The sequence below is a fragment of the Oryctolagus cuniculus genome, chromosome 3 (genome assembly GCF_964237555.1).
Source record: "Oryctolagus cuniculus chromosome 3, mOryCun1.1, whole genome shotgun sequence".
NCBI classification, from domain to species: Eukaryota; Metazoa; Chordata; class Mammalia; order Lagomorpha; family Leporidae; genus Oryctolagus; species Oryctolagus cuniculus.
This window is the reverse complement of record NC_091434.1, coordinates 24,501,811-24,645,989: the sequence shown is the minus strand read 5'-3', so window position 1 is coordinate 24,645,989 and position 144,179 is coordinate 24,501,811. Positions and strand designations below refer to the sequence as shown.

The 144,179-nt window shown below is 39.2% G+C and overlaps 1 protein-coding gene across 6 annotated transcripts; it reads right to left on the bottom strand.

The window, feature by feature from the left end:
* Positions 1-40,684: 40,684 nt before the first annotated feature.
* Positions 40,685-123,281, bottom strand: BARD1 (BRCA1 associated RING domain 1). 6 transcript variants are annotated; one of them, XM_008259118.4, is made up of 11 exons: positions 122,914-123,281; positions 112,966-113,022; positions 106,198-106,346; positions 92,095-93,038; positions 85,368-85,448; positions 83,108-83,280; positions 69,352-69,460; positions 62,855-62,987; positions 62,264-62,356; positions 45,510-45,607; positions 40,685-44,536 (listed from the first exon to the last, which is right to left on the bottom strand). In XM_008259118.4, the coding sequence occupies exons 1-11, from the start codon at positions 123,054-123,056 to the stop codon at positions 44,201-44,203; spliced, it is 2,316 nt and encodes a 771-aa protein (XP_008257340.4). In that variant the 5' UTR covers positions 123,057-123,281; the 3' UTR covers positions 40,685-44,200. The 6 variants fall into 6 exon arrangements, with proteins under 6 accessions (XP_008257340.4, XP_051704198.2, XP_051704196.2 ...); XM_051848238.2 differs by lacking the exon at positions 122,914-123,281 and adding an exon at positions 122,682-122,771; XM_051848236.2 differs by lacking the exon at positions 122,914-123,281 and adding an exon at positions 122,298-122,675.
* Positions 123,282-144,179: the final 20,898 nt, after the last annotated feature.

Genomic DNA, 144,179 nt, shown 5'->3' with positions numbered 1-144,179 from the left:
AATAGCCAAGTGGGATGCCGGCGCTTCAGGCCAGGGTGTTAACCGGCTGCGCCACAGCGTCGGCCCCGCCTCCATTACAAGTTATTTAGATACTTTCTCCCTTCTATTAACTGCATTCTCTCTTTTATTTTTCTTTCTCGGATTCACACTGAAGGGGCATTGACATTTTACCTTTGTATTTGTTCATTTTTATTTCATTCTTTTCAATTTTTCCCCTTTGCTGATGTTTTCAAAGAGGTCTTGCACTTTGAAATCTTACAAATCACTAATTCTTACTGTAGTGGCATTCATTCTACACTTGAACCACCGAGTTCTTCTTTGAACAGCCCAGACATTAACTGAAGACCACTGAGTGACCCTCATTGATACCACATGGTATAAAAGACTCGCCCAAGTAAGGTCTTCCAGACTCTGTGGCCCACAAAATACTGAGATATTAAAATTTTTCTTAAAGATGCTGCTAAGTTTTGCATAGTTTATTACACAGCAATACATAGCCAGATGATCATAAGATGGTAATGAATGGGAATGAATCCCTATGTTTAGAGATAAAGGAAACAAATGCCAAGTTAGATTTTGAAAATAAAACAAAAATAACCAAAAACTGATTTAATTCAGTCTTTAAAAAGAAAATAAAAGCAGCCTAGATGGCTTTTCCTGCAGACACTCTCCCTGCTCTTACTGCTCCATGGCATCACAGGAGTCATAACATTGGAGAAATGCTGAATCCCAGGGGTCTTTGACATCATTGCACTCATCTGTGTGGACCATTTGGGAGGCACTTCTGTTCATAGTGCTGTGGCCTGTTTATTAACCGAAGTATTTGGCCTCGTTATGAATACATCAAAATGTGCTTGGCTTTGCTCTTTGGATTCTCAGAGTGATTTCTAAAACACCTTTTTGATATGCTAAGAGTCTCTAATGAGGACAGAAACCATCAATTCAAAAAGCATTAGACCGCAAAAGAACAACTATGTCTTTTGCTATTAGTTGACAGTGTACACACTGGGGTTAAGCAATGGATTTTCATTTATCAGCAAGCCTTACTAAAGAAGGCAAACGCCTACTGACTATGAAGAAAACAAACATGTATTCACCTTTAATTTACCCCTATTTTGTAAACTTCAAAAGCCTGGCAGAAGGCACTGAGTGGTGATGTAAGGACAGAAGGAGATTGGGAGATTTTGGAGAATGGCAGCTTTTAGATATGTTAAGCCTAGTGAAGCAAGCGCAAATGATGGAGAAGGACATTTGGAAAGATTTGTTCATTTCCTACCTAAACTTAGTTTTCCCACCCATAAAATGAAGATAGTAAAACCCATTTTTTTTAAAGATTTTATTTATTTATTTGAGAGGTAGAGTTACAGACAGTGAGAGGAAGAGACAGAGAGAAAGGTCTTCCATCCACTGGTTCACTCCCCAAATGGCAGAAATGCCCAGAGTTGTGCCAATCCTAAGCCAGGAGGTAGGTGCCTCTTCCCAGTCTCCCATGTGGGTGCAGGGGCCCAAGGACTTGGGCAATCATCCATTGCTTTCCCAGGCCATAGCAGAGAGCTGGATCTGAAGAGGAGCATCCAGGACTAGAACCGGCGCCCATATGGGATGCTGGCACTACAGGTGGAGAATTAACCCACTGCGCCACAGTGCCGGCCCCATAAAACCCAATTTTTTGACCACTATGCAAATCTATTTTTAAACAGTCTGGCACAATGATGTACACTATAAATGATAGCCATAACCTTTATGATTATCATGATATTTATTATTAGTAATAAGACAGGAATAAATCCTAGTAAGACAGAACTGGGTTAAAACCAAGAAAGATGATAACAAGGCACTTTTTTGAGAGGTCACTCCAAAAGTCAATGAGGCTGTAAATTAACCAGAAAAAAAAAGAAACAAAAGGAAATACCACAACAAAGTCATTTGAGACACACGACCAGAATCCAAGAAGTGAGTGTGTGCAAAGAACTTGATGGAATCATGAGGAAAAAAGATTCATGTAGTTAGCAAATTTTGACCAGCATGGTCCATCACATTCCCGATTCAAAGGACAATTGCCCTTTATTAATACTCACAATAGTAAGCAGGAACAAAGAAATTTTCTGGTGGAAAAAAAGAAAATAAGAATGTGAGGGGTAGATGCTGTCACCAAGAGTTTCTCTTGGGGAGGGTACTCCCTATTTGGAAAGAATACTTTGGGAAGTGTAGCACAATTGGTCAATGTTCAATCAAGATCTTGGCTCCCTCTTCCTGTATCTTGAGGCCACCTTCTCTCCAAATTTAATATTCCTTTGTTCTCAGGTCCCACACCAGTACCTCTTCTTTAAGGGACTACCTCAGGTGATTAGAACACTTTGAATACATATTCAGAGAACTTCAACTTAAGAATACAAGGGCCTATAACCCTGTGTGGGTAATTAGCCAGTGATTGTTGGGACCAGGGCATGGAAGTCCAGCTTTCTTGTCCTAAGTCAAGTCTGTATCAAATATATACTCCACAGGATCAGGTCAAGTCCAGGGTTTCACTTAAAGGTATAGCTTCTTTTGGTTTTTCTTCTTCTGTGTTCTGCTTTCTTCACTCCTTTAGTTTCTCCTGGGAAACTAAAAGAAAATTGCATGCACTCTAGTACTCATCTTAGGGTTTGCATTTGGGGATCCCACCCTAAAACACTGAGCAACTTAGGTGTTGTCTACAACCCAAAGGGATGGATAAATAACAAAAGGTAGTCACTGTCTGCTTTCTAAAATTGGAAAACCTTTTGTTTCAGTGGGTCTGAAAATATGAATTTCATAGCATTGCGGAGACAGAGCTAGTGGTTTGTATGATATAACCGTTACCATTCCAAGTATATACAAGTCACATCCTCCATAAAATATTGAGTAATGCCTATGTAACAATCTAAGATGTTCACCACCCAATGAATTCCTTTAAAGAATCCAACCAAGTGCTGAATTCTTCACTGGGCTGCATAAGGAGAATGAACAGAACTTGCCCCTGTGAACTGACACAGGGACAGAGAATAAGAGTATACTTCATTCTGGTTACACATACAAAAAACAAGACTTTAAACTGTAATCAACAAGCAGGCATAATGGAAAAATAGCAGTAAATAGTATTATCCTAAGCCAAATCTTTTTGCTTTCCTCTTCATATTAACCTATTAGTTAATAAAATGTTTAAGTCATTTATGCCAAGTTTTATTTGTGTTTTTAAAGTCTAACCTAATTAAAACTTGTGCTTCAGTCCCTTGTTAAGCAGTTAAACCCACCCTCCACCATCCCAACTCCTTGGGAGCTCTCTTTCCACCTTTCGCATTCTCCCTCCTTTGGATGTCCTCCTACCTTCCCATAATCAAAGGCTGATGTCATCTTCAAAGAACATGTACTCCCTATTTTCAGAGGCTCTGTCATCAACACAGCTGTCTGGCTTCCTGTTATTGCCCATCTCTGTCAGTTAATACAGGAACATAAACCTTCAGTGACATTATGCAAATATGTAACCTTCCCTGCAGACTTTCTGCCTGGATGCCAATGTCTAAGTTGCACGGAAATAGCACATTGTTCTCTTAGACAGCTGTAACCTGCTCTAATATGTGTCAAAAACAAAGAAAAATTACCTTGACCTCATATAAGAGAATATGTAATATCTAGAATGGAATAGCATTTTGGATCAAAGGTCTATAGGAAAAATGCCTTGATAATTCAATAAACAGAAGTATAATTTAAAACTCAATGAGTAGAAATGCCCCTCCTAATGCTCTTAACAGGCAATGTAGACTTTCCATGACCCATACCATACTCAACCTGAAAGGGAAGCAGAGAAGTCTGCTCTTCCTATTTTAACAAAGTCCTTTTCTTCCCTCTCTTTTCTTCCTACCCTGCAAGTTCATCAGACAGTGGAAGTATTCTAGACGCACAAAAATTCCAAGATACCAAGACATAATAACTGAACATTAGTTTGATTATTAGTATGCATCCTATTAGACTTCCCTACAATTGCTCCTCACAGCCATTTTGACCAGCAATATCTCTTGTCCTCCCTTCGTTCTTCCATTCAACAATTTTTTTTTAATTATTGGCTGTGATCAAGCTCTTAATAAGTCCTGGCGTAAAAACAGCATTGAATCACAAAGGATCTGTTCTCAACCAGCTTGCAAACTGTTAGCGGAGCTAAGATATATATAATCAGTGAAAGATCATGCATAGTCTTGAAGATCCAGAAGAGTTTCAGGAAGAAGGTCATATTTATAACAAGACAGAGGTAATATTTATAAGAAAATCAGTTGCAACTGTAACAAATTGAATGCTTAAGACAACACAAATTGCTCTCTTATAGTTCTGTAGGCTAGAAGTCTAAAATCTATGTTAGGAAGCTAGAATGAAAATATCAAGAGGCGAGGTTCCTTTCAGAGGCCGACCTTTGCTTCTTATAGCTCCTAAAGACTGTCATGGCATTCCTTAACTTGCAGCCACATCACTCTAAAATCTCTGTTTCAGTCTGCACATCAACTTCTCCCAATCTGATCTGGAGAACCTCCTGATTATACCAAGCCCAGGCAGGTAATACGGAATGTTCTCCCAGTTCTTAACTAAATCACAGTTGCATAATCCACTTTCACTGTACAAGATAACATACTCAGATTTCCCTTACCTCACAGGATTAGGATGCAGACATGCTTGGTGGTTGGGGGAGATGTAATAGTCATTCTACCTAAGAAGTGTTCTAGTCCAAGGAAGTTTTCTGATCAGTCATGGAAGCAGGTAAGGATACCATCATTTGAGGAATGCAAGGTGAAGGACTTATGCTATGGACATAGACAATTTCCATGTAAGCCTTAGGACAAAATGGTCCTAAGGCAATGGAAACTATTTAAAGACAACTGAAAGTAATAAAAAATGTAGAGTGGATGATTACTTTTAAAAATTTATATAGTAGTTATATAAAGAATGATCTGCAGAAGAGGTCCCAAGTGTCAATATCACAGAGGCTCAAAAGGCATCTTAAATGAGTAAAATCCTGTTTGCTTATAAAGAATCTAGCCCCAGAATGCCAAAAAGCATAGACAAGAACTGGCTCCATTCTAGAAATGCCAGCTCCATGCAGCCCAAGTCCTGCACTGTCATGTAATGATGTGGACCCAGGAGTGTATAGACCAGATTTTTCCAAAAAAGTCAAATATCAGGATTTTATATACCATCTCTGAATTTTAGTTAACAAGTGTTCAATTTTTCTTAAAAAACAAAAACCCCTAACTTGTAATGTCGAAGCAGCATGTCTGTAAACTTGATGTAGTATGCACTGCTAGCTTGCAACCTCTGGATTAGGGGAAGGCAAAACCAGCCAACAGATTTCATCCAGTGCTCAGGACCAGGCTGCTCTGTATATGGAAGGGTGACTGAGATTAGAAACATGAAGTAAATCCCCAGACTGCCCTTTCACTGATTTCCACCTGTCAGAAATATACCCGAATCATCTCGTTGGAAAAACAGAACATAGATATGAGTGGAAATTGAGTCCAAAAGGTCAGATATGCTAAGTGTCAAGGAGTGTTAAAACAACACTTGCTACAGGAATCAAAAGGACACTTTAACAGCTGGCCTGGCAGAAAGTCTTTGGAGAGTATACTTCCTCCCGGCTTACTTTGGTTATTGGGGCCCAATTCTCCCAGTTACAGTCGAAGCCCCTCATCATGCAGCAGAAGTGAGTGCTGTTGCCAATCTATCCCTGCTTTTTCTTGTTAACAGAAACTTGATTCTGTTAAAGAATTCCTGTCCATGTATTTCAGGAAAACTGAGCCCCTTGCTAACTCTGGGGATAAATTTTGTGCATATAAGCCAATCATGGCAATTCTGTTCCCTTTCCTAGTGGCCAGCTTTAGAACGGGTCCAACAATGTGGTTCTGACCATTGAATATGAATCAAATCTTCTGGGATAAATTACAGAGGAGTTTTCTTAATTCTTACAAAGGGACATGCACTTAGATACTGGAAGTCACCACATAATGTCTGGAGTTGCTGTAGCTATCCTGTCTACATGCTAGGCAAGCATGAGAAAGCATGTACATGCTGAAAATGGCATGGCCAAACATGGTATGAAGCCTGCATCAGTGGCAGTGTTAGCTGCTAAGAATACTGTAACAGGTGAAGAATAGTTGATTGGTTTAACCATCCCAAGTTAGGAAACACACTGAGTATTTTACTACTGGTTGTGAAAATCAGGTCTTTCAGCACCAAAGCCAAACTGGTGGGAAGAGTAGCAAGAAAAGTGAGAAAGAAGAGAACAGATGAGTACAGAGTGTCAAGGGAGCAATTAAGAGAAGAACTGACTGCAGAAGTTTGAGGCAGTAATTATGCCAGCAGGTCAGCAACAGCAGGGGATACCAACTGCAACAGCATCGGAAAGGAGCAAGCTTCACCGGCTTAGGGACCTGAAGGCATTGCTAAGAGCACATTAGTCCAGCCAGCCTAGCAATCTGGAGAATGTTCGGTGAAAAGCAGATTTTTTAAAAAAGAAAAATATTAACCACCTAGAGAAACTCAAACAGTGCCACACTTAAGTCCTTCTACCTAGTAGCAAAATTTGGAGATAACTAGTGAATGAGAAAGTTAATTCGTAAGTCAAACTTTGGTCCATAAGTCAAACTTTGAAATAACTAAGGTGATAGCCACTAAAGAGGGTGTGAACAGTAATACATTGAATGCTGAAACTGGGCAATAAGACAACTGGGTACAAGAGTATGTACAAAGCCAAAAAACAAAGACCAGAAGAAGCAGAAAATGCTACAATTACCTTAAAAGAAAAAGTTGAAGTTCTTGTGGAATTTAAATAGAATATTTTATTTAGAACAAATTTTTAATCAATTGAACCTGATACTTTAAGTATGTCCTACAAAACAAAAACAAACAAAAAATCTAGTGAAACCATGAAAATTATGGCCAAGTAAACTTACTAAGAAAGTTCTGTTAGAAACAAAATTTGAGCACCTTAAGCACATTTTTAATACCTAGTTCTCAAAAAAAGTAAAACAAAGAATAATTTTGTTTCTTGATAAATGAATAGGAAGATTTATTTATTAGAAAATGTGTTATTTCTTGAGTCACCTGTACTTAGGAAGATGCTGATACTGGCTGAAGTCCAAAATTGTAGCATTAAAATGTTATATGTATTTAGGAGGGTAAGTAATAGCACACCACTAACAATTTCCAACTTCACAGATAAATGTAACACCACATAGTCTGTTCACTTCACAGGTAAAATGCAGTGTACTGTAGAGACTACCTTACCAAAATGTTAACCCTAGCAGGGATCAGTGAATTACATAATTAGGGAATTTGAGATATAGTATGAAATGGTCATTTGCCTAAATCCCAATGTTTCAAGCATCTCATAAAATACATATTTATACAAGCATAATGTTTTTATAATGTAAAAATTATATTTGTATTCCCAGATGTGTATTATAATTGCCTAACATTAGTGGTTCACATTTTTTGTCATTTTAATATATGATTAATTTTCACATGTCCACATTCCCATGATTACACTGATTTGGCAGAAACAAAGAAATAAATAATTGAGATCTAAAGCATTTTTCAATGTTTATTTTCATCTTCATTGAAAGGCAGAATATGGCAAAGAGACAGAGAGAGAGAGAGAGAGAGAGAGATCATCCATCTACTTTTTCATTACCAAAATGCTCACAACAGCCAGGGCTAGGCCAGGCCTGAAGCCAGGAGCCTGGGGCTTGATGCAAGTCACCCACATAGGTGGCAGGGGTCCAAGCACTTGAGTCATCATCTGATGCCTCCCAGCATGTGTGTGTTAGAAGCTGGATTGGGGGCAGAGGGGCTGGGACTGGAACCAGGCACCTGGATATGGGCTGCAGATGTCTCAAGTGGTAGCTTAAATAGCTGAGCCACAGTGACCTCCCCTAAAGCGTTTTTAAATAGTCCTGTGGATGTAAAGTCAAAGTAAGGTTCACAGTCTTGTTCACATTTCATACTTATTTTCTTCTCCATTATAAAATTTCCATTTGGTAAAATGAAAACAGAAGAAATAATTAAAATTACAGCTTAAATGAATTCAAATGATTCAAAATCTCTTAAATATTCTCAGTGGATTAATAAAATAATGGTTGCATTCCAAGGAAAAGCCTATGCGTTATGTACGATTTCCATCTAGCTAACTAATTACAACTTGTAATTCCTCTTGTGTCAGAAAATAAATCCTTGGGCTCCACCTTTGTGTTTAATGAAAGACACCTCCTTGACAAAATTTTGGTACTCTTCCTAGTGACACATGATCTGTACCTGGGCTGAGAACCTATTTGATTATACATACATAAGTTTGGCTTCACATGATGTTTCAGAACTGCTAGCATATTAAAAGCAAGCTAATGTGTTTTTGTAAAAGAAACAAAGTTCAATTTCATATGTTTGTGCCTTCAGTAAAAGAAGGTGCTCAGCATAGTAACTCTGAGTCATTATAGATCACGCACTTAAGAGCAGGGTTTGCATACATTAATAATTCTTATTATTTTCCATCTCTCGAAGTCTCAGTATCTGCAGTGGTTTTACCATGGACCAGAGTTTAATAGAAACATGAAATGCTGTTATATAAGAAAATTAATTTTTCATGCAGATCTTCTACAGAATTTTTCGATCTCATTATGATCTTAATATGCAATTTCTAATGTCCCTTGTGCCTGATGATACACAATGAGGCATGGAAGGTGGGGGACAGGCAAGCATAATGGAGAAGTGCCTGAAAGGATTGATGAGTCTGGGTTGGTGAGAAAGCTCAACATGCATCAACAGCCGCAAGGGGCCATCAAGAAAATCTCACACGTCCTTCGTTAGAAATGTGACATTCAGAATGGATTCTCCCTTCCACCTCTCAGCCTTGGTTCGGAGTTTGGATTCCAATGTGCAGTTCTGGATGCACCTTCATGAGTCGGATATGAACAAGCAGGATTCAGAGACGAATGATCAGGATCCAAAGAGAGCTGAAAATCCTGTTGCAAATGAAACTGCTTGAGGACATCATGTAAAGTGAAACAAACTAACCATCAAAGGCTGAATTCTGTACAATTCCGCTGCATGAACTAGTTAAAGAAGTCTAACTCGGCCGGCGCCCCAGCTCACTAGGCTAATCCTCCGCCTGCAGCGCTGGCACACCGGGTTCTAGTCCCGGTTGGGGCGACGGATTCTGTCCCAGTTGCTCCTCTTCCACTCCAGCTCTCTGCTGTGGCCTGGGGAGGCAGTGGAGGATGGCCCAAGTGCTTGGGCCCTGCACCCGCATGGGAGACCAGGAAGAAGCACCTGGCTCCTGGCTTTGCATCGGCGCAGCGCGCGGGCCGTAGCGGCCACTGGGGGGGTGAACTAATGGAAGGAAGACCTTTCTCTCTCTCTCTCTCTCTCTCACTAACTCTGCCTGTCCAAAAACAAAAACAAAAACAAAAAAAGGAAGTCTAACTCATAGAGAAAGAGGGAGAATGGTGGTGGCCAGGGGATAGGGGGAAGCGAGATAGCAGGAGTTGTTTAACAAAGGTGGAGTTTCAGTTTGCTAAGATGGAAAGCGCTCTGGAGATGGGCTGCAGGATAATGTGAGTGTGCTTAATACAATTTCATGGTACTTTAAACATGGTGAGGATGGCAAATTTTATGTTTTATGCACCTTATCACAGTTTTTAAACATTCTTAGAAGAAACTGTTAAAGAAACCAAGAGGGTTTAATCAGAGAAAGAGAAAGAATCATGGGGCAGAAAATAAAACAAAGGGGACAAACAAGTTAATGAAGAGTCAAAGGTCTAAAAAATTTAAGAAAATTTAAGGAAAAAATAATGGAGAATAAACTCAGTAACTCAAATATTTATTCCCAAGGATATCTATAATAGTAAAGAACATAGAACGTTTATATATTCCGGATACACTATTTAATTTTTTTAAGAATGATTTTAAGAGATGAGTGGGAGAGAGAGAGAGAGAGGCAAAGACAGGGAAAATAGAGAAAGAGGGTGAGAACTCCTGTCCACTGGTTCACTCCTCCCCAAGTGCCCAAAAAATATTGGACCAAGCTAAAGCCAGGAATTAGGAATTCACCCAGGTTTTCCATGTGGGTGCAGGAACCCAATTACTTGAGCCATCGTGGCTGCCTTCTAGGGTCTGAATTAGCCGGAGACTGAAATCAGGAGGCATAAGCTGTATTGAACTCATACACTCTGATGTGGGACTGGAGTGGCTTAACGGATATCTTAACTAGTAGGCTAAATGTCTGTACCAGATACACTTTTTAAAAATAAATATCTTTAAAACATCAAACTCAGAGTTGTAAATTTAAAAATCAATGTCAGATTCTGGTAAGCACAATTTTACAAGGGTCTCATGATATTTGATTGTAGTGCAATTGCTGAAGAAAGTTGTTGCTATTTGGAATTACCTTCAATTGGAAGACTGAATAGAAGTTAAGTATAGAGAAAAGAAGGGAACCGGTAAACGAGAAAAACTCGCTATTTGTCTCCAAAGCCTTTCTCCTCTAATTATCCACCCCACACAATATTATAAAACTTGTATCCACGGGAAAACAAAAAGCTATTTTTCACCTCAAGGCTGAGCAGAGATGATCCACTATCCTGTGGAGATTATGTTTTGTTTTTCTGACAAAGGTCTCCCTGCCAAATGATAAGACTTAAGGAATGTGTTTTGAATTCCCAGGTTCTTACAGTTAATGACAGAATAATTATCGGAATCTAATAGTATGGCTTCAGAATCCACACTCTTAATTACCAAACTTAAATCTTTAATGGAAATGGAGAAAACACCAAAATAGCATGACAGTGAGATAAAGAGAGATTAAAATTATTAAACTCAGCAGTGAAAGAAGGGATATTATCGCTGAACTTAAAAAACTACAAGATTTTAAGGGAATACCAGCAGTCATAATAGCCCCCAAAATCATATAACCAAAGTGGAATGGACAAATACCTATAAAACATGAACACAAATATCTGGATAGCCTTTTAACAAGAGATTCAGCCAGTGATAAAATACTTCCCACATAGAAAATTTTCATTCTTATATGATTTCAGTGGTTAATTATATCAAACATTAAAAGAAAATTAACATCACTCCTTCCAAAAAGCGGAAAGGGAAAACTTCCCAACCCATCTTATGAGGTCAGAGTTACTCCGATACCAAAATCAAAGGCACCCCAGAGAAAAGAACTACAGATCAATATCTCCTATAAATATAGCCAAAAAGTCATCAACATAGCTAAGTAGGACTTACTCCAGGAGTGAAGAGTTGCTTCTAAATATTAAAATCTACCAAAGCAATATTCCATATAAATGGGATAAAGATCAAAACCACATAATCATTTCAATTAGCGGAGAAAAAGCATTTGACAAAATCTGAAATTCTATTATAAAGGTAGTCAGCAACCTAGTAATGACATAAATTTCTTCAGCTAAATAAGCAGTTTCTACTTAAACTCACATGGAGCAGGCATCGTGGTAGAGCAGGTTAAGCTGCTACCTACAATGTTAACATCCCAAATCAGAGTGCTGGTTGGAGTACTAGTTGCTGGATTTCTGAGACAACTTCCTGCTAACGTGCCTGGAAAAGCAGCAGATGATGCCACATGTATTTGGCTTCCTGGCACTAATGTGGGAGACCTGGATGCAGTTCCTGGCTCCTGGCTTCAATCTAGCCCAGCTCTGGTTGATGCAGGCACTTGGGGAGTGAATCCATGAATAGAAGATTTCTTTTTTTCTCTCTTTTTGTCTCTCACATTCTTTCTGTCACTCTGCTTTTCAAATAAATAAATCCTTAAAAATACACACACACACACAGAGAGAGAGAGAGAGAGAGAGAGAGAGAGCTAACATCATACTTTCCCCAAGAAGATAAAGAATAACACAAGAATGTCCAGTCTTGTCCCTTCGATTTAGCATTGTACTGGAAATTCCAGGCAGAGTAGTTAGGCAAGAAAAATAATTTAAAAGCTTCATATGGAGAGGGAGAGAGAGGAATAAATAAATTAATCACAGATGAAATGATCTTGCATAAAAAAGCTATTAAATCTAATAAAGGAATTCAGCAAGATTATAGGTTACAAGATCAGTATACATGGTCATGTATTTCTGTATACTAACAACAAAAACATCACAAAATTAGGCTAATAAAATAATTCCAGATACAGTAGCATCAAAAAGAATAACATATTTAGGAAGAAATTTCAGAAAAGGTGTGTAAAGTTTGCATACTGAAAAAAAAAACTGTAAACATAAAACATCATTGAAGTATTATTAAAAAGAACTAACTAAATAGAAACATAATGCATTTACAAATTGGAAGATTTAATAATGTTATAATGGCAATTTTACTTAATAATATTTTATTGAATTTGATCTAAGATTCAAAGAAATACTTACTCAAATTTCAATTGCCTATTTTTGTAGAAATGAAGAGTCTGATCTTAAAAGTCATATGGAAATGCAAGAGATATACTCTAGCTTTAAAAATCTTGAAGAACAAACTTGGAAAATACATTTGGCCTAATTTTATTACTTACTACAATTCTACAGTAATCAGTAATGTGGTTTTGATATAAACTTAGCCATACAGATTAATGAATAGAATAGAAAACCCCAAAACAACCTTAACATTTATGGTCAATTGATTTTTGACAGGATTGCCAAGACCAGTCAATGGGAAAAAGAATAATCTTTTCAATAAATGGTGCTGCCACAACTGGATATCCACATACAAAAGAATGAAACAGTATCCTGATTTCAAACAATAAGCAAAAAATTACTCAAAATGGACAACAGACCTAAATATGAGTATAAAGGCTACAGAACTCTTAGGAGGTAACAGAAGTAACCTTCATGACCCCGGATTGGGCAATGTTGTCTCAAATTTAGCACCAAAAGCACAAGTGGCAAAAGAAAAAAAATTAGATAAATCATAGATTATGACAATTAAAAAGTATGTTTCAAAGAACAAGAACACGATTAAGAACATAGGAAAAAATTCAAAGAATGGGAAAATATTTGAAATCACATAGCTTATAAAGCACCTTATTATAGAACATATAAAGAATCCTCACAAATGATAAAAAGACAAACAACCCTATTAAGAAATAGGCCAAGGAGATGAACAGCTATTTCTCCAAGGAAGATAAACAAGTAACCAATAAGCACGTGAAAAAATGCTTGACATTCTTAGTCAACAGGGAAAGACAAATGAAAACTTCACATCTACTAAGTTATCTGGAATCGAAAGTATGATAATAACTGTTGTCAAGGACGTGGAGAAATTATAATCCTTATTTACTGCTGTTGGCAATGTAAAATTATGAAACCACTTTGGGAAACAGTCTGGCAGTTTCTAAAATGATCAAATACAGAGTTACCATATGATGGTTTGAGTGTACTCCTAGACATATACACAAGAAAAATCAAAATATATATTCACATAAAATCTTATATAAAAATGTTTATAATACTATTATTTATAACAGCCAAAAGGCAGAAACATCCCAAATATTCCTCTACTGTTGAGCAGAAAAACAAAATGTGGTATATTCATATATTGTAAACTGTTCAGCCATAAAAAACAATGAAGTATGGGGCCGGCAATGTGGCACAGTGGGTTAAAGCCCTGGCCTGAAGCGCCAGCATCCCATATGGACACTGGTTCTAGTCCCAGCTGCTCCTCTTTCGATCCAGCTCTCTGCTATGCCCTGGGAAAGCAGTGGGGGATGGCCCACCCAGAAGAAGCTCCTGGTTCCTGGCTTCAGATTGTCCCAGCTCCAGCCTTTGCAGCCATTTGGGGAGTAAACCAGCAGATGGAAGACCTCTCTCTCTCTGCCTCTGCCTCTGTAACTCTGCCTTTGAAATAAATAAATCTTTAAAAAAAAATGAAGTCATAAATGCTACACTATGAATGACCCTTGAATGCACTGTACTAAGTGAAAGGAGCCAGTCAAAAAGGTCAAATATTGGATGATTTCATTTATATATAATGATCAGAACAGATAAATGATTCCATTTATATAAAATGATTAGAAGCAGAAGATAGACTCGTGTTTGGTGAGGGCAAGGGTGGGACTAGAAGAGGATGTAAAGATCCACTCTGTTCTTTCATGTAATTGAGGACATGAAGCCACCAACAATGTTGTAGGCAACACATCATCTACAAAAAGTTATTTCTCAATGTTGACTGTATTTACATTAAGTTTAAGTCCAGAGGGAGGACTTAGGTAGATCAACTGATTGGACTCACCTCCTTTTAACAGAAAAAAAAAGCCCAAAATAAAAGAAACTTATTCAAGATAGAAGTTTCTCTTTCATACACTAGAGGCTGAAGGAATGCAGTCAAGGGCTGACATAGGAACTGCAAACCACCATCAAGGAACCGGAGTCAGCTTCCTACTATATATTTAGATATGATCCTTTTCCAACAATTTCCTGCATTTTGAAGAGTAATGTGAGACAACAAGAAGAACTCAACCAGCAGTTCTTGTGACTAACACAATTAACTGCAATGAATACTTGGAAGCATAGCATTATAGTTAGGTTAAAATTCATAAATCTGTACTAAACAAGAAAGGGAAAATTATTAATAGGGGACAGCATGTAGAAATAGGTGCCAAGAAGAGTATATTTAACGATATCTAAGTTTCTGTCAGCCCACAAACATGATCATAAATAAGTTATAAATTGCACTTAGATATTTGTGATGAGCTGTCATGAATTAAAAGTAAACTTTTAAGTTTCTTCTTCTTTTATGAGCTTATGGTAATTACTCTGCAGTCATTTTACACACATATATTTTTCCAAAGCTATATACCTGATCAAAAAGTCAGAAGGTTTGTATGCATGAACTTGATTCTGAATCATCATACAGTGAAAGTGTGATGGTTAGAAAAAACAAGTAATCATCTAAGTAATGGCAGGGCCTGAAAAAATGTATAGGATGCTGTGATAACTTTGCACCAAATATATATGGAAACTCTTTCACCTGTGGTTCATTCAAGATGCCTGTAAAATTTTTAACCCTTACTTCCATTGAGGCCAAACCCTCCTGAGAACTTGCCTGGCCCTGTGGTATGATTCAATCAATAAAATGCACACAAAGGTTGTGAAACTTTTGAGGCTAGGTTTTAAGAAATTTGAAGTTTCTTCCTTTTTTGCTCAAAATAATCATTTTTTTTGTGTTACCTGCCATATTCTTGGAGGTGCAAGCCATGTTGAGAGGCCATGTGTAGAAGAAACAATATACAGGGGGTAGTGCAATCAATATCAACTGCCAGTTATGTGAGTGATGTTTACTGGATGACATAATCAAGTCAAAAGTACAGATGTCTGCAGGCTCAGCTGACACCATACAAAACAGAACCATCTAGGGGCCGGCACTGTAGCATAGCGGGTAAAGTCACTTCCTGAGGTGCCTGCATCCCATATGGGCACCAGTTTGAGTTCTGGCTGCTCCACTTCTGGTCCAGCTCTCTGCTGCGGCCTAAGAAAGCAGTGGAGGATGACCCAAGTCCTTGGGCCCCTCACCTGTGTGGGAGACCCTGGAGAATCTCTTGGCTCCTGGCTTTGGATCTGCTCAGCTCTGGCCATTGCGGCCATCTGGGGAGTAAACCAGCGCATGGAAGACTCCTCTCTTTCTCTCTCTGCCTCTCCTTCTTTCTCTGTGTAATTCTGATTTTCAAATAAATAAATAAATCTCTAAAAAAAACCAGAACCATCTAGTTGAATTCATCAAGGTACAGACTCAAGAAAAATAATATATTCTTAAAGTCACAAAGTTTTGTGATGCAACAATATATAATTTACCTTTGCACATCCAACTGACACAACACTCTACCTTAAAGTTAGATGGGTGAAAAAATACAATTTGTTTCCATGTTAGACTTAGAATATTTAAAAGTAATGATCCTTAAATTTATTTAATCATCAAGACACACTGGTTTCTCATCTTGAATCAAGATGTTGTGGAGCAACAGGTAAAGCCATCACTTGGGATGCCTGCATCTTACATCAGAGTGCCTGGAATCAAGTTTCACCTCTGTGTAGGATCCAGATTTCTGCTAACTATCACACTAGGAGGCAGCAGAGGATGGCTCAAGCACTGGCAAGCACTTGGGTACACATTGCCCAAATGGAAAACCCAGATCAAGTTCCTGCCTGTTTCAACCCCAGTGCTCACTCACTCACTCTGATTTTCAAATTAATTTTAAAACCTTAAAAATTCTCAACAATGAAGATTCTTGAAAGATTGTCATCTTTAAAACCATACTGTCTTGTAGTAGGCCTAGTCACTATGTAAGTATTTAAGAACAACAGTTCTGAAGACATATACACTTATAATGTCAAAGGCAAGTAAGATATAAAAATGAAGACTTTTGAAAAACAATGTAAAAAATCTCAAGAAAATGCATTATTTTAGAAATATTTTTTTAGGGGCCAGTGCTGTGGTGCAACAGTTTAAAGTACCAGCATCCAGTATGGGAGCCCTTTCGAGTCCTGGCTGCTCCACATCCTACCCAGCTCACTGATAATGCATCTGAGAAAGCAGTGGAGGATTGCCCAACTGGGAGACTCAGAAGCGGCCCCTGGTTCCTGGTTTCAGATCGGCTCAGCTCCGGCTGTTGGGGCTATTTGGGAAGTGAACCAGTGGATGGAAGACCTCTATCTCTCTCTGTCTCTATCTCTCTATATAATTTTTTCAAATAAATAAAATAAAAATATTTTTAAAAATAAAAAGAAATTATTTTTCAGCATGTAAGAGAATGGCATTTATAAATGGAATGCTTTCCTTCAATTAAAAAAACATAAAGTGGGGCCGGCGCCGTGGCTCACTTGGTTAATCCTCCGCCTGAGGTGACGGCATCCCATATGGGACCAGGTTCTAGTCCCAGTTGCTCCTCTTCCATTCCAGCTCTCTGCTATGGCCCGGGAAGGCATTTGGGGGGGATGGCCCAAGTGCTTGGGTCCCTGCATCCACATGGGAGACCAGGAAGAAGCACCTGGCTCCTGGCTTCCGATCAGTGCAGCGCACGGGCCGTAGCGGCCATTTGGGGGGTAAACCAATGGAAGGAAGACCTTTCTCTCTGTCTTTCTCTCTCAATGTCTAACTCCGTCAAATAAAAAAAATAAAAATAAATTAAAAAAAAAAACAGGAAGTAAAAGAAAACTACTGGGACCGGTGCCATGGCTCACTTGGTTAATCCTCCGCCTGTGGCTCTGGCATCCTATATGGGTGCCAGGTTCTAGTCCCAATTGCTCCTCTTCCAGTCCAGCCCTCTGCTGTGGCCCAGGAAGGCAGTGGAAGATGGCCCAAGTACGTGGGTGCCTGCACCCATGTCAGAGACCAGGAAGAAATACCTGGCTCCTGGCTTCAGATCAGTGTAGCTCCGGCCGTGGCGGACATTTGGGGGGGTGAACCAAGGGAAGACCTTTCTCTCTGTCTCTCTCTCTCTCTCTCACTGCCTAACTCTATCTGTCAAATAAATAAGAAAAAAAAGAAAAAATCTATCATTTTGTTAGATATTCTGAACATGATTACTTTTCAAAACATATTTCCTGTGCTGTTATGTAAAATTTATATATTTATAAGTTTATATATTTATAAGTTCAGAGCGAAATTTGAATTTCACATATTTTTACCACATTATGAAGATCAAAACTTCAGACTACAGATATGTTTTTGTTCCCTTTCTTGTGTGCCATTTAAAGTCACCATGTCAAGTCTTTAAGGTGATTCGGAATCTATACATAACTAAGAATCTCAAGTAAAGATTAAACTTGATTGCAATTTATGATTCTCCTATACCACTGAGAGGATATAATTATAAAAAATAGCTCGAGAAAATATCCTTTATAATCTGTGAGGTTAAAAACTTATGAAGCTTAATAACCAGAGTTTCATCTATAAATATCTCCTTATTTAAAAATGTAAATAACCTGTTTCAAGAAATTACTCACTGGCCACAGGAGTCACTGGTAGTGGCCTGTGAACTGCTGCATGCCTGTATAATCCTTGGTGCTCTTTTTACTGTAGCATTTTCATTGAAAACTTCTCTCCAACTATCTCCCAGGAAACACAGATCCTCCTGTCTCTCAGGTATTTTCCCATGATCAAAATCAGCACGTCTTTTCTCTATTCAGCCATGTTGGAATCCTCCAAAACTCCTTTTATGAGGCCAGCATCACCTTAATTCCAAAACCAGAAAAAGATACAAGAAAGAAAGAGAACTATAGGTTGATATCCCTGATGAACAATGATGCACAGATCATCAGTAAGATAAGAGCTAACCAAGTTCAACAACACATCAAAAAGATCATCCAACCGGACCAAGTGAGATTTATCCCAGTGATGCAGGAATGGTTCAACATACACAAATCAATAAATGTGATTCATCACATTAACACACTGATGAATAAAAATCACAGATTATCTCAAAGATGAAGAGAAAGCATTTGATAAAGTACAACATTCTGTCATAATAAAAATATTAAGCAAAATGGGTAGAGAGGAACTTACCCCAACACAATCAAGGCAATCTATGACAAACTCACAGCCAGGATCATATTGAATGAGGAAAAGTTGGAAGCATTTCCGCTAAGATGCACCAGCAGACACAGATGCCCAAAGCTCTGGAAGTTTTAGCCAGAGTCATGAAGCAAGAAAAAAAAAATCAAAGGCATACAAATTGGAAAGAAGGAAGTCGTATAAGCCCTGTTTGCAGATGACATGAAAGTGTACATATGGAACCAAAAGACCACACTAAGAAAGTATTGGAACTCATCAGAGAGTTTGGTAAAGTTGCAGGTTGTAAAATCAACACACAAAAATCAATAGCATTTGTATTCACAAACAATGCAGGGGTGAAAAACAACTTGCAAGATCAGTAGCACTGAGCAACAAGTGGAGAAATCACACCCCACCCCAACATCCAGGAACTGGAGGAGACACCAGATTTGGATACTGAGGTGAGAACCGACTGCAGGAAGCCTGTGCTACTGGTGCTATTGCCTGAGGGAGAGCCTTTCAGACCACACTGTCTTGGAGCCAGGCCTGGGGCCATAGTGGGGGGGCAGGATACCCACTTAATCCAGTGAAACGAAAGCAATTTCTTCCTCCCCTGCACCCTCTAGGGGAGGCCTGCAATTGGCAGTGAGAAGGCGCAATTTTGACACAAGTAGAGGCTGCTGGGGCTCTTGTACACGTGTAATCAGAGATGTTAGCAGAGGGGGGAAAACCATGTTCCACAATGACTTGAGGCTGTGTGGGAGAGTTGACAGGGGGGTTGGGCACCCACATAGGACTGGGAGGTATCTCTAGCCTCTCAACATATCACAGGTTCTGGGGCTCAAACTGCCAAGGCAGAGCACCCATAGGCAGAATGATCTGAGAACAACACACTTCTTTCCGCGGATGTGACAGGCTAGGGGGCACAGAGGATCTTCTGCACCCCTTGATTGTAGGAGCCTTGGGTGCTATGACAGTGAGAACTCTGGGACTACATGACAGGGTGCAGGGTGTGGCTGAGTCTTTAGGTGATCACTGTCTGGCACCAGAGGCTCAGAGCTCCCTAAGTGCTTAGGATGAGTCATTATAGAGGGATCTATCTTCACACTGAGGACGACACAGCTCCTTTGGGCAGTTCATGCAGCAGCATGGGTGAGTATTGCACCCACTGTAGGCTAACCCCGGGCATTGATTACCTTAGAAGAGAGGAGGTGAGGTGTGATTACACCAACAGAGGTGATCATAACCTCCCCACTGCTGACAATACACTATCTGCCACATCCAACTTGGATGTCACCCTCAACCTGGATACTCGCCCCACCCTGGAACACTGACCAGAGCTCCCTGGCCACACACAGCACACTTCTCTGGGTATTCAAGAGTCTCTCTCTGGCATGCGGGCCATGAAGCAAGTGTTGGGTCTCTTGGGAACAAGGGGATGCCCTGGTCTCACAACAGAAAAAATGAAAAAATGCTCAGGATCACTAGCTATCAGGGAAATGTACATAAAAAAACACAATAAAGATTCCTTTCACCTGTGTTAGAATGGTTATTATCCAAAAATCAAAAAATGATAAATGCTGGTGAGCATACAGAGAAAAAGATACCCTGTAGGTGGGAATGTAAACTAGTACAGTTATTATGGTAGACAGTATGGAGACTCCTCTGAAATTAGAAAATAGATCTACCCTTTGACCCAGCCATACCATTCCTGGGAATTTACCCAAGGGAAATGACATCAGCATATGAAAGAGTTATCTGCACCCCCATGTTTATTATAGCTGAATTCACAATAGCTAAGATATGGAATCAACCCATATGTCCATCACTTGATGATTGGATAAAGAAATGTTTTATATATACACTATGGAATACTACATAGCCATAAAAGTGAATGCTGTCTTTCACAACAAAATGGATACAATTGAGATCATTATGCTTAGTGAAATAAGCCTGTCCCCAAAAAGACAAATATCATGTTTTCTATGATATGTGGTAGTTAATATAAAATACAAAAAATGTATATGAATGAAATGGATATCTTTTGATTTTTTTAGTCCTTCTCTACACTCATGTGGACAGTGGTTTTTCCACTTTTTATTTACTGAATATTATCGTTAGTGGTGTATTAACCCTGTGATTATAAAGTAAATTGAAATTATGTTTTTACAAAGTTTAAATTAAAAAAAGAAAAGAAAGAAGAAGGGGTATTGAGAGAGGGAGAGAGGGAAGGAGAAAGTGTGGTTGTCTTAGAATTGTACCTATGAAATACATGAATTCTGTTCTCTTTATATTAATAGAAATTTAAAATAAGATACTTTCCAAAAATATTACTCATTACCTGAAATCATATGAAAGAATAGTAACTGATCTAAAGCTACTATCAGAAGTATATAAATGTTTTTTATCTTTATGTACAACTAAGGGATTCCATGACTTTGTTAGAATTTAAGGCATATATTAAATATTTCATTATTTTATTTACCTTTAATTACATGACATCTATAAGACAGCTTAAATTTTTACATGTTATATTTTGACAATATTACAATTGTTGAAAATATACATCAGAAAGAGCTAGGGTGCATCTAAAAATGACACCCAAGGTACCACAACACATACCTAATTGATGTCAGAAACTTCTCATTTCTTTTGGCAACAAATAACTTTGCCTTGGTCAATACTTGCACACCTATCAGATTTTTTTCCCCTTAAAAGGCAAAGTAAATTCTGATTTTATAATGGATAATATGATGCCCAAATCTCCTAAATCAGAATTCTGTATATCTATGGAAGAGCTCACAGTTTATACATACATCATCTTCCTTTGTGTCCAAGGTAACATCATCAGATGGCTAAGGATTATTATTTTTGTGATATGTCAAGGAAAGCAAATTCTGAAAGGCCTGTCCAAGTTCATAGTAAATGCCCCAGTTGGTACTCAACCCAGAACTTCCAACTCTTGGTCTAATACATTTGCTGCTGTATCACTGTGCTTCAGAACACACAATATACTTTAACTTGAAGGATTGATAGCAGAACCTACAACTGCTGTCTTTAAAAAGAAAGTGTAAATTTATTTTATGTTGTATTGGAAATTACTGAATATTGTAAAGGACAGGGATATAAAGTGTGGTTATTGTCAGAAAGAGCCCTTGCAAAAACAGCATCTCAGAAGGGCATATATTTCCTTCCCATGTGTCTTTTGATTCATGTCTGCTTAGTTTACTCAGAAAAATAAATATTTTACTACTACCTCCCCTGCACAACTGATATTGCCTCAGAAGAGCAAAATGCCTGCTATTCAGCCTCATGAATCAAAAATATTGCCAACTAAATTCTGATTTCAGATTCACCATTGTTGGCAATGACACACAAAGCAAAAGAAATCTTTCTTTCTTAAAAAGAAAAATATTAATGCTTTCAATGCTCTATTTTTAATATAGAAAATAAACACAGATATTTGGCATCCTGCTTCAGAAATACTTGAATGCATTCAGGTAGACAAAGTTTCGACATCTCAAGGTATGGAAGTGCGAGTGTGCTCTGATGTGAGTAGCAGTCAGATCTCCTTATCAGGAGACAGATTTAATTTAATAAATCCTTGACTTTTATGTGGCAGAAATATGTAGCAGAGCTCTAAGAAATTGAGAAGCATTGTACTGGGCCAATCATGCCTAGCAGTCATTTGAAATTAGGTAAAGCAGAATTCTCAAGCCATAGAAAGTACATCTACATAAATATCAAGGGCCTCTGGATGATTGCATCAGCTCTTATCTTTATAATGGCAAAAATTCAGCAGCTGAAGCCAGCAAACTCAGTCAATGCCACAGGGAAACTGGCTCCACACTTAACTGCAGGACACAAATATGCCTATCTTCCTCCAAGGGCAATGACAACTTTTAACCCTGCAAGATTAAAGGCTCAGTGTTGGACTTTGGGTAAAATTCAAAGGAAGTCAAGCATTTAAATATTTCTCCGATTTTTTGAATGTTTCTTTCTCACCAGATAGAACTGTTTGCATGTTTCCAACATTCCTTTGTTACTAGTACTTTTAAGTTAATTAAAAAAGAATCTTTTCTGACATAGCCTATCTTGTGAAATGTTAAGTATAAATCCTATCAGATGACAGATTAAAAAAACATACAAGCCACTGACTTTTCTTAAACTTGGGCATATTAAAATCACTTCCCCTTGATGTTACAAAGCAGATAGGAGTACAGAATCATACTTATCTTTTCATTACTGTCATTTCCAACATTTAGGATATTTACTATTAACAATGAACCTGGACGACACTATTCCCCAAGGGTTATATTTTCTGTTTAATCTGTCTTTTGTCCTCTAGCAAGTTCTTTTACTTAATCCACTCATTAGAGGGAGCTGTTTGACACAACAGTTAAGATGCCTCTTGTGATACCTGTATCCCATTTGGAGTAACAGGGTTTTAGTCCTGGCTCTACTTCTGATTTCAGCTTCCTGGTGATGAGCACCCTGGGAAGCAGCAGATGATAGCAACAATGGTTGGGTCACTGTCATCCACCTGGAAAACCCAGATTGAATTCTGGAATCCTGGCTTCAGCCTGGTCCAGCCTGGCTCTTGTCGGCATTTGTTATGTGAACCAGAGGATAAAAAATAGCCATCTCTGTGCCTTTCAAATAAATATAAGTGAATACAAAAATTAAAAACTCCATTAATTTTTTTTAAGAATTTCATTTACGGGGCCAGTGCTGTGGCATACTAGACTAAGCCTCTAGCTATGATGCCGGCATCCCATATGGATGCTGGTTCATGTCCCAGCTGCTCCTCTTCCAATCCAGCTCTCTGCTTGTGGCCTGGAGAAGCAGTAGATGACCCAAGTGCTTGGGCCCCTGCACCCACGTGGGAGACCCAGAAGAAGCTCCTGGCTCCTGCATTCAGATTGGCCCAGCTCTGGCTGTTGCAGCCATTTGGGGAATGAACCAGTGGATGGAATACCTTTCTGTGTCTCTCCTCTCTGCCTGTAACTCTACCTCTCAAATAAAAAAATTAAAAAAAAATTTCATGTTTATCATCTTAGCTATTAAATAAGGTCAATCAGGGGTGGATGTTTGGTGTAGCAGTTAAACCACCTCTTGTGACTCCTGCATCCTATATCAGAATGCCTGGGTTTGAGTCCTGGCTCTGCTCTCCATTCCTGCTTCCTGTTAACATGCACACTGGGGGACAGTAGATGATGGTTCAAGTAGTTGGGTACCTACCCCTCCATATGGAAGAGCCAGATTGAATTCCTGACTCTTGGCTTTGATCAGGTCCAGCCCAGGCTATTGTGATTTCTTGTGTGAAACTCCATATCATTAAAATTGCCTCCTTTTGGTAGAGTTGCCATTTCCTTCTTTTATCTGTATTTGGCCTTAGATGAATTCAACTACATAAAAAAAAAAAAAAAAAAACTGACAGAGATGTTATCTAAAAGTAATCTGATCATGTATTCAAGAGTAAATTAACATTTGATTATATACTTGATTTGAACAGTGAAGCGTGGACATTGAAAGTCTTTATTTTCCATTACAGATCAATAAGGCTAATGAAAATCAGCCATCTGCAGGGCAAATGCCAAGCAATTCACTGGATCATTTCAGGGTTAAGGAGACTTTTGATGTGAATGTGTCACCCAGAAAAGTATCCAGTGTGCAGTGGACTGATGGCAAATAGGCCCATGAAGATTGCTCTCACACCCAAAGTCAACTATGTATAGTCTATCCTCATAGACTTGTTCCTGTCTTTTAGAGCAAAGACAGTGCTGTCAGCATTTTCTACTGCAAGTGTTCCATGATTTTGGTTTGCTTTTCCCTTGGGAGTGGGAAAATAGTTTGAAAAAAATTTGTACCTTATTGCTTGGACTGTACTCATTTGTGACCATACTGGTCAAGGACAGATAAAGGGGACAGGTAATTAATCCCTGTGGAATTTCAGCCCCATACCAAAGTTTGCTATCACCAAACCCAATTAAGGCAACCTCTTAGACTTGAATGTGACTTTTCTTTACACATTTGCATGCTATCCTTTAGAAAGGGTCAAGCTCATTTTTTCCTATCTTAGCCATATTTTAATGTATACAACATAAGCATCTTCTCATCGTCTCTCCAACATTTCCCCTCCAGCCTTGTTAGCTGCTGCAGCTAGGTTAGGACCTTTGCTTCTACCCCAGTTTTGTGTTCATTCTTTCTGCTGCTTCCTCAGATATATAATACTCACATATTCTAGCCATGTACACACACTCCTTTGTTGCTAGTAATTCTGTTTTGTGGAGTTACCACATGACATTCTGGTCCATTACACATAAGAAATTGTTCTGGGAAGCGACTGAAAGAACTAGAGGTTTCTTTTGTGCTGGCCTTCTTGCAGTCTAAAATGCAGAATTTTAGTGTTCATCTTATAACAATGATGCAAGTTGGAGAATGGAAATCACTGTTTTAGACCTTAGACCACTAACCTCCAGATTGCATGATCCACCTGAGAAAAGTAGTTTACTACCTGGTTTAGACCATGGCCTCTCAGATCCATGTTATGGATCTACTCCTATATATTGCCATCTTTATGCCAAGGTAATAAGCTCCCATTTAACCTTCATGGCTCTTCAAGGTATCATTTTCCCTATCTTATGCCAGAGGAAAATGAGTGCCATATGGAAATTCCTCTCATCAATTACTCAACTTTAATGCCTCCAATGTGAAGTTAGCCCATTATTAACCATAATGGTATGTTTCCTGCTTCACATTGTCTTTCGGAGATCTTTCTCTCTAGCTGTTGTGTCAGTGAGTTCAGGGGTTGAATCTGTGTACCAAAGGCTCTTTAGGGCCACATCTAGGTTCAGTAGTGTTGTGAAAGGCTAAGGTAGCAGTTAATAGTTTGAGCTCTTCAGCCAGAGAATCTAGGCTCAACTCTTTCAGTGAGACTGGGACTACCTGCATGGCATTTCTCCAGTTACTTAAACCCTCAGTGTATTATGATTGCCACATAGTCCTAGCGATGTGAGAAGGCAGGTGGGGGAGGACCTGAGGCATGATAGCCCCAGAGGAACAACTGATGCACAGCTCCAGGCAACCTGCACAGTAGTCTGGGTCCCTAACAGCCCTCGCTCATTGTTGGACAGCTCCTTCCAACCCACAAGGCAGCTCCAGGAAATCTGCATCTTGACAGCTGAGGCCAACCTGCTGCAGGACAGCTGCTGCTGGCCTGTAAATAACACCCCCACTCTGCTCTTGTGACAATTGCCTTTCTGTGCAACATCCAGACTCCCTTCCCTATCTATGTGCTACCCAAGCCTCTGTTTATGAGCACCATCCAGGCCTGCGTTCCATTCATCATCAGGGCACTCCTCCAAATCCTTGCATATGGTAGAAACTTCAAGTTCCACAATGTTGTGAACTTAGAACCAATGCCAGCTGAATATATCCAATACAGATGAAACATGTATCCCCTTATGACTTTCAGGTCATTATAATATAGGCTAATCCTCTGCCTAACGGCGCCGGCACACCAGGTTCTAGTCCCGGTAGGGGCGCCGGATTCTGTCCCGGTTGCCCCTCTTCCAGGCCAGCTCTCTGCTATGGCCCGGGAGTGCAGTGGAAGATGGCCAAAGTGCTTGGGCCTGCACCCCACGGGAGACCAGGAGAAGCACCTGGCTCCTGCCTTCGGATCAGCGCGGTGCGCCGGCCGCAGCACGCCGCCCGTGGCGGCCATTGGAGGGTGAACCAACGGCAAAGGAAGACCTTTCTCTCTGTCTCTCTCTCTCACTATCCACTCTGCCTGTCAATAATAATAATAATAATAATAATAAAATTACCATAGTGGGGGCACACCTGCTTCCATCATAGACCTGATGCCATGGCACTTCTAATACTTCCATAAGGGGGAAATCAAACCCAAATGCAAACTCCTCCCCCATTCCCACATTCAATTAAACTCCACCCCAGACATCATTCCCAATACCTCTGGATGGTATAAAGGGATTGCCTAACCTTATCCAGAGTTTTTTTATTTGTGAGGTTTTTATTTTTTTCCCTTGGTTTGGGGTCTTTTTGTGTTTTGGCCTTTTGTTTTCTCTGGTTCCCTCGAATTTGCCTACACTTTTCCTTTGTTTTGAATAACTGCTGTTTCCTAAACATCTTTTAGTCTCCACTTTGAATTCCTTCATGCATGGAGGAAAGAATGTGAAATAAACCCAGCTGGGTCCTCACTGCCCACAAACTTTAGGAGCCTATATAATTTAGTTCACAGTTGCTTTTCTAATGAGTCAAAGGGTCATTGACTCTCAGCAGTAACTGGAAATAAAAAATTAGGATAAGATTTTGATAGTTACACTGAGTGAATATTGAAGTAAATGGTAAAACTTGGTAGGTAAAAAGAAAGAAAACTACTAATTTATGGAGAAAATGAAAAGAAAAATCAGTGTCCTATTCACTGAAGTGGGTGAACAGCTGATGTTTGTAAAAGCAGCCAATTCCAGGAATCTTGTGGAACGTTTTTCCCCCGGGGATGACAAAATTAGAAAATACATGGAGAACATATAAACTAACGGTTTTTGAGACTGAAAGCCATTGAACAATTAATACACGTGAAAACAGACAAGCAAGACAATGGTGGTATCACTGAGAAGGGAAGTTTAGCAAAAGCAAAAAATAATAACAGTAAGGGAAAGGCAATACAATTAGTTTTCTGTTCAACGTGTGAGACAGGAATGGAGGCAACAATGTTTCCATTAAAGCACAACCTATTAAAAATATCTAGTGACAGGGGCCAGCACTGTGGCATAGCGGGTAAAGCCTCTGTCTGCAGTGGCGGTAACCCACATGGACACCAGTTTAAGTTCCAGCTGCTCCACTTCTGATCCAGTTTGCTGCTATGGTCTGGGAAAGCAGGCTATGGGCTGGGAAAGCAATAGAAGTCCTTGGGCCCCTGCATCCATGTGGGCGACAAGGAAGAAGCTCCTGGCTTTGGTTAGGTGCAGCTCTGGCCATCAAGGCCATTTGGGGAGTGAACCAATGGATGGAAGACCTCTCCCCCTCTCTCTCTGCCTCTCCTTCTCTTTGCGTAATCCTTTCAAATAAATAAATAAATAAATTTTTAAAAAAAAATCTAGTGACAGGAATACCAAGAAAAAAAAAACACCCAGTTACAAGAAGAAAAAAGGAAATCTGATAATCAAGGGATAAGTAACATTGAGCTCTAATTCTGTAGCCTTTTAGATCACCTCTGACAAACACATCTCAGACAAGAACATAGAAGCATTATGCAATTTTTAATGAGTCTGACAATCATCTACAAATAGAGATGATTCACAAAGGAACACAATTTTGGAAAAGGCTCAAAACAAGAGAAAGTGGCAGCTGAGGATAAAGATTTTAACTATTTCCTGAAACTAAGTACAGGCTGATGATTTTAGTGGTGATGATCCCATTGAAGATGTGTTTAAGTACTTTTTGTGTTATAAAGATTATCTATAATCTTATATTCTACTATGTACAGATATTCTATTATCTATAGATTATATTCTATATTATTAAATATAGTCTTATATATCTATATTCTGTATTCTCCTTTTTGTGTTATAAGGATAATCTATATTCAAAAATTATAGAATATCTAAGGTATTTCCAAGGCAACCAACTGACAGGCAGAGTTAGTGAGAGAGAGAGAGAGAGACAGAAAGAAAGGTCTTCCTTCAGTTGGTTCACCCCCAAATGGCCACTATGGCTGGTGCACTGCACCCATCTGAAGCCAGGAGCCAGGAGCTTCCTCCTGGTCTCCCATGTGGGTGCAGGGCCCAAGCCATCCTCCACTGCACTCCCAGGCCACAGCAGAGAGCTGGACTGGAAGAGGAGCAACTAGGACAGAATCCGGCGCCCTTTCTATGGATTATTTACTACCAAAAGCAGGGCAAATGGTTTATTGCCCCTAATTTCCATCATATATATGTATGTATATTATGAAAATTGAATAACCATATTTCCTAAGTCAAAAAACCAGAAATCCATAAGTGTATCTTTCAGTGAAGAAACCTTATCTGAAAATTCTTGAAAAATTAGTGTAACATAAAAAGAGATTAAGTGATTATTACCCACATACACACCCACACACTTCAATTGCTTTGTTCTGTCGCTCCCCCTCTTCATGGAGGAACGACACTAAATCCTGCCTAGGCTTCATATCCGAGTCACGGCACCATTATGTCGCTCCCCCTCTTCGTGGAGGAACGACACAGGACCCTGCGCTGTTCTTTTGTCTGCTCGGCCCTCCCCGGGTTTGCTGCTGGTTCTTCCCGGGTTGGCTACCGTCCCTTCCACCTCCGTGGAAGGGCGGTTCCCCGTGCCACTTTCCCCACTTCCGCGGGGGAGCGGCACACCGCCGGCCGGCTCTCTCGGGGGCTGCACAGGTGTTCCTTCAGATAGATGTTCCTGGTGCATGTTGTCTCTCTCCTCCTTTATAGTCCTCTTCCACCAATCCCAACTCTGCTACCCACACGCCGAGTACGCTGCTCTCCTCCAATCAGGAGCAGGTCCTGCTGTTTATTGGTTGAACTGGAGGCAGCTGTGTAGAAGCTGTTTCCTCCCTTCTCAGCGCCATATTGTGGGAGAGCAGATGCATAGAATAAGTCTTAATTCCAGTAACTTAGTCTAGTCCAAGTTGCTCCCAGTTGCTCCCCACAGATCCCCCTTTCTTTTTATTTTTGGCATTGATACGCGCCTGTCTTCGGTGCCCCGCAGCACACACTCTGCTCTGCTTGCTGGAGTTGCCCACAGGTGCTTACAAGCCCTACCAATCAGGCAAACCGAATCCGGGTCCTCTCTTCGTCATGTTGTGAGGAGGTTTTTAGGCGCTGATGCATGCCTGTGTTCGGTGCCCTGCAGCGCATGCTCTGCTCTGCTAGAACTGCCTGCAGGTGCTTACAAGCCCTAGCAATCAGGCAAACCGAATCCAAGCCCTCTCATTGCCGTCTTGTGGGGAGACTTATTGGTGTTGATAACGTGCCTGTCTTTGGTGACCTGCAGCTGCCCACAGGTGCTTATCGTCTTACTAATCAGGCAGACCGAATCCAAGCTCTCTCATTGCTGTGTTGTGGGGAGGCCTTATTTTTCTCTATTTCTCTATCTCCGGGCACTCCTATTTCTCCTATTTTACTTCTATCTGCCAGCATTCCTATTTCTCTCATTTTACTTCTAAACTTCTGTTTCTCTTATCCCCGCGGCTTCCCGGTGCCGGCCCCGAGGCTGCTTCATGGCGCCTCACCCGCGGCGGCTTCCCGGCTCTGCGCCACTTACCGGCTTCGCGCGCACTCCGCGGTCTCCGCGCCCCTTCGCGCACGCACCACGGCCTCCGCGCCAGCCCCGCGTTCCCTATCTATTAGCGCCCCGTGCACTCTCCCCGTTCGTGCCCCGCGCGCTCTCTGCGAGCGCGGCAGCTTCCGCAAGTCACACAGCCTAGCTCACGTTTCTGCCACCGGTATTCAGTCTAAGTTCCCCGGGCTAACCTGGCGAATTCAACCTAGCTCACGTCTGCGCCTTTCGGTTTGGCTTCCCGTCTTTTGCTCCCCGGGCTAATCTGACGGATTCCAACCTGGCCCACGTCTCCGCCTCTGGTTCCAGATTTTCGCCCCTTGTTCCCCGGGCTGACTCGACGAATCCCAACATAGCTTACGTCTCCGCCTCAGCCTGCCCCTGCGGCTTCATCCTCCCTAACATATTTTTCTCTACCCGGTATGTTTCCTAACTTTTCTTCCAACAACATTCCCCTCTCATTTCTCCTGGCTTCTCCCCACAGTCCGTATCTGAGTTTCTTCTAGCTTTCACTTTCACTTTCAATCCTAGCTTTCAATCCTAACTTCTTTCCCACAGTCCGTATCCAAGTCTATGCCTAGGCTTTCAATAGCTTCTTCCGGCACCTTTTCCGTCCGGCTTTTCCCTAGGCTCTTTGCTAGTCTCTCTCTCCGGTATTTTCCCACTTCTTCCCGCTTCTTCCCTCCTAGGTTTCCTATCCGAGTCACGGCACCATTATGTCGCTCCCCCTCTTCATGGAGGAACGACACTAAACCCTGCCTAGGCTTCATATCCGAGTCACGGCACCATTATGTCGCTCCCCCTCTTCGTGGAGGAACGACACAGGACCCTGCGCTGTTCTTTTGTCTGCTCGGCCCTCCCCGGGTTTGCTGCTGGTTCTTCCCGGGTTGGCTACCGTCCCTTCCACCTCCGTGGAAGGGCGGTTCCCCGTGCCACTTTCCCCACTTCCGCGGGGGAGCGGCACACCGCCGGCCGGCTCTCTCGGGGGCTGCACAGGTGTTCCTTCAGATAGATGTTCCTGGTGCATGTTGTCTCTCTCCTCCTTTATAGTCCTCTTCCACCAATCCCAACTCTGCTACCCACACGCCGAGTACGCTGCTCTCCTCCAATCAGGAGCAGGTCCTGCTGTTTATTGGTTGAACTGGAGGCAGCTGTGTAGAAGCTGTTTCCTCCCTTCTCAGCGCCATATTGTGGGAGAGCAGATGCATAGAATAAGTCTTAATTCGAGTAACAGTCTAGTCCCAGTTGCTCCCCACATGTTCTTTCTTTTTGTTTCCTCAACCACAGTTAAAGAGATTTGTGGTTTTCTACTTGATATTCCACCCCTTAAAATGCCCATGGGGTCATCACCACTGATAGTTTTATCCTTTTCTGTAATCCTTAACTGATAACTTCCTCTTTTTAAATTTTAAAAATCCCCAACACTTTCCCTACAACTAGATAACTTCCATTTGCATTTTAGCAGATCTCTTGTGAATACTGCCTTTACTTTTGGGTTATCATTACAAGATTTATAAATCTCTATATTAATACTTAAAGGGAAGAGCCTGACCATGAAACATTAGGTAAAAGTCTTGCTTCTAAAAAAGATTCACTCTGAATGTACTCATATTCCTTTACATAGAATTCTGAAGATAGAATCAGTGGCCTCTTCTGGGCAGGGCATGACTTAGACATCTACAATCATCATTCAAGGATCTAATCTCATTGAGAAGAGCAAATGTTTACTGTTTTGGTATCAAGTTGCCCCAAGCCCCACATGACTACCATTGCCTTATTTTGCCAAATATACTCCAAAGAGCCAGGTTACACCATTTTCAGCAAGGCTATGCCAATTGTCTCCAAATGGCACAATTCGAAGCACTACTTTATTAAAGTCATTTAAATGTAGGAACATTTTTAGAATGAGTATGGATATAAAAGGCTTTGTTCCCTGTACCCGTGTGGGAGACCAGGAAGAGGCACCTGGCTCCTGGCTTCGGATCAGCATAGCTCCGGCAGTAGTGGCCATTTGGGGGGTGAGCCAGTGGAAGGAAGACCTTTCTCTCTGTCTCTCTCTCTGTCTATAACTCTGTCAAATGAATAAATAAAAAAATCCTTAAAAAAAGGCTTTGTTCCATTAACTGTCCTATTCTATGCCAGAAAACCATATTCAAAATTATGGTGAATAATCCAATGTAGACCTCAACATAGCACATGGTAGATGAAAAAGGAAATGAACACCTTTACAGGTGTGAGGACAGAATGAAAATCTTGTCCTTACTATTTTTTTTTTCTTATTAAGTTATCGAAGGACATCATTAAAATATTAAGGAACTTGAATAAGATCACGAAAATGGAATTAAAAGTTTATTTGGATGCAAATAATGAAATCCATACTTATGAGGGATTTTCAAAAAGTTCATGGAAAGTGTGTATGATGATGGGGTCAGTGCTGTGGCATAGTGGGTAAAGCCACCACTTGCAGTGCTGGCATCTCAAGTGGGTGCTGGTTTGAGTCCTGGCTGCTTCACTTCCAATCCAGCTCTCTGCTATGGCTTGGGAAAGCAGTAGAAGATGGCCCAAGTCATTGGGCCCCTGCATGCACGTGAAAGACACAAAAGCTCCTGGTTCTTGGCTTTGGATTGTCCCAACTCTGGCCATTACGGCTATTTGAGGACTGAACCAACAGATGGAAGACCTCCTTCTGTCTCTGCCTCTCAAATAAATAATCTTTTTATGTACAAATCTTTATGTATGATGAAAAAACTGCATGGATTCAAAAAATTTTTATGCCAAATAAATTGAGCACACTTATAGAGATGCAAAGCAGAGAACAAGAAATCCCACACAGAAGAGAAGGAACTGGGCAAGGGGAAGTCCCAGGATGAAAACTAGCCTGCAGAACTCACTGGCAACAAGTACAGATGGGAGAGGGAAGGCAGAGGGCTTCTGGATAGATATTTCTAGGGAAAATGGAAACCAGTCTATTGTCTGAACAGCTTTGTGTCTTGAAGAGGAATTTATATTGTGTGACCTTTTATAAGCATGTCATAAAGTTATAGACGATTAAGACAGAGGTTCAGCAATTCAGACCCAGATTTTTTTTAAGCTAATAAAATTCAAGAGAAACAAAGAGCCCACCCCCCAAAAACAAAGAAACAAAAAGCTATACAATGCAATCACTGCAAGTGACTTGGAAGAGCAATGGCTATTTCCATAGTCATCATGGTGAAAACCCTGGAAATTTAAACAACTTATTGGGAATGGGGTGAGGGAAGGAGAAGGAACTCAGAGTACCCAAAACATTCAGAGTACCAAATCTGTCACAACAGGAAATCAACAGATGACTAAAACGGATGAATCAAGGTAATGGAGAACAAATACTACACAGATGGTAAATACCAAAACAAACTACTAAAGTGATGGTTTCTGGGGTGATTCTGAAAGAGGTACAGGAGGGTGCTGTGGCTTAGCAGGTAAAGCCGCTGCCTGCAGTGCCAGCATCCCATATGGGCACCAGTTCAAGTCCCAGCTGCTTCACCTCCAATCCAGCCCTCTGCTATGGGCTGGGAAAGCAGTAGAAGATGGTGCAAGTGCTTGGGCCCTTGAACTCCAGTGGGAGACTCAGAAGAAGCTCCTGGATTCGGATCAGCCCAGCTCTGGCTGTTGCAGCCATTTGGGGAGTGAACCAGTGAATGGAAGACTTCTCTCTCTGCCTCTACCTGTAACTCTGCCTTTAAAATAAATAAATGATTCTTAACAAAAGGGGGGAGGGGCGGTGCTGTAGCGCAGTGGGTTAAAGCCCTGACCTAAAGCGCTGGCATCCCACATGGGTGCCGGTTCTAGTCCCAGCTGCTCCTCTTCCGATCCAGCTCTCTGCTATGGCCTGGCATAGCAGTGAAAGATGGTTCAAATCCTTGAGCCCCTGCACCCACATGGGAGACCTGGAAGAGGCTCCTGGCTCCTGGCTTCGGATGGGTGCAGCTCCGGCCATTGCGGCCATCTGGGGAATGAACCAGCGGATGGAAGACCTCTCTCTCTGTCTCTACCTCTCTCTGTAACTCTGACTTTCAAATAAATAAAATAAATCTTAAAAAAAAAAAGGAGGTACAGGAGACATGCTTCTTCATCTAACGCTATTAGCACTATTTTAAAGAGTCCCTTAAAAATAGTGCTTTTTTTAAGTGCCAACAATCCATTTTAAAATCTGATATAAAAGAAAAAAAAAACTCCCCTTTTAATGACTACATTGGAATCCATAGAAAAACAATATGAATACCAAAAAGGTGCATTTAAAAAAAGGAAGATGAAATAAAGTTGAATAGATTTAACTACTGTTTAAATCATCTTCAGATTAAATTCACTAACTTAGCAAATTATACACGGACCGCAAAAAAACTCATTTCCCATTCATGATTTCAGTGAGCTGCATTTCTTATTTCTGACTTGAATTCTTAATTAAAGAAAAACTACCCTCATAAAATATTGAGAAAATGTCATTCTCTTCTGCAAGAGACTGCAGATATCACTCAAGGGGAATAAAAAAAAGTTTGGTATATATCATGGTGAATGTTGATTCATCTGATCCTAAGGTATGTCATAGATATTATTCAGAAAAATACTTGTTTAGAGCAAACAGCAACTTTATCAGATGAGTGACAAGCAGCAAGGCAGATTTTTTGAAATATACCCTGACATAGCAATACTAGCGTATGCAGGTCTCCAACAAGGCATGTCTCCCAGAAAGGATGACAGCGGTCTGCGTTAACAAAAACAGTACTATGTAATCACCTATTTATTCATCTGGTCCTTTACTATAGTGTAGCAAGGCCACTGAGGGCTGTAGCCATGTCTTAGTCACCTTGGTTTGTTCCAAGTGAGCCACAAAGGCTGATATCCAGTAGGTTCTCAATACATATTCAATGAATAGATGTACAAATTACTGAGTGAAACAGTAACAGACTCATTTGATCTCACTTTAGAATGTAAAGCCAGATCTGTATTTTTTAAAAGAAAAAGGATAAAATGCATTCTATAAAAGCAAGTGAACATTTGCATAGCATTTTATATAAGAGGATATTTACTGAAAAAGTCAATTGCTTGCTCTTCATGCTTTCTGTCACATATCTGCAAAAGGTCACCTGGAAACAAAACTCCACAGACTTCATTTTCCAGAATGTACTTTTAAAAATTATTTATTTTGGAAGAGTTATAGAAAGAGACAGAGCAAGCGGTCTTCTATCTGTTGGTTCATTCTCCAGATGGCTGCAACAGCCAGCACTGGACCATACCAGTCAGGAGATTCATCTGGGTCTCTCACATGGATGGCAGGGGCCGAAACACTCGGGTATCTCCTGCTGCTTTCCCCAGGCCATTAGCAGGGAGATGGGTCAGAAGTGGTACAGCCGGGACACAAAGAGGTGCCCATTTAGGATGCCAGCATCACAGGGGGCAGCTTTACTCACTATGCCACAATGCCAGCCCCTATATTTTCTTTCAATTAAATTAATCATCATATTGTTAATCATCAATTCCACAGTCCAGGAAAAAGAATGTGAATTTGCCTCCAGGCATGAAAATTTCAGCATTCATGGAAAAAAAAAAAATGAAATGATTGTTATAGTGAGAACAGTGATGACTTTAAAGTACATCACCAAATGTCACATGTTTAGCCAATTCTTGGGGAATTGGATATATTACATTTAGTGAAATACACAGATACACAAGTACACATTTTGCATTGAATTAAATCAGAAATATAGTTTCTAAATGGAGAGTCTACATCACAAGTAAATTTCCAACATTAAATGGTGCTAAAGCAGTGACCTGCAACTGGAGGAGATGGTGTCATGAAAATCTCCTAGCAGGGAGGGCCATCTGATGGAGCAGTTAAGACCCAGGTGGGGATAACTGCATTCCACCTGTGATTACCTGGGTTCAAGAGCTGGCTCGGCTTCCAGCCTCCTGTTAATGCACACCTTGGGAGGCAGCAGGTGATGGATCAAGCACTAGGTCCCTGTCACCCATGTGGGAGACCTGGACTGAATTTCTGTCTCCTGGCTTTGGCCTGGTTCAGTCCCAGCTGTTGCTGGCATTGAGCAAGTGAAGCAACAGATGGAAGATTTATCTCTCTGCCTTTCAAATAAAAATTTAAAAAATTCAAATCACCTAGTCAACTTTTTCAAATGATAGTCCTTCTTCGCACTCTCTCAGCCTTTGAGAGTTCTTTTTACTTTTGTTTACCCCTCTACCTCAATTAGGAGAGCATGGCTTCCCAGCTGGGAATCACTTCTGTGCTAAACCCCACACTTATCAACTAGCCTATGTCCTACACTTCTGGTGTACTGTGGAGGAGAGAGACAAATAAATCTGAAAGTTATTTGACTATATTCTAGCTTATAAATAAACTTGACCAATCAGTTGTGGCTATCTGAGACAGGGGTTGAGAAAGATTCTTAGATCCCTTCTGGCCTCAAAAGCAGAGTCAGCACAGGTATCTGGCCTCGTGAAGCAACTGGGTGCAACTCCTGGCTCTGGCTCGTGACTCCAGCTTCCTACCAATGCAGAGCCTGAGAGGTAGGAAGGGTTCAAGTAATTGGGATCCTAACAATGTCGCAGACCAGGACTGAGTTCCCAACTCTGGCTTTAGCCCTTCCCCCTTGGCCACTAATGCATCTGGGCAATAAACCCAATGTTTATTGGATGTGTTTCCTCTCTCTGCCTCTCCAGTAAGTTTAAAAAATCAAAACCAAAAACTAGAGGGCAGTAATTGGCAATGTCTGCTAAGGCTGAGGTTGAGGTTGCAGTAATGTGGAACAGATCCTACCTTCTCTTCTCCTTGTCCTAGACAAGTTCAGTAAGTTCTTCCAAGTAGGCATCAGAGCACAGGCTCCCTGACAGGTAACATTTTAATAGACGTAAAGACTAGGAGGTGGTGGTGACACTGCTGCTTGATTAGGCCCTGTCAGTGAGTGGCATGATCTTGGGCAAACCACTGAATTCCACAGCCCAGTTTGCTCATCTTAACACAAGAGACTTCACAAGCAAAATCACATTTAAGATCTCTACCAAAAGGTCCAATGTTTTTCTTTTTCTGCTTAGTTTCTAAACCATAAGGGTTGAGTGTTTTAATTCTTACAGATAAAGTCTCATCAACTCATGAAAATCATAGCAATCAATGAGGACACATTTCTAATTTTAGTAAATGTAGGTCTGTTTAAATGTGTAGGGTGTGTACTGCATTCTGTAGAGATGAGAATGACAGACGTTGACCTAGCTTGACATTTTAAGAAATTCTGTGCCCTCATTTGACCTAAATGTATATAAAGATGATTTTAATAGATTTATCTATAATGGAGACAACTCAAATATTAAATAGAGAAGTGATTCAGTTACATAAAGTATCATATCTTGCTGATAGGACACTATATAACTATTTGATACTATGTATAACTTTAATTAAATGGGAAATAAGAAACATACACAAGGTTTAATCACTCAGTTACGAAAACTATACAGTTAGTCTCAATAACCTGGGTTATGTATTCATAGATTGAATTGTAGAACAAAACTATTTGGAAAAAAAACACTGTTTTTGTACTGAAAAACTACAGGTTTTTTTTCTTGTCATTATTCCATAAATAACCTACATAGGTATTACAAGTAATGTGGAGATGTTATATAGTACATGGGAAGCTATATGTAGGCTCTATGTGAGATTACACCATTTCCTATAAGGAACATGAGTATCCTCAGATTTTGGTCCAAAGTGGGTCCTGGAACCAATACTCTGTGTGTGGTTACTAAGGGACAATGGTCTATGTGTGTGCTTAAACAGAAAAAAGGACTAACACGTTAATAGTTGTTGTTCCTCAATTGTGATTAACTTAACATTTCTATGGCCCAACTGAAAACTCAAGTGAAAGAGCTGTGGGGACTTTTTTGTAAATAGAACCACATGTACCCTTGCATCAGCTTTCAGTTTTCAATACTACAAAGGATACACAAAACAATTAATTTGTTTATGGTCCCCAGAACATAAACTAGTGTCTTGTAGTCTACAAAGTTTCTACCATAACTATGTAATGCTTCCGCCAGAAGACTTGTTTAAAAACTCAAACTCAGTAGCACCACAACTTAGTAGTTTTTTTGTCTGTTCTACTTAATATGACTAGTTTAATTCTGTAATTAATACACAGTTATTCTTAAGTGTTGAAATTTAACTGAAATGTGATCCCTGTTAAACATAAGAGTAGGAATAAGAGAGGGAAGAGATGTACAAATTGGGACATGCTCAAGCTGACTTGCCCCAAATGGTAGAGTTAGAAACATACCAGGGGACTCCAATTTAATCCCATCAAGGTGGCATGTACCAATGCCATCTCACCAGTCCAAGTGATCAATTTCAGTTCACAATTGATCATAATGAAAGGACTAAGAGTCAAAGGAAGCACATAAACAAGTCTAGTACCTGCTACTACTAACTGACAGAATAAAGGGGAGAGTGATCCAACATGGGAAGCGAGATACTCAGCAGACTCATAGAATGGTGGGTGTCCTAAATAGCACTCTGGCCTCAGAATCAGCCCTGAAGGCATTCGGATCTGGCTGAAAAGCCCATGAGAGTATTTCAGGCATGGAAAGCCAAGACACTCTGGCAAAAAGATCTCTGTGAGTGAGATCCCAGTGGAAAGAACAGGTCTTCAAAGAAGGAGGTACCTTTCTCTGAAGGGAGGAGAGAACCTCCACTTTGACTATGACCTTGTCTAAACAAGATAAGAGTCGGAGAACTCAGAGGGCTTCCATAGCCTTAGAAACTCATGACTGGAGCATAGGGAGATTACTGATGCCATAGACAGGAGTGTCAATTGGTAAAGTCAACAACAGGAGTCACTGTGCACTTACTCCTCATGTAGGATCTCTGTCCTTAATGTGCTGTACATTGAGATTTAATGCTATAATGAGTACTCAAAAAATATATTTCACTTTGTGTTTCTATGGGGGTGCAAACTGTTGAAATCTTTACTTAATGCATACTAAACTGATCTTCTGAAAAAAAAAAAAAAGAAATTATCAATTCCCAACTAGACGCTCACTGGGATTAAACATGATAATAGGTCTGATCTGATTTCATCATCATTTAAAAAACATCATCTATTATTTTTCACTTTATGTTTCTGTGTGGGAGCAAACTGTTGAAATCCTTACTTAATGTATACTAAGCTGATCTTCTGTATATTAAGATAATCGAAAATGAATCTTGATGTGAATGGAAGGGGAGAGGGAGTGGGAGGGGGGAGGGTTGTGGGTGGGAGGGACGGTATGGGGGGGGGAAGCCATTGTAATCCATAGGTCGTACTTTGGAAATTTATATTCATTAAATAAAAGTTAAAAAAAAAAAGAAATAAGCCACACACACACATACACACACACACACAAAAAAACTCAAACTCAGGAAAATTCTTCCCTATTTCTTTCATTGCAGAATTTTTAGGCAACATTTTATTAGTCAGAAGGCAAATGAGGGATTGTTTTGTTGCAAACTTGTAGTATTAATAAAGAAAACTAAGTAGTCTCGCAAAAGATGTTTTTTTCTAAGAAGATGTGTAAAGTTACCCCAGGAGCACTTTCAGGAGCTCAAGCTAAGGTGACTATGTAAGGTCTAAAATGCAACACTGGCCGGCGCCGCGGCTCACTTGGCTAATCCTCCGCCTGCAGTGCTGGCACCCCGGGTTCTGGTGCTGTTTGGGGCGCCGGATTCTGTCCCAGTTGCTCCTCTTCCAGTCCAGCTCTCTGCTGTGGCCCAGGAAGGCAGTGGAGGATGGCCTAAGTCCTTGGGCCCTGCACCCTCACGGGAGACCAGGAAGAAGCACCTGGCTCCTGGCTTCGGATTGGCGCAGCGCGCCGGCTGTAGCGACCATTTTGGGGGGTAAACCGACATAAGGAAGACCTTTCTCTCTGTATCTCTCTCTCACTGTCTAACTCTGTCAAAAAAAAATTAATAAAACGTAATACTGACAGAAATCTGACCAGCACTTTCCAAGGTGTACAACTTAAGTGTGGAGGCCTAAGCTGTGATGGTATCCACAGTAAATACATCCAGAGGATGACAGTTGAACAAAAGTTTAGTTGAGTCATCAGGAGAAGCTATACAATGGGAAAACTCTAGCAGTGCAGACAGGAGAGAGAGAAACCAGAGATGAGAAATGAGGCAGGCCAGCCAGATTGTAGGTGTTCTTAGGGCTAATGTCAGAACAGCCAAGACAGGAGGATGGCTGCTGTCGAACTGAGGGGTTGTGGGTGAGAGGTGGTGTGGGGAGGGGAGAGACAACGGTTAGGGCTACTCAGGACTGAGATGACCTGTGCTACCAAAGCCGCCTTTCCAGGCTCTTCTTTCAGAGTCATCTCTGAAGCATGTGGCTCGCGGTGGTCCCAGAAGGTGGTCCTGTGAGAGGCTGTGGTGTACTCAGTTCTTGTGTACATGCTTTCATCCACGGGGAAGGGACAGTATTCCTCCCCACGCCCTTTATTAATGAAGACACAGGTTAGAGAAGCTAGTACGGGGATGTTAAACTAGCCCAGGTGTGACTTCAAGTCAGTGGACACGCGTCCCCCTCCTGCGAGCTAGTCATTAACCCTTTAAGACAGGTCGCAGTCAGAGCAGGCCAGAACATTTTCTACTGCTGCCAAATCACAATTCTAATAGAAACTTACAAATATCAAAAGGATGCTTTGTATCTTACGAAGCTACACAAATAAACAACAATCCCTAATTCCAAAGAATATGTAGTGATACTAATTGACAAAAAAAAAAAAAAAAATAGAACTCTCAACAGGATAACTGCTTAGTCTTCATTTATTAAGTAGTTGATGTATACAGTGTCGAAAAAATATAACTTACCAAGGCATATATCAAGATCACAAATTGTAGTTCAAGCCACCTCCAAAGAAAATAGCAACTTTTAATTATTGAGTAAAATCAGCATACTTTTCTGCTATTTCGTATGTTCGCATTTGGACTACAAAGAGGTCCACGAGCCTTTAGGACACTTTAACCCCTTCTCTACACTAACGACAGAGGCAGCAACTGTCCACATGGCTTCCTCTTCCCTGAATCTTCTCATTCCCAGAGGAAACGTCAGACCTCCCAGGACATTCTTCTTCTATGAAGACATCACCTAACTACCAATTCACAGAGTGGGCTCAACAGAAATTGAGACAGGTGACATAAACAGCAAATTCTATTTAGTGAAATTCAAGAATCTCTTAGGTGAATCACTAAAACTCTCTTGCACTGCACATTTGTCCTTATTTTATTCATAATTCTAATATATTTCCTCTCTTGTTTCTATTTTTCAGCAATTAAGAAAAAACAAATTAGATGTGATAAAGTATTAGAGATAAATAGCTACAAAGCTATAGCTATCAAGAGGGAAAAAAAAGGGAAGAAAGCTGCCAAGTGCAGACACCAAAAAAACAGTCATGTGAAATACACGGGTCCTTTAATGGAATTAAAATATGCTTATTTGGTGCAAAGATTGAAATCTCAGGCTGGCATTGAGGTGCACAGGGTTCAGCTGTTGCATGTTACACTGGCATCCCATAATGGAGCCCTGGATCAACAGATGGCTGCTCCACTTCAGATTCAGTTGTCTACTAATGCACTTGGGAAGGCACTGGAAGATGACACAGTGGGTGGGCCCCTGCCACTCACACGAGACCCTTATTGAATTCTGGGCTCCTGGCTTTGGCTTGGGCTCAGCCCCAGCCATTGCAGCCAATTGGAGAGTGAACTATTAGTAGACTAAGCTTCGCCTGTAGCACTAGCATCCCATATGGGTGCCCATTAGTGTCCCAGCTGCTTCTCTTCCAATTCGGCTCTCTGCTGATGGTCTGGGAAAGCATGGAAGATGGCCCAAGTACATGGGCCCCTAAACCCATGTGGGAGACTTGGTTGAAGCTCCTGGATCTTGGCTTCAGATCAGCTCAGCTATGCCCATCAAGGTCATTTGAGGAGTGAATCAGCAGAGGGAAGACTTTTCTCTGTTTCTCCCTCCCTCCATCTGTGACTCTACCTCTTAGATAAATAAATAAATAAATTTTTAAAAAGAGAAAAAATTTAAGAAAGAGAAAAGCTGATAGATCTCTGACCTTAATAGAACCAGGATGGAATCACTGTGTGATTCTTTGAATATGATTCCAACTATCAAAGTCACATTATATGCAGAACAATTTAAGCTTATAAAGTATCTACCTTATTTTAGAAATATTTTTGTTCAAAATTAATGTAAAAAGTATTAATGTTAAAAAGATAGGGCTTTTGTTAGTGGAAAGATTTCTTCACAAGTCGAGTTTCATTCTTTAAGAACAGAGTAAATCACTTTTACAAAAGAAACATACATATGGAAACACCAATAAATTTAATTATTTATGTCAAATAAAAAGGAAGTGTGAATCTATGATTGAAATGAAATTAATTACAAGTGTATCTATACAGGAAATACAATCTATAGTTTCAAGAGCTTAACACAAATCAGCTACTGTCACAAAACAGTATTTAAAGAAACCAAAAATAATTCTGCTTAACATTGGGGTGGGGAAGGAAGAAAAGCATAAGGAGGGAGTGCTAAACCAAGAAAACGAATAAGGCAGGTAAACAGGAAACCCCAAATATATTTTTACAAACAGGGATTCAGACCTGTCTAGGAATGGGACCTATCAGGTAAAATAAAGTGACTGAAATCAGTATCAATAAAAGTGACTACTAAAGTTCCAGAGCCTTGAACTGTTTAACCTGGACATTATCTAGTTCCTCAGATTTGCTTGTTACTACAGTGTTCATCCTTCTCCATTAGAATGAAATTTGGGACAAATACATGCCCAGTCCTAGAGAGTGCTTCAGAGCTCAACCAGCTTGGAAGGTCAAGGTCAGAAGCATATTATTTTGCTCACATAATATATTTGTTGAAATGGAAAAATAATATGTCAAAGAAGAAATTCAAGTAAACTGTATTTTTAAAGGATCAGTAGAATCTCAAACTTCAAATAAGTAGACTTTAAATTTTTGATTACCTTCAGAAGACTGTCAGTATGGTAAACTCAGGGATATTCTATTACTGTAGTGAGCAAAGTGTCCTCTGTGGCTGGCCAATCTCATAGCGTGTGCTTCCCCACACCTTTAATATCACACCAACATACAATTTCTAAGAAAGACTTATTAAAAAAATTCTGCCTCTTAAAAAAATGTATCAGAATTACCTGATCTGTTCTTACTGATTCACAGATGGGAACAGTTAGACCAGAGACACCACCCCATTCTCAGCTGATGTCCTGCCCACAGCTTAAGGCCCTCGCTATTTTGGTGCTGGCAATTACGTCCTTCCCACTCTTGTCCCTATACTTCACATTAAGGCCTTTTGTGTGACCTGGAAAAAAAATCTGTGCTTAGTCAAGCAATCTCCAACTCTGTCCGCAGACCAATCTAAAACTATTAAACAAATTTTTGCAAAGGAAGAAATTTAGAAGTTCAAAAAACATTATTATAGCAATACTTAGTAAGATCCATCAGAAAAAAGACACTTCTAAATATATTGACATTTGATTGACAATTTGCTAAACTGATGAGACCTTCTAAGAAATACTGATATTAAAATGTTAGAGAAAATGCTCTTAAGTACATATATGCATATAGTAAAGTTACAAACTGAGAGATAATAAGAATATGTGCACAATAAAAATGAGTGCCATGAGCCCAATGTTGATTTTCATCAGCAATAAACAGCATTAAGATTGAAGTCATGATTTCCTCATGAACACAAAAGATAAAAATAATGGATCAAAATGAAGGGACAGAAACTCAAGAGAATTGTAAGAAACTAAATAAAACACAACGTAAGAAGAACAGTTCTGGCTGGTGCACATTCAGATCCGATCCTCTTCTCAATACAATAAATTAAGAGTAAACTATTTAACAATATTCCTGGTTTACTAAAGGATGGAAAGTATTTTTGCTGGTGGCAAGTGTGAATTTTTTTCACTAAAGAGTATTACGAGGATGAAACAGTAACACTACCACTTGTATATTTAACCAGACCTCTGATACCTTCTCACTATTCCTGGCTGATAATATGAATAACAGATGTGATGAATCAAAAATCATGTGCCAGTTTTAAAAAGAAAAATCCATTTAAGCAACATTAGCATCTACAAGGTAAATAGAGTGAATCCCTAATCTGTTTAATTCAAGGAAGAAAAAATTTGAATGACATTACCTATTTGTAAAAATGTGACTGATCAATGGTTGGGTTCTCACAACTATGCAAGTTCACTTTCCAATGCTCACAAGGTGTAATATTCAGCTGTCAAGAGGAAGCAACTCAAAGGCCATCACACAGCCTATAAACCAGCTTGATGGGGCCATCCAGACCTTGCCCTGCCGAATCCTTTCTGGGTGATAATGAGGGGAGAAATCCTCATAGATGATATACTGTGTGCAAAAGCGCTGATCAGAATCAGGTTGGGCATGGTATGCAACTGTGTTGATAGTTTGAGTCACATCACTGTCTGGCTTGGGTCTCCTACTGAGAACCTGCCCCCCTGCTGCAGTGACAAGCTTAATAAGATTGTCCTTTGGAAGGTGTTTGAAGGTTCCTCCAAAATAGAAGTAGCATCCATCAAACAGTTTTGGCAACTGAAATCAGAAAAAAAAAAATTTAAAGTGGATTAAAATATCCCAAAACACTGCCAATGAATAAAGGAAACAAAAACAATAGTTATGAGCAGTTAAGAAGCTACTTAATGACTAATGAGCAAAGCTGTATTTTGGACAAAGAAAAATACTCAAAGGGTCTCTAGTCACAATTTTTTTCCTTATTTCTAATTTTTTGAAATCATCTTCGTTCCATTTTAGTCTCCTAAAATTGTAGGTATCCTTTGCATTAAAAGGATTAAAACTGTTAATCAAACTTCAATTATCAGGAATTTCTAGAATCTCTGAAATACAATTGAAGAATACCAGGTTAAACTTCATTAAATCACAAAAGTAACATCTTTTCCACAAGCCTTTGGTTGCTTCTGGCCATCCACATTCACCCAACCTAAGGTCTTTGTGGCAGCCACTGGGGGTGGGGGGAAGGTGTACTAATGGTTCCAGAGATATATGCATTGGGGCACAACAGATTAGGAAGCTATGGGTAAGGATACAACTGGCTATGAAACACACTTCAGTGTACTACTTAATGAGAAAATAAAATTTCCTAACTTCCTTCTGTGAATTTTTTGTTATTTCTGATACAGACACATCAACACAATAATTGAATATTATCCATTAAAACTGCAATGTGGCAATAAAGACATATGCTAACTAAATCTGAGCAATGTTGTAAAACTTCTTTCAAGCTACTTCCTGTATCTGGGATATACCTCAGTTCCTGAAAGGTTTATGAGAATGCTCAAGATGCCAAAAATCCATTAGCAGTATGAAATGATTGCCTTTTGGATTTTACTGCTCACTGCAACCTCTCAGGACCAAGTGCTTGAAATAAGCACAATTAAAATTTTAATCAGTCCCACATACTTGTAGAAAGGGCAGAAGATTTTCCTGATGATGATAACAACATTAAGTCATAATAACTACAATGAAAACTATGTCAAAAGAAAAATACCAGTTGTTCTCGGTTGAGCCTGCTTCTTTGTGGTCCATCAGGAACTTCATATTTTTCTTCCTGTTCACAAGTTTTACTTTGTAGACATGCTTTTACCCCTGGCCAAAAAAAAAGACACACACACACAAAAAGGGATACAAGCAAAGTTTAGTATCAAATGATCATTATTTCTCTTTCATTGAAATTAGGCAATTTACCTAAGAGGTTTTTCTCTTTCATGGCTGCTGTAAGTTTTATTCTGAAACAGAAACAGGAACCTTACTTATGGCAAAACAAACTGTAATAAAATTGGTCTTCCATTCAAAGAACATATAAGAAATCTTTCTGGGAATTAAGTAAATGGAGTTAGTCCTGAACATTAACTAATTTTAATCTTCTGAAAAATCTAAATCAATACACTTTGAAATGCAAGAATAAAAGTCTACATTTTTACTTATAGCAATTACACCAATAAAGGTGAATATACAGTCTATCATTCAGTCCACTCTACAATAACCTGAACTGCATATTTATCACCTGCACTGTTCATTTTGACAAGTCAGGTCTGAACTCCTAGAAATGATCTGACATTAAGGAAAGTGCTTTAGTGCACAGCCAGCCACATAACAGGGGCTCAACAGTATTCATTATTAAGTAGAGCCTGCAACACATTTGGTACTTAACAGGTACACACTTAAAGTTGCTAGTCTACAGATGATTTAGTTTGGCTTCAAAGGAAAAAGGAACATTCTTCTGCTAGTTTGGATAAGTGTGTTAACAGTTTTGGTTTAAAAAGCAAGAGTAGGGGTGGGCGCTGTGGTGTAACAGGTAAAGCCACACCTGCAGCACCGGCATCCTATATGGGACCAGTTTGAGTCCCGGCAGCTCAACTTCCGATCCAGCTCTCTGCTATTGCCTGGGAAAGCAGTGGCTCCTGGCTTCGGATCGGGATAGCTCCAGCTGTTGCAGCCAATTGGGGAGTGAACCAGTGGTTGGAAGATCTCTCTCTCTCTCTCTCTCTGCCTCTCCTCTCAATGTGTAACTCTGACTTTCAAATAAATAAATAAATAAATATTTAAAAATGATAATAAAAAAAAAGCAAAAGTGACAGAGATAGCTCAGCCTGATACCATTTTAAAGTCATTCCATTAACTGGTTCCTGATCAGGGAAGCTCTATGAACAGCCATTAGCTAGCAGCCAGCACCAACTGCCTGGTTAAGCTCTAGAAATCATATGAGCCCTCAGGAATGCCCAGGACCAATCAAGGGTAGGGTGACAGTCAATTTAACCAAGAGGCCTCATCCTGAGATACTGACTGTCATCATCACTGATAAGACTTGGTGGCTCCCAAGTACTTGCTTTGAACTAATTAAAGTTTTAAGCTTCAATTTCCTTGCTTACTGAAAGAAAAAAGGAAAATAACAATACCACCTGAGTCACAAGGACTTCTGCAGATAAAATGCCAAGAAATGTTCTAGAAAATGGATACTATGATCAATTATTTCCAATCTAATAACACTGAGATTATGTTGCTCAAAAATGTCAGTTTAATCACTGAGAAAACTCCATGAGAGTAGGAACCATACATTATTCATTTACATATTCTTCAGCATCTAGCATACTTTCCCAAGGAACAGAAGCTTAATAGCAAAGGTTATTGGCAAAGTTGTAATAATAACTAGTGTCTTCATTGTCTATACAAAGGAAAAAGTTTTTATAAAATTCACTGAACTCCTAAGTATTTAAGAATTCCATGCAGGGAATGCATGGTAAGCCTAGTGGTCAAGGTGCTCACACTGCATATTGGGGTACCTGGTTTCAATTCCTGGTTCTGGCTCCTGCTTCCAGCTTCAAGTAATTGGGTTCCTACCACCCAGATGACACCTGGAATGAGCTTCCTGCTCCTGACTTCAACCCCAGCACAAACATAGCTTTGGTGGGCATTTGAGGAGTAAAGCAATGAACAGGATGTCTCCCTCTTATCTTTGTCTCTTGCCTCTCAAATAAGTAAAGATTAACCAAAGAACAGAATTCTGTCCATACAAATAAACAACTACACAGCAGCTGTAAGACTTCAGAGTTAAAAATCCAAAGCAATGAACAGGATGTCTCCCTCTTATCTTTGTCTCTTGCCTCTCAAATAAGTAAAGATTAACCAAAGAACAGAATTCTGTCCATACAAATAAACAACTACACAGCAGCTGTAAGACTTCAGAGTTAAAAATCCAAATTCACAACTATCTTAATGTAGTTTTGAATATCCAAATGTTACATCCTGCACCACTTGATATCCAATGCCTTAAAACTGAAGCAGAACAAATTTATGGCTGTATAAACATCTGCTTTCAACTGAGAATTAGACTATATGCTGGAAATATACTAACTTAATAGTATTTTGGAGAACTCTTGAAAAATACCAGTGATAAAATTTTGCCCAGCCTTTCCCTACTTAATTCAGCACTGGAATCACACAAACACAGAAAAATCACTAGTCTGTAAACTACGCATATGCCTGTACAAGGGCTCCTATATAAACTGAACCAACAGGCAATCTCCTTCAAGTACCAGAATAAGAACTGATCTGACAGAAACTGATTCACTGTCTATGAGTAAGAAAGGGCCTCCTGACCAGTAATTATGATAGAGAGGAAAAGCTGATTCTAGGTAAGACAAAAAAAGTCTTTGTCTTCCTCAGGGTACCAGTCCACTTTAGAAGCAGAACTTGAGATAACCATTCTGAAAGTTTCTTCTCTATTATACCAAAGTGACAACATAATAAAGCTTCATCTCATGCTACATGATATATGAGTCCATCTGCAGAATCTGGAAACGCTGCTATCTTTTGAAGAAAAAATCGTGTTTAAGCTCTATTTATTAAATGCATTTTATTTATTCCAACAATCCCACAATACTTAATTTGAAAATGTACAGAATGATATAATTTAGTAGAAAAGACTAAATATCTAGTTGAAATCTTTTGTTTAATAGATCCAGAAAGTCAAGTGCAAAAACATGAAGTGAGCTTCTAAGATCACAGATAATAATGGCAAAGTTGATGCTCTCCACTCCCTAAGACAACAGTGTCCCACCTCTGTTCTCGCTGTATCCTAGTTATTGAGACATGCTAGGTACAACAGGAATTTTAGTCTCTATTAATCAAAAGGGAGGGCCCACTAATTTTTTGTATTCCTAAACCTTCAGTAAAATTATCTGAATGCTTATTTTGTTTTTTAAAAACAAGGCTACGATTAATTTTAAATGAAATTTTATTCTTTATTTCCTAACAATTAAAACCCATTATCAAATTTTATTTTTCTAGCATATTCGCACTTATGTTTAAAGATATTAAGGACATCATTGAGACAGTTTCAAGTCTCAACATATGATGGCAAAAGAAACTTCCTACTTTTGTACAGAGAGTGAAAGAACCTGATAGATTTGAATTTCTGTTACAGAGTCAATTAGGGAACAAAAGTCAAGGGTTACAGTTAAACATGAGTAAGTTCATAGTTTTCAGATTCAGCTTTTCTGGTTCTTCCAATTTAAAAATGGCTAACTTCTTGAAGAATAACAGCTATGGGAGCAGACTGGGTTTGTTGAAGATAATAAAAAATATTTTATACTTAACATTTCTTTCAAATAAGTTAAAAGCAAAATCCATTTTTTTGAATAAAAGTGTTTCAATGCAAAGTTGTTTCTGGAAACTATATAATTTTTAAAAATATTGTATCATAAATTTAAAAGAGCTAGCAATTAAATATTCTGGAGGCATTAGTGATTTAAATGTATTACAGTAGTGAGACTCAAAAATACTAGTAAGACATGAAATAGAGTTTTAGTTCTTTATATTTCTGATATTGAGCAAATATAAAAAGAAACTATTAAGTATTAAAAGAAAAGAGTAGGGCCGGCACCGTGGCTCAATAGGCTAATCCTCTGCCTGCGGTGCCAGCACACCGGGTTCTAGTCCTGGTTGGGGCGCCAGATTCTGTCCCGGTTGCCCTTCTTCCAGGCCAGCTCTCTGCTGTGGCCCGGGAGTGCAGTGGAGGATGGCCCAAGTGCTTGGGCCCTGCACCCGCATGGGAGACCAGGAGAAGCACCTGGCTCCTGGCTTCGGATCAGCACAGTGCACCACCCGCAGCAGCCATTGGAGAGTGAACCAACGGTAAAGGAAGACCTTTCTCTCTGTCTCTCTCTCTCACTGTCCACCCTGCCTGCCTGCCAAAAAAAAAAAAAACCAAAAAACAAACAAAACAAAACAAAACAAAACAAAACAGTAGAATATCACTAGGAAAATATGGAGCATCAAGATGTTGTTTTATTGTTATTTCACTGGGCACAAATGAGTAGAATGTAACATTTTACTTAGCTGTGTATAAATTCATTCTTCAAATAGTTTTAAGTTCTTTAAAAAAAAAAAAAAGATTTTTTTTATTTATTTGAAAGGCAGTTACAGGGAGGAAGAGACAAAGGGAGAGACCTTCTATCTGCTGGTTCACTCCCCAGATGGCCTGGGCTAGGCCAGGCTGAAGCCAGGAGCCTGGAACACCATCCAGGTCCCCCATATAGGTGACAGGGGCCCAAGCACTTGACCATATTCTGTTTCCCTTTAAGACCTTTAAGCAAAACTCGGGGTCAACATTGTGGCACGGCAGGTAAGGCAGCCACTTGCGACACTGGCATCCACTTCCAATCCAGTTCCCTGCTAATACACCTGGGAAAACAGCAGAAGATGGCCCAGGTACTTGGGTTCCTATACTTACGTCAGAGACCTGTAAGAAGTTTCTGGTTTTGGTCTGGCCCAGCCTACCCCCAGCCTTTGCTGCCATCTGCAAAGTAAACCAGAGGATGGAAGATCTCTGTCTCTTCCTCTTTCTCTATAACTATGCATCTCAAAATCTTCAAAAGACAAAACTCACTTCTCATATTTTCGGTAGTGAAGAACAGAGCAGTTGTAAATATGTGAAACGTTTATACCCTGAGCAGAATGTATCATAATGTGATTATGTATACCCTTTGTAGTGCTCTGAAAATTTTAATTTCCTTAAGTTTAAAATAAAATACTCATTGGGATGGATGTTTGACCTATCAGCCGAGATACTTGTAGCCCAAATCAGAGTGCCTGGGTTCAATTCTTGGCTCCAACTCCTAATTACACCTTCCCATCAATGGAGATCCTGGGAGGCAGCAGGTGATAAATAATTGAGTCCATACCACCCACATGGGAAACCTGATCTGAGTTCCAATGTCCTGGCTTCGTTTCTGACCCAGGTCCAGTTGTTGTGGGCATCTGGGGAGTGCACCAATAGATGGGGTCTCTATCTTTTTTTCTTTCAAAAACAAAAATAAATAAAGTATTCATTATTGTAAAGCTAACTGAAGGAACTTAAAAGAAGACATTTTTAAAAGGCTAGAAAACCAATGGTAAAATCATACACAAGTACTTTTTGGTTAAAGAGAGAAGAAAAAGTCTAAAGTCTAATTTATTCCATTTTTTTTTTACCTTTTTATCTTTAAATGACCAAGCATATAATCATTGGTTCTAAGGAAAGACCTTCTTAAAAATGACTATGGTAACAGCTGCTATCTGTAATCTAAGTACCTGTATCTTTCCCCAAATCCAGCAAGACTGGCACAAAGTTTGTTACTGGCAAGTCATGTTCTATAAAGACATGAACACTAAGTTCATGAATACTGATCTACTGCTCGGAAAGGGAACACAGGGTTAGGCTCCTGTGAGCATTTTGTTAACTAATCCATATTAAACTCTCTTTTGTTTGTTTTTTTATGTTTATTTAACCTAAATAAAGTGTACTTTATTTTGTATATATTGTTGATTCATTAGAATTAAATTTGGGGCCAACAACACAACTTAGGCCTTAACATAGCTCAAGGAACAGAAGGATTTTTTCCAAAAGCCACATCATAGTTTTCTTGAGCTCAGGAACTCTAGACAGACATTTAGAGGTCATTTTAAACAGTAAAATCACCAACAAAAATGCAAAAACGTGGCTCTGACAGGTCCTGAACACTCACTCACAGGATGAGAGCTGAAAAAGGGAAGCAGTTTCACCTCAGCTGTGAACACAAATTCTTTGTGCAACACAAATTATTTGCTACTTTGCACATGCCTACAAAAGTTTCAATACAGACTCTGGGGATTACAAAAAACTTTTAGCAAGTAAGCAAAATCACAAATACAGAACTCACAAAAAATGAGGATTTACTGTGTTTTATTTCCATTTCAAGGAAGGGAACGGGAATGCAAAGAAGTTAACTTGCTTAAAATCACTGAGCTATTAAATAGCAGAAAGGGAATTTGACTCCTTCAGTGTACTTTTCTAAAGCCTATGCATTGTACACTAAAATATAACATTCTGGTATATAAGATAAATTTTGGGTCTGTGAGGCATGAATATGTCAAATATTTTCAGGAGATGATGCTTAATATATAACAGTCAAAAGTTTTAACAACTAAGTATTCATCACTACAAAATCGGAGCTTTGTCTAGATGCTGACTTCTCTTAATTTGGGGCTATTAATGTATACTCAGATCCAACACTCATGCCCAAGATAGCTGTAATCCCCTATTCCTGCAATTCTTAATTCTTAGTTTTGCCTGTGCTTCCATTCAATTACAAAGGTACTTCAAAAAGTTCATGGAAAAAGGAATTAAAAGGAAAGTTTATTGTGGTGCAATTTGACATTCACGCATAGCTTTACATAATATGCTTTTACCATAACCCTCCCTTTATTTTTGAGTTATTTATTTGAAAGTCAGAGTTACACAGAGACAGTGAGAGACAGAGATCTTCCACTTGCTGCTTCATTCTGCAGATGGCCATAACAACCTGAGCTGGGCAAGGCCAAAGCCAGGATCCAGGAACTTCATCCAGGTCTCCCACATGGGTGGCAGGGGCCCATAGTCTTGGGCCACCTTTGGCTGCTTTCCCAGGTGCACCAGCAGAGAGCTGGATTGGAAGTGGAACAGCTGGGACTCGAACTAGTACCCATATGGGATGTTGGCACTATAAGCAGCAGTTAAAACCACTACGCTATCGTGCTGGCCCCAGCATAAACTTTTTAAAAAAGACTTATTTGAAGGTGAAGTGACAGAGAATGAGGAAGAAACAGAGGTATATCTTCCATCCACTAGTTTATTCCCTAAATGCTTGCAATAGCCAGGGTTTGGCCAGCTAGATGTTGGGACCCAGGAACACACATGTGGGTCCTCATGTGGGTGACAGGGATCCAAGTATTTGGAGCACATCATTTGCTGCCTTAGCAGGCCCATCAGCAGGAAGCTAGATTGGAAGTGTAGGAAATGAGACTGAAAACTGGCACTGTGGCACAGGATGCAAGCAGCCCAAGTGGTGGCTTAACCTGCAGTACCACAATTCTGGCCCTTCCATGAACTTTTTGAAGATGCTTCACATCCCTTGCCACATACATCTTTTATTACAATAATCATATTCACACAAGTTTGCTAAGCAGAACTTCTAAATCCTACTATTCTCACTTAGAAACATTCTACACAGATTCTTGGTTTTACATAGAATTAAGTATGTTTTAAAATAACAATTTAAAAAAAATGCTCACTACATGAAAAACCTATTTTTCTAATGAACCTACTATTAAAATATTTTACTGTATACTGAAACTCAAATACTGTATACTGAGACTCGAAATTTCTGACTACATCAAAATATCAAAGTAGAAACATTGCCATTATGCTGGTATATCATATACAGTGTTTCCCACTAAACACCAATCCAAAAGATAGCAGCAATCTGGTGAATTCATAGCTTTATACAAGCTCATTATTTACATGTACATGCAGTTCCCAACTTAAATCTCTTGGAGCACACATAACATTATCTTTAGAAGAATGGCTATGCCAGCAGGAACACTGAACACTCCAATGATTAACTACTGTGTCAGCTGAGGGGCTAATGGCTAATTATAGGCAAAAGTAAATGGCTTATTTACTTGTGGCTACTTGTCCATTTCAGGGGTTTATGTGCTGATAACTTAAGCTCACACACAGGTAACACACTAAAATGTTAACTATTGATACAGATGAATGTGCAGGTTTTTGTACACCAACAGAATTTGCCTTAATAGACCAGACACTAGAGTTTAAAGGTATGGCAACAAGAGAAATAAAATGGTAGATACCACCCTTGACACTTCATTGGAAGGAACAAATGCTTCTGTAATGTGAGCATGCCTCAATTTATACAATGTTTGGCTCTATTGCAGCTGTTCAAGGTTTCTATAAAGGAAGGCAGAGGGGCCAGCATGGTGGTGTAGTGGTTAAAGTCACTGCCTACGACGCCAACATCCCAAATGGGTGCTGGTTCAAGTCCTGGGTGCTCCATTTCTAATCTACCTCCCTGCTGATGTGCTTGGGAAAGCAACAGAAGATAGCCCAAGTGCCTGGGCCCCTACAACCATGTAGAAAACCAGGAAGAAACTTCTGACTCCTGGCTTTGGCCTGGCCCAGCCCCAGCTGTTGTGGCCATTTGCGTGGCAAACAAGCAGATGGAAGATCTCTGTTTCTCCCTCCCGCCCCCCAACCCCATGTGCAACTCAGACTTTCAAATAAATAAAATAGATCTTTCTATTAAAATAAAAAGGAAGGCAGAAAACTCCATTGCTCTAATTACAATTACTAAGCTGCACAATTACATTCCTCTGATATTCTCTTATTCCTACTAATAATTTGTCAGCTTCCTATGCCACCTAATCTCAAGTAAAGACTGAAAGCTTTTCTTCATGTCCCCAGAAAACTAAGGAACAGTTTCTAGGGCTACAGAAACATGTTGGAATATTGACACTGCATTTTATTAAAGTTGTCACAGCATAGGAAATCCTAAGAATTTCTTGAAAGTTGAGAGTGACAGCTACTCCTAAGGTTGCAACTTGAATGCCTACATGGACCAAAGAGAATCCAGAAGCCCTAAAAGATTTTAAGTGGCTTTTCCAATGATACAACTGAACAAAAACTAAACCAGCTTCTGATTCCTAGGTCAGTCTTTTAAAAACCCTTTACCTAGCTGTAAAAACAAAGCGTCTAAGGAAACACCAGCCATTCTCTACTCACATTTAATATATTTTATTTTAAATTATGTTACCAGTTAATAGACAAATAGAATAGTTATGAGAAATTAGCCAGAGGGGATTAAGATGGTAGAGTAGGGAGAGAGTTTACTGCTCTAGTCTAGAAGGCAGTTTAAAAAAAAAGTGGAAAGTGTGCAGTCTCAGGGAAGAGTTGGGGAGAAAACAAACAGCAGAGGAAACTCTAAGCAAATTGGAGAGACACAGTGGAAATATGTGGAGGGCAAGGACATGCACAACACAGGACCCCAGCAGCCGAGAGCCTCTGCACCAGCATTGGAGAGTGAAGTGAGACCAAACTGCAGCAGCCCAGGCCACTGGAGAAAAAGCTGCCGAAAGAGCCTAGAGAGAATTTGGCTTGGAGCCCCATGGGGGATAGTGTACCTGCAAGGATAGTGTACCTACAAAACTGGAGGAGAAAGAACAAAGTGGAGGCACATTTTCTCTCTCCCCAATCACCCTGCAATTGCGTCCTGTTACAAGCTGACAGAGACCAGGCGCCGTTTTGGACATACATAACAGCTGCACTAGCTTGTGTCCAAACCCAGCAAACAGCCAAGTGGAGTCTCCTGAGTCTGGTGAGGAGAATAGATAGGGGGCTGGGTGCTCATGACTGTGGGAAGCTTGTGTGTGGGGGCTGTGAAAACAGAGAGGCTGCGTGGGAGGACTCAGGGTATGGCTAGAACTTTGGGCAGTCACTGTGCGAGATTCCACAGGATCGGGGCTCTCTGGTTACCTGGTGAGGGACATTGCTGGGGATCTGAGTGTACACTGAGGACTGCACAGAGCCTTTGTGTGGTCCTTGTGGCAGAGAAGATGAATAATATACCCACTGGAGATACTGCCCAAGCACTGGTCTCCTTTGAGGAGAGGAGCTCAGCTGAGTCTATGCTAACAGACAAGAACAAATCTCCCCTATGATAAAAAACAAACAAACAAAAATAAGAGATTCACCAGGCCAAACCTGGGTGTGACACCTTGGACATGCCCTTCACTCTGGAGCACTGATCAGTTCTTTGGCCACACTTACCACACACCTCTAGGTATTCCCTGAAAGCAGACACTCCACTAGTCCACATATAGTCCAAAGATAAAATACACCACAGCAAAAAATCAAAGAAGAAACCAGCAAATGCTGAATTATAAACCCATGATTTCAAGAAACAAGAATAAGGAAAGCAACATGATGCCCCTAAAAGAACACAACACTTCAATACTAGATTGTGAAGATGATGATATTGAAGAAATGCCAGAAATGGATTTAAAAAATAGATCACAGGATTAGTTAGAAGTAAGCAAATGCAAATTCCTGAACTAATGAAATCTATACATAACAAGAAAGAAAATTTCTCCCATGAAATTGAGATGAAGAATTGGACTTAACAGATGTCTACAGAACTTTTCATTGTACAGTTGCAGAATACACATTCTTCTCAGCAGTGGATGGAACCTTCTCTAGGATTGACCACAAACTAGGTCATAAAGCAAGTCTCAGCGAATTCAAAGAAATCGAAATCATACCATGCATCTCCTCTCACCACAATGCAATGAAGCTGGAAATAAGCAACTCAGGAGTCTGTAGAACATATGCAAACGCATGGAGACTGAACAACATGCTCCTGATAGAACAGTGAGTCACAGAAGAAATCAAAAGAAAACAAAAAATTTCTGGATAAATGAAGAGACAATGCAACATATCAAAACTTATGGGATACAGCAAAAGCACTGTTAAGAGGAAAGTTTATAGCAATAGGTGCCTACATCAAGAAATTGGAAAGGCACCAAATAAATGAGCTATCAATGCATCCCAAGGATCTAGAAAAACACAGCAAACCAAACCCAAAACTAGTGGGAGAAAAGAAACAATTAAAATTAGAGAAGAAATCAACAAAATTGAAACAAAAAAAAAATACAAAAGATCAGCAAAAGAGCTGTTTTTTTTAAAAAATAACAAAATTGACACACCATTGGCTCAACTAACCAAGAAAAGGGGAGAGAAGACCCAAATCAATGAAATTAGAGATGAAAAGGAAATGCAACAACAGATACCACAGAAATTTAAAAAAATTATCAGAAATTACTACAAAGAGCTATATGCCAAAAAACTGGGAAACCTAGAAGAAATGAATAGATTCTTAGACACATACAATCTACCTAAATTGAGCCTTGAAGACACAGAAAAACCTAAACAGACCCATTATCAAGATGAAAAATGAATCAGTAATAAAGTCCCTCCCAACAAAGGAAAGCACAAGACCAGATGGCTTCACTGCTGAATTCTACCAGACATTTAAAGAAGAACTAACTTAACTTCTTCTCAAGTTATTCAAAACCACTAAAACAGAGGGAATACTCCCAAAATCCAGAAAAGACACAACAAAGAAAGAGAACTGCAGATCAATTTCCCTGATAAACATAGACAAAAAACCCCAGAGGAACAGGCAATCAAAGCCAAAATTAAAAAATAGGATTATATCAATTTAAGAAGCTTCTGTACTGCAAAAGAAACACTCAAGAAAGTGAACAGGCAAGTGACAGAATGGGAGAAATTATTTGCAAGCTATGCAACTGATAAAGGATTAACATATTATATATATATTTAAGTAGATTAAAACAGAATATATAAAGATAACAAGAAACTATTAACTACTCATTGAAAGCTACCTCTTAAAATTAAACCAAACAATATTTGCTTTTCACATTCAATTTTTTTTTTATTTTGAAAGATACATTTATTTAGAGACAGAGTTATACAGGGAGAGACAGAAATATCTTGTATTTGCTGGTTCACTGAGCCAAAATGACCAAAACAGCCAGGGCTAGGCCGGGCCAAAGCCAGGAGTTTCTTCCAGATCTCCCAAGTGAGTGGATAAGGCCCATGTACTTGTGTCATCCTCTGCTGCTTTCCCAGGAGTATTAGCAGGGAGCTGGATTAGAAGAGGAGCAACCAAGACTTGAAGTGGTGCCCATATGGGATGGAATTCCAGGTTCCTGGATTTAGCACAGGCCTCTGACCACTGTGGCTATTTGGGGAGTAAACCAGTAGATATGAGATCTTTCTATGTCTTCCCCTCTTTCTCTATAACTCTACCTTTCAAATAAATAAATCTTTCAAAAAATATATATACATCAATGGATATATGTTGTCATTTTAGTTTTATAAACCTTGATGATGCTCATGGTTTTATATTAAACTTCTTCACTATATCATTCTCTAGACAGGGAAAAATGGTCATAGAATTGACTGAAGGTAAGAAAAAAGTATTTTTGAATAAATAGTTATACACAAATAATTAGAGAATATGATTAAGACAGAATTAAGCTTCCAGGTGAAGATCTGTTAATGTCCAAAGAAGGGTTACCTACATAAAAGGCAATTGAATTTCCTCACTTTTCAAAAGCTAGCATACAGTACAAATCTATATTTTGAAGAACTGCTATTCTAGAGCTACAGGCTATTTGTAAGTGAAACAGCACTAAAAATCAGAATGATTACACTCTCAGTCAAATAAATGTTGTTTAAAAAATTAAAATGTAGAATCAAACATCACTCTATGTCAAATAGCCCTAATAAATATGTTGTTAGATCCAAACTAGGAATTTATGCCACTCAAATTTAGCAGTAGCTAACTAAAATAAACACTGCAGAATTTCTTTTCTGTGTCTATTAAAAAATCACTCAATATAAAAGTATTTTTGCAGAAGTTTTATATTAGGTTTTTTTTAATAACATAGACTATGATAATATTGAATTTTAAATAAAAGGAAAAGCACCATAGGAAACCTTCTACCACACTGACAAAAATGGAAAAACAACTTATAAAACCATTGTAGTTTTTAAAAATTGAGTTGTGAATAAAACCCTAAAGCAACAAGCCCAGTTTACAAAATTTCACAGCAAAGAGTAAAAAGACATTGAAATGAAGGCTGAAAATATAAATGTAACATAACAGAATATTCTACTCAGGCCGGCGCCGTGGCTCAATAGGCTAATCCTCCACCTTGCGGCGCCGGCACACTGGGTTCTAGTCCCGGTCGGGGCGCCGGATTCTGTCCCGGTTGCCCCTCTTCCAGGCCAGCCCTCTGCTGTGGCCAGGGAGTGCAGTGGAGGATGGCCCAGGTGCTTGGGCCCTGCACCCCATGGGAGACCAGGAAAAGCACCTGGCTCCTGGCTCCTGCCATCGGATCAGCGCGGTGCGCCGGCTGCAGCGGCGGCCATTGGAGGGTGAACCAACGGCAAAAAGGAAGACCTTTCTCTCTCTGTCTCTCTCTCTCACTGTCCACTCTGCCTGTCAAAAAAAAAAAAAAAAAAAAAAAAAGAATATTCTACTCATACCATCGTATACATCTACATTTGGGGTATCACAGAAAATACTGACACAGTATTTTAAATTTTGTGAATTCATATTAAAACACGTATTATTATTTTGGCTAGCTTTTAAACCAACACTTGTTGAAAACATATGTCTTCATATGATGATACATTGAATTGATTTATTTTACTTAATGCATATTGAGAAACAAGTCAAATTCTTTGAGAAAAGTTTATGATAAAATTATCTTAGATAAAACTTAGGTATAAAAATCTTTTTTATAAGATTTTTGAACAAAGGTCCTTTAAACGTTTATGGAAATATATAATTAAAAGATAAGCTTATTTTGCTACAGAAATTGTTTTGAAATCTGAGCACTGTTTTCTACAATACACATTTTTCATAAACTTTTTCAAGAACTTTTGTATTCTGGATTTCCTTTTTTTAAATTTATTTGACAGGTAGAGTTATAGACAGTGAGAGAGAGACAGAGAGAAAGGTCTTCCTTTGGTTGCTTCACTCCCCAAATGGCTGCTATGGCTGGCACTGAGCGGATTTGAAGTCAGGAGCCTGGTGCTTCTTCCTGGTCTCCAACACAGGTGTGGGGCCTTTGCAAACACTTTAGCCATCCTCCACTGCCCTCCTGGGCCACAGCAGAAAGCTAGACTGGAAGAGGAGTAACCGGGACTAGAACCTGGCACCCATATGGGATGCCGGTGCTGCAGGCAGAGGATTAACCAAGTGAGCCACGGCGCCGGCCCCTCTGGATTTCCAAATATTTTTCATCAAAAACAAAGTCTCGACCTCAAATTTGATCATGAAGGTATCTATAGCTCTCTTCTTCCTGTAAAATGTAATATAAATATAATTCTGCGAAATAAATTTGACAAGACACAATGGCTGGTTCAACTGTATTCACTGAAGCCCTGTTAGAATATTCATGCTAAGCCCATAAATTGGCATTGCAAGATACTTTACATACATAACTGAAAATACCTAAGAAAGTCCTGGTTGCTTCCCATCAGATCCAGCTCCCTGATAATATGCCTGGCAAAGCAGACGAGGATGGCCTAAGCTCTTGGGCCCCTGCACCCACATGGAAAACCTGGAAGAAGCTGGCTCTTGTCCCCTGGCCAATGCAGCCGTCTGGGGAGTAAACCAGCAGATGGAAGATCTCTCTCTCTCTGTCTCTGTCTCTTCCTCTCTCTGTATAACTCTGACTTTCAAATAAACAAATACATCTTTAAAAAGAAAAATCAAATTGAGATGCCTGACACTGAGAGTAATGCAGAAAATGTGAAAGTAATATTCATACATATTAAGAAACAGTATTTCTGGGTTCTTGACTTCTTTTCACAAATACAGCAACCATATAAAATCCCATCTCAAACTTTGAACTTATTTCTCTGTGGATGATATATTACAAGATATGAGGATATGAACTTCAAGAAGAAGATCCATCCATCCTTTATCCTAAAATAATCATATATATTAGAGGGTGTTATTCACTACTGTGAGAATCATCAAATAGCACACTATTAAATCAGCTTGAGTCCATCAGTGATTCTATAAAAATGAAATGCCCAAGCCATTAAAGTGACAAACCTTACATCTCTTGAAGAAGGTAGATTTTTACAGAAATGAATCATGTGGACTGTATATGTAATGAAATGCCAGTTCACATATTCATAAGGATAAGACTCGAAGTGAAGTGGTAAATGTCTTAACATTCAAAATTTCACGTGCTTCTTTATTGCTGAGACCTTATTACTATGAAAATCTATTTCTTTCTGACCATTCATAAAGTCTCTGGCACAGGTTCAATACAAAGGCATCCATAATCATGGAAGCATTTTAAATGAGTTTTGTGAACACTGAGGTTCCATAGATTTGAAAGAGAAAAGAAAGTTCAAAAATAAGAGAGACAAGAAGAGAAACTTTTCTCCCAAGTATAAATGATCAATCAGTTCAATTATTCACCAAACTTCTCAAACTTTTTGCAGGAGGGACTAATGAGAGAGATTGATGTGAACAGGTGGAGTGGCACTGTCAGTCATGGTCACTTAGCTGGAGCACAGGGTATCAGTGGAAACCAGCATCACAAGAACAGAAGGGAAAGGGACACGAACACCAAATAGAATAGAAACAGTAATATAACTGAGTCATCGAACCACAGATTAGTTACATAATTAAGATATTGATCGATCAAGTATTCTACTGTTAAACCTTCAAAGCACAAAGCCATAAAAGCCGGGTTTTTTTTTTTAATTTTTTTTTTATTTTTTTTTTTGACAGGCAGAGTGGACAGTGAGAGAGAGAGACAGAGAGAAAGGTCTTCCTTTGCCGTTGGTTCACCCTCCAATGGCCGCCGCGGCCGGCGCGCTGCGGCCGGCGCACCGCGCTGATCCGATGGCAGGAGCCAGGAGCCAGGTGCTTTTCCTGGTCTCCCATGGGGTGCAGGGCCCAAGCACCTGGGCCATCCTCCACTGCACTCCCTGGCCACAGCAGAGGGCTGGCCTGGAAGAGGGGCAACCGGGACAGAATCCGGCGCCCCGACCGGGACTAGAACCCGGTGTGCCGGCGCCGCTAGGCGGAGGATTAGCCTAGTGAGCCGCGGCGCCGGCCAAAAGCCGGGTTTTTGTAAAAATGAATTTTAATCTACCATTGCTTCTCAATAAAAAAGTTTCAATAAAAACACTGACTATTCATTTATAACTTTTTAATTACATATTATTATAGTTACTAGAGATTACAAAGAATGCAGAGAAGTCCCAGAAAACCTTCCACCAGTATCTAATTTTAACACTTCCTATAACTATAGCATCATATCAACAAACTAACCTTTACACAATAACAGTTTCTTTCTATTGTAAATCTTAAAACAAATTCTAGGTTAAGAAAAGCAAACAAGTAATAGTAGGGAAGGTAAAAGAAGGTTTCTAAGGTGGTAGTATTTGACTTCCTACGAGAAGAAAAGAGGGACACATTTCCAAGCAAAATTGAGATAATAGTGTACTCACTACAAATCAGGCAGTCTAAATTTCCCAACAGTTTCTTAAAACTACTGATTCAGCTATGACAGTAACAGTATGTTTCACAGGTAGCATTTTTCCAGTCTTACAGGGAAAACAATGAGCTACTTTCATTTCATAGATCTGTTGTGGGAATTTACTCAGAACATCCATATGATACCACTGATATGAGATGCTTCTTCAAAATGCAGTAACTAACAAAGGTAAGGAAAATAAGCCTAAGTTCCTCATTTAAAGGGAGTAACACACTAGGAAAATGAAACAAATCTGGTTAATTCACAATACAACTATTCGAATCCAATACTTACATTCAAATTTTAGGATCCAGCATCCATTGAGAATTCCCAGCATACACTTCAGGGTACTTTGAAGTGTGCCACCAGGAACAATGACATGAGTTACTAGAATATAGGAAAAGGAGAATAATTCTTTAATTAGTCTGGCTTTTTATAACCAGTTAGTGCATAGTTTATAAACTTAAACCTGAATTTTCTTCAAAGGCAGTAAGTATAAGATTTATTTAGTATCATTTTCTAATGTGCCATCTATAAGAAAAATCAGATCATAAACCATGTATCTCAAGGTCACATTAGTAAACTCAAATTTTTCTTTTATTTTCAAATTACAACTAAGGAATTATGACATTACACAGTACCACAATTTATTTGTCACTAGCAAACTCATAAATTTGCTCTTAAAATATGTGCAAGGCTTTAAATTTTACATTTCTTAACTACATTAAGACTATTAAGTGGTTTATTACTGTAAAAATGTTTCAGATTTATTACAAGATGCAAGGTATATAGCCATATATCAATGGTTAAAAAATGTATAAATTATCAAAGGGAATTATTACCTATTTAAAATTTTTTCCACTAAAAAAAATTCAAAATCTTTACCTGTACTGTCAAACTCCGTACATTTTTTGGCTTTAAGAATTGCTGCAAGCTCATCGAGCATTTTCTGCTGTTCTGAAGAAAGTCCACTGCCTATAAGTATAAGAGGTCTATCCCTACGATGCCCAGTGTTCAACTGTCAATGAAAATGGAGATGCCACAGTGTTAACAACATCTTTTTCCCTTCTGCCCCACTTAGTAACAACTGCCAAAACACAATCAGGGGTTTTCTCTCAGCACCAGCTATCAAATCCTTGGTCCCACTGCCTAAATAATCATATATATTAATATATATGGACTTTTTTTTTTTTTTTTTTTTTTTGACAGAGTGGACAGTGAGAGAGAGAGACAGAGAGAAAGCTCTTCCTTTTGCCATTGGTTCACCCTCCAATGGCCGCCACGGCTGGCGCACCCCGCTGATCCGAAGGCAGGAGCCAGGTGCTTCTCCTGGTCTCCCATGGGATGCAGGGCCCAAGCACTTGGGCCATCCTCCACTGCCTTCCCGGGTCACAGCAGAGAGCTGGCCTGGAAGAGGGGCAACTGGGAAAGAACCCGGCGCCTCGACCGGGACTAGAACCCGGTGTGCCGGCGCCGCTTGGTGGAGGATTAGCCTATTGAGCCGCGGCACTGGCCAATATATATGGACTTTTGAAATTGCTTTAAAATAAAAATACTTTAAAGACTAGAGAAAGATACTAAACATATTTTTACTTGATAAAAACTTGAATTTCATTTCTTGTCTTCTGCTAATTCTCAATAGTTCCCACCGAATCTGCATTCAGTACCTGATGTTCAATAATTTTGAATAATTATTTTTTTGTCCCTCAAAAAAATTTTACTTGGAATAGCTCTCCATACCCAGGGCATGTTGTTTCCTTCATGGGAATTGAGTCTCTCTAGGGTCTTATAATTTCATTCTGTCATCAATGAGCTCTTTCTTTCCCTCAAATACCTCAAGATATTGATTTAAAATGATCAATTCTCTATCTCTCTTCCACTAACTTATTCCAATAGTTGAATTCGCACTTGTTCTGTTTGATTTAACTGAGATTATCTGGAAAAGTAGGGAGCATCAAGGCTTCCAGAACAATGTTGATCCTAAACTAAGAGAACAAACTTTTTAATCATCTAAAAAGCAACCTCTCAAAACAAAGACCAGATGAAAACAGACAGAAGAATTCAAAATCAGAGGTCAGATTCAAAAACACTAAGAAGTCCAAGTAGCTCATGAGAAGGAAAGAAGTGCTCTAACAAAGATGAACATTTTTATTTTAATATTCAGACTTGGAACTTACAAGAGACAAAAAAGGATAGAAATAAAGGGAAGGCATGGATGGACGATGGATGGCATGAAAGATTCAAAGAAGCAATGAGATAGTGACTACAACAGCAGTCAACAGAAATTTAATAAATGGAATTACAGTGAAAGTTAGTCAAAAGTTATCTAATAAAAGACAAGCAACACTCCAGCAAAGAAGAAAAAAAAGTAAATCAGCATTACTTTATCAAAGGATAAAAGTATAAACAACACTTTCGTTTTTAAACACACAACATAGTGCTTTCACATGTATGTATGTACATAGATACACTAGACATCTATATGGGTTTTCAAAACCTGCAAAGAACACGAGGAAAAGAATGGAAGGATGCACACAAGCATTGATTAACAATGAGGCAGGACAGAGGTGGTATTTAAACATTCATAGCAGATATATCATATAGACATATCAGAACAGTGATAATTTAATTTATTCAGTCTGACAACTACATTTATTATATCGAGATCACTGACTACAACCATAAACAAAATGAACATTGTGATTTGTTCACTCAAAATATATTAGAGTCTGCTATGTACTAAGCAAATGATACAAGACACTTTTTAAAAGACTTCCATAGTATTCGGTACTTCAAAGTTCTGCTATCAGAATCACTTCTTCCTCTACGGTCCATGTAGCAAATGTTTCTCTGGACATGCTATGTACACTACATACCCATGCCCATGTCACACACGTATTTCTGTATATGGATCTTTCCTAGATACTAAGTCATCAAACCTAAACACTTTCATAACATGAAAATAAATTGAGTCTACCTTATGGATTATTCAATTACTATATTATTTAAAAAACACTATTTTAAAAATTATTGCCTGTTACATAAATAAGTGCCATAAAAATAGCTCTAAACAGAACACTTTCTTCTCAATTTATTACACCTCAACTACCTTAGTTTTCTGCACAAAACCCAAGAGTGAAAAGATATCATTTCTAAAGATAGCATATAATACTATTTCTACAAGGAAAGCACCAAAATGGGTCAAGCATTTTCCTATCATGGTTTCTTAATTTGCATTAAAGGAACTGGCACTAATTTCTTGAAGTTAAGAAGTGCCATAATAAAATAGAAAGGAAGCAGCTGTCAAAGCCACATGTTTGAGGGGGTAGGGCAGACTGGGGTCTGGGGATTGGATTTGAATGTGCAGAGGTCTCAGAATCATAAAGAAACTCTTAAGAAATAATTTAACACAGTATTTTTTCTTAGGTAAAAATTTTAGATTCTTCATTAATGAGTTTATCAAAAACAAAGTTTAAAAAATATGAAAGAATAAATGGACAAACATACTGCTCATAAGGGATAAGCACAGAAGTTGCAAAATGAGTATGGCAAGCAGCTTGTAAAGTCTTTTAGAGGTTGCTTCTCAAATTCAAAGCAATACTTTCTGACAGCCTATAAACTTTAATCGAAACAAACAAAAAATTCAAAATCGAAGTAGAAGGAATTAAGCCTCATCCACCCTCCCCTCTGTATGAAGTTCTTTGAAGCAGCCCTTCCAAAGAGCTTAGAAATCACTGCATTGAGGATTCCAGACTCAGCTTCCAGCTACCAAACACTTGTGCTTGTTTCCAGGATGAGCACGTGGCACGCAGGGCACTCCAGTGCTCACTCATGCACTCAACACACATTTTTGGTGCACTTGTGGTTGCCAGACACTGTTCTCAATGCTGAGACTACTGCAGTAAACAAGAAATCAGTCCCTGACCTCACAGAGTTTATATTCTATTTGAGAGCAAAATCACAAATAAAATGTAGATGATGCCAGATGCCAAGTGGGAGGGCAGAGGAAGGGGTGAAGCAGCACTGACAGATCTGAAGGGCATGAGGAAGCGGCCAGGACAACATCCGGGTCCCCTATTTGTCCTGGGAGCAAAGACGGCTAAGGCTAAGGAGTTGAAATGAGAGCATGTTTGGTGCATTCCAGACACAGCAAGGCAGCACAGGTGACAGAAAGAGTGAGTGGAGTCTGCTTGTGGCTGGGATCTCAGAGTTTACATGTTCAGAGCTGCATACGAAGAGCTCATCTTTCAACGTACAAGGATTTGATATCGTTCATTATCTTTTCCTTAGCCGAGTATCAACCATTAAAACAGTAAATAATAATCAACAGCAATTCATATAATGAGCAGAAAGTATTGAGTTCCTTAGTGAAACCCTTTTCTGAAGGGAACTATCCTCCTCAAACTCTAAGAATATCATAAAGATATCTCAGGGCCGGCACTGTGGCATAGCAGTTAAAGCCGCCGCCTGCAGAGCCAGGATCCCATATGTGCACAGGATTTGAGTCCCAGATGCTCAACTTCAGATCCAGCTCTTTGCTATAGCCTGGGAAAGCAGTGGAAGATGGCCCAAGTGCCTGGGACCCTGTGCCCACATGGGAGACCCAGGGGAAGCTCTTGGCGTTGGATTGGCTCAGCTCTGCCATTGCAGCCATTTGGGGAGTGAACCAGCAGATGGAAGATCTCTCTCTCTCTCTCTCTCTGCCTCTGACTCTATGTAACGCTGCCTTTCAAATAAATGGATGGTTCTTTAAAAAAATTAAGATATCTCTACTTTTGACACATTTAAAATAATCTTTCTCCAGCTTTTACATAAAAGGAACATGGTCAAATAACAATGTAGTCATGCTATGTTCTGCCAGGAGAGTTCAAGAACAAATGAATAAAATAAGCATCAATTTATATTATAAAAATGGTGGAACTAAATGAAGACTGACCTGAGATCTAAGAAATCTGAGTTCTAAGTAATACACTTTTAAAAAATTATGCCTAGTTAGTAATTCTGGGCAATCACAGCCACTCTAAGTCTTACTTTTCTCATTTGTAAAATGAGGAAATTCAATTGCTGACTTCAAGGTTCTCTTCTAACACATTATTAATTTTTCTCTTTTTTCTTTTCTTTTTTTATTTTTTTAGTTTGGGACACATTTATAAGGCTGAAGTCTAAAGCAAGAGATAAAGGGTTTTCAAAGTCTAAGGGTAACTTACCTATAAAAGCACCCAGGACTGCATGAAATTCTAACCTCCTTTCGCTGGTGCATGAAATTCTAATTACCTTTGGCTAACTCCTTATTGTAACTAATGCCATCAATCAGTACTTCACTGCCCTTGCTAGACATGAAGCCTCTGAATAAGACTGGACCTCAGCTCATTCCTTTCTTTTACTTCCTCCTGCCTAAACAGTTACTAAGATACAGTCAGTCTTCTCCCTGTTGCCTCTGCACACGCCTCCAACTCCTGTTCTTTTCTCCATCCTCCCCTTGCTAAGACCAGCTGCAATTCCAGTGCTCACTATTTCTCACCTGGGCTCTTATAGCAGCCTCCCAGTCAGCCTTCAGGCTCACCCCACTCCCCGCTGTCCCTTACAACAGTCCCACTGCAGTTACAAACACATTGAAGGGCCCCATGAAGTAGAAACTCCTCATCAGGAAATTTAAGGCCTTTCACAGTCACAGTCTGATTCAAACCAAGCTCCTTACCCTGGATTCCTCTTTAACACACTCCTCTCACACTAAACTCGAGTTTCTCAAATGTCTAAGGTTCTTTATGCCACCTCATCGCTGAGCAGCTGTTCCTGAGATTTAAACTGGTAGGCCCTCTTGGTATACCTGACAACAGTGGACAATGCTGGTTATCCATATGAAGTCCACTCCTCACTTGCTCCACACTCACAGAAGGCTGATTCTGTTCAGGTAGTCACTCTATCTCCACCCTGGTGTGATCAAAACCAATCTGCGACCAGTCTGATCAATAAGACAGGAAAAGTCCACACCAAGCCTTCTACGGAAGGCTTTCCTGCCTCTTTTTTGGCTGGCCATTTTCACATCTGGACTTGTGGCAAATATCCAATAACCACAAAGGGGAGATGAATGAAGACAAAACCACCACATGAAGGATGGCCAAGTATAAACAGAAAGATTTGGGTTCTGGTGCAATCACTCATTAACTGCTGAATTAACCAATGGCAGAGCTGATCAACACTGACATTGTATTAGACACCTTGCTAAAATTTTTTCCCTTAGAGTCAGACATCTCTGACACCTTCTCCATGAAGTTCTCCTTGATCCCTACCTGAAGTTGGCTTCGTTTTGTAAACATAACACAATGTGTAGACAATTTTTTACAACTGTATTTTCTACTAAACCGTGGGTCTCTAAGGCACAGTCATTCTTTCCATTCTATCTCTAGCTTGTACCTCTCCTCTCAGATTGCTTTACACACACAACTACCTGCTCAAACATCACTATTTTTTGTATTACAGACATAGAAATGGCATGCAGAACCACTGATTTCTTCCACTTAGCAGCAAATGGTACCACCATCTACTACACTGCTGTCATTATAATAATCTACTAGAAGGTCCTGATGGTATAACTCAAAATATATACTAACCCTCATTACTTGTCATCATCTCCTCTGCTACTGCCTTAAACCAGGTGATCATGGTATTCCTCTACTGTCACCGTAAAAACAGCCCTATGTGATGCCCTCATCCCCACAGCCACTCTTCTACAAACAGCCAGACTGAATGTTCTACAGCAAAAATGAAGCATATCATTCCCTTGCTTGAAACCCTTCCAGTGGTTTCCCATTACTCTTAGATACTCACTTTAGGAACTTTCTAAACTTCAAATACGCTCATCCACTGACTGGTCTATATACCAGAGTCCTCCAGGTCAGCCGGCTGCTCCCCTGCAGCATCCTGGTTCTAATTCTATCAGTCATTCAGAGGCCTCCCACAGTGAACTGAGCTACACCAGTACCTTTCAGGAGCATGCCACCTCCATCCAACTATGCTCTAAAAAATCTTTAAAGCAATCACTTCTAAAGTTCATGAAGTTACTGAATATTAGTTTACATATTTACAGTCTATCTCTTTCCTACCTCCCACCAGAAGGTAAGCTACTGGAGAATAAGAGTCCTAGCAGTCACAGGCATTGTGTGTACATGCTGCCTAACGGAGAGAGGCAGCTCAATAAATACTGCTTGATAGTCTTTCTCTGATTATGTCTGGGAATCCACTGTAGTTAATACTTAGGAAGTACTCAATAATTGTTTGGTGAATGAAAAGCAATTTGCTAACTGGAAATTTTTCCATTATGTTCCTTTCATAAAGCATTTCAATAAAAGATATAAATATCCCAAAGCTAAATCCATACTTACTACCAAGCCATGTCTAGTTGAAGATGATTCATTCTTCTCTGGTAGCAGCAATAGTGATTTCATATTTTCATTGTCTGTATAATCCACAGGCCGTAGACCAAATATGTTACTGTAAAATAAGTGCAGATGGGCTTAAGTAAATAAAATGTGTGACTTGATTCTTAACTAAATTAATGCACTCGTGGAACAATCTTGTCAATGTCTGTATTAATATACAATTTTAACTTACAAAAAGGACTCAGAATTCACATTAGGAAGAAGCAACTAACATCAAAAGTTACTGAATTCAACGGGAAAAAGATGTGAAATTTTAATTTGACACTAGATCATTATAGGATGTATTTTTAATTACATTTTTACTTACATATAAACTATTTAACAATGGATTTTTCTGTATTCATACTCATATTTTAAAGTAAGCTACATAATTCTTAATTACTATGAATGAGATGCATTCAAATGCAAATAAAAATCATAAACTATAGCTATTATAGACCCTATGATCTATATAAATACAAAATTAGATAAATTCACAAAACAGGCATTTAGATTCACTAGAAGGAAAACTATGCCACATGACAAACAATTTAATAAAGCAGTGAAAGACTGCTTCAAAAATTAATTTTAATATATATGTATACCATAATCAATAAAAATCACAATTGTAGAGCAAATAATATGATTCAGAGAAAAATCTGATGCAGCCTTCTGACCACATAATTCACAAGTCACAGAATCTTACACTGGAAGAGACTTCAGAGATTAAAGTATGGCCCTGTTATTTGATTGACAAGAACAGAGACCTATAGGTCCCAAGGACTTTACTAAGGTCACATTCTCCTCATTTATTTCAGTAATATTCAGTGTTGCCCATCCTTAGTCTTTTAATGATAAGTAACCTGTAAAATATAGGACTTGTGTCTACTGTTATGCTTCCTTATGACTTAATGTTTTATACAAACACTAGCTTTCAAAATGAACATTTCTTTTACAATCTTTACAAGTTTTAATATTCTGATATGGTATACAATATCCACTAATGTTCATGTAGAAATGTTAAATAAGATTTAAGAGGACAAACATGGCTGAGCCACTATTGTGGTGTAGTAGGTTAAGCATCTGTGATGCCAGCATCCCATATTGAGAGCTGGTTCCAGTTCCAGCTGCTTTGCTTCTGATCCAGCTCCTGATTAATGCATCTGCAAAAGTGGCAGAGGATGGCCCAAGTCCATGGGTGCCTGCCACCCGCCTGGGAGTTTCAGAAAGAGTTCCACAGTCCTGACTTCAGCCTGGACCCGAATGGCCATTGCGGCTATTTTGGGAGTGAATCAGTGGGTGGAAGATTTCTCTATCTTTCTCTTCCTATCAATCTGCCTTTCAAATCAATAAATAAATAAACTTAAAAAATAAAAATACAAACATGGTACAATGCCAACTTTTCAAATTTATTAAATGTATAGAAAAAGTACTAGAAGGACAAAGTGAAACATTCAGGGGAAGAGGGAGGAGGAAGGTGTCAACTCTGCTTGCTGCAGCACAGAGGTCATGCTGATGAGAGTCATAAGCATTTACTGAGTTTAGATGCAGGGTCACTAATGATCTTGGCAAAAGCTGTTTTGATGGCATAGAGGGTTAAGGTAAGAAACGAAGCACAGCAAATGTTTTCCTAATGCCTGCTATTACTGACTGTCAGATGCAGTCCCTGTTTCTTTTTTAGACAGTGCTGGATAAACATAGACAAGGTTGTATTATCAGATTTCCTTTATGTCCAAAACCAACACTGTTAACAGCCTTCTTCCAGCCAAGGTATAATGAATCAATTACATTTCAGGTTTCTGAGTTACAACAGAGTGACACAAGCTGCCGTTTACACTTAAGTGGACAATCTCAATATTTCCAAAAGATCTCATACACTATACTTGAGACTTCTGAATTTCATTTTCTAAATTATGCTTACATACCAACTTCACCCTTTCCTCACAACACAGGCTGTATGACACTAAACAACAGAAATCTTCATTGAAGAACTAATATTCTAGGTCTTAAATTTGAGCCACTAAGTATAAAAATGAAAAACAAACAAAAAAAAACAAAAATAAAGTTATACTTTATGCTATCAAAAAAAATCACTGCACACATAAGGACTTTCTAAAGACAAAAACAGATTTTACAATTCAAAGAAATAAAATTTAAAAGCTCTGTCAAGTATACTTTAACATACAGAAAGTGGATGGCATTAGCAAAGTTATTTTATATAAGTAGGAGTACAGGCCCACTGTGACAACATGAAGAAAGGCTAAGTGAAAGTTCTTCTCAAAGTACCTTCTTCAGGCAGGTGGACTTTAACCCAAAAAATAATCAATAAAACAACAGTCAGAACCAGTAAGATGTTTTTGAAAGAACTGCTTCATAAAAGAAATGCAACACTTACTCTCATATGCTCTTAACATATATAGTCTCTCCTCTTAGATCATGGCTGCTTCTGTTTACACACATTTCACTAAACTCTCAGTCCTGCTGTATTGCTAACGTGTTGACAAATGGCATGTTGCAAATGTTACAGAAAGATCAATGGTTAAATACTGGTCTTGCATCATGGGAGATGGGACCTACTAAATCCTTCATGTTGTTCCTGTTTTATCATGAACCACTGACATCTGTAACTAGACAAAGGTTTATATACATTACCTTCAAAAAAACCACAGCAGAGGGCCAGCATTGTACTATAAAGGGTAAAGCCACCGACTGAGATGCCAGCAGTCCACATAGGTATCAGTTTGTGTCCCAGCTGCTACACTTTTGATCTAGCTCCTTGTTAATGGCCTGGGAAAAGCAGTCGAAGATGGCCCAAGGGTTTGGGCCCCTGCCACCCACATGGAAGACTTGGATGAAGTTCCTGGCTTCAGCCTGGCCTACAGCTGACCATTGCAATTATTTGGGGAGTGAGCCAATGGTTCAAAGGTTTCTCTGTCTCTCCCTCTCTATAACTCTGCTCTTCAAAATAAATAAATAACTCTTAAAAGAAAAACATAGTAAGAGAAAATGGGGCATGTGCAAGATTTCTTTTTTATTATCTGGGTACACATACACACACAGACCTGTGATTTTTCCTCATAATGATGGATCTGGGTGGGCTAAAGTTGTTACAGACTTGGCATGAAAAATCAATTTTAAATGCACATAATTAGATTTAATCACTTTGCAAAAACACAGGTACAACATAGAAGAAAACCCGTATGTTGTCACACGCATCAGGGACTATTAAGGTGACTGACTACTAATTGCAGCAGTGAGAAATCAGTTATTCTCCATCACTATACAGGGAAGAAACATTTAAAAAAAATGTTATACTTTTTAGATTTATTCAACAGCACAACTTAAGTTAGTTAGCAATAATTTGATTTGCTACATTATTAGATATATTATCTATATCGTTTCCCAAGGGAGCTTACAAAATGACTCTCTAAATGCACTTAAATATAGTATATTCTCTATTTTCTAGCATGCAAATCAAAGCCTTAGCACTCAAAGCAGGTATTCTGGAAGGATATAAAAGACTGAGAAAACACTGTCCTTGCCTATATACCTACTGATGACAAATATTCATTCAACAAGTCAGAATCAAACTGGTAAAGTGTGAATCACAGCATAAGCACTGAGGTGAAATGCAAGATGGATTTCAAAGGAGGTAAAGAATATGTAGTATAGATAAAAATGGCCTTGAGACCAGGACTAGCCATTGCAACGTGGTGGCTGAATTTGAAGGGCACGCGGAAGAAACAGCAACATGGTTGTTAAAATGTATGGAGTTGGGGCCAGTGTTGTGGTCTGGCAGGTTAAGTCGCCATATGGAGCACTGGCATCCCATATGAGCACCAGTTCAAGTCCTGGCTGCTCCATTTCTGATCCAGCTCCCTGATAATGCTCCCAGGAAGGAGCGGGAGATGGCCCAAGTGCTTGGGCCCCTGGACCCAAGTGGGAGACCTGGATGAAGCTCCTGGCTTCGGCCTGGCCTAGCCTGGCAAATATGACCATTTGGGTGAAGAGTCTAATCACTGCATTCTAATGTATAGGGGCAAATATAATATGGAAACTTGAGGAAATAATCAGTCTAAAGCAATGGACTCTAAAGACAAAGACAAAATGTAGCTATGAAAATGGAAAGGCATATATATTTACTAGTCAAATTAAATGGGTCGGGGCCAGCGCCGTGGCTCACTTGGTTCATCCTCTGTGGCGCTGGCATCCCATATGGGCGCCAGATTCTAGTCCCGGTTGCTCCTCTTCCAGTCCAGCTCTCTGCTGTGGCCCGGGAGGGCAGTGGAGGATGGCCCAAGTGCTTGGGCCCCTGCACCTACATGGAGACCAGGAAGAAGCATCTGGCTCCTGGCTTCGGATCGGTGCAGCACCGGCCGTAGCGGCCATTTGGGGAGTGAAACAACCGAAGGAAGACCTTTCTGTCACTCTCTTACTGTCTATAACTCTACCTGTCAAATAAATAAATTTAAAAAACATTTAATTAAATGGGTCAATGCAACACCAATATAATTAAAGCTACCATCAGAAGAGGAAAGCATAAGCATCTTAACTGCTAAATTTATATGTAGTGCCTGGCAATGTATTAATAACTCTCATATGCACCACTTTTGACAGTTCAACTCTTTTAATATCCAATGAAAGAAAGTCTATCTTATAATTCAATGAGTCCCAGATGATTACATATAGGTAATAAGTTTTATCTATATCAAATCCCTAAGATTGTACTTTTTCTGCTTACCGAAACACTTTATATCATCTCTGATCAAGAGGAAATCTTTTGATTCTAATTTTTTAAAATATTTACTTATTTGAAAGGCAGAGTTACATAGGGAGAGGGAGAGACAAAGAGAGAGGGAGAGCCCTTCCATCTGCTGGTTCATTCCTTAAATGGTTGCAATGGCTGGGGCTGGGCCAGGCCAAAGCCAGGAGCTTGAAACATTACACATGGGTGGCAGGGGACCAAGCATTTGGGGTATCTTTCCCTGCTTTCCCAGATGCTTAGCAGGAAGCTGGATTGGAAGTGGAGCAAGTGGGACTTGAACAAGTGCTCATATGGGATATCAAGGTTGTAAGCAGTGACTTATCCCACTGTGCCATGTGCTGGTCTCTGGATTCTAATTTCTTTTTCTGTTCTTTCACAACATAGTACCTTAGCAGATTTTTATCAGGATTTCTTTTTCCTTTAGTGTATTCCTACCCTATCCCTTTCTCTGTGGTTTTCCATAATAATTTGCAAAATGTTTCATGTAAAACCTTTAAAAATATGAAGATTTTAAACTTTAAAATCTTAACAGAAGATCTAAATATTATCTTTTTTGCCACCCAAAAGCTAGTAAGAAATGAAGAAATAATAGAAATATTGGTAAGAAATATTGTAGAGATAACATATCACAGGGGAATGAGTTGTTCTAGAAACGTAAACTGTGGTCATTCTAAGTAAGAGCAAAGGAATGGTCTTAAAGAGTGGAACTTCCTCTTAGAGACAACAGGAAACCATGGACAGTTCCCTAAGTCATTATAAGCAGAAAGATGGTGTCACTACTGCATGGTAGATAAAAACAGGCATTTTAGTCTGCCTAAATTTAAGTTATAATTCTATTCAAAAGTTGTACGATTTTACATGAGTTAGGCATCTCATTTCCATGTTTTCTCATCTGTAAAATTAGGCTAACATAACATACTTTATATGGCTGTTGCAACAACCAAATAAAATAGTATAATGAAAGCACTTAAAATAGTAATTGTAAGATAGAAAACTTCAATAATTGCTAATAATAGTGTAAGATAGATACAGAATAAGGTTAAGGAGAAATAATAAATCTTGCCTGGAGTGTTAATCTTTCATCTTCATTTTCCCCAAATTTATATTTTATGTATAATTTGTCATGATAATTTGGATCATTACTTTGGAAAACTACAGGTGTATGGTTTCTTTGACAATAAAATATGAATGGTTTTTTACTTTTATTTCAAAACTTTATCTAAAGAGTAGGATCTATATAACTCTGAATATCACTGCCTTAACTAGGGTTCTTTCAGAACAGCTACTTTGATAAAAATAAACCAAAGGCAGAGTTCATAATATGGCACAGCTTCTAAGAAATGAAACAGTATCTACTTGCCCACAGGTGTGTCCTTAAAGAGCTGATCAATCGTAAAAGGAAAGAAGGAAAGATGGGCAAATGTAAACTTGTACATATGGATCATACAATTTGCAAAAAGATCCAAAATGCATTTTTACTAATGCCAAACCTATTTACTAAAGCCAAACCTATCATGTGAGTCAGGAAGGCAAGACAGTTTAGGAATGAAATTCTTTATCAACAGCTACAAAACTGCAAACACATAGATTTAATTTTTCAAGTCACTGTCCTTGCTGTGAAGCAGGAAAACCTCAATAATTCAAAAGAGCAACATGTTTCTTCAAAGCTGTAAAACATAAATTATCCTTGTTATAGGCAATTAATTTTTTAAAAATTCATTAAGGGAGTGAGACAATTAACAGGTCCAATGGTTCATATAATATTTTCTATTCAGGAATTCAAAGTTCTCCAAGGAAAATTATTAATGGCAAACCAAGCACCAAATCCTTTATCCTACATACCTGTAAAAAGGGAAAAAACACATGCTATTGCCCACACATTAAAACTGGTTCTGATGTGACTGAAAGAGATTTAGTCCTAGGTTCACAATGGGATGTACAAAAGGTAGTAGGGAAGACAACGTATTCAATGAGGTTTAGAACACTTATCAAAGTAAATATTCTCAGACAACAAAGATGAAATTGTTTTCTCATTATTGTACAAATTTAGAACAAAATATTCCTCTTGGAAACAGACTCAGCTCACAAGATTTAAATTCTTATGCAAATAATAAGTAGAATTAAATTAATATTGTATTTAAATCAAGAAACTTATTAGGTATAAGTAGTCAAGGAAAATGAAATGAGTGTTGAAAAGATATCTATACTCCCATTTTTATTAAGCATTATTCACAATAGCCAAGAAATTGGAACATCCTAAGGGTTCATTAATTGATGAATAGATGATGTGGTATAAATTCACTATGGAATATTATTCAGCCATAAAAAGGAGGAAATCTTGTCACATGAAACAACAATATAGCCAGAATTGGAGGTCTTTACCTTAAGCAAAATAAGCCAAACACAGAAAGACAAATATCACACGATCTCATCTGTAGAATCTAAAAGAGTCAGTCTCATAAAAGTTGAGAATGTAATGGTGATGATCAGAAGCTAGGTAGAGTATGATGGAGGTAGGAATGGGAAAAGGTTATTTACAGGTACTAATTTCAGAGTTCACGCCTTGCCTGTTCTGCTTCCTGGATCCAGCTGCCTAACATTGTGTCTGGGAAGACACTGGATGATGGCCCAAGTACTTGGGTCCCTGGCATACACAAAGGAACCTTGTATGGAGTTCCAGGTGACTGGATTTAACTTGGTCTGAACCTGGCCATTGTGGTCACTAGAGGAGTGAACCAGAAGATGGACAATCTTTTTCTCTCTCTCTCTCTTTGTCACTCTGCTTTTCAAATAAAGGGAATTCATCTTAGGGGAGAGGGAGTGGATAAGGAGAGGGTTGCGGGTTGGAGGGACGTTATGGGGGGGAAGCCATTGTAATCCATATTCTGTACTTTGGAAATTTATATTCATTAAATAAAAGTTAAAAAAAATGGAATTAAAAGAAAAGAGTATTTTTGTGTAAAAAAATTGAAATCCATAGTTTTTTATAATACACATTTTCCATGAACTTTTTGAAGACCCCAATGTATCCAGAGGAATCTAAGGCTGCATTTTCTATCTCAGTTTCTCGTCTCTCTCCCAGAGCTTTGTTACAAAAACCTTCAGTCTTCTCTATAGTTTGTTTTATTCTCAATTGATGTAATTCAAACTAAAATTCTAACAGAAGCAGGAGCTACCAAGTTAATAAAAACTTACCGAGTGTAGAATATGATAAACCTACATTTGGTATAAGTACATAGGTCTTCTTTCAACAGGAACTTTCAACAGGAACTCTATTAACCATCACTTCCTTATATCTACAGTATTTCTAAAATTTATATAATATGTAAGTTATCAAACTAAGTTTAAAAAAAAACACATGGATAATGCTGTGCCGAGTGAGGGGGTGGGACTTATTTCTGTAAGACATTTCATTCATATTCCAGAGATTAGAAAAGATCTAAAATATTCTGATTACATTTTAGAAGCTTTGAGTATAATTCTGATATCAAAATCTTAGGGTAAAATATAAAAGATAAAACCACAAATCCATTTTTTGTTAAAGAATTATTGTATTTATTTGAAAGTCAGAGTTACAAATCCTTTTAATTTTTAGTTACAAATGTAAAATCCTTTCCATGCCTCTTCTGTAGTCATCCACCCACTTTCGTAATGGACGTTCCCAGGATGAATGAACAAGCAATCTGGCCTTAAGAATACCTCAACACCTGGGATCTTACCTTTCTATCAGGCATCTCCCTATTCTTTCTCTTCTTCAAAATTTAGTTGGAATGCTTCTTCATCCAGAAAGCCTTTCCTGATTTCCTCTAGTATTATTTGCAGCCAAGTGTGACACATGCCTTCTCAGCTCGGTGCCCAAGAGTCTGCATATCTAGGTAGAGGCTGCAAAGGTGGCCAGGGATTATAAAAAGGCATGTGTGGTAAAGAGGTCCAATATTAAATAGAAATTCCTCCTCCACACTGGACAGGAAGTGTATCCAGTGATCCAGGGGAGAGTGATGAGTGTGAATTAAAGTTGTGATTAAATTAAATTAGCAGTGTGGGGCAGTGTAGGAAATTAGTTGAAAAATTATTATGTTAGAATTTTGATTAAAAGTTACAATAAGCTTGTAGATTACAGTGGATTAACAAATTTAGTTTATTGCTCAGGACCCTAATTTCTCTATTTAAGCCTATATGTAGCACGTAATGATTTATTGACATTATTCCAAGTATTTCTTTTGTTGCTCTAGTGAACTAGTTGCTTTTTAAAAAGTAAAGAGAACTTTTTATTCCTGATATATAGGAAGACTATAGATTTTACTACTTTTCTCTTCTGTCTAGCTAACACGACCTAATTATCATTTAATAATTTTTTTTTTTTTTGACAGGCAGAGTGGACAGTGAGAGAGAGAGACAGAGAGAAAGGTCTTCCTTTGCCATTGGTTCACCCTCCAATGACCGCCGCGGCCAGCGCACTGCGGCCGGCGCACCACGCTGATCCGATGGCAGGAGCCAGGAGCCAGGTGCTTTTCCTGGTCTCCCATGGGGTGCAGGGCCCAAGCACCTGGGCCATCCTCCACTGCACTCCCTGGCCACAGCAGAGAGCTGGCCTGGAAGAGGGGCAACCGGGACAGAATCCAGCACCCCAACCGGGACTAGAACCTGGTGTGCCAGCGCCGCTAGGCAGAGGATTAGCCTAGTGAGCCGCGGCGCCGGCCCATTTAATAATTCTAATTTCTTCATTTGCCAGTGCTTTCAGAACAATTGTGATAACAGTGATAGTTGGCTTGCTTGTTTTGGTCTTTTTTTTTTTTTAAATACTGACCATAAGTTTATAGTCAATAATAACATGTTTTATTAAGATTGATACTCTTTCCTCTGCTGATTCAATCCCCAAATGCCTGCAACAACTGAGGCTAAAATAGGCTGAAGCCAGGAACCTGAAATTCCATCTTGGTCACACTCAAACCAATACTCACATTCAAACCTGCACTCCAATATGGCATTCCTGCTGTGCCACAATGCTTGCCCATTTTGCAGGTTTTTTTTAGGAAGAATAGTTTTTGGTATTAAATAATTTTCAGCATATACTGAAATGATCTTATACTTTTTACCTGTTGATAACCTTGATAAGTTTTTAATGTTTATTTTTAATATTAAGCCATTGTTACATTATCAAGATAAACTAGACTTGGTGGAGTGTGTTAAATGCTAAAGAAATATATCAATTTGTGAGTGATTTATTCAAGATTTTATATTTGTAACTAAAAATTAAAAGGATTTGTAACTCTGACTTTCAAATAAATAAAATAATTCTTTAACAAAAAATGGATTTGTGATTTTATCTTTCATATGATTTGATTTTCTGTTCACTTCTATTAGAATATAAGTAGCCCGACATAACTGGGGGGGGGGGATGATCAAGTGAGGAGTGATAGAGGGATTATCAGCAAACCTAATGGAAAAGGAAGGTATCTAAGATTTCAATCTTTAAATAAAAAGGAAGGAAGCCAAAATGTTTGTTCTAGAGCTAACAGAGGCCATTCAGAAATTTAGAACAAGCAAAAGAAACCCACTTCATCAATCAATCCAAGCCCTAACAAGGGACAGATACAATGATGGCCTTTTGCCCTTTATGGATCTTACCCTTCTTCCAGTCCTACTTATTGAGAAAAGAGATCCGTTAATGGTAACAGAGATGCAGTAAAAAGATAAGAAAAAGAAATCATGCTTGTCAACACAGATAAAAGTCCGAGACATGAGGGAGTCTTCAAAAAGTTCACAGAAAATGCATATTATGAAAACACTATACATGGACTTCAAATATTTTTGCATCAAAATACAGTAACCTTTTAATTCCATTTTCCCACAAATATTTTGAAGTATCCTCATACACTGCATAGGCACAATCTTAAAGGGTAACACAGTATACATACCACCTGGCCAAGAGACAGAACTATTTTGTCCAGGGAGCACATGACATTTATTCTACTCACTACCAACAACCAGTGCCACCATTCCTAGAAAAGGACTTACAGAAACTTGGTTTTAGACATTCTCATCACACAGTGAAATTGGTGGCAGAAGGAGATTTTATTCTTATCTCATCTGACCTTATATTAAGCCAGAGGAAAAAAAATACAGCATATCTTCATTCATTCAAATACTAATTCATTCTAAAAAGAAATGCAGGTACACACTATGCGAGATGTTCGGCAAGGCCTGGGAAAGCGGACATAATCCCTAGTCACAAGTGAAAAGGTAAGAAGTAACTATGACCCCATTAAAATTCTATACTGAGAGTATGTCTGTATATAGACATAAGGAGTCAAGAAAGGTAGCTGAAAGGGAATGAAAACTAAGATGAAACTCAAAAGAATGAGAAGTTGGCTGTCACAAATAAATATTCTAGGGGCAGGATTTGGTATTACACTTAAGACGTTGCTTGTGATGCCTGTACTCCATACCAGAGTGCAGAGGTTAGAGATCCAACTCCACTTCTAGTCCAGCATCCTGCTAATGGCACTGTGGGATGCAGCAGATGATGGCTCATACTTAGATCCCTGCCAACTACATGGGAAAGTTGGACTGAGTTTCCAGACAGTGGATGAAAGATCTCTACCTGTCTATCTGTCATTCTGTCTTTCAAAATAAGTAAAAAAAAAAAAAAAAAAAAAAAAATTTTAAATTAATATTCCAGACAAAGTGAAAGCATGTATAAAGGCTTAGGAGGCAAAATAGTCCAAACACATTTTCAGGAAATAAAAATTCAGAAAGGCTAGTGCATAAACTGCTTAAGGGAAGTCAGGACAAAAAGACTCATGGAAAGATGCATGAGGCTACAGAGTTAAGTAGAGACACATCAATTAAAAAATGTAATTTGGAGTTCAATCTTTACTTTAAAGCAAAACCATTGATGGGCTTAAGCAAATAGTGATTTGGTCAGATTTGTAATTTTTGAAATCATTCAGACTGCAATATGGAGAGTTGATTTAAAGAAAAGTAATTTGAAAAGCAGATCAGTTAGGAAAATGGTAAAATAAAATCACAGGAAACACTTAAGTATGATAATCAACAGTTTAAGAAAAACAATGTTCAGAAACAGTTAACACACAGTTTTATCCCAGAATTAAATTTACACCAAGCATCTGCCTACTATCCTTTATGCAACATCAACCTCAATCTATTTTGTCAAATAAGTCCTCCTTTGCAACTATTCTAACTGTATAAAACACCTGTCCAACACAGTAGTCATCTGGCGCACTGTTATTTAAATGGAAATAAAATAAATTTTAAAATTTATTCCCTTAGTAGTAATAGCCAATTTTCAAGTGTTTAATAGCTACAGGTGGCAAGTGGCTCCTGAATGCCCAGCAGAGATATAAACATTTCCATTACCACAGAAAAGCGTATTGGACACTGCTGGGCTATACAGACCCCTAAATCTGCCACTTCACTAGGTAAGCCTATTTAGAACAACACTGATCTATGTGTGAAGGCAGACTCACTCACTGTCTCATGTCTGCTCCTTGTATATTAATAAGTCCTCACAATGCAGTGAAGAATCATGGTGTACAAACCACAAGACAGGCTCTGTTTTGGCTCATTAATCCTCACTGTGCTCTGAAGAAATAGGAAAGCAGCAGGCAGCACCCATGTTTTATAGGTGAGGACACCAAAGCACAGAAATTAACCTGCCTGAGGCCATAAAGTCAATAATGCACTCACAAATAACAGCTGGATTCCCTAACGCCCTGACCAGTGCTCCATTCATTAAAGTAGTCATGGCTGATTTAAGAACTCTAGGATGGAAATGATTCCATTTCACCTGACCTAGGCAACTGTTTGCTTCATCAAATGGCTTGCTATACCCAAAGGAGGGCCACATCTGTTAGGTCCTTATATAGATACAGATATCTCTGTTAGTTCCATGTGTGTGTGAATGTCTGTGCATTTAATTATCTATCTATCTATCTATCTATCTATCTATCTATCTATCTAGATGCAGAGAGAGAGAAAGTTTGCCCTAACTATCTGATAATCTGCAATGAGAAATAAAAGAGATTGAAAACATTTACTGAAACAGCACCAAAGTATGGTACATCCTTGCATTATTAATTTGTTTTTCAATTATGTGAAATGGTTACCTATAAAAAATTACAACCTAGAAGCTCTGCATTTTGTGATTCTCATTTGCCTTGTATCCAGGCTAAGTCTGACTTTTTGTGTGCTCTTTTCAAACCTATAGACGCAATGGGGACAGAGGCAATTGTTGCATTTTCATTTCAACTACCTAATTAACTGAAAACAGCCAAATAATATATAGGAAGACATGAAGAGAGTTACAAATTTAAGATAGGAAATCTACATGTGGCATTTGCTTGTGACACTCTTGACAACAGCAATCTGAAAATGTAGCCACCAGCATTCATTAATGAGTCTCTGTGCCCTGACGTTACTAAACAATTTACCCAGGGCGTCATTTGAATGATGTAAGAAATCTAAGAACTAATTCTGCTGCACTTGATCAATATGTGAGTTCTTATGGATTTTAACTGCTGCTATGCCAACTACGCAGAAAAAGCATAAATGAATAGAATGTTTAAAGCAGTTCTAAAGGATCAGGTAACATACAAAATACTTCTATGATAATTATTTTCCTTTAATTAAGTACAAATCAATCTACACAAAATAAACAAGCAATGAAATCTGTTCATAAAATGAAAGCCTCCAAAATGTATTTGACAATTGTTTCTGAATTAAAAGCAAATCTTCCCCAAACATGTAAGTGCCATCAAATAAAAGAGTACAAATGCTGATTTTAACACAGAACCCAATGATCACACATAATCTTAGTCGTAAAAGAGAAGAGACCAAAGCATCAGCTTGGGTATCAAAGTCTTTGCTTCAACACATACTTTGATTCAGAAGTACAAGCCAATTTAAAAAGTAATCTTAAAGTTGAATACTTACACAGCATTCCTCGAGGCTCCGTAGGACAGCAAGAGCTTTACTATATCCAGGTGCCCGTTCTTGGCTGCATCGTGAAGAGGGGAATCATTCTGGTACCCTGTGCTGTTCACCAGGGCCTTGTGCTGGAGCAACAATTCCACCACCCTCAGGTGCCCATGATTGCATGCTTCATGCTAATTAAACAGAATGAGTGAGAAGGGTGATGAAGAAGAGCACTTTGGAAAAATCAAAGTGAATCTTGACCAATGAATTTATTAACTCAATACTCATACAGTTACATCACTGACAGAGTGTTTGTCATAAATCATATAATCTTTGTGATCAAGATTTATGCAATTCATAAAAAAGAAGGTATTCACTTGGACCTTGAGTCAAGTGCTCTCTTTCTAAGAAGAAAATGTAGCTTTAAAACAACTATAATTCCTAAGTTGTTTATAATACAGTAAAAACATTAAAAAAAAAAACAAAAAGATTTACAAAGTATTTAACAACCAAATCATGCGTAAAATCTAAAATTCTCTAGGTCTGAAGAGAATTCACTAGATGAAGGGCTTAGCCATAAGTTAAGGGATACACCAGCACATGCACAGAACCATCCAACAAAGTGAATATCCTCGGAGTATTTATGAGACAAGTTTCCCATCTGCTGAAGCAACAGATTACTGTATGGTTGGCATCAGTGATAATAGAAGTAACATGAAGCAAGTATTCAAAGACAGTTTATTAGAGTAACAGAAATGGTAACAATACAATGTTTAAAGACACTGTACATGCAATTTTTTCCTTATGTCTAATGAACTGTTCTAGTGTTATTATGTTATATTCTAAAAAATCTCAGGCGCATTATGCTAAGTATATGGACTGCAATTCATAATAGGTGATATTAAACTCAACATCTGTAGGTTTATATCTAGGAGAAGCAAATTCAAATTAGTCATTAGGAATCTTAATGAAGAATGGGATGGGAGAGGGAGTAGGAGGTGGGATGGTTTGGGGGTGGGAGGGCAGGTATGAGGGGAAGAACTGCTATAATCCAAAAGTTGTACTTATGAAATTTATATTTATTAAACAAAAGCTTTCTATATAAAAAATAAATTAGTCATTAGATCTTCTAAATCACTCACCAGGCTTTATTACAATTTGTCTTAGTGATTAAAAAAGCAAAAATCTTTCTTTGAAAAGGTTAGGTAGCTTGTGGAGTCCAGACTACAAACTGGCTCTAGACTAAACCCATCTTAAGACTGTGGCAAGGAAAGTCACTATAATATAAACCTTTTGTGCATCTGGCCTAATGAGTCTCCTAATTTCTTTGCTGCATTTTTAGTTCAGATGATAAAGGCATCCACCTCATTTGTTGTCACTTCTACGGCTGCATTCAAATCTCATGCAGATTGCCCTAAAGTAATTAGCACATACAGCAACTGTTTCCAAGTATTTGTGCCATTCTTTTCCTAGAGTATGCTTCATGCTACAGTTTTTGTATTAATAGAAGACTTAAAAATGCTTAATGTAAGCAAAGTCTTCTGTCAAATTTATATATTTGCAATTAGTTGGAGCATAAGTGAGGTTGAGACAGATCCTCAGGAACAATCTCTCCCCTGTGATCATAATTCCTATACTGAGTTCCTCTGGCCTGTATTTCTCCCAAGAGATCTTGTTCCAATGGTATATAGTTACTGCAGTAAGGAGCACAGTGTCAGCTATAGCAATTTCTTCCATATATTAGCTAACTTCAGCAACATAATATAACTGAATGTCTAAATCTAAAGGTAGTTAGTCAAAAGGTAGCCAATTTCTTACCTCTTAATTGACAAGCTAGACACAATATATTCATTTTACCACACTGGTGAATACATAAATTTTTCAGACTGAAAACAGTGTAGGTGACACAGGATGATACACAGACAACTATATACCTATAAACTATAAGAACCACACAAGGTGGAGGGTCTCTGGCAGTGATGGAGCTGACATTTAGGATGCCCACATCCCATACAGGAGTGGTTATGCTCTCTGCTGCAGCTTCCTTCTAAATAATCCACACCTTGGCAGGCAGATAGGTCCAAATACGTGGGTAGCTGGTTAAGTTACTGACACCTGGCTATAGTCTGGCACAGCTCTGACTCTTGTTGGGCATTTGGAGAGTGGACCAGTGGATGGAAGATCTCTCTCTCTCTCTCTCTCTCTGCCTTTCAAATAAATTAATTTTTTTAAGAACTATAAAAAATGACAATAGAAAATTTAAGAAGTAGAAAATTACCAATGGTGTCCATCCAGCATTGTCTTTAACATTTGGGTCGCTTCCATTTTGTAAGAGGTATTCAACAGAAGGCACATCACCCTAGTAGAACCATGGAAAAATAAAAAGACAATAAAAAGCATCAAGTAATGAAAGGAAGACATTAAGGTTTCTTTGGAAGATGCTGTCTTCTTCAAGATAAAATAAAAGTTTTTTCTTAGGCCTAATGTTCATGACCTAATAAATGTGAATTTAAGTACATAAACATTTTTCTGAGTTACTGGTCTACCCTTGAATACAAGACCTCTATTAGCAACCCAATTTCAGAATTCACTTCAAGATGCCAAATAAAGGACATTGGCCAAAGAACATTTGATCATTATGAAGTCATTTGTAAAAAAAAAAGAAATCCTTTTTGAGCATGCATGAAAATGGTTTATGAGTATTATTTAAAACAAATGGAATGATATAAAGCCAAGAAAGATGCTTGTTGAAACCGGTGTTAAAACTGCAGAAATGTATCATCTAAGTGGCAATTGCTCTATTTATCCTAATTCATTAATTTAGTTTATTTTTATCTTATTTTATCACAAGTATTTACTAGGCAAAACCATTTTTTCTATTTAAAATGGCAGCAAACAGAGTCTAGCATTGTGATGCAGTGGGTTGTTACCCTCTGCGATGCTGGCATCCCATATGGGTGCCAGTCCAAGTCCCAGCTTCTCTACTTCTGATCTAGTTCCCTGCTAAAGCACCTGGGAAAGCAACAGAACATGATGCTTGGATCCCTCCATCCACAGGGGCGATCTGCCACTCACCTGGGATGATGCTGCCTAGTTTCGGCCTGTCCCAGCCCTAGCCATTGCAGCCATTAGAGGAGTGAACCACTTGTTGGAAGCTCGCTCGCTCTCTTTCTCTGTGTCTCTCCCTCCCTCTGTCATTCTACCTTTCAAATAAATAAAGAAATTTTTAAAAATCAATAAAATGGCAGAAAACAGGTAGTAGAAACCTATTCAAAATGATCCATGGTGTATGCATTAAATTTTTATTCCCTGGTTCAAGACTAAAATCATCACCCATTATCAGCTAACTGAATTACAGGAAATGGAGCTTTTGTGAAACCCATCCTTACAAATATTTTTCTACCAAACAGGTTTCAATTTTTCTCTCTCTCTCCTATTCCAATACTCTGGGGAACATATGCAATAATTATACATATAGTAAAAGGACAAAGAAGGTGAGGAAAAACAGGAAATATTCTAACTTCAGTTGAGAATTCACAATCTCTTTATGAAGGAGATAAGAAAATATTGGGAATAAATGAATTAAAGGAAAACAAATTAAACACAAACAATATTAATTCTATTTTCCTATTATTAAAAATCAAACTGTCAAACTAAACTGTCCTAATTTCTAACTTTGTTGTGCATCATGATCTAACTAAATCCTATTATAGATAAGTGGTCCTTAAGAGATGTCTTTTGCAAGAAGAAATGACATATTTTTGAAAGTATGCTTCTGTAGCAGAAAGTGAAGCTTTGGGTACTGGTCTCAGGCAGTATCTCCTCTGAACCTCCTTTCTGTTCCTTATGGCAGAGGTGAGAAACACAATCTTCAACATTTAGTCTCTTCATTTCATACCTTAATCTAACGTGGAAAGATCTGACATCCATCTTGCATGTTTAATCACATATGGTGTTCAAGCACTGGTCAACTCTTAGGCCCTTAAAAAAAAATCTTTGGCTATAAAATAAATCTCTCCCTTTCAAAACAATATTAAAGGGCTGGCCTTGGTAGGTAAGCCCTTCCCAATGGCCTTGGCATCCCATATGAACACCCATTCCCATCCTGGCTGCTCCATTCCAATCCAGCTCTCTCTAATGTACCTAGGAAAGCAGCAGAAGACAGCACAAGTATGTGGGCCCCTGCCACCCATGTGGAGACCTGGCTGAAGTCCCAAGCTCCTGGCTAATGCCTGTCCCAGACACAGCCTTTGCAGCCAGCTGAAGAGTGAACCAGCAGATGGAAGATACCTCTCTCCCTCTCATTATTCCTCTCCCCATTTTGTAACTTTGCCTTTCAAATCAATAAAAAAAAATCTTTAAAAAATAGCATCAGGCATTAGGAAGAACGATTGCATTTATGTAGTGGGACAAAGATACAATTCACATGAATTACACTACTATTACCAGTCACAGGAAAGATAACTACATCAGTTCTTTTAGGATGACAGGAAGAGGGACACAGTGCCTAAGTCCAAGAATATAAACAAAGCAAAAGTTAACTGAGAGGGCTTATTACTCCAAAAAAGACAGTAAATATAAGTTACAAGTGACAAAAGTTGCATACACAATGTTCTATTCAATGATTTTTGTGAAGCACTTATTTAGGGTTAAAGAAATCTCTCCTGTATCACTCTCAGTCTCAATAACTCATGTTTGAAATGAGTCTTTTCTTCTATTGCTCTGATAATGTAGAATTCACTAAGACCCCTAAATATAATAACATTTGCTTTTATTTGCTTTTTTTTTTAAATTTTGCCTTTTATTTTTATTTCTTGTTCATTTTTACCTACTTCTCACATACAGTAAATATTTAGATGGCAGCTTAAAAGTTTCTAAAAAAAATCCACGTTTCTATGTTTCTAAATTAGCAAAATGACGTTTAATGTTTACTGTGTCTAAAAACAAGCATCTTACACAAGAGGAGACTGTTGTGATCATTTGAGAAGTGAACAAGTAGATGGTGTCTCTGCACCTTTCAAATAAATAAATACATCTTTTTGTTTGTTTGTTTATATTTGTTTGAAAGACAGAATTAGAGAGAGGGAGAGGCAGAGAGAGAAAGAAACCTGCTGGCTCACTCCCCAAATAGCTGCAACGAACTGGGCTGGGCCAGGCTGAAGCCAGGAGTTCATCTGGGTCTCCCAATTGCATGCAGGGGCCCAAGTTCTTCCATCATCTTCTGCTGCTTTCTCAGGCAGATTAGCAAGGAGCTGGATTGGAAGTGGAGTAGCTGCAATTTGAGCGGGCACCCATAAGGGATGCTGAAACTGCAAGCCATGGTTTAACTTGTTGCACCACAGCCCTGGGCTTGATACATCTTTTTTTTAAAAAAATGTTTATTGGGTGTAAAAACAAGCATTATACTATGGGGCTTCAAGAAGTCTGTAGAAGATGGAATCAAAGGCTAATTAGTGTGAAACATCCATGAACTTTCTTAACACATTCACGTATGTATTTGCCCAGTTCATCCAGAGCATGTAAGTGTGCAAATTCTAGCCTTCTAGTGTAAGATAACTTTTATGTTATACCCAAGTCAGTTCTAAATGAATGCAGGAGCAAATACAAAAAACGTCCTCATTCAAATCCTATGTGGCAATGACAAAAATTTATTAACCTAAAGAGCCCAGAAGATAACATAAACACAGTGTGAAATGGGAAAGTCATGTACAGTTAAAGAGGAATAAAGCGACAATCTGCAGAATAAAAGCAGAATCTCTTCTGAAGGCTGTGAGACAGTCTATTTTCCTTTCATGTCACCTCTCCATATTATCAAAGGTGTCTTCCATTAACATTCCACACCCTGCGACATACAGCTGATTGGAAAACGACTTGCTTTTTATACTCAGTATACATTCTCCTCCATAGTACTTAAAAGTTTGTCATATTTTCATCTTTCTACTTTATGTGAATTGAATGTCATGCACATAAATAAAATTATGATAATTAGATAGACTCCACAGTAACTGGATAAGCTTGAATAGGTATGAAGTTTCTAGGAAATAAATTAACTCCTGCTTCTGATTTCTTTATGCTGCTTTCTTCTCTAATACTCTCAGAATATTTTCTGAGTAATAAGCACTCACTTTTAGGTTCTTCATAACTTGAAAGAATAACTGAGATTTTCTAAAATCACTTCAATAAATAAATAATTTTTGTCAAAAAATCATCTAAGGAAAGTAGTGAGGTTAGAAGAAATTTTAAATGGATTTGGTATTTTCAAGTAATACTTCAAAGGCTGAAAATAAGGAAGTGTGTGTGACTGTGGGTCCCACTGAATCCTATTGCTAACTTTTCAGTGAAAGCAAAGATTTCACACACATTCATGTTATTGCAGATACATGCATTTCCAGTAATAAATTAACTTTCCCAAAACACACATAAGATTCTTTCCCTTCTTAGAAAGGTTAGCTCTTTTAAAGTACCATTAATAATAAATGTCTTTATAAAAACATAGGACATTACAAATTAATATAGTAAAAATGGTTTTGACACATAATGAACTACATACCTAAAACCTTCCTATTTAGAAATTTGTTAGGAAAAGAAATTTCCATCTGCAATGGATTCCTAAAATATGCTAACACTTCTTTGGCTTCCTAGATTTTACTGAATTAAATTACATAAAACATCACTCTAACAACCTAGTCAACATTGTTATATGTTACTGATACACTACAAAGGCAGATTTAGAGGTAACAAGTAAGTAACAGAGAGAAAAAATGGATACTGATTCCAAGAGCCATTCCAGAAATTAAAATCCTGAGGTCAGTGTGGCCCAGCAGGTCAAACTACCATTTAGATTGTCAGCATTCCGTGTTGGAACACTGGTTTGAGTCTTGCCTTCTCTGCTGTAGATCCAGCTTTCTGCTAAATGCGCCTGGGAATGCAGTGGATGATGGCACGAGGAGTCCCCACTACCCATGTATGAGACACAGGTGGAGTTCCAGGCTCCTGGCTGCCACCTGGTCCAGCCCCAGCCACAATGGCCATTTGGGGAGTGAACCAGCAGATGGAAGATCTCTCTCTCTTTCTCTCCCTCTGTACCTCTGTCTTTCAAATAAATCTTTAAAAAATTCAGAATACCTAGTTTTTAAAAAAAAGAAATTTTAGCAAACCCAGGCCTAGACTCTAGATCTTCAGATCCTTGTTAATAAAGACAAATTATTCTCATGATTACAAGAAAATTTTTCTACTAACATAAGTAGATATTTGCCTGATGATCTGAAAATTCCCAGAAATTCTAAAATGTAGAAATCAAAGTAGCCTGAATACTTATGTATCAGTCAAAAAAAAAAAAAAAAAAAAAAAAAAAAAAAAGAATGCAGAATAATACTTATTATATTAGTTTTTATGTCTATGGAGCACTGTTAACATAATAACTATGCAATAGCCTTAATATCCTTATCTAAAATACTTTGGACCAGAAGTGCTTGGGATTTTTTTTTTTTAAGATTTTGGAATGTCTGCATACACGTAAGGAGATATCTTGGGGACAGGACCCAAATGAAATTCATTTGTTTCAGGTATATCTTGTACACACAGCCTGAATTTTGTGTGCAAAAACAAAGCTTTATAGTATGCATGTAAAACAAATTTTCATAGTGGTATCATGTCAGCACTCAAAAATTCAGATTGTGGAGCATTTTGGACTTCAGATTTTGGGATTATAGATGTTCAATGAAGTACACATACAAGAAAAAGATGACAAAAAATTCTGATTTTATATCATGCTTTGCAGAAAATCAAAATATAATCAAACTCCAAAATTTCAAGTTGACCAAAGGATATGTGACCGCTAGTATGAAGTCATATTGAAAGCCCCCCTGCCTTCACTGGCATCAGAAATGGAGTATCCCAAGCCAGGGCTATGGTGTAGAGGGCTGGGGCTCTGCCTAAAGTGCCATCATCCCATATGGGTGCTAGTTTGGGTCCCGGCTGCTCCAATTCCAATCCAGCTCCCTGCTAGTGCCCAGTAAAAGCAGCAGGAGATAGCCCAAGTCTTTGGGCCCCTGTACCCACATGAGAGACCTGGAAGAAACTCCTGGTTCCTGGCTTTGGCCTGGCCCAGCCCTGGCCATTGTGGTCATTTTGGGAGTGAATCAGCAGATGGAAGATCTCTCTGCATCTGCCTTGCACACTCTGTAACTCTGAGTTTCAAATAAATAAATAAATCTTAAAAAAAAAAAAAAGAAGGAAAAGAAATAGAGTATTCCACCTTAATTTGAAATAAAAGCAGTGGGGAAAAATACTTGCATGAGACAATGCAGCAAAGTCTGTAAAGCTATGGTGCTTCCTGCTCCCTTTTATATGTTGAACTTGTGCCAATTTAGAATAAACACAACAAGCAGGCCTCATGCTAAGGAAATGGGCAAAGTTCCAAAACCTATCACTGCCACCTCCCAGGCGACAGAGCAACAATTAAAGAGAATTCACTTCAATGAACAGGCTCATGGTGGGGCACAGAGCAGCTCCTTTGGTGGTGAACTGCAGGACTCACATCTCATCATCCAATGTCCAGTCCGCTGGAGAAATGTACAGACCACATCCTCAACCTTTCCAGTTCTTGCAATGCCCACTAGAATGACCATGCAGGAAAAGAAGCTGGCTCCCTCCCACAGTGCTAGCGAGCTCTTTTACTAGGTAAATATGTGTTGCGAGCAATCACTTAGCAATTGTCTGCATTCATAAAACATGGGAAGAATGAGTAAACACAATGATAACAATAGCAGCAAAGGTACTCGGCCAAGAAGAAGCTGTGATGTTGAAACCAGTTTTCACCTATAAGATCACACTTTCCAGACCCAAGCTCAACTGAGGTAAAGCTGCAGTACCTATGAATTTTGCTTCTCTGCTTCAGAGGAAGCAGCATGGCTATAGCTGGTCAATTATCCTAGCAGTCTTAGGCCATTTTTCATAAACTCTGCGGTCTCGCACCAGATTGTATTTTGGATTAAGCATCTTACCTTAATTGCAGCAACATGGAGCAGAGTCTCTCCTCTATGGTTCCTTTTCCCAGCCATAAGGCTACCAGGAGATGACTTCAGTACCAAGGGGCTGGACATCATTCGTCTGTAAGTTGAGCTATTCAAGGAAGAAGGTGGAGTACCTGGTGAAAGGTTCAGGGATTCCTCTGGTACATTACTGCTTTTTCTGCTCAATGTGGTACCAACTTTACGTTTGCTTGATGGTGGTGAGGAACAATTAGGTAATGGCACATTTTCTGAAATCTCTGTTTGCTTAGGAAAACCTCTACTAGTGCTTGGAGTGCTGCTTCTTCGTTTCTTAGAAACAGGACTGGGAAGTCTACGTTTTCCTTTTCCATCTAATGGCAAAGATCTTTTAGATGTAGGATAGTTTTCACAGACCTCCTCAAGAGTCACTTCACTCTTGGTCTCAATGTCTGGAGACTCGATTTGCTCAGCCAGAGGCAAAGTGGCTTCAGTTAAGTTTCCTAAAGGCTCACATTCTATGACAGAGCCACTTGCTAGTAAGTCTATCTCATCGTTTACGGGTGGACTAGCAATAACAGATGGTTGGCTACAAAAGGATACCAGCTTTTCCTTACATTCATCTTTCAAGTCAGTTTCACTATTTTCTTTTCCTGCCTCTAAATTCCATTCTTGGTTGATTTCAGCTAAAGTTTTCTTTTTCTGCTTTTTCCCAGATGTTGTAGAATTCTTTTTAGCCTTCTTAGGAACATCTGTAGGAGGAGTTGCAGAGACAAATTCATACATTGAGGTTTGCTGAGTATTTTCATCTTTCATCTTTTGAGGCTGGGTTTGCACTGAGACTTTACTCACAATGTATCTAACCTTCTTACTTCGAGGACTAAACCACATTTTTATTGAATTCTTCTTGCTTTCTGCATCATTAAATAAACGTGTTCTAGATGTATCTTCTTTCAAATCTGTTAGAAAAAAGGAAGCAAAATCTGTGATAAAAACTCAATACCTCTCATCTTGAACTCTATGGAATTTTATTTTATAGTGCCTGTATGGGATGCTGGCACTGCAGGTGGAAGCTTAACCTATACCACAGCACTGGCCCAATAAATAATTTCATACTGCCAGACAATAATCGTTCAAATGAACACAGATCTCTTCTGGCCAATTAGATCATTTGAAGTATGTTTTATTCTATTTTTTTAAAAATGGAGAGAAAATTTATTTTATTTATTCTATCAAAAAAGAAGACTGAGAATGTTTTGTCTTATTAAAAAAAAAAAATGGAGCGAGGGGAAAAAGAAATAACCCGAATTACATTTTCCTCCTGAGAAGTCACTTGTCCTTTAAGATGAAGAGAACTCTGCATAAAACGGCTTACGGGGGCAGGTATCTGGGAAAATGGTTAACTGCTTGGGACTACCACATGCCATAGAGAAGTGCTTGGGTTTGAGTTCTGGCAACTCAGCTCTTGCTAATGTGTATGCACTGGGGAGGCAAGAGGTGATGGCCCAAGTACCTGGATTCTTATCACCCTTGTCACAGATCTGGAATGAGTTCCAGGATCCTGGCTTCAACCTGGACCAGCCTTGACTGTTGTGAGCATTTAGAGAGTGAACAAGCAGATGGAAGAATGGTCTTTGTCTCTGTCTCTCTGCTCCTTTGTCCCTCAAATAAAAAAAAAAAAATTTTAAAGCAACAATAGTTGCCTGAAACAAATTTATCCTACAGAATCATAGAGAAATTTTAATAAAATGGATTCCAAACATAAGGTTCTTCAAGAAAAAAAACAATGGTTATTAGTGAGTCTTATTCCTACAGGCTGGTATCACCACCTTGGAGGAACTGACATGTCTGTTGTTTCTAGGATAATAAAATTTTCAAACATGCTTATTCTTAAAAATATGTAAAACTTAAATACGAATACAACATAATTTTATTTTCATTTTTCTCATTGTTTGGGAAATAAATTTCTGTCCAATATTCTTTTTTCTTAAAATGTTCATAAGAGAGGGGCCAGTGTTGTGGCACAACGTTAATCTGCTGCCTGGGGGCTGGCGCAGTGGTGCTGCTACTTAAAGCCCTGGCCTGAAGCACCAGCATCCCATATGGGCGCCGGCTGCTCCACTTCCCATCCAGCTCTCTGCTGTGGCCTGGGAAAGCAGTAGAAGATGGCCCAAGTCCCTGGGCCCCTACCACCTGCGTGGGAGACCAGGAGGAAGCTCCTGGATCCTGGCTTTGGATCGGCGCAGCTCCGGCCATTGTGGCTAATTGGGGAATGAACCATTGGATGGAAGACCTCACTCTCTGCCTCTCCTCTCTGTGTAACTCTGACTTGCAAATAAATAAATATTAAAAAAAAAAAAAATCTGCTGCCTGTGATTCTGGCATCCCATATGGTACAAGTTCAAGGCCCAGCTACTCCATTTCCAATCTGGATCCCTGCTAATGTGCCTGGGAAAGCAGTGAAGATGGCCCCATGTGTGTGGATCCCTGCAACTCTCCTGGGAGTTCTATGCTCCTGGTTTTGTCCTGGCTCAGCTTCAGCTATTGCAGCCATTTGGGGTGTGAACCAGCAGAAGGAAAATTGCTCTCTGTCTCCCTACTTCTCTCTGTAACTTTCAAATAATAAATAATTTTTTAAAAGTTTGAGAAAGTATATTATTGAATTTAAAAAATTCTTTTCATTTTTGTTACATAGAAAGTTTATAATTTCACCAGCTTAAAATTTATATACCAGAAGACTGTTAACTAAAATTTCATTTATACAGAACATTTTATCTTGCAATTTCAGCAGCTTAAAAGTATTAATATACCAGAAGATTGTTAATTAAAATCTTAATTGTCTAAAGTTCAAAATCACTTCTGTCTGTTCTTTTACCATAAACTAAGGACAAAAGCTCTTTTTTTCTCCTTTAAGTTATTTTTCTTTATTTGAAAGGCAGAATGACAGAGAGAGAGAGACAGAGAGAAAAAAAAAACTGAAACCAAAGAAAGCTCCCATGTGCTGGTTCACTCCCCAAATGGCTACAGAAGCTAGAGATAGGCCAGGCTGAAGCCAGGAGCCTGGAACTCCAGTCAAGTCTCCCATGTGGGTGGTAGAGGCACATTAGCAGGGAGCTGGACTGGAAGCATAGAGTAGCCAGGATTCAAATCCAGACACTCCACTGGTTGTGGGCATCCCAAGCAAGAGGTAACACTCTGCGCAAAAGCCCTGTCTTTATAAAAGCCCTGTCTTTATAAACGGATAAGAACTTGGGATGAACTGAGATGAACTTGGGAAGATGAAGATATCAAGTTCCCATTGCTTTGGCCTTTGCCCCCTTATCTCTGTGCTCCCACATATCCATGCCTCCATGGTAACTGGTGTCACAGTAACAGACAGGTGGACCTGGTTGGCTAGCTGCTCACAAGTCTGCTATGTAAGAGTTTGGCTCTGGGCCCTTTTGTATGTAAACCCATATAAGCAACTGGGGGCCATGGCTAAACATGACTGCTTGTGAACGTGTGAATGCGTGGGTGTATGTGGCTACTGGGGATGTGGCTCTATGTGGATATGTGAATGTGTGTATATGTAGATGTCTCTGTGTGTGTGTCCGACTACTGCCACAGACACAAAGATGGATATCTACTGTAGCCCCACCACCACCGGGGGCAAGAGAATGTTCCTTGTGCATTTCTCACTGCCACTGTGAGTAAAAGAAATATAAATTCACAGATGTCTCCAAGTTGTTCTATGAATTGTCAGAATCTGAATCTGCTGGTCCTGGGCCTTAAGCCCTGGGCATAAAATGAAATAATCATTAAACTGGTAAGAAAACATAGAAAATGCCAAGTTTTGAGAAATATTTAGTTTTCAACTTTAGAAATTTCAGAAATGATTCCTGCCTAGAAAAAAATTAAATCAAACTATATCCCACTACAAAAAGGCCATTAAATGAAAACATCACGTGAGAGCAAAGAAATAAAACCAGCAGGAAACAACAGGGCAGACCTTCCTATCCTTTTTACGTTGCAACTGAACATCACTTGATCCACAAAGTGTTACTAAGCCAGGATCTTGGAAATCAAAACAATCAGAACAAGGTACCCATTCACACAGAGACTTATATCTAAATTCAACAAGGTCTTTTCTTTGCAATGATAAGTAGATTTCAAAACTAAGCCATTTTTGATATAATCTCAAGTCTAGAGGAAAGGTCAAAATGAAATGTTACTAGGATTACCTTTTTAAAAAGACTCAAGATTACAAAGACTTAAAGGTTAATCCTCTGGTAGTCTCTAAAAATTTGTATTTGATTTCTTAAAAATTTATTTTCAAACCAGGTGATGACATTTTCAGTTAAAAACAAGTCAAATCCAAAGTCCACAACATTTATAAAACTGTCAAAATGAAGAATTGGGCATTTACAGGAAAATTAAGGCTTGTAAGAAGTAGCAATACACTCAATTGACTTAAAAAAATCTAAATCTAAAGATACAACAATTTCAAACTCAGGTGTACATATTTCCCAGGCTATAAGGGAATAAATGAAGATAGTACATATGCATGTAATATGTATAAAGACAATAATTTTACTAATCATCAGCTAATGATAACTTTGCCCAGGAAGGGTATAATTATGCACCTTGGTATAACCAAGCAAGAACCACCACAGCAAACGACTGTAACTCTGAATTTTAGGCAGCATATCTAAGATAAAATTGTAAAAAGCAAAAACAACACTACTGCTAGAACATAAATCATATTATTGACAGCTACAATGGTTTTTATGGGTAAATATTTCTAAGATGAATTATCATATCCATTATATGAAGAAAAATATTGGTTCTTTCTCTGCATAGTAAATTTCTTAATGATGACAATTAAGAGAATTCTATTCCCTGAATTTAAATTTTCAGAGTATACCACAAACTATCAAGGAACAGAGATGCACATGTTATCAAAGAGCTGCTAAGCCAAGTTTTTTTTCTTAAAATTTAATAATTAACTATAGAGAAGAGAGGCTATTAGAAAATGTGATTTAGCTATCATTAATCTACATCAAAGGATTATAATGATGCACATTGTGTGCCTTTCAAATTATTCTCAATTATTGGTTTCACAACAGAAGTTGAGAAATCTCTTTGACTAACTAGTCCCTTATTAAAAATCAAAGGCGAGTACTTTGCTTACCATCTGTGCAACATTAATGCCTTCACTGAAGAATGATTATTTTGTAAGTTAAGAAGTATTTAGTTCTATTTAGAAAAAAAAACCAGCAAAACAGCTATTCAAACACTCATCTTCCATCTATTATAAAAATATCACAGCATATATGAAACACTAAGTAATCACTACAAAAACACCAATATCTCTCCCTAAATCAGAAAACAGGAGGAGAATTGTGAGCTGATGAAAGCATAATTAAAGTCACCAATACCAACAAGTTTCACAGAACTTGACCAGCACCTGTGAGGTCTGATTTAATATGCCGGGATTTGAAAGAAAATGAAACCTATAAAGTTTTTAACTCCATTAGTAGAAAGAATAAGGTAAAATATAGATAAAGAATACGACGAAATTATCCATAAATGGTTGTCAGAAAAATCTGACAGTCTCTGCTCTTTAAAGTATACTGAACCAAAGAAAAAACCTGCTCTAGTATTTAGAAGCTCATTTGAGAAAGTATTGCTATAAATCAGGCTTCTTTATCTCTAGTATACTATATACTATGTCCAGGATTTGACAAGTTCTTCCTAATTACCCACCTTAATTACAGTAATTATGCATTTTATAGTAAAAGCAAGTAACGAGGTTCATTTGGAAGATAAATTGTGAAGCACAGGGTTTTGAAAAAGAGAGAAAATGTGGGAGATGTTCCACCATTCCACTCAATTCATCATCTTCAACACATGACCATTTAATAGCACCATACAATTTTGGAGCTAGACCTTAGGGATCACTTAATCTAAACACCTAACCTTACAATGATATTCTCCAGTCTCATAAAGAAGACAAACCGACATTTGACTTTAATTTCAGAAGTGCTTATCAATTAATTAACACAAAGGTACTGAATTAAATATTCTGAACAGATAAATTATAAAGAAAAACAGGGGTAATACTCCAGAAAAAAAAATCTCAAATGTTCTTCATGGCTAGTTTGGGGAGAACTTTGGGAGAAGTTAGTGATAACGCAACTTATATAGAGTAGAAAAAGCCACATACCATAGAAACTACAGGTATGTATACCTTATTTTTCAGTATGTTTACACTCTAGATTTGTTGTCATTTTCTATCAAGGAAGCAAAGAAGGATGCTGCCATTATAAAATATTATTTAAACTAAATTCAAAGAATTTCTTTTAGAATTATTTGTATTCACAATGTCACATCATTTTAACTAAGCTCAATTCAACAATCAGAATGAACACTTAAACTTGCAATGAAAAACCTGAACTACGTGGAAAAATGATGTGTGAGAAACATATATCATGGCTGTCCTCTGTAAGCTGGGGTCTAACTTCCTCACATACAAAATAAGGGAAAAGGATGATCTACCTACAAAAATTCTGATAATGTTATCTAAACACCAAATTTTCAACTCATCTTAAGTAAAGTCTGGTGTGCACAGAAGTAATTAGTACTCTTTGTAACAAAGAAAAAAATGGCCTTTGGAAAATGAATAGCCATGATTCTCACTCCAGCTCCCAATTCTACTTTGATGAAGACACCATTCTAAAAGGACCTGGGTCCTATGCAGAAATTTGTCCAAAACTCACTTTTCCTAATTACCATTTTTTAAAGATTTTATTTTTATTTATTTGAGAGGTAGATTTACAGTAAGAGGGAGAGACAGAGAGAAAGGTCTTCCATCCACTGGTTTACTCCCCAAATGGTTGCAACGGCCAGAGCTGAGCCGATCTGAAGTCAGGAACCAGGAGTATCTTCTGGGTCTCTCACGTGGGTGCAGGGGCTCAAGCACTTGGGCCATCTTCTACTGCTTTCCCAGGCCATAGTGGAGAGCTGGATCGGAAGTGGAGTAGCCAGGACTCAAAATGGCGCCCATATGGGATGCTGGCACTGTAGGCAGAGGATTAACCTACTGCACCACAGTGCCAGCTCCCTAAGTATCATTTTAACAGTGAACTATTAGGATACTGGGGTTCCGTTTCCAATCCAGGTCCCTGCTAATAAGCCTGGGAAAGTAGCAGCAGATGATTCAAGAAGTACTTGGGTCCCTGACATTCATGTAAGAGACCCAGATGGAGTTCCTGGCCAGGCTCAGACCCAGCTGTTGTGACTTTTTGGAGAATGAAACAGTGGATGCAAGATCGATCTTTCTCTCTCTCTCTCTCTCTCTCTCTCCTCAGACCCAGCTGCTGTGACTTTTTGGAGAATGAAACAGTGGATGCAAGATCGATCTTTCTCTCTCTCTCTCTCTCTCTCTCTCTCTCTCTGCCTTTCAAATAAATACTGTGGATCTACATGGAAGAGTGTGGACATTCACAACTCTGGACCCCAGCAGCCCAGAGCCTCAGCACCAGCTTTGGAGTGAGGTGAGACCAGATTGCAGCAGCCCAAGCCACTGGCCATAAAGCTGCAGAAAGAGCCTGAGTGAGTTCTGCTTGGAGCCCTATAGGGGACAGTATACCTGCCAACCTAGAGGAAAAAAAGGGTGCCTGTTTCTCTCCCCCTGACCACCAGGCACCCATGTCCAGTAACTAGCCAAGAGTGGCTGGAGCCATTTTGGACACACGTAACAGCTACACTAGCTCAAGTCCACATGCTGAGCAACCAGCCGAGAGGTAACACCTGAGTCTGGCTGGGAGCATTAACAGAGAGGGGGCTTGAGGCTGGGTGTTCGTGACTGTGGGAGCCTTGTGTGCTGGGACTGTGAAAACACTGTGGCCATGTGTGAGGGTGCAGGGTGTGGCTGGGACTTTAGGCAGAAACTGTGGGAGGCTCCACACGATCAGGGCTTCCTGATTCCCTGGTGAGGGTCACTGCTCCAGGATCTGTGCTCACATTGAGGACTGCATGGATCCTTTGTGTGGTTCTTATGGCAGTGCAGATGAATACTGTATCCACTGGGGCTAGCAACCAGGCATTGGTCTTCTTGAAGGAAGAGGTAAGCATGAGACTACACCAACAAAGCTGAACAAACCTCCCCTCTGATATAAAGAAACAATAAAAGGCTTACCACACCCAGTTTGGTAGCCACCTTGGACACTCCCCTCATTCTGGAACACTGAACAGAGAGAGCTCCCCAGCCTTACCTAGCACACACCTCTGGGTACTCACTGAAACAGCAGAAACTCCACTAATCCACAGAGGTATAGTCCAAAGATAAAAGCCATCACAGGGAAAAATACAACAATTATCTCCAAAAATGCCTAAAGATAAACTCAGCAATCCAAGAAACAAGAATAAAGAGACAACATGACTCCCGAAAGGAACATAACAGCATGTCTATACTAGAATGTGAAACTGAAGATTGAAGAAATGTCAGAAATGAAATTCAAAAAACTGATTATAGGGTCAGACATAATCAAAAGCAAATCCATGAACTACAGAAATACATACATGACATGAAAGAAAATTTTTCTCATTAAATTGAGATTTTAAAGAGAAATCAAAATGAAATATTGGAAATGAATTCAAGAGAATAAAAAATGTGGTGGAAAGCCTTAACAACAGACTCAGTGGGGCAAAAGAAAGAATATTTGGGTTAAAGACAAATCTCTGAAAAATTCATAGTCAGACCAAAAAAAATAGAAGAAATTAGAAAAATAAAAAACAGTGTTGGAGATCTATGGGTTACTATCAAATGATCCAACATAGGGGTCTTAAGAGTTCCTGAAAGTGTGCAGAGATTAGAAGGCCTTTTTAGTGAGATAATTACAGAAAACTTCCCTAATTTGGAGAAAGAATGGGAAGCCCAAGTACTGTAAGCACAGAGAACTCCTAATAGACATGACCAGAAAAGACCTTCACCATGACACATTGTAGTCAAACTCTCCACAGTAAAACATAAGGATTCTAAAATGTGCATAAGAAATGCCAGATTAAGGATCTCCAATTAGACTCACAGCAGACTTCTCATCAGAAACCCAATAGGCTAGGAGAGAATGATGGGATATATTCCAAGTCTTTTTTTTTTTTTTTTTTTTTTGACAGAGTGGACAGTGAGAGAGAGAGACAGAGAGAAAGGTCTTCCTTTGCCATTGGTTAACCCTCCAATGGCCGCTGCGGCCGGCGCACTGCGCTGATCCAATGGCAGGAGCCAGGAGCCAGGAGCCAGGTGCTTTTTCCTGGTCTCCCATGGGGTGCAGGGCCCAAGCACTTGGGCCATCCTCCACTGCACTCCCTGGCCACAGCAGAGAGCTGGCCTGGAAGAGGGGCAACCGGGACAGAATCCGGCGCCCCGACCGGGACTAGAACCAGGTGTGCCGGCGCCGCTAGGCGGAGGATTAGCCTAGTGAGCTGCGGCGCCGGCCTTATTCCAAGTCTTAAGAGAAAAAACTGTCAACCCAGAATACTGTACCCTGCAAAGCTCACATTTATGAATGAAGGTGAAATAAAGATCTTCCATAACAAATGGAAATTTAAAGAATTTGTCAAAACTCATCCAGCCTTACAAAAGATGCTTAAAGATGTGCTACACACAAAAACACAGAAACACGGCCATCATTATGAAAGAAGATGAAGGCAGAAAATATCCCAGTAAAAGTATAAAGGAAATCCAAAGTAAAAAATAAGAATATTTATGGAAAAATGGCAGGGCTAAGTCATTACTTATCAATAGTCACCCTGAGTGTAAATGGCTTCAACTCTCTAGATAGACTGACTAAGTGGAGGGCGGGGGGCATCTATTTGCTGCCTATAAGAAACCATATCTCACCAACAAGGATACACATAGACTTAAAGTAAAAGGATAGAAAAAGATATTCTATGATAACAGAAACCAAAAAGGCACTGGTGTAGCTATCAGACAAAATGGACTTTAACATAAAAACTGTTAGAAGAGACAAAGAAGGGCATTATGAAATGATTAAGGAATCATTCAACAGGAAAATATGACTATAATAAATTACAGGGCACCTGGCTATTTAAAAGAAATATTAATGAATCTAAAGGGAGACATAGGCTCCCTTATAATAATAACAGGGGACTTCAATATCCCACTTTCAGCAATGGACAGATCAACCAGACAGAAAATCAGCAAGGAAACAACAGTTAATTGACACTATAGACCAAATGGACCTAACAGATATCTACAGAATTTTTTATCCTACAGTTGCAAAATACACATACACATTATTCTTACCAGTACATGGAACTTTCTTTAGAACAGACCACAGGCCAGGTAATAAAGCAAGTCTCAGCAAATTCAAAAAAATTGAAATCATACTACGCATCTTCTCTGACCACAATGGAATGAAACTGGAAATCAACAACTCAAGATTCTCTAGAACATATACAAACACATGGAGGCTAAACGACATGCTCCTGAATGAACATGGGTCATAGAAGAAATCAAAATAGAAATCAAAAAACTATCGAGGAACCGTTTTATTTTTCATACTATTTGTGCTTGCTTAGTATTTGTACATTACTTAGTACAGAGTTAATCTTCTGTGTATAAAATTAATTGAAAATAGATCTTAGTAAACAATAAGAATGGGAATAGGAGAGGGAGGAAGAAGAAGGGTGGGAGTGGCAGTGGGTGGGTACACTGGAAAGAATCACAATCAGTATGTTTCTAAAGTTATATTTATAAAATGCATGAAGTTTGTATACCTTAATTAAAAGGTTTCTGGGGTAAAAAAAGAGTCGAGTCAAATCAGAGTATCTTGACAGTCACAAATATCAAAATAGTGTGCTAAATTTCAGTGCATGGCTAATAATACTAACACATGACACATCCTTAAGAATCTATTAGAAGCTGGGGCCCACATTGTGACGCAGCAGGTAAAGCCAACATCTGCAACACTGGCATCCCATGTGCGGCCAGTTCAAGTCCTGACTGCTCCACTTCCAATCAAACTCCCTGCTAATGTGCCTGGGAAAGCAGTGGAAGATGGCCCAAGTGCTTGGGATCCTGCACTCTAGTGGGAGACCCAGATAAAGCTCCTGGCTCCTGGCTTTCGCTTTGCCCAGCCTGGGCTTTTATGGTCATTTGGGGACTTAGCCAATGAATGGAAAAATAGCTGTCTCTCTCTTGAAACCTGTCTTTAAAATAGATAAATCTTAACAACAGCAAAAAAAAAAAAAAAAATCTAGTGAAAGACCCACACATGATTATTTTTGGTACTGTACACTTAAGCCAAGTGTTCACTGATTTTTCCCCACACCCAAATCCAAACACTGCCAAAGATGCATGCACCCTTGATTAGGAACCCCTCCTACAAGCCATGGCTATTTACAGGAGACAGGTGGTGGGAGATGGAGAGGGTGCAAGATCATACACTAATGCTTTCAACTTAAAAAAAAAACACTATCAAGATGGAGAGGGTGCAAGATCATACACTAACGCTTTCAACTTAAAAAAAAAAAACACTATCAGTATTTCCTCTAAAAAAGAAAGAGTTCAGATGAACTAATGACAAAAATTTTCCTCATGTGTTCTTCAAGAGTTTTATGATCATATTAATTTTTTTAAGATTTATTTATTTATTTGAAAAAGCAGAGTTACAAAGAGACAGAGACAGAGAGAGAGACAGAGAAAGTCTTCCATCCACTGGTTCACTATCCAGATGGCCACAATGGCCAGAGCTGCACTGATCTGAAGCTAGGAATCTGGAGCTCCTTCCATGTCTCCCACACTGCTACAGGGGCCCAAGGACTTGGGCCATTTTCTACTGCTTTCCCAGGCCATAGCAGAGAGCTGGATCAGAGGTGGAGCAGCCTGGGCTTGAACTGACGTCCATATGGGATGCCGGCACTGCAGGTGGCGTCTTTCCTCACTATGCCACAGTGCTGGCCCCAAATATTATCTTCTTTTTTAATATTTATTTATTTATTTGAAGGGCAGAGTTACAGAGAGGCAGAGGCAGAGAGAGAGAGAGAGAGAGATTTCATCCGCTGGTTCACTCAACAGATGTCCGCAATGCCCAGAGCTGCACTGATCCGAAGCTAGGAGCCAAAAGACCCACTACATCATAGCACTGGCCCCATGCTATTATTTTTTAAAACCAATATTCACTTTAAAAAATGTGTATATACTTACATCTGGAAACAAGTAAAATTTTGGCACAGTAGCACGATTTAACATAAAACAATGGCATCTAAGACAATGATGTAAAGAACTAGATGAAGAAAACTTTTGATAAGTAGACTATGATTTAAATTCTCCTTAAAAAGATGGATTCTAGTCAGCAGAACTGAAGAATTTGTCTTGTTTCTTTAGTTTTCTCAATCAACTACATCTTCGGTATCTGACAGTAACATCATTATCAGAATTCACAGAATGAAAGATATAAAAACAGAAACCTACTAATTTGGGGGCTGGCACTCTGGCACAGTGGGTTAAGCCAAGATCTGCAGTGTCAGCATCCCATATGGGCACCAGTTCAAATCTCAGTTGCTCCACTTCCAATCCAGTTCCCTGCTAAAGTAACTGAGAAAGCAGTAGAAGATGGCCTAAGTGTTTGGGCCCCTGCACCTAAGTAGGAGACCTGGAAGAAGCTTCTGGCTCCTGGTTTCACCCTTGCCTAACCCTGGCTGTTGGGGTTATTTGGCAAGTGAACCAGGGGATGGAAGATCTCTTTCTCTCATTTTATTTGTCTCCCTCTTTCTCTGTAATTCTGATTTTCAAATAAATAAATGAATAATCTTAAAAAAAAGAAAAAAAAAGAAGCCAAATACCTTTGTATTTTCAGTCATAATGCCAGCCTACTACTAGTTAAGAAAAGCTTCTCCTATAAATGCACACTAAAATGATGCCATTTGATCAATAAAAAGACAATTCCAATACCCAATTATGAAGATTCAAAACATTTTACTTTCTTTCCACAGTCAATTAGTTCTCAGCAGAAAGCACAATGGGACGATATATAGTTAATACACAGAGCCTAAGAACAATCTGAAAAACATTAACCCCCATTTTAATAGAAATGAAAATGAATATTAGATTTTTGTTCTTTCAAAATGCAATCATCTAATTAATTCAGTCTAGCAAAGTGAAACATGGAAAAATGTTGTATTTTATCTTGCAAAAGTATATTTCAGTAAATTATGCACTATGAAAGACAAAATCACTATTCCATATATATTTTACAGAAATCATCGTAACTGTAGAAAGCCAGATTTCAAAAGTAGTGGAGGGGCCAGCGTTGTGGCGCAGCCATTGTGGCCATCTGGGGAGTCTGGGGAGTGAACTCGTGCATGGAAGACCTCTCCCTCCCTCCCTCCCTCTCTTTCTCTCTCTCTCTCTCTCTCTCTCTGCCTTTCCTCTCTCTCTCTCTGTGTAACTCTGAATTTCAAATAAATAAATCTTTGAAAAAAAAAGTAGTGGAAACTGCGTCTTACACCAGTACGACCACAGGCAATGTAACTTCTTTGCACCTTGTTTCCTCATCTATAAAGGGACTTAGAGGCATGCATTGTGGCACAATGGGTTAAGCCACTGGTTCGGATGCCTGCATCCTACATTACAGTGCCAGTTCAAGTCCTGCCTACTCTGTTTCCCATCTTGCATTCTTGCTAATGCATCCCAGGAGATAGCAGATGATGGCTCAAGTGCTTGGGCCCCTGCCACCCATATGAGAAACTAGGAGAGAGTTTGGGGCCCCTGGCTTTGGCATGGCTCTGCTCTTTCGTTCCAAGTATTTGAGAAGTGAAACAGTAGATGAGATTTCCCTTTCTCTCTCTCTCGTTCACTCTCCCTCTGTAATCTTTCAAATGGAAGAAAATAAATTTTTCAAACTTTAAAACAAAAGAAAAATAAATAAGGGATTTAGATTTACTTATCTCTACATTTCCTCTTCTTAAGATGACACCAAAACAAAAAACAAAATCCACTATAGTTCTTAAAATCTGAAACATCACTCTGAATTTCTGGTAAATCTTTTATTTACTTTATATGATCAATATGAATTCCACCATGATATAGCTATGAAAAAAATCAGGATTTCTCACCTGGAAGCTTATTGTCATGGAGCAAATTTCGAAGTTTACTACAAAGTTGGATCATGCTGCCCAACTGTCTATTTATTTTGACGTCTTGAATCCAGGCTGGGGTATGGCACACTGGACATCTGGTTCCAATGCAGTCACTTACACAGTTACTTTAATAGAATTCAAAAGAAAAAAATCAGCACATTCAACAGAATCTAAATACCAAAAATAAAGTTTGAGCAGTAAAAAAATGAAGCTGAGGATATTATTACAATAGTCACTATAAAATACTTTTTAAAATAGTGTGCTTTATAGAATACATGTGTAATCTCAATTTAAACTTACTGATATAATTTATTATGAAGAGACTATATTTAGCCTCACATCAGTCTGCATAATTCTTACCTGTACATAAATCTAAAGGATGACATCCTCTGAAAAGTGTGAGATTAGAGAGAGATAAATGACAAATCTAGTACCCTATACACAATGGACTTGCATCTTAGCCTTTCCCATCTTAACCCTTAACTCCTGATTTCATGGAAATACCTGGAAGTACTTCAAAGAGCCTGGAAAAAAATTATAGTTTGTTTTGTTTTTGGATTACTGACTAAAGGCTTTAAAGTAGTTTTTAAGAAAAGATCTTCGCAGTGCGGTGGCTCACTTGGTTCATCCTCTGCCTGCGGCACCGGCATCCCATATAGGCGCCAGGTTCTAGTCCCAGTTGCTCCTCTTGCAGTCCAGCTCTCTGCTATGGCCCGGGAGGGCAGTGGAGGATGGCCCAAGTGCTTGGGCCCCTGCACCCGCATGGGAGACCAGGAAGAAGCACCTGGCTCCTGGCTTTGGATGGGTGCAGTGCCGGCCGTAGCGGCCATTTGGGGAGTGAACCAACAGAAGGAAGACCTTCCTCTCTGTCTCTCTCTCTCTCATTGTCTATACCTCCACCTGTCAAATAAATTAAAAAAAAAAAAAAAAAAAAAGGGTCTTCGGGGGCCAGCACAGTGGCACAGCAGTTTAATGCCCTGGCCTGAAGCACCGGTTCCAGACCCGGCCGCTCCACTTCCAATCCAGCTCTCTGCTATGGCCTGGGAAAGCAGTAGAAGATGGTCTAAGTCCTTGGGTCCCTGCACGCACATGGGAGACCTAGAAGCTCTTGGCTTCAGATCAGCACAGCTCTGGCCATTGTGGCCAATTGGAGAGTGACCACCCCCCCAGCCCCGTGTAACTCTGACTTTCAAATAAATAAATCTTTAAAAAAAAAAAAAGATCTTTGTTTCTTTCTGACAGTTTATAACCCACATATTCTCAATGACTGTGAGTTAAATAAATATTAGTCTCACAGCTGGAATAGAAAGGTCTTACTAACTTTTGAGATTATCAACCCTTTGTAAATCTGATTAAATCATAAACACAATGCTGAAAAAAAGAGGAGGGTTGTCATGGTTAGACATGGCTTCATGAGTAGGGGTTCGGCTCCCATTCTGAGGTATTAGGGAAGGTCAAGAGACCGTGAGGTAGGTTTTGGTGGCTTTATAAGAGGGAAATAGACCAGAAGAGACAAAGGTGCTCCGCTCTCTTTTGCTCTATGATATCCTGTGCCAATACAGATGCAGCCTTGTTCCTCCTGAACCATAGGCAAAATGAACTCCCCTTCTTTACTACTGATCCAGTTTGTGTTACTGGCAACAGAAAATAGACTACTACAGGGCTCACAATTGCCCAAAACCCACCTGTGACTTCCAAAATAAGAACCCTATAGATACACTCCTTCTGTAGCCCTCCACTTGGGCTCCAGCAAGATTAGGTGATACAATGGGTTGTAAAGCCACATCTCCTCCCACTCTTTCAACTCATTTGCAGACACAAAGGATTCTTACAATAGGAATCATCTTATACAAAACTATGCCATTTCTAGTTGTTGTATCCTTAGCTCCTAGCATGATTCCTGATATAAAGTATTTTTTAAAAAATGTTGAAAGTGAATCTGTAATGTATAATGGTGTTGGGAAAGACCTTTGTAATCATCTAGCTCAAAAATGTCATGGAGCTCAATAAATGTCAAATTTCCTAGGCAAAGGAACTTTTGTGAGTTTGTTTGTTCATAATTAGGAACTCTAACTGTAATCCTTTTTTTACGGAGAGAGGTAGAGACAGAGAGAGAGGTCTTCCATCCTCTGGTTCACTCCCCAGATGGCCACAATGGCAGGGGCTGTGCCAGTCCGAAGCCAGGAGCCAGGACCCTCTTCCAGGTCTCCCACATGGGTGCAAGGGCCCAAGGACTTGGGCCATCTTCCACTGCTATCCCAGGCCATAGCAGAGAGCTGGATCATAAGTGGAGCAGCCAGGACTAGAACTGACATCCATATGGGATGCCAGCACTTCAGGGCAGGGCTTTAACCCGCTGTACCACAGCGCCGGCCCCAGTTTGTAATCCTAACACAAGTGACTATTCAGGTTATTTAAATCATCTATTATTGTGCACCACTTAATTATTTGAGGGTTACCATTAATATCTATAAAAAACAATCTGAGATTCACTTATCAAAAACCACTTCATTTTCACATGGGAAAAATAAGATTCAGTTGGTTAAGTCACTTACACAGCATTGCACCTATTACTAAGAATAATCTATCTGACATTCAGGTTGAATATCCATTATCCAAAAATGTTGAGACCAAAAGTATTTCAAACTTTGGAGTTCCCTATTTTGGGAATATGTGCATGGTCTTTACTGGTTAAGCATCCCTAATCTGAAAAATCCAAAAATCCAGGATCTGAACCTTTTAAAGCATCATGCCAGCACTCATAGATTCAGATTTCAGAGCATTTTGGTTTATGGATTTTCAAAATACAGATGCCAGCCTGTTTCCTACAATGTGTAAACTACTTTCAAATTACTTTATATACATTAATCAAAAACACTAGAGAAATATGGCATTTCTCGATAAATCGTTACTCAGTGATCCAATATTTCCCCAAGTGACCAATGTATGATGCTATAAAATCATGCTGGGTGAAAAACTAATTCAAAATACAGGATAAACCACTTCAATTTAATATAACAGGACACAAAATTTACTGATATATTTTCAAATTCCACACTGTGATAAGCCTTTTTAAAGAAACTAGTACTTGTCAAATTTTGGTTTAGTATCAAAAAAGAATATCCATAATGATCTAAAAAAGCTGTTGAAATTCTCCTTTTCACAACTACTGACATGCCAGACTATCGTCACAGACTTCAATCTGAAAACAACATATCACAACAGAATAGACTCATAGCAGAAAAGGCCCTAGCTGCCTACCACTAGGCACTACGCTCTAGTTGCTTTGTCATTAACCCAGTGATCACTATTGCACTGAAACAAAATAAATGGCTTGCAGTGGGCATTGGGGTGGGGGGTGTGGTGGAAAGAGATGGTAATCACTCATAAAGAGGTAATGGGAAGCATTTTGGAGATAGTAACATTTGAGCTGAAATGTATCTGGTAAAAAACTACCCTCAAAAAAATTCAGCAGAAGTATATCCCATGCAGAAAAAAATAGCAACTGCAAAAGTTCAGAGACAGAAACAAGTCAAGTGTGTTTAATGAAATAAAAGAAGGTAGCTAGGGGCCGGTGCCGTGGCTCACTTGGTTAATCCTCCGCCTGTGGCGCCAGCATCCCATATGGGTGCCAGGTTCTAGTCCCAGTTGCTCCTCTTGCGGTCTAGCTCTCTGCTGTAGCCCAGGAGGGCAGTGTAGGATGGCCCAAGTGTTTGGGCCCCTACACCCGCATGGGAGACTGTGAGGAGGCACCTGGCTCCTGCCTTCGGATTGGCGCAGTGCCAGCCATAGTAGCCATTTGGGGAGTGAACCAACGGAAGGAAGACCTTTCTCTCTGTCTCTCTCTCTCTCACTGTCTATAACTCTACCTGTCAAATAAATAAATAAAATAATAATAAAGAAAAGAAGGTGGCTAAAAGAGTTTGACCCATAGCAAAGTGAGGCCTAAGAGACACGCAGGGTACTGTGTTCCTGAATACAAAATTTGGATTTTATTCTAATGGAAATAGAAAGAGATGGAAGGATTTGAAGTAGGGTAATTATGATTTATATTTTTAAAACATTATGATAAGAGGGGTCCAGCATTGTGGTGCAGTGTGTTACACTGCTGCTTGAGACACCACCATCCACTCTGGAGTGCTAGTTCAAGTCCGGCTGTTCTGTTTCCATCCAGCTCCCTGCTACTGCACCTGGGAAAGCAGCAGAAAATGGCTCAAGTGCTTGAGTCCATGAAACCCACATTGGAGACCCAGATGGAGCTCCAGGCTCCTAGCTTCAGCCATTGCAATCATTTGTGCAGTGAAGTAGCAAGTGGAAGATCTTTCTCTCTCTCCCTCTCAGTTTCCCTCTCCCCCTCTCTAACTCTGTCTTTCAAAAAGATGAAATAACTCTATAAAACAAAATCACTGATAAGAATGCAGGAAATAGGGAAGCAGTAATGACGACAAAAAGGAGAGGCCAGTTATGAACTACTACAACAATCTGAAGAGAAGTAATATGATGGAGGCTTATGTGAAAGTTCACGATTTCAGGGAACATTTTGAGGTACAACTCAGAACTTAGTGACAAGGGAAAAAGACAAAAGAACAATAAGGTTTTATTACTTGAGCAGCTTCATACTCACTGGTATCATTTATTGTGATGACAATGTCCCAGGTCAGAACAGATTGAAGAAGACCAAGATATTTGCTCTGAACACATGAAGTGCAAAATGCCTTCCCGTCATCCAGATGGAGACAACAGGTAGGCAAAAGATACTATTTCCGACCACACCTTCATGCTGGACCTGCCCCATGTAACAGATGTTTCTAGAAACAAATCTTGGACCTCAAGCATCCTATCTCCCATAGATTCTCAGCCCAATAAAGTCACACACCAAATTATTCTCAAATATGCTTACACTTCAGAATGTAGTTTGTTTATGCCAGACAGCCATGTATTCATAAGTTAACATAAGTTAAACTCTATGGGGTAGGCAATTCAGGCCACAGTTAAGATGCCACTTGCGATGTCCACATTCCATATCAGAGTGCCTGAGTTCAACTCTCAGCTTCACTCCCGATTACCACAAGGAGATACTGAGGTCTTATCTTTTGTACCTGTGAATATAAGCTAATTTAAAAATAGGGCCTCCACCTGTGAGACCAGCATCCCATATGGGCACTGGTTCATGCCCCAGCTGCTCCTCTTCTGATCCAGCTCCCTGCTAATGTGCTTTGGAAAGCAGTAGAAGGTGGCACAAGTGCTCTGTTTCCTGCACCCATGTGGGAGACCTGGATAAAGCTCCTGGCTTCAGCCTGGCACAGGCCTGACCATTGTGGTCATTTGGGAGATCTCTCTTTGTGTCTGTTTCTCCCTCTCTCAGTAACTCTTTCAAATAAATAAGATAAATCTTAAAAAAAAAAAAATAGTCCTTGTGGATGATCAAGTTAAGATGAAACCATCAGGGGCTGGCATCGTACTCCAGTGGGCAGCTTGCAACACAGGCATTCCATATCAGAGTACCAAGTAATGGCTGTTCCACTTCGAATCTAGCTTCTTGCTAATGTGTCTGGGAAGGGAGTGGAGGATGGACCCCTGCCACCCACATGGGAGGAGAGGATGGAGTTTCTGCTCCTGGCTTAGACCTGGCTTTTGTAGCCATTTGGGGAGTAAACCAACAGGTACAAGATTTCTGTCTCTCCCTGGTTACTCTGCCTTTCAAACAAATTAAAAACAAAAAACAAAAACAGCTCCAAGATGTGCTCATCAGGATGAACCCTCATCCACTACAACTGGTATTCTCATAAAAAGGGGAAATTGGACCCAGAGACAAACACACCCAAACTCAAGGAAGAACACCATGTGCATGTGAAGGAAAAGATCGGAGTGATACAGCTACAAGCCCAAGAGTGACACAATTTCCAGCAACCCACGAGAAGCCAGGGAGCGGCACGGAACAGATCCACCCTCACAGCCCTCAGAAGGAACCAATACTGTAAACATCTTGATGCTGGACTTCCAGCCCCCAGAACTGTGACTCAATAAATTTGTTGTTAAACTATCCAATTTTTGGTATTTTCTAATGGTAGCCTTGGTAAACTAATACAATAAACACTAAGAACTTACATAATATTCAAAGATTAGATTCAAGACTTAGCTGGTGAGGCAAAACAGCCACCACTCAAGACACCTGCATTTCATATTGGAGAGGGGGATGGAGCCCTTCCTCCACTTCCAACCCAACTTCCGCTAATGAATACAGGAATAAGGAAGCAGCAGATGATGGCCCAAGTACTTGGGTCCCTGCCACCCACGTAGAAGACCCATATGAAGTTCCTGGCACCTGGCTTTGGCCTAGATCAGCTCCAGCTATTGCGGGCATTTGGAGAGTGAACCAGCAGATGGGAGATATTTCTGTCTTTCTATTGCTCTTTCACATAAAGAAACTCAGGGAAAAAAAAAAAAAAAACTCAACCTGAAGATTAAAGAAAATATGTGTTTGAATTATATAAAAGACATTAATTTTTTCCCCAAGCTTAGCAAAACTACTATGTTGGACAAGTAATTCTGTTTGAGCTTTGATTTTCTTATTTGTAAATTAAGATAGTTACAAGGATCAAAAAAAGACAATACACAGTACATTACTTTATAGGCTCTGAAAGTTACATAAATAGTAAGTACTATTATTCTCAATATAATTACATAATTGCTATCTAGCAAAAAATAGAGTTATACTACATGTATCAAACCATAATTACTCACCTACAGAAGATGTGTTCACATCCTCCTAAGCAAACAGGCTCCCTCAGAATATTACCACTATTTGAAAAAAGAAAAACAATCAAGACTTAGGTCATTTTTAGATAAACATTTCATGTTTAACATTTCATAAATCCAACACCCAATACTACCTTACATATTTCTCTTTTTCAAAGCGAAATTTTTAAGGATGCATTTATTAGAAAGGCTATTATGTCTCAGATAAATATTCTGTCATAACACACCTGCTGAATTCAAATAGCAACCATATTTAACACTTTTTATGATGTATTTGCTGGTAAGTTGAAGAAAGGAACAACTGCGTTCAAGGACCTCAAAACCTTTTAGCAGTAAAACCAACTAAAGGCTTCTTCTTTCAACTACTAAAGTACATCATTATTTAATGATTAAAGTATAGACCACATATCTCAAAATATGACCCACAAGTAGAATGATCACATATACACTATCCAAATGAGAACATTTCTGACAATGAAGCGGCTGACAACTGGATCATATGCTAGAACAGCAGGTGCAAACAAGGAGTGGCACAAGTAAACCATTTGCCATGGTCTGAGTATGATTTGGCCCACAAATTCATAAAATTTGATCCTAAAGTCTCATGATATTGGTACTGAGAGGATGAAAGCTTAATTACATTTTTAATAGGTAGGACCTTTCAAAGTAATTAGACTGGATTAGGTCATCAGGGTGAATGCCGTGATCAAATCTTAGTGACTTTATAAGAGATAGATGGCTACATGCTCTGTCTCTTGCCACCTCAGAACTCTGGCAGCAAGAATGCCATCATCAGAGAATAAACCAATGGGGCCTGCCCAATCTTAAGACTGGGAACCTCCAAATCACTGAGACAAAATACACATCTTTTCTTTATAAAGTAGCCTGGCAGTCACTAAATAATGAAAAACTGAAAAATATACAAAGTTGGCAGTCTGCAGGCTGAATGAGATTCACTATAATTAAGGGAAGAGAAGGAAAAACAAAATACCCCCAATGTTGTCTATCAAAACCCCTACTACGCTTGAGCGTCTTAAGGCACAGGTACTTACTAATAAACATCCATCAAATCATTATACTCAGTGAACATAACATATCAAGAACAAACTAGAGAAATAAAGTGCTTTAATACACTACCACTAGAACATTTGTGTATTTACACCAGTTATATTTGTACACATATTACATATAAATAAATAAAAAGACTGCATTTTTCAAATGATTCAAAGTATCAAATAGCACATTCTAATAGATATGAACATTAAAGTGAAACTGAACTTTTAGAAAGAACTTTGAAAACAGAATACACACCTACATTACTCTCAAAATACTAAAAATAGTGCTAACTGGCATAAAACCCATTACTTTTTAAAAACTCATAGTATCTGAATTTTCTTTCACACTACAAAGAATGCACTGATAAAAATATGCCTTCTGTGACTACAGTAATCAAAATGATTGCTTTTACAACATTCATGCTACTCCTATTTTTGTACATTATTTGACCTTGCAAACCTAACTTCTTTTCCAATCAAATAAGTTCAGTTCTACTTCACTCCAGCTCTGCCTCTAGAATCTCAAAAGTGGTATTATCTCACTTCCTCCTAGCATTAACAGCCTTCCTCTCTTTCATTGCAGTATCCTGCCCAAACCTGCACCTTCATGCTACTGATCAAGAGAGCTCTCCATTCAGTCCTGTAGCTCCTTGGATTCCCCACCTATCTAACCCAGGTCATAAATTTAACTGCTTCAGGGCCATTTTTGCCAACACCCTTATTCTGCTAATCTCTTAGACACTCATGAATATCAATATACAATGCTGGATAAGCATATGAATATCAATATAAAATGTAGAAAGATACATAAACTGGTCTCTTTATTCCTCTTTGTATCTCTACCAAAGTGAGGTATTGGGTGTTCCCTGGGTAAACAAATGAATTGATGTTTATTCAAAACAATCAGTTTCCATGCTCCTTTATTTCATTAAGCTTAGTAGAGCTAAATGTATGAACTTTTCACTATCCAAAACATTCCTATCTCTTCACCACTGATCTTACCTCCCCTCCAGTCTCAGAGACTAAGATCTCCTTCAGTCATGATCTTCCCTTCTAACATACTCCATTCTTATCATTATAGTAGCCTTTCTTCTTCTTTTTTTATTAATGTCACTTATATTTTATTTCAATATCTCTCTTAGGATTATTTTATTTGAAAGACAGAGGAGTTACGGAGAGAAGTAGAGCCAGAGAGAGAGAGAGAGAGAGAGGTCTTCCATTCCACTGGTTCACTCCCCAAATGACCGCAACAACCAAAGCTGAGCTGATCCAAAGCCAGAAGCCAGGAGCTTCTTCCAGGTCTCCCACACAGGTGCAGGGGCCCAAGGGCTTGGGCCAGCTTCTACTGCTTCCCCAGGCCCAGCAGAGAGCTGTATTAGAAAAGGAGTAGCTGGGACACGAACCAACGCCCATATGAGATGCCGGCGCCACAGGCTGGGGCTTTAACCTGCTGTGTCACAGCAGTGGCCTGCCTTTCTTCTTCAAGTCACCTCTAAACATGTATAGGAAACCTAAAAAATATACTTGGCCCAGTCTCAATTTGCCCCAGTGCTTTCTTTTCTTGAATGAAAAAAAGTTCCTAAACGTGTGTTCACTCCTACATCCTTACCTTCCTAACTTTACCTCCTACCACTCTGTAGGAACTACCCTCCAAAGCATTGTTGGGTCGTCAGTCTCCTGTTAAATAATTCTGAGTTGCTTTTTTCTCTGAAACCTTGCCCTACACTGAGTTTTAATTTTCTTGTTGCACACTCTATCTACCTACTTCAGCATTACCTTAACTGCTGCTTTTCCCATTTCATAAGGTAGGCATACCTCCCAGGATGCAGTCCACAATCTTTTGGCTTTCTCTGGTAATAACTGACTGAGTGCCTTGATTCTAGATCTCTTTCTCTCTCTGCCTCTCCATAAGTAAATAAAATAAATCTTTAAAAGGGGGGGGGGGAATGGGAGTAATTATGGTACAGTGGGTTAAGCCACTATCTGAAATGCTGGCATCCCATGTGGGTACCAGTTTGACTCCCAGCTGGTTCCACTTCTGATCCAGCTCCCTGCTAATGCACCTGAGAAAGCAGTGGAAGATGGCCCAATTACCTGGGCTTCTGCCACCTACTCGGGAAATGCAGAAGGAGTTTTAGGCTCCAGGTTTTGGTCAGTCCATTGAGGAGTTAACCAGTGGACAGAAGATCTCTTCTGTTTCTCCCTTTCTCTATCTGTCATTCTTAATAAGTAACATAAATCTTTAAAAAGTAAAAATAAATAAATGCCGTGATCTGTTTCTTTTAAGTTTCCTCTCTAACTTGACTCTGAATATTTTATCTATAGTTCTTACCCCTCATTCTAGCAATAAGATGTTATCATGTAATTAGCAATGATTTAACATCTACAAATTATGGCTCAGTTTTACTACTTATTCTAATTAGTGAGCTAGAATATATTTTTGTCATTAATAAGTGAGGAAAGATACAGGAAATTTGTATAAGTAGGTGTGTGTGTGTGTGCATGGGTGTATACACATGCACCTGTGTACACTGGGGGAGGGAACAAGGAGAGAGGTGTAACAGTCACAGTGTTAGGGGGTTGTGCTAATTTCAAAAGAATGCCAATAAAGAGTTGCAGAAAGTTTAGACACGCTACGCAAAGGAAGACACTGATCCAATCCAAAGCCAGACTCTGTGAGAAATGCTAGAGCTTAGGTAAGAAAATATTCTAAAGTAAAATAAGATTAGCTATATCTAAGAGTTTTTATCAAAATTCTAAGTGAACCCAACTTTAACTAAACAATTATATTGCCTGAAATTCACCCTTCAGATACACTTGTAACCAAAAATGAAACTTTGAAACACCAAGGTAGCTTGACAAGATTCTCATCATTTCTAGAGATTAAGAAATAATAGAATTCAGATGTCACATATATTTTTAAAAAGCAGTCAGAATGGCATAAGACTTCAGTGAAAAGTGATGTTATACATCAGTGGAGCAAGATCTTCCAAATAACAACTGAATATTTTACTCAAATTCTATACCCAGTCATCTCACTTAGTGCAAAGTTAACAGAGAATAGGTAATAAGAAAACACATCTTTGAGTACAAAGAAAAGAAATAATGTCTATAGTGGAAAAAAAGATAAAAAAATAGCAGTGTAACTATATTGTTTATCTATGCAAAGATAAATGCTTGAAAAAACTAAAACAGGTGAAAAGGGTAGTCTAGAGTATAGAACTTAGTGGTGATAAAGGATGAGGCAACACGTTTTCAACACAGACCTTCTCTATTGACTTTATCAACTACATTCATGTACAGTTTTGATTTAAAATGTTTCTTAAATATGATGAATGGCACAATGGTGAAGATGCCACTTGAAGTGTCTGCATTCTATGCTGGAGTAACTGGGTTTGAGTTCCACTTCAGCTTCCATTTCCAGTTTCCTTGTAATGCACACCCTGGGAGGCAGCAGTGATAGTTCAACTACTTAGGGTCACACACCCTGGGAGGCAGCAAAGATGGTTCAATAACTTAGGGTCTCTATCATCCAAATGGTAGATCCAGACGGAGTTCTGAACTCCTGAAGTCAGCCTGCCTGTTGTGAACATTTGGGGAGTGAACCAATGGATGAAGAATCCCTCTCTGTCTACCTTTCAAACGAATAAAGGACTATTTTTTTAAATAAAACTTTGATATAAAAGCACATTTTAAGGATATTCACTCCAGCACTGATTGTTCTAACAAAAGGCTAGAAACAACAAACATTTTTCTCAGGAGGAAGTGGTTAATAAATCATGAGAGAGAGACCTGCCATGCAGTGTCTTCTCATTTGGTGCACACAATGCTAAAATGAACACAGAGAAAAAATTGAGAATCAAGAGGTACTGAAGATTCAGACTTTTCATTCATTCATTCATTCATTCCGCATTTAATGATGATATCTGTTATTTTAATTTTTTCACACATACATTTATTGTTTTCAATTTTTAGAAAATGTAACACTAAGATGGTCTTCACATTCTGGTAGTACTCAAGTTATGCAAACATTTTTCCCATCGCTGTTCAAGAAAAGCTCTGCTCTGGCTGGGCCAGTGTCTGTAATGATTCTCAGATATCCAATTCCAAATCCCCAACTCTGCTCAGACTCTTCTCCTCAGCCTGGAATACACTTCCTTTTCTTCAGAATCCATCCAAGTGTAACATACTATACAAAATCTATTCCAAGATTATATAGCAAAAATTACACTGAAAGACAACCACAAAAATTCCTGGATGTTAGTTTCCATTTCATCACTTATGTAAAATCCATGCTCTCCCATTTGGGGAGTGAACCAGTGGATGGAAGACTTCTACCCCTCCTCCCACCATCCTCTCTCTCTGCCTCTGCCTCTATATAACTCTGCCTTTCAAATACAATAAATAAATCTTTAAAAAAATTTTAAACAATATTTTATACCCAATGGACACACATAATTATGAAATCTGCAAACTGGAGGGAGACTTAAAATCAAGGATGGACATTTGGTGTAGCAGTTATGACACTGCTTGAGATGCCTGCAACCCACATTAAAAATCCTGGGTTCAATTTCTGGCTCTGCTTCCAATTCCAGCTTCCTGCTAATGTGCACCTTGGGAGGCTGCAGGTAATGGCCGAATACTTGAGAGTCTCATACAGGGTACTTGGACTGAGTTCCTGGCTCCTAGCTTCAGTTTGGTTGACCCTCAGCTGTTGTGGACATTCAGGGAGTGAAGCTGTGAATGGAAGATCTCTGTCTCTCTGCCAGTTAAATAAACAACAAAATAAAAAAACCCACTAATTTACTTTACTTTTTATAGATGAAGATATCAGAGTTCCAGAAAAAGGTATACAAACTGCTCTCCTTAGAAAGTTAACTATGTGAACCAACCAAATATTTTGTTGTTAGAGTTGTTAGACTACTAGTCCTTGTATCATTTGATCTAGTGTTACCTTCATGCCACTTGACTCACTCCACATGTATTTTACAATTATTTTTAGCACAGTGTCATTTGCCAACAGTATTCCACCTGTCTCTATTTATAAATATCTACATATACCACAAGGCCCAATTCAAATACCCATGAAGCTTTCCTCCACTGGCCCCATCTAAGTACATCCCACATCCCATTGGCCCTCATCATAATTTACCCTGAACTGTGTGTACATTTTAGCCCTTACAACTAAGCATACACTCCTTAAGGGTAGACACTATACAACACTATTACCATGTAGTGCCACAGGGATTCTTGTTGCTCTAATGAATAACCAGCCAGAGCAAACAGAAGGAAGCAATCGTCCCATTTAAAAGATAACTAGCCGGTAAGAATGCCTCTGAACATCTGAAACTCCAGAAGAAAGGTGAGAGATAAACACTTGAGTCAGGCAATCTACCCTTTATTTTATAGAAGTTTATATAGTTCTTAACACAAAACAGGTAATGCTCTAAGTATCTTATAAATATTAACTCATTTAATCTCCATAATAACTTAGAAACTATGATTAGTTCACCTGACAGATGAAAAAAAGTTGCCTCCAAACACTGAGGATTTGAGGCCAAGGAATCTGAGTTGAGAATCCAGGCTCTTAACCAGCACACTATGCTGTATCGACACAGAAGAGAATACAGAGGCAGATATTTGGTGTATTGGTTAACGTCCCATATCAGAGTGCTTGGGTTGAGTCCTGGCTCAGCTCCTAATTCCAGCCTCCTGCTAATGTATGCCCTGGGAGGCAGTGGGTGATAGTTCAAGTACCTGAGTTCCTAGCAACCACGTGGGACTCCTGGACTGAGTGTTTGACTCCAGGCTTCAGCTTGTTTCAGCCCCAGCTATTGCAGGCATTTGGAGAGTCAACCAGTGGATGTGAGGTCTCTCTGTTTCTTTCAAATAAACCAGATAAATAAAAATGTAAAATACATTAAAATGTAAAAAACATTCTGTGCTCAGGGGCTGTGTGAAAACAGGCTTCTGGCTTGACTCAGGCAACAGTTTGCCAAACTCTGTTTTAATGGGTAAAATATCTTATGCTTGAAAATCATTTTTGGTGTAAAATTTTATAACACACGGACTTTAATATTTAAAAATGATCTTGCTTTTCTCCCCTGCTGTGTCTGCAAAATTGACACGTTCACTAGTGAATAACTTGTGATGAGTTGTGCTTTACCCAAAGGGCACAAAATCATCCTTTCTGCCTCTGCTTCTGCGTCTCCCTCTGCCCTTGTAGATGTCACTGCTGGGAAGGAGCAGCTCAGGATGGTCTGCTTCTTGCCTTGCTGCCTACCATTCAAAGCAGTGTGGTATTATTTGAAACTGTGTCAGTATGTCCTTTGACAGAGTTTCAGAGTTCTACCCAGTGGGCTAGTGATTACCCTGATTTCCTAGACATTCAGCTTGTAGCTGTCATCTGTCTTGCGTGCCCAGCTGCCGTCTGTCTTGGGGAGCACGTTGTTTCTGATCAGCAAGCTTGACTTGCTGGTGAAGGTGCGCTGACAACATTACAGGGCATCCTTCCTTAACCTTTAACATAAGTATGGCTTCAAGGTGAAGCTGATGCAAAGGTTCAGGAGGCCACATGTGACATTTGTGTTATGACCAAACCTTACAACCAGATAGAATCTCTTTAAAGATTTGGGAAAATGGGATAGGAAGATCTTATTTGAGAAGCTGGCAGAAAGCACAGAGGTAAGGTGTTCCTAAAGGATGCAGGAAATAATAAGAGATGCAGTATAAAAGCCCCAGGTGTCATATAACACTGTTTTGTGAATGTAAATCACTAGGTACCTCTTGGCATATTTTAGGGGTAGGAGGGTTTAACATTTTTGACAGTGGTAAGTTGGCTCTTTTAAATCAACATTTAGGAAAAAGTTACAAGGTAACCCTATATCTTTTAAAATAGGTGATTTCTCCCCCACCCCAAATTAGCACTTTTAAAAAAAATCAGCAAAGCCTGAAATATTATGATGCTATAGAAAAAATTTGCCAAGGCCTATGTGAAAATATGAATTATAAGAAAAAGTTATGATATAGTTTATCCATCATAAATAATTTTTAAAAACTCACTAGCATTCAATATCATTCACTAGCAAACTGGATGAGCTATATTAAAAGTCTGGGTATGGCTAATATCTATCTTCAGTCTTTTGGCTCTTACTATCTACTCATTTCATTTAAAAACTGGAAAATATCTGGTAGAGAATAAAAAGTGAAATTGGCTTTGTTAGATTCCAAGACCGCCTATAGATTACTCATATCAATTACCTGTTTTCTCTCTCCCACGTCATCTGGCAAGAACAGATCTTATTATTTTTTATTTTTATGATGTATTATTTATTTCACAACAGCTACCACACTCAACAGTTTACACATACAATTGATCAAATCATTGTTACTCAGGAGAAACTGAGGCACAGAGCAGCTGAATGATGAGGCCCTCTTAATAGCATCCAAGCTAGAACCTGAACTCAGTTTTGACTCTATAGTCTATCAGGAGAAACTGAGGCACAGAGCAGCTGAATGATGAGGCCCTCTTAATAGCACCCAAGCTAGAACCTGAACTCAGTTTTGACTCTATAGTCTAAGTGAGGCTCTCAGCTTCCACGTAGACAAGGCCTCCTGAATGTCTAACTTCTATTAAAACTATTAAGTTGTTGACTATAATTGCTTATGTTATTACAACTAGCAGGCACAGTTACATGTTTCTTACTCTCAGATGCACAAACCCTGTACTGTGGAAAACACAACTCAGGATATCCTCATGTACTCATTCTGGCAAAAGCATCAATTTTTAGGGAGTGTAATGTCATTTGTCACAGACACTAAGTTTTTGTAAAACTATAAATGCAAAATTCTGTGACAGCTCAGTTCTCATTTTTAAAGAAAAGGCTGCTGTTACTTACACTTCACGTGCTACACTACTTAACAGCAGCAATAAAATTCTGCAAGTTGGAAATCAGGGGTGAAAACAATCAAAACAGATCCTCAGAAAGAAATAGGGTCATGACAGCTGCAGGCAAACAGAAAAACCACCAGAGCCATCTTGATACAGAAATACTGAGCCGTGCATACAGCAAGTGCTCAGTGAGTCCTTTTAGAAGTGAAACGGAGCCAAGCCCTTGGTTTTTATAAATCTTCTTAGTTTCTATACTATGAAAAGTTGTGGGACAGGGCCGGCATCGCGGCGCAGCAGGTTAAGCCCCAGCCTGGGTCACCCAGTTCCGGTCCTGCTTGCTCCACTTCTGATCCAGCTGCCTGTTAACGTGCCTGGGAAAGCAGCGCCTAGGCTCCAGGATGGAACTGCGGGCTTCTGCCTTCTGCCTGCTCCGCGGGGCCACTGCGGCCGTTTGGGGGAGTGAGCCAGCGGATGGAAGATCTAAGAGCTGCAAGATCGCCAGTCTTTGGGCCATCCAAGGACATGAGAACTGGATTGATGGCGCCCATCACAGGGCAACCTCCAAACTCCCGTTAAGAAAGGTCCCCAAACACTCCGCGCTGTCCCCTCTCAGGCAGCTGCTAGGGGACATGCCAACAAACACAGCCACCCAAGCAAAGCGCGCCACGGCTGCTTCAAAGTCCGCGGGCCTGGGTGTCCCGCCCCGCCCCGGCCCCGCGGATCGCGCTGCGGAGCCGGGGTCGGGGAAGCCCCACCTCCAGGCCGCTCCGCCTCACTGAAGTTGCACAACTGCCATTGGAAGTTGGGCTCGGAGCCCAAGGGGACAGGAAAGCCGCCCAGGAGGATAAGAATGGGGGCCAGGGAGGGCTGACCCACACCAGATCCGCTGGGCAGGGACTGAGAGGCACCAGGCAACGGCAGATCTGGAAACGGCCTCCCGCCCCAGGCCTCGGCCTCGCGGCCACCCCCTCCGACTTCCGTCCTCACCAGCGCGAGCAGCGCAGCAAGTTCTCCAGGCGGCCGAGCGCGGCGCGGCTGTGGGCCCAGGCTCCACCGCCCGCCGGATCCATGGCTGGCGCGGGCCAAGGCAGGTTCCCCGAGCGGACCCTCGGCTGCCGATGCCCCTGCATCGCCCCCGCTTTCGCGGGAAAGGCTCCTCCGAGAAGCGACGGCGGGCTCCCAGGGCGGCCGACAAGATCCGAGCCAAACGGTTCCCGCGTTTGGGTTGGCGGGACGGCGGGGGGTGGGGCTCGGGAGGGGCGGGGCGGTGAGAGCGCGCTGATGGACAGGGTGGGCGGAGTCTGCGGACGGGGTCGATCAGGGCGTGATCGTGAGCCCGAGCTGCCTGCGGGGCCTGGAGGGGAGGGGCCGCGGGAGCACGCCGGAGGGCGGGGTGGGCGGGGCCTACGGACGGAACCTATCAGGGTAGCGGCTTACACGCCCGGGTGCGCGCGGGCCCAGAGGGGCGGGGCACGGGCCCGTGGGCGCCCGAAGTTGGCGGGAAAGGAGGCGGGTCCCGAAGTAGTGAGCGCTCGCCTGAAAGCGTAAAGCCAGGGAGGAAAGGCAAGCCCCTGAATTTGGGAAGCAGTGGTCTTAGGGACCTGCGGCCGGATTTAACTGAGGGAAAATTCACAAACGTAGAAAGTTCTGGTTGAGCATTCTCTGTGAAGAGCGCTGTTGGGACTGCTGTCGAACTTGGAAGAGCTTTGCTGTGACGCTGAGGTACCTCTCAAGAGTATGTGTTTCCTTCCCGCCCCAGCTGTGGGCTATGAACCAAGTATAACCAAGAAAGCCAAACTAAAACACAGCTAGTAATCATCAGAGAGAGGCTCTCTAAGGATAATGATACTTGGGAATAACGAAGCATTGCAAAGTCTTTCCCTCAGGTGTTTTGTATCACCGCGATCTGTATTATATGCATGTGTGTGTGGGTGTGCGCACGCGCGCGTTTACCCCTGTATTCCAAAACTTACAAATATCCAGAGACTGGCTACATCTGACTTGTTCCCCAATACAGCACTGGGATGCGCAGGTGCAATGCTTGGCTCCGTGTAGGGTCTCAGTATTTATTCAAACATTGGACTGTAGACAGGCGCTGTTACAAGTGCTTTCTTATTATCTAGTCTAAGCCTGAGGAACCCCATGCAGTGGGTATTAAAATCTGAATGTTTGTTTCAACGAAGTTGAATCCCTCAATATTTGGTTGTAGTGCCTTTGGGAGGTAATTAGGTTTGGATGAGATTATGAGGATGAAATCCCCATAATGGTGTTGGTGTCCTTCTAAAAGAAAGTACTGGCTTGCTCTCTGACACAGAGAACACAGCAAGGAGGCAAAGAAACCTCTTACCTATATCCATCCTACTCTCAGACGCCCAGCTTCCAGAGAAATGTCTGTTGTTTAAGCTACCCAAACTGTGGTGTTATAACAGCCTGAGGTAAAGCAGTGTCATTCACAAGACTATGCTGGTGTGGCTCAGAAATTCTAATTCATTTATCCAGGGATAATGACAGAGACAGGATTGTAATGCAGATCTTTGTGATCCATAATGGCTACATTAAATTCTGAAGGCTCAAGGAGTTCAAAATGAAGCAACAGAATTAGTAAAACTATAAAAGGTCTTAAGGTATTTTAACTAGACCTATGGTGGCATATAAAATAACTATTTAAAAAAATGAGAGACACCCAAGAAATTAGTCTTTGATTATTAATCCTGGTAAGTCATTGCTTAATCTTTGCTGTGGGAGCCCTGTTGTGGTTGTGGCACAGCGGGTTAAGTACTGCTTGCAATATCAGCATTCTGTATGAGAGCCCCAGTTCCAATCCAGTCTAATTTCTTGCTAATGTGTCTGGGAAGGTTTTTGGGCTGCTGCTGGGAGACATTGATGGAGTTTCTGGCTCCTGGCTTTGGCCTGGCCAGGACCCAGCTGCTGCACCCTTTTGGGGAGTGAACCAACGAATGAAAAATCTCTTTCGCATGTGCTGTTTCTCTCTTTCTCTCCTAGTCTGCCTTTCAAATAAACAAATAAGTCTTTGGAAAAAATCTTTAGAGACCAACAGAGAAGGCACATTCTAGGAAACTTCATCATGTAAAAAAATTTCATCATATAGATTTGGGGTATTATTAAATGAGTTTAAATGTAAAACCATGGACATCATAAGTATTCAGTAACTAGTAGCTAAAATTAAGATAATTTATATATTTTATATTCAGCACCATTAGTGCTTTACTTATTAAATAATAATACTGAACTTTTTTATTTTTAAATTTTATTCCAGGTGTGAAAATTTCATATATTTCCTATATACAAATTCAGGAACACAGTGATACATCCCACCCTACCCCTGTCTCATGCCCCCATCCTTCCTCCTCCTCCCTCTCCAATACCCATTCATTTTTTTGTATTGATAATTTTTTTATATTTTAAAATTTTTCTAATTCTATTTAAGTTATGAAGTTTCAAGTATTTTATATATATGGATGTAGGAACATAGTGACACTTCCCCCCTAACACTCCTCTCCCACCCATGCTCCAACCCTTCCTTCTCTTCCCTCTCACATCCTCCCTCCTGATTTTTACAAAGGTCTATTTTCAGTTTACTTAATGGTCATATAGTTAACCCTACACTAAGTAAAAGAGTTCAACAAACAGTATGAAGAGAAAAAAAAAAAAAAAAGAAAAACACTTCCTCAAAGGAAAAGAGAAGGGTTGTAAACAACTGTTGAATTCAAAATGTCTATTTCATTCCAATGTTACATTTCAGGTACTCTATTAGTTACCTCAGATTAGAGAAAACATATGATATCTGTCTGTTTGGGAATGGCTTATTTCACTCTGTAATGATTTCTAGTTGCATCCATCTTGTTGCAAAATACAGAATTTCATTTTTTAACAGTTGAATATTACTCCATAGTATATATATACCATAATTTCTTTATCTAGTCATCAGTTGATGGCCATCTGGGTTGAATTCATATCTTAGCTATTGTGAATTGTGCTATAATCAATATGGGGGTGCAGATAACTCTTTCAGATACTGATTTCTTTTGATTTGGGTAAATTCTTAGGAGTGGGGGGGGGTGGCTGTATCATATGGTAAGTCAGTATTCAGATTTCTGAGTTATCTCCATACTGTCTTCCACAGTGGCTGGACCAGGTTATATTCCTACCAACAGTGGACCAGGGTACATTTTCCCCCTCACTGGCCAGCATTTGTTGTTTGTTGATTTCTGTATGAGAACCATTCTAACTGGAGTGAGGTGAAACCTCACCATGGTTTTGATTTGCATTTCCCTGATGGCTAACAATCCTGAGCATGTTCTGAAAGTGTCTGTTGGCCATTTGAATTTCCTGTCTTGAAAAATGCTGGTTCAAGTTATGTGCTCATTTCTTAACTGGATTATTTGTTTTGCTGTTGTTGAATTTCTTGGGCTCTTTATAGATTCTAAATGTTAACTCTTTATCTGTTGAGTAGTTTACAAAATATTTTCTACCATTCTGTCAATTACCTCTTCAGTTTGCTGAGTGTTTCTTTTGCAATGCAGAAGCTTCTCAGCTTGATATAATTTATGTTTATTGTCAATTTATATTTTTTGTCTAAAATTTATATTTATTGTCAATTTTGGCTTTGAATGGCTGTGCTTCTGGGGTCTTTTAAAAGAAGTCTTTGCCTATGCCAATATCTTGCAGAGTTTCCCCAATGTTCTCTAGTAATTGATGATATCAGGTCTTAGATTTTGGTCTTTGATTCCTTTTGAGTAGATTTCTGTGTAAAGTGTAAGGTATGGGTTAATTTCATACTTCTGCACGTGGAGATCTAGTTTCCCCAGCACCATTTGTTCAAGAGACTGTCCTTGCTCCAGGGATTGATTTTAGCCCCTTTGACAAAGATAAGTTTGTTGTAGATGCATGGAATGATTTCTGGAATTTCCATTCTGTTCTCTTGTTCTACAAGTCTGCTTTTGTGCCAATATGAGGCTGTTTTAACTGTCCTGTAGTATGTCTTAAAATCTGGTATTGTGATGTCTCTGGCTTTGTTTTTGTTGTATAACATTGCTTTAACTATTTGGAGTCTCTTGTGCTTTCATTTGAATTTTAGCATCATTTTTATACATCTGTGAAGAATGCCATTGATATTTTGATTGAGATTGCATTGAATCTGTAAATTGCTTTTGGTAGTATGGACGTTTTGATGATGATGATTCTTTTTTTTATTTTTTATTTTTTATTTTTTTATTTTATTTTTTATTTTTATTTATTTATTTATTTTTTGACAGGCAGAGTGGACAGTGAGAGAGAGAGACAGAGAGAAAAAAGTCTTCCTTTTGCCATTGGTTCACCCTCCAATGGCCGCCACGGCCGGCGTGCTGCGGCTGGCGCACCGCGCTGATCCGATGGCAGGAGCCAGGTACTTCTCCTGGTCTCCCATGGGGTGCAGGGCCCAAGCACTTGGGCCATCCTCCACTGCACTCCCTGGCCACAGCAGAGAGCTGGCCTGGAAGAGGGGCAACCGGGACAGAATCCGGCGTCCCAACCGGGACTAGAACCCAGTGTGCTGGCGCCGCAAGGTGGAAGATTAGCCTATTGAGCTGCAGTGCCGGTCCAATAAATTCTTTCTCCTGCTAGTTTCCTGTTTATCTTTTCTGTGTTATTTTCCTATTACCACTCCCCAAAGTTCATGACAGTTTGATAAGTGCTTAATGGTGGTCATTACAAACTTAAGAGACTAACAAGGTTAGTCCCATCTGAAATTTCCAATTAGATTTTCTTTCTCTGCTGTAGATCTAGTTGCTAATATTTTGCTTTTTATTGGGGATGGGATGACTGTGTGTATTTCTGTGCATGCATGTATATATTTTTATTTTATTTGAAAGGCAGAGAGATGGACAAAGATCTTTGCTCACTCCCTAAATGCCCATAACAGGCAGGGCTGGACCAGGTCAAATCCAGGAGCCTGGACCCATTCTGAGTCTTCCATGTGCCCATTAGCTGGAAAGTGGAATTGTAAATGGAACTGGGACTGGAATGAAGGCTCTCTAAGAGGGAATGCAGACATCCCAAACAGTGTTTATCCACGTGCAAAATGCCCACCCTGGAGTATTTGTTCTTGAACCAGTTCCTCCTTTCAGCCCTGGATCCTGAATTTCAAGGGCCAATTCCTTCTCCCATGTCCTGATTTTATATATATATATATGTGTGTGTGTGTGTGTGTGTGTGTGTGTGGTGTGTGTGTGTGTGTGTGTGTAAAAGACTGACAGACTTTTCATGATGAGGTATACCAACAGTGTGCAAAATTCTAGAGTTCCTCTCCCTGAGAAAAGTTCTGCAGGAAAGTCCAATCTATCTAAAGGGTCTATGTAAATTCCTAGATTACAGCATGAATGATATCTTCCTCTCTCTTTAAAAGGGGCTAAATGGTATCTTATTTCCTTTTCAGGGTTTCCTTGCAAGGACCTCTTGTGTATATAAAAATTTAGGATACTTGCTCTGTTTCATTCTTAGTCTTTTCCAACTATGCAATATTCCCAAATACCTTAGACTCTTAAAATGACTCATTCTTACCCAGTGTAACAGCTGGGTCCTGAGGGAATTCTGAGGCATACAAATAAGCTGGCTTTAGCTTGTTTACCTATCCTTGCTCTCTCTCAATGCCCTCTAAGGCTATTCCCCCCATCATTTAATTATCCTCTGTAGTGCTGCTATTCTACAAATGCATCTACAGCCTGAATCTTTTTCCAGATCTTCAGGCTCTATGTAATGGTTTGCTGAAATCAGCCTAAACACTGTTTTTTCTTCTGGTGTTGTGAAGTGTTTTACAACAAGGTAGTAATTTTCTTTGTATTCGCTTGGATAAACATACATAACAAAAAAAAAAAAAAATGGGCCATTCATTATACCCAGACTCTCCTCCCATGGAGTGTGAAAATATCTCAGACATTCCAGTCTTTACGGTAATTCTTCTCTGAACCTTCTCTTTGGTATCATGTGGTAGGATTGAACACTTTGAAAGGCAGAATATTCCTATGAGTCTATTCTCTTTTTTTAAATATATTGTTTGCAAAGACCCCTATAAAATTTAGAGTTCCCACAAAACAGGCAGTTTCAACACAATTGATGAGCCATCAAATATGGTAACCACTGAAATGGAACAAACCCACCTTAGCATCTAGGATAGCAGCATCTGCTCTGTGTATTTGACTGATATACTACTGCTATGGGAACATGCTATTAACCAAATTAGAGTCATAGGCTTTGTGCTGGTTTGTTTTTTTTTTTTCCTGGAATGCAGTGTAGCATAATGATTAAGTGTACAGAGCTCAGAAGTAAAGCAAAACTGGATCATAAACCAAGCCCTGACATTTTCTAGGGTTGTGTCTCTTGGGCGTATTATTTAACCTATGTTGGAACTTAGCTTTCCATTTGGTTACTTTAGGATTAAATATACCAACTTCAGCATTATTGTGAGAAAGGAATTATAGATTATGAATTGTCCTAAACTCGTAATGCAATACCACCAATGGGAATCCCTTCGTGATGAACTATACTGAGCTTTAATACATATATTAAAACATAGCTCATAATAAGCACTTAATATATTTTCCCATTTTTAGCACTGGTTTTACCATTGTTTACTTGTGCTAAGCCAGCTATACTGGCTTTAAAATTCTCATAAAATGCTTAGAGGACTAAATACTTGTAAATGACCTATGTATGAATATGTATCAAAGAGTACCTATTAGAAGCAAGAAAGAGCCATTCATCTGTGACTACTGGGATAGAGATATTTGCTGAATGAATTCCTTTGCAAATATGATGCACTAACTCTATAAGGAAGCTTAAATCCATTTGATGATTATAATCTCTTTTAGTATCAGCTCGAAGTATATATTGGACTCTTCACACCATCCTTGGCATGATAATAAATTCTTTGTAATGTTTAGTTAATTTGGATGTATCTTATTTACATCACTTTGTTGCTCCTTTAAGACCAATAAAGCCTAAAAAATTTAAAACAATAATTTTATCCTGTATATTATATACAGCTTTTATGATGCAAACATGATCCTATCAGTAGGATCAAAAGTAATCAGATTCCTCCACCCAATGGATATCATAATGATTAATGTAGATATCCCATTGATCAATTCAATTGTGCCCAGAGGTATTGGCCAAGTTGTTGCAGTGGACTCTACTAGATAGTTTTGATATATTTCAGTCTCTTTGACTAGAATATACAGACTTGGTCTCAGTGTTACCCAGATCTTGGCGTTCAGTGAAAAATGACTCCGTTATCTAGAAGCATCTAAGAGATGTTTTGAGGTAGTTTTTGAAAGGATGTTAACTCCATCCTTGTGGGCACCTGCCAAATTTCTGTCACAGGACCAAAAGAAGCTAGTATAAGGCTACAGTTACATTAATACTCCCAAGTCCCAGTTATTTTAAAAGATTTTGGTATCTTCTGTACTTCCTGATCATTTATCAAATTCATCCTGACACAGATATTTCACTGGTCATTGTTTTTTGTTCAGTAGACTCCAGAGTTCAGCCCATTCCACTGCCTTTTATTGCTTGCTATTTTTAAGGAGACACCTCAGTAGAAACCCCCTTTTTCTGTACAGTGTAATTACTGAAGCACATAAAGCAGTTATAGCAGGAATTTATCACTTTCAGGTGGAAATACTCCGAGCCAAATAAAAGATAGAGTAGGAATGCCAGAAGCAATTTATAACGGGCTCACTGACATTTTGTGTTGAGAAGTTCTACCACTGAATAAGCATCAAGTCATAAATCTCTGTAAACGTGATTAAAGCAAGCAAGTTATTCTTTGAGAGGACAGTATAATAAAAGAAAGCTATGATGCAAAGCAGGAAAAGTCTGTTGACAAAAATCACCAAAAACAGCTGTCAGTAAAATTTACAAACAGCTTGTTTTAAATTCTGTTGGATTCTAGCAGCTGTTTGCACATAAAATGTTCATTTAGTAAGTGTGCATTGGCCCTAGTTTGGATTCCATTGTGTTTCAAAATTTTTAATCAGTTTAATCAAAATTCATGCAATAATTTAAATTTCCCTCAAAGGACAAATGAGAAGTAACAAATATATTTAAGCATTCCTTTTAGAAATATGTGTTGAACAAAAAAAGGAAACTAATGAATGAATGACTACATGGTATAATCCAAAACAATAGTGATTAATGGTAAAGTGCATTTTGGCATGTTTTTCCCATCTATATGTACTGTTTTGGAACTTATGCCTTGTTCATGCTGAACTCATTTTACTAGTATTGGTAATAACCATTAATGGCCCTTCAGTTTATTATAGTTTAGAGGGCTGAATTAAATTTTAGTTACTATTATAAGGTCACTCTTTTTGAGAGATATTTAAAGTGCTCAATATTTTTGCATAAACCTTTATTTAGTTACTTTCAAAGACCACATCAGAAGACATCACTTATGTATTCTTACATTTTTTCATATGTTAAATAGAGGTAACACATAATACCTTATTTATTTTAGGTAAAATAAATTAATCCAATTAGCAAAGTGCATGAAATGCAATAAGTTCTTAATGCTAGCACTTGCTATTATACAAAAAAAAATTAGTTCCAATAAAAATGATTAAAATTGTTTTCTTAAGTACTAAGAACTTTGATGTCCTCATGGATACTCAACTACAAAAGAATCTAGTATGTCTTAACTTTTAAAAATCTCTCTCTCCCTTTCCCAAAAACATGAACATGTACATAACACTTTTCATTCTTAGTTCAGACATCAGCAATTGTAATCTTTCCATTTTCTCTGTTATTCAAGTCATTTTTTTCATTGATTCTAATTTCTAGAAAATGTGGGCAGCCACAGGTAGTCACTCCCTTTGTTTACACTTAAACATATGAATGGAGACTTCCCGGCACAGACAATTAGGCTAGGGGAGATTCTGGGAAGAGGCAGGAGGAACCTAAACCTTTCACAAGAGATGATACAAATAATCAGTCACACCTGTAACCTTCATTTATCACCTAAGTGTTTTTATTGTAACCTTAAGAGCCGTTTTGATATGTAAATCTTTTGTGCTCCTCCTTGTAAACAACTGGTCCTGTTTAAATACTACTGCATTTATTCAATAAACGAGCCTTGATCAGGACTTGTCTTGGCTCCATTCTTTGCGTCCCGGCATTCCCACTCTCTGTTTCAGGAAGACCCAGTTCATTGTGCCGCAGGCCGGCACAAGAAAATAGATAGATACTCAAGAGTCATTATATAATCCTCACAAATACCCAATAGCCAATAGTGTAGATACCATTAATGTTCCATGTGACAAAAAAGGAAAAGAGGTACCAAATTGTTTAAGGACTTTTCCAAGAAAACAGAGCTTACAAGTAGCAAAGCAAGGAAATAGAGCCAGGTCTGCTTGACTTCGAAACCCAAGCATTTAAGTGCCTGTATCACATAGTTTTATGCTCAGCTTCAAAGGTTGTTACTTAAGGCCAAATCAGTTAAAAGATCAGACTGCATACTAATTTGCAACAGTTATGCATTGTTATGTTACAGAGGTTAAAATTTTAAGTATATTCTTGCCTCTCAGAGAATTTACTGCCTGGTTCCAGATAAGACTTTTACAAGAAACAATGCAAATAATATGAGACACAATATAATTAAGTGTTCAACTGTTTGGTCCACATATCAAGTATAAGAAAAATTCAAAGGAGAGAGTGCTTAAAATTGCTTACTGAAGGCTGGAGTGATGTGGGAGAGGTAAAAATGGGAGATAAGTCTTGAATAATTGAAGTATTGGAAGAGGTAGAAGGGAGGAGGAAGATTATTTCAGATAGGCAAAATAATATGCATATGGATGTACAAATGATGGGGGAACACCAGCACTAGTTGGCCTGGAGCAAAAGATTTGGATTGAAACACATGATATGCTATTTTTCTTTTTCTTTTTTTGTAGAAAGCTTTTTTTTAATCAATATAAATGTCATAGCTACAACTTTTGGTTATAGCAGTACTTCCACCCTACCGACCCCCAAACCATCCCACCTCCTATTCCCTCTCCTATCCCATTCTTCATCAAGATTCATTTTCAATTATCTTTATATATAGATCAACTCTTTTATATATTTTTATTTTTTTTAAACTTAACCTTTTTATTTTTTTCAACTTTTGTTTAATAAATATAAATTTCCTAAGTACAATTTTGGATTATAGCAGTTTTTCCTCCCATAACCTCCCTCCCACCTGCAACCATCCCCTCCCCACTCCTTCTCCCATCCCATTCTTCATCAAAATTCATTTTCAATTATCTTTATATACAGAAGATCAACTTAGTATATACTAAGTAAGGATTTCAACAGTTTATACCAAACACAGATACACAAAGTATAAAGTACTTTTTGAGTACTAGTTTTACCGTTAATTTGCATAGTACAACACATTAAAGACAGAGATCCTACATGGGGAGTAAGTGCACAGTGACTCCCATTATTGATTTAACAATTGATGCTCTTATCTATGATGTCAGTAATCATCCAAGGCTCTTGTCATGGAAGACTCTTGAGTTCACAGATTCCTACCTTATTTAGATAAGGCCATAGTCAAAGTGGAAGTTCTCTCCTCCCTTCAGAGAAAGGACCTCCCAGAAGCTCAACTCTATACTAAGTAAAGATTTCAACAATTTGTACCCACACAGACACACAAAGTACTGTTTGAAGACTAATTTTACTGTTAATTCTCATAGTACAACACATTAAGTATAGAGGTTCTACATGGGGAGCAAATGTACACTGACTCCTGTTGTGGATTTAATCACTGACACTCTTATTTATGATGTCAGTGATCACCCTAAGTTCTTTTCATGAGCTGCCAAGGCTATGGAAGCCTTTGAGTCCACAAACTCCGATGTTATTTAGACAAGGCCATAATCAAAGTGGAAGATCTTGCCTGCCTTCAGAAAAATGACCTCCTTCTTTGATGGCCCCTCCTTTCCACTGGAATCTCACAAGAGATATTTCATGTAGGTCATTTTTTACCACAGTGTCTAGGCGTTCCATGCCCAAAATGCTCTTATGGGCTTTTTAGCCAGATCTGAATGCCTTGAGGGCTGATTCTGAGGCCAGAATGCTGTTTAAGGCATTTGTCATTCTATGAGTCTGCTATATGGCCTACTTCCCATGTTGGATTGTTCTCTCCTTTTTAATTCTATTATTATTGGCAGACATTTATGTGTCTTTTTTATGTCTTTTTTATGTGATTACTTTGATATTGATTCCTATCTTTATAATAAGTTAAGAACTTAAACTGATTACTTTTAACTAGTAAGATGACATTGGTATGTGCCAACTTAATCAGGTTTGGAGTCCCATGCCAAGTTTTAAGCTTTACCCTTAGGAGTAAGTCCGAGGGAACATATGCTGAACAGTACATCTCCTTCCTCTCTTAGTCCCACTCTTATTTTTAACAGGGATCACTTTTTTTATTTTTTTAACTTTTATTTAATGAATATAGATTTCCAATGTACAGCTTATGGATTACAATGGCTTCCCCCCCATAACTTCCACCCGCAACCCTCCTCTCTCCCACTCCCTCTCCCATTCCATTCACATCAAGATTCATTTTCAATTCTCTTTATATACAGAAGATCAATTTAGTATATATTAAGTAAAGATTTCAACAGTTTGCACCCACATAGAAACACAAAGTGAAACATACTCTTTGAGTACTAGTTATAGCATTAAATCAAATGTATAGCACATTAAGGATAGAGATCCCACATGAGGGATCTCTAACAGTGACTCCTGTTGTTGACCCAAAAATTGACACTATTTTATGGCATCAGTAACCACCCTAGGCTCCCGTCATGAGTTGCCAAGGCTATGGAAGCCTTCCGAGTTCACCGACTCTGATCATATTTAGACGAGGTCATAAAAGACAGGGTGCGGATAGTAACCAATGATCCTAAGAGTGGCATCAACCAGGTCTGAACAATTATACAGCATTAAGTGGGGAAGAGGACCATCAGTACAAACAGGTTGGGAGTAGAGCCATTGGTGGTAGAGTAGAGGTTATGATTACAAAGGAATGAGGCCCAAGTGCGCTAGACAGGGTCTAGAACAAAAGACAGAGTCATTATTAGAGGAGCTAAGAGAGGTGCTGTCTAAGCTACAATTAAGTTTTCTGATTGAGAGGCAAATAGAACCTGACAGAAGGGGCTTGATAATAATCTGTTGGGCTTTAGGCCTTGTAAGTTAAGAGGCCCAGACCTATCTATCTCTTCACATGGCGTACATCCTAAGGGAGGTGTGAACCTCCTGGGGGAATGCACCCTGTTGACTTTCATTACTTAGCTGGCCTTGGAGGAGAGCTGGCCAGGTAAAGGCAGGTGGCAAATCTAACAAGAAATTTACAGTTCTGCCTGCAATGTTGCTGACCCTACTTGGCTGTCCCCTCAGCTGCGGTGGTCACTTTGGAAGTTGGGCTGAGTGAAGGGCTTTTCAGCTTAGAGCCAATAAGATCTGTGGCTCTGATCTGGGCATCCTTCAACTCCAGGGCAGGTCCATTTCCAGTGATCCAACTCTTGGCAGAACTTCCAGGGCTCTTCACAAGCTGACTTCTGCTGAAGCCCAGGCTTACCACATTGAAAGCCACCACAGTGGACTGGCCTGTTGGATCTCCTTGAGGGCAGATCACTGTACAGATCAGCCATTAATAGGCCTGGCACCCATTGCTTCTGATGCCTAGCTTTCTTTTCCTCCTGGTTTTTGTTAAAGCAGACCAGAGGATGCAAGTCAAGGGAGTGCCCAAGTCCCATCTCTAATCTTCGATGGCCTAAACTACAAGTCTATAGTCACAGGCATGTTCTGTAGTAGTTTTTCTAAGGTAGACAATGCCCATGAGGAAAATTATATTCTCACTTTAAAACTTTCTTTCCCTTTGGTCTGAAAGGGAGGTTTTTTCTACTTACTGTTTACTTTGCTGATGGCGAAGTAAATCTAGCTATGAAATTATAATTTAAGCTCTTATTTTGGCTATGCTATTACTGAAAAATGTTAGCCATCTCTTCTATAAGGTCTAAAGATTAAATTGTGCGTCCTACAGATTCCTTCATAATAGAATTAGTTTCCTACCTTGAAGAGAATAGAGAAATGAAAGAACAAGTTGGGCTTAGAATAGAGAAATGAGGGAGCAAGTCGTAGATCGCTTGCTGACAATAGCAATATCACATGAATACTTAGCAAATGGTTTCAACCATTAGATAATAACTTAAGAAAACATTTACCAGAAGGTTCAATGCCTTCTATAAATTTTAAGAATCATGTATTTGGAAACACCTCTTAAATATCTAACGTGGTGTAGTTTGTTTAACCAGTAAACTTAAGCACAAACATATAAAATGTTTTTAGTTTCTACCAACAAGTATAAAACATATGATACAGAGATTCAGGTCACACAAATTAAAACGTATCTTTGATTAATTTTAGCAGATTAAATTTATGCACAATCTTATCTATAAGCCAATTAAAATAAAACTCTTAATAAAATTTTCCCATGTGGACATACAATATGTACACACATATAACATAACATAATAGACCAATATAGCATTTTTTTTTTTCCCCCACAGGCAGAGTGGACAGTGAGAGAGAAAGACAGAGAGAAAGGTCTTCCTTTGCCGTTGGTTCACCCTCCAATGGCCGCCGCAGCCGGCGCGCTGCGGCCGGCGCACCGCGCTGATCCGATGGCAGGAGCCAGGAGCCAGGTGCTTTTCCTGGTCTCCCATGGGGTGCAGGGCCCAAGCACCTGGGCCATCCTCCACTGCACTCCCTGGCCACAGCAGAGGGCTGGCCTGGAAGAGGGGCAACCGGGACAAAATCCGGCGCCCCGACCGGGACTAGAACCCGGTGTGCCGGCGCCGCAAGGTGGAGGATTAGCCTAGTGAGCCGTGGCGCCGGCAAATATAGCAATTTTAATAATAGCTTTTAAAATCTTTAACTCTTTTTGTAAATTGCCAATTGATTTGAATTGCTTTTTGTTTTTAGTAACCTTAGTTAACCATACTTTCTCTCAGTTGGTACTGTTAATACATTATTGGCTTCATCTGTTTACAGAGCCATCCCAAAGTACTGACTACAATAGAAGTGGCTGGAAAAAGTCCATAGGAACCTATTGGAGGACAGCTAAACACAGAACCAACAATGCTTTAGTTTTATGAGCAGCAAATCATATATAACTGTGGATGACAAAAGATTTTAAGTTGCCCTGTTTAAAATTATAAACTCATCAACCAAAAAGAGGCACTTGCTTACTTTACAGTATTTTTGAAAGCACCTGTAGGATTTTACAAGTATTTAACCTTTTAGGCCTCTGGGGCTTTCTCATTAAGATAACTATCATGTCTAGTAACACAAGATCATTAGACTTTTTAATTCTCAAACATTTGTATTAATAACATTTTCCATTATAGAAACTTAAAATTTAGTACCACATCACATCTTGACAGTACTTCTAATATAATCCAAATAGCCTGATTAGTTGGTGTCTCTATAAGATGAGAGACATAGGTCCTTCGATTTTTTCAGTTGGGCCCAAACTGGGAAAACCAAAGTCCAAGTTTACTGGAAATTTTAGAGTCCAGATTGTTTAAAACTTTGATTTTTTGAATGCCTGTCAAGAATGCCAGGAAGGCTCAAAATCCAAACATCTGAATGAAATAAGATTCCTTGAAATCATGACATAATATAGACCAAATTTGATCATTGTTACAAGGTGATTATTCAACAGGGATCACTTTTCTTTTCTTTTTTTTATTTTTTCTCAGCTTATGGATTACAATAGCCCCCCCTTTTTCTTTCTTTCTTTCTTTTTTTTTATTTTTTTAGCGATCACTTTTCAATTGGATTGAAACACCTGAGAATAATTCTGTATTAAATAAAGGGTTCAACCAATGGTTGAAGTAGAAAAAGAAGATTCTAAAAAGAATAAAATACTAAGCTGTTCCTTGACAGGACAAGGGCTGATCAAGTCATTGCTTTTCATAGTGTCAGTTTCATTTCAGTTAATTGTCACTGATTAGGGAGGACATATGATATTTGTCCCTTTGGGATTGGCTTATTTCATTCAGCATGATGTTTTCCAGAATCCTCCATTTTGTTGCAAATGACCGGATTTCATTGTTTTTGATATTCAGGTTTCTGAGGAATCTCCAGACAGACTTCCATAGTGGCTTTACCAGTTTGCATTCCCACCAACAGTGGATTAATGTCCCTTTTTCCCCACATCCTCACCAGCATCTGTTGTTGGTAGATTTCTGAATGTAAGCCATTCTCACCGGGGTGAGGTGGAACCTCATTGTGGTTTTGATCTGCATTTCCCTGATTGCTAGTGATCTTGAACATTTTTTCATGTGCCTGTTGGCCATTTGGATTTCCTCTTTTGAAAAATGTCTATTGAGGTCCTTGGCCCATCTCTTAAGTGGGTTGTTTGTTTTGTTGTTGTAGAGTTTCTTGATTTCTTTGTAATTTTGGTTATTAATCCTTTATTAGTTGCTTAATTTACAAATAATTTCTTCCATTCTGTCGGTTTCTTCTTCTTCCTCTTCTTCTTCTTTATTCTTTCTTTTTTTTCCGTGTGGCTTTTATTGTTGTACTGTGACTCTGTAGATAAGTAGACTACTTTCTTTTTTTTTTTTTTTTTATCTTTTATTTAATGAATATAAATTTCCAAAGTACGACTCATGGGTTACAATGGCTTTCCCCCCCATACCGTCCCTCCCACCCACCACCCTCCCCTTTCCCACTCCCTCTCCCCTTCCATTCACATCAAGATTCATTTTCGATTATCTTAGTATACAGAAGATCAGCTTAGTATACCTTAAGTAAGGATTTCAACAGTTTGTTCCCACACAGAAACATAAAGTGAAAAATAATAGATGATTTTTTTTTAAATGATGATGAAATCAGATCAGACCTATTGTCATGTTTAATCCCAGTGAGAGTCAAGTTGGGAATTGATAATTTCTTTTTTTTTTTTTTTTTTACAGAAGATCAGTTTAGTGTACATTAAGTAAAGATTTCAATCGTTTGCACCCCCATAGAAACACAAAGTGAAATATACTGTTTGAGTACTCGTTATAGCATTAAGCCTCAGTGTACAGCACATTAAGGACAGAGATCCTACATGAGGAGTAAGTGCACAGTGACTCCTGTTGTTGACTTTACAAATTGACACTCCTGTTTATGGCATCAGTAATCTCCCTACTTTCAGTGAGTCTCTAGAGGCTTGTAGTTGGAGTAGACAGAGATCTCTGTTCAGTTCTCCAGGGTTAAGGGTGTGCCTAAGGTGATACACCCAGGTTTCGCATGGTAAATCTCTCTTTTTCTAATCAGAAGGGAAGTAATTCTTCTCAGAGTTCTTCTCCTCAATGGAGACTAGATCCTGAGTGCTAGTCCCAGTGGGTATAATATTCATCTGTTTTGTCCCAAGGACCAAAGAAAGATTCGGTGCACTCCTCAGTTAAGTTCAGATTCCCCAACAATGTCTCTCACAAGGTAACCAGGAAACCCTGAGCTTGTGGCATCTCCCACTGAGAATGCTCTAAGTCCTAGCAACACCATAATTTCTCCCACACACCTTCAGTTTTTTTATAATCAAGTTCAGAAGCTTCACAGTCACAAGCTCCTAGCCTCCTATTATTTTTCCCACCAGAGTCAGGAGTCTCCACCTGGCTGAATGTCAGGCACAGACATGAGCTTGCACAGCTATTACGTCTGTCCAAAATGGCACTCACTCTATCGGCCTGTACACCTTTGTGAGGTGATTAGAGAGAGAAAAATGTGTCCATACCATCTTTTTTTTTTTTCCCCCTTCTTTTTATGCTGGTGCAATTTCCCCTACAGGGCTTCAAGCCACATACCCTCTGGGCTCTTCCTGCCACTTTTTCTCCAGTGGCTCGGGCTACTGTAGTCTCATCTCACCTCACTTTTTAGTGCTGGTGTGTAGGCTTTCATCTGTGGTGTCCCAAGCTCTGCATGTAGGTCTACTATGTCCCTCTAATTTCGATAGAGTTTCCTCTTTCATTTTTTCCTGACCTCTTCCATGAAACTACATTATCTCCACTTTTTTTAAAACTCTCTTCTGGGGGGTGGAGCCAAGATGGTGGAATAGTGAGGGCGTGCACCGATAGTCCAGGAAAATTTAGTTTAATAAAAGTGGAGTTACGGTAGCCTCAGAAAAAGGATTAGGAAAAAATTGCAGAGGAAACTCTTCTGGATCTAGTGGCTGTGACTCGGAGGACCTACTGGGAGAGCAAGGTCACCCACCGTGCGGAAGCCGAGCTGCGGGAGCCGCAGGGTCTGCACGCCAGTGCGGAAAGGGGAGTGGATGTGACACAGACACCAGCAGGGAGAGCAGGGACGCCCAGGGCTCCCAGTCCAAACATCAGCACTGGAAGGGGAGGTGAGCTCAGTAACCCAAGACATTGGTGGGGAAACGGTGGACAGAATCTAGAGGGAAGCGGGCTTTGAGGCAGGAAAGTTCACCAGACTGACTACAGGAGAGAAGGAAAAAAAAAAAGGGTGGGGGGTGCTGGTACAGGCAAGTTTCTTTCTCCACCAACCTTGCAAAGGCGAGCAAGAGACAAAGAGCAGGCCCCACTTGGGACATACATAACAAAAGGGGAGAGCTAAGGAACTGAGGTGCTACAATTCAGTAGCCTAGGCAACCCAGTGGGAGTCTGCAGGAGAAACTGAGCCTGCACAGACTCTGGGTAGAAGCCAGAGATTGCAAGCTAAATACCATCAATTCTGCTCAGCCATGCGATATTACTTACCTCCTGAATAAAAAATAAATAAATAAATAAATAAATAAATAAATAGAGAGAGATTTACCACGCATAACCTGAGGGTGTCACCTTTGCACACCCGTAACCTGGAAGAACCAAGCAGAGCTCTCAGGCCACACCCATCTCAAGCCTCAAAGGCTCCTCCAAAAGCAGGCAGTCCACTTAACACAGACATAGTATTAAAAAGAAAAAAAAAAAAAACACACCTCACAGTGGGGGAAAAAGAATTAACCATGCCAAGCAATAAATAAACTTTAATACAAAAACTGTTAAGAGAGACAAAGAGGGGCACTATATAATGATTAAGGGTTCGATTCAACAGGAAAATGTAACTATTATAAATGTATATGTATATGTATACTCCACTCTCAGAAATAGACAGAAATAGACAGATCATCCTGACAGAAGATCAACAAAGAAACAGCAGATTTAATTGACACTATTGCCCAAATGGATCTAACAGATATCTACAGAACTTTCAATCCTACATCTAAAGACTTCACATTCTTCTCAGCAGTGCATGGAACCTTCTCTAGGATTGATCACATACTAGGCCATAAAGCAAGTCTCAGCAAATATAAAAGAATTAGAATCATACCATGCAGCTTCTCAGACCACAGCGGAATGAAGCTGGAAATTAGCAACTCAGGAAACCCTAGAAAGTATGCAAACACATAGAGACTGAACAACATGCTCCTGAATGAACATTGGGTCATTCAAGAAATCAAAAGAGAAATCAAAAACTTTCTGGAAGTAAATGAGGATAACAACACAACATACCAAAACTTATGGGATACGGCAAAAGCAGAATTGAGAGGCAAGTTTATAGCAATAGGGGCCTATATCAAGAAATTGGAAAGGTACCAAATAAATGAGCTTTCAGCGCATCTCAAGGACCTAGAAAAACTGCAGCAAACCAGACCCAAATCTAGTAGGAGAAGAGATATAATTAAAATCAGAGAAGAAATTAACAGGATTCAATCCAAAAAAAATTACAAAAAATCAGCCAAGCGAAGAGCTGGTTTTTTGAAAAAATAAACAAAATTGACACCCCATTGGCCCAACTAACTAAAAAAAGAAGAGAAAAGACCCAAATCAATAAAATCAGAGATGAAAAAGGAAACGTAACAACAGACACCACAGAAATAAAAAGAATCATCAGAAATTACTACAAGGACTTGTATGCCAGCAAACAGGAAATTCTATCAGAAATGGATAGATTCCTGGACACATGAAATCTACCTAAATTGAACCATGAAGGCATAGAAAACCTAAACAGAGCCATAACTGAGACAGAAATTGAAACAGTAATAAAGGCCCTCCCAACAAAGAAAAGCCCAGGACCAGATGGATTCACTGCTGAATTCTACCAGACATTTAAAGAAGAACTAACTACAATTCTTGTCAAACTATTCAGAACAATCGAAAAAGAGGGAATCCTCCCAAATTCTTTCTATGAAGCCAGCATCACCTTAATCCCTAAGCCAGAGAAAGATGCAGCACTGAAAGAAAATTATAGACCAATATCCCTGATGAAAGTAGACGCAAAAATCCTCAATAAAATTCTGGCCAATAGAATACAACAACACATCAGAAAAATCATCCACCCAGACCAAGTGGGATTCATCCCTGGTATGCAGGGATGGTTCAACATTCGCAAATCAATCAATGGGATTCACCACATTAACAGCCTGCAGAAGATTGGAAGAATCAATATCATCAAAATGTCCATTCTCCCAAAAGCAATTTATAGATACAATGCAATCCCAATCAAGATACCAAAGACATTCTTTTCAGATCTAGAAAAAATGGTGCTGAAATGCATATGGAGGCACAAGAGACCTCGAATAGCTAAAGCAATCTTGTACAACAAAAACAAAGCTGGAGGCATCACAATACCAGATTTCAGGACACACTACAGGGCAGTTGTAATCAAAACAGCATGGTACTGGTACATAAACAGAGGGATAGACCAATGGAACAGAATTGAAACACCAGAAATCAACCCAAACATCTACAGACAACTTACATTTGATCAAGGATCCAAAACCAATCCCTGGAGCAAGGACAGTCTATTCAATAAATGGTGCTGGGAAAACTGGATTTACATGTGCAGAAGCATGAAGCAAGACCCCTACCTTACACCTTACACAAAAATCCACTCAACATGGATTAAAGACCTAAATCTATGACCTGACACCATCAAGTTATTAGAGAACATTGGAGAAACCCTTCAAGATATTGGCACAGGCAAAGAATTTCTGGAAAAGACCCGGGAGGCACAGGCAGTCAAAGCCAAAATCAACTATTGAGATTGCATCAAATTGAGAAGTTTCTTACTGCAAAAGAAACAGGAGAGTGAAGAGACAACTGACAGAATGGAAAAAAAATATTTGTAAACTATGCAACAGATAAAGGGTTGATAACCAGAATCTACAAAGAGATCAAGAAACTCCACAAAAACAAAACAACCAACCCACTTGAGAGATGGGCCAAGGACCTCAATAGACATTTTTCAAAAGAGGAAATCCAAATGGCCAACAGGCACATGAAAAAATGTTCAAGATCACTAGCAATCAGGGAAATGCAAATCAAAACCACAATGAGGTTTCACCTCACACCGGTTAGAATGGCTCACATTCAGAAATCTACCAACAACAGATGCTGGCGAGGATGTGGGGAAAAAGGGACACTAACCCACTGTTAGTGGGAATGCAAACTGGTCAAGCCACTATGGAAGTCAGTCTGGAGATTCCTCAGAAACCTGAATATAACCCTACCATTCCATCCAGCCATCCCACTCCTTGGAATTTACCCAAAGGAAATGAAATTGGCAAACAAAAAAGCGGTCTGCACCCTAATGTTTATTGCAGCTCAGTTCACAATAGCCAAGACCTGGAACCAACCTAAATGCCCATCAATGGTAGACTAGATAAAGAAATTATGGGATATGTACTCTTTAGAATATTATACCGCATTAAAAAAAAATGAAATCTAGTCATTTGCAACAAAATGGAGGAATCTGGAACACATCATGCTGAGTGAAATAAGCCATTCCCAAAGGGACAAATGTCATATGTTCTCCCTGATCGGTGACAACTGACTGAACACCAAAAAGGAAACATTTTGAAGTGAAATGGACACTATGAGAAATGTTGACTTGATCAGCCCTTGCCCTGACTGTTGATGAACAACTTAATACGTTATCCCTCTTAGTATTTTTTTTGTCTGTTCTACTTAATACTACTGGTTTAATTCTGTAATTAATACACAGTTTTTCTTAAGTGTTGAAATTTAACTGAAAAGTGATCTGTGTTAAATATAAGAGTGGGAATAAGAGAGGGAAGAGATGTACAATTTGGGACATGCTCAATCGGACTTGCCCCAAATGGTAGAGTTAGAAACATACCAGGGGACTCCAAT

What these genes read in the sequence shown, in the direction of transcription:
- BARD1 (XM_008259118.4), bottom strand. Translation starts at nt 123,056, where the DNA reads ATGCAGGGGCATCGGCAGCCGAGGGTCCGCTCGGGGAACCTGCCTTGG. An exon ending in TTGCTGCGCTGCTCGCGCTG is followed by an intron (nt 113,023 to 122,913) that starts GTGAGGACGGAA and finishes TTTTTCAAATAG; the next exon opens with TGGTAATATTCTGAGGGAGC. An exon ending in TGTGAACACATCTTCTGTAG is followed by an intron (nt 106,347 to 112,965) that starts GTGAGTAATTAT and finishes ATTCTATTAAAG; the next exon opens with TAACTGTGTAAGTGACTGCA.